The 144,179-nt window shown below is 40.8% G+C and overlaps 2 protein-coding genes and 1 long non-coding RNA gene across 5 annotated transcripts; 1 reads left to right on the forward strand and 2 right to left on the reverse strand.

The window, feature by feature from the left end:
• Positions 1-16,068: 16,068 nt before the first annotated feature.
• Positions 16,069-22,688, reverse strand: Prp31 (pre-mRNA processing factor 31). The gene is made up of 2 exons (XM_071685364.1): positions 21,424-22,688; positions 16,069-19,958 (listed from the first exon to the last, which is right to left on the reverse strand). Exons 1-2 carry the CDS (start codon positions 22,578-22,580, stop codon positions 19,616-19,618), a joined length of 1,500 nt encoding a protein of 499 aa, XP_071541465.1. The 5' UTR covers positions 22,581-22,688; the 3' UTR covers positions 16,069-19,615.
• A 9,488-nt stretch (positions 22,689-32,176) lies between these two features.
• ppan (Brix domain-containing protein peter pan) lies at positions 32,177-94,827 on the forward strand. The gene is made up of 9 exons (XM_071685365.1): positions 32,177-32,313; positions 35,462-35,629; positions 46,436-46,578; positions 47,471-47,654; positions 60,938-61,122; positions 63,023-63,164; positions 90,031-90,140; positions 90,597-90,799; positions 94,457-94,827. The coding sequence occupies exons 1-9, from the start codon at positions 32,296-32,298 to the stop codon at positions 94,642-94,644; spliced, it is 1,341 nt and encodes a 446-aa protein (XP_071541466.1). The 5' UTR covers positions 32,177-32,295; the 3' UTR covers positions 94,645-94,827.
• A 24,149-nt stretch (positions 94,828-118,976) lies between these two features.
• Positions 118,977-136,116, reverse strand: LOC139761313 (uncharacterized). 3 transcript variants are annotated; one of them, XR_011715496.1, is made up of 4 exons: positions 135,768-136,116; positions 135,460-135,671; positions 131,064-131,205; positions 118,977-121,044 (listed from the first exon to the last, which is right to left on the reverse strand). It is a non-coding gene; the product is annotated as an uncharacterized lncRNA (long non-coding RNA). The 3 variants fall into 3 exon arrangements; XR_011715497.1 differs by having other exon boundaries at positions 135,487-136,108; XR_011715495.1 differs by having other exon boundaries at positions 135,460-136,107.
• Positions 136,117-144,179: the final 8,063 nt, after the last annotated feature.

Consider the following 144,179-nt stretch of genomic DNA (forward strand, 5'->3'; position numbering starts at 1 on the left):
TATGTAGGCATTATTCTTTCCCCTAATGCCAGGAATACTTATTTGATATCATTTATATCTTGCATCATAGTATGCATTATCATTTGGCCCTAGGAAGCAATATAGATTACTTTAGGTTATCATTTTTTTTTTTTTTTTTTTTTTTTTTTTTTATACTTTGTCGCTGTCTCCCGCGTTTGCGAGGTAGCGCAAGGAAACAGACGAAAGAAATGGCCCAACCCCCCCCCCCCCCCATACACATGTACATACACACGTCCACACACGGAAATATACATACCTACACAGCCTTCCATGGTTTACCCCAGACGCTTCACATGCCTTGCTTCAATCCACTGACAGCACGTCAACCCCTGTATACCACATGACTCCAATTCACTCTATTTCTTGCCCTCCTTTCACCCTCCTGCATGTTCAGGCCCCGATCACACAAAATCCTTTTCACTCCATCTTTCCACCTCCAATTTGGTCTCCCTCTTCTCCTCGTTCCCTCCACCTCCGACACATATATCCTCTTGGTCAATCTCTCCTCACTCATTCTCTCCATGTGCCCAAACCATTTCAAAACACCCTCTTCTGCTCTCTCAACCACGCTCTTTTTATTTCCACACATCTCTCTTACCCTTACGTTACTTACTCGATCAAACCACCTCACACCACACATTGTCCTCAAACATCTCATTTCCAGCACATCCATCCTCCTGCGCACATCTCTATCCATAGCCCACGCCTCGCAACCATACAACATTGTTGGAACCACTATTCCCTCAAACATACCCATTTTTGCTTTCCGAGATAATGTTCTCGACTTCCACACATTTTTCAAGGCTCCCAAAATTTTCGCCCCCTCCCCCACCCTATGATCCACTTCCGCTTCCATGGTTCCATCCGCTGACAGATCCACTCCCAGATATCTAAAACACTTCACTTCCTCCAGTTTTTCTCCATTCAAACTCACCTCCCAATTGACTTGACCCTCACCCCTACTGTACCTAATAACCTTGCTCTTATTCACATTTACTCTCAACTTTCTTCTTCCACACACTTTACCAAACTCAGTCACCAGCTTCTGCAGTTTCTCACATGAATCAGCCACCAGCGCTGTATCATCAGCGAACAACAACTGACTCACTTCCCAAGCTCTCTCATCCCCAACAGACTTCATACTTGCCCCTCTTTCCAGGACTCTTGCATTTACCTCCCTTACAACCCCATCCATAAACAAATTAAACAACCATGGAGACATCACACACCCCTGCCGCAAACCTACATTCACTGAGAACCAATCACTTTCCTCTCTTCCTACACGTACACATGCCTTACATCCTCGATAAAAACTTTTCACTGCTTCTAACAACTTGCCTCCCACACCATATATTCTTAATACCTTCCACAGAGCATCTCTATCAACTCTATCATATGCCTTCTCCAGATCCATAAATGCTACATACAAATCCATTTGCTTTTCTAAGTATTTCTCACATACATTCTTCAAAGCAAACACCTGGTCCACACATCCTCTACCACTTCTGAAACCGCACTGCTCTTCCCCAATCTGATGCTCTGTACATGCCTTCACCCTCTCAATCAATACCCTCCCATATAATTTACCAGGAATACTCAACAAACTTATACCTCTGTAATTTGAGCACTCACTCTTATCCCCTTTGCCTTTGTACAATGGCACTACGCACGCATTCCGCCAATCCTCAGGCACCTCACCATGAGTCATACATACATTAAATAACCTTACCAACCAGTCAACAATACAGTCACCCCCTTTCTTAATAAATTCCACTGCAATACCATCCAAACCTGCTGCCTTGCCGGCTTTCATCTTCCGCAAAGCTTTTACTACCTCTTCTCTGTTTACCAAATCATTTTCCCTAACCCTCTCACTTTGCACACCACCTCGACCAAAACACCCTATATCTGCCACTCTGTCATCAGACACATTCAACAAACCTTCAAAATACTCATTCCATCTCCTTCTCACATCACCGCTACTTGTTATCACCTCCCCATTTACGCCCTTCACTGAAGTTCCCATTTGCTCCCTTGTCTTACGCACCCTATTTACCTCCTTCCAGAACATCTTTTTATTCTCCCTAAAATTTACTGATAGTCTCTCACCCCAACTCTCATTTGCCCTTTTTTTCACCTCTTGCACCTTTCTCTTGACCTCCTGTCTCTTTCTTTTATACTTCTCCCACTCAATTGCATTTTTTCCCTGCAAAAATCGTCCAAATGCCTCTCTCTTCTCTTTCACTAATACTCTTACTTCTTCATCCCACCACTCACTACCCTTTCTAAACAGCCCACCTCCCACTCTTCTCATGCTACAAGCATCTTTTGCGCAATCCATCACTGATTCCCTAAATACATCCCATTCCTCCCCCACTCCCCTTACTTCCATTGTTCTCACCTTTTTCCATTCTGTACACAGTCTCTCCTGGTACTTCCCCACACAGGTCTCCTTCCCAAGCTCACTTACTCTCACCACCTTCTTCACCCCAACATTCACTCCTCTTTTCTGAAAACCCATACTAATCTTCACCTTAGCCTCCACAAGATAATGATCAGACATCCCTCCAGTTGCACCTCTCAGCACATTAACATCCAAAAGTCTCTCTTTCGCACGCCTGTCAATTAACACGTAATCCAATAACGCTCTCTGGCCATCTCTCCTACTTACATAAGTATACTTATGTATATCTCGCTTTTTAAACCAGGTATTCCCAATCATCAGTCCTTTTTCAGCACATAAATCTACAAGCTCTTCACCATTTCCATTTACAACACTGAACACCCCATGCATACCAATTATTCCCTCAACTGCCACATTACTCACCTTTGCATTCAAATCACCCATCACTATAACCCGGTCTCGTGCATCAAAACCGCTAACACACTCATTTAGCTGCTCCCAAAACACTTGCCTCTCATGATCTTTCTTCTCATGCCCAGGTGCATATGCACCAATAATCACCCACCTCTCTCCATCAACTTTCAATTTTACCCAAATATAGTTATATTTGTCATTTTTCCTCTAACAACAGATTTGCCTTTAAATCTCAGCCTATGTCACACTTTTCATGATGAGGGAGATTCTGTTTGAAATGTTGTTTTAGGAATATTAAGTTTTGAAATAACTGCATGTATAATAGCACAAATGAATAGTTTGAGGATAATATGTTGTGTGAGGTGGACTAATTGAGTAAGTAGTGAAAGGGTAAGAGAGATGTATGGTAATAAAAAGTGTGGTTGACTGAGCAGAAAAGGGTGTGTTGAAATTGCTTAGACATATGGAGAGGAAAGGTTGACAAAGAGGATATATGTGTCAGAGATGGAGGGAACAAGGAGAAGTGGGAGACCAAATTGGAGGTAGAAGGATGGAGTGAAAAAGATTTTGAACGATCGGGGCTCAAACATGCAGGAGGGTGAAAGGCATGGAATGAAGAAAGACATTAAAGGGTGTATGACAGATGTATAGCAGGGAATGCAAAAGGAATTAACTGTGGGGTGGTACAGTTGGTGAAATGTAATACTTTGAGTTGGTTTGGGCTTATGGAAAGAATGCATGATGAGTTTACAAGGAAAGAGTATGATAATGCAATTAAAGGAGTTTGTGTGTGAGAAAGCCCATCTGTAACATGGGAAATAGAGTGGAAGTGTGTTGAGGGAGGGAATTGGTAGAAGAATGCATGGAATGATGTATACAAGAGAGACATGCAAGGACAAGGATGAGTGGAGAAACTTTTTATGAGGCCACACCCTTAATAGGAGTCCCCAGAGGGAACAGGCATTAGAGATATAGTTAGGGAGAATACTTGTTTGAAGAAAAGGTGTGCACTGAAGTATATGTGGCTGAGCAGATCAAGGGTTCAATGTGCAGCGTAGGATTATGGACAAATTAATAGCTGTGCAAAGGAGAGGTTGTTGGATGAGAATGTGTTGAGAGGGAAAGCAGGTGAAGGTGAGTGTGAAAGTTTGTAGTGGGTTTAGAAAATGAGGAAATATCAGGTGTGTGAAAGAGGTGGTGAAAGTGAGTGAGCATAGGAAATAGGCCTGAGTACAGATACTAAGAGAGATTGAGTGAAGAGTAATGTAGGGTGGGAGTGCCCCCAGGAAGCACTTTAACTTCTGTGTACCAGTAATTGCCTATCACTACTTTAGTCTACATTGTGCATTTAAGACTGGAAACAAGTTAGAAGTTTTGGTAAGTACTTGAAATGTTTAAAATTCATAAAACTTGTATACTGGGTAAGTGGTGCTACCAGACTCCATCTGCAAGTGGTTGTACCTCAGGTATGAAGTCACCCTTGGCAAGACTATATTATCGTCAATGGACGGAAAGAAGTAAAGTCGTTGGTAAACTGATATTCCACAGGTTTTTATTGTCTATTTGATCCATTCTCAGGTCTCTTTGGAAGTAACATTACCAATAATCTGGTGAATTCCAAAATTTTGCAATTGATCAACCACAAACCCAGTATATTCGAGGCATGAGATTCTACAAAACAAAATTTAATATTGCAGTGCATCTTATGGGATCAGTAACAAATGCTGGTGTTAATATGTTGGGAGAAAATTCAGATATACAAGCAAAACTGAAACAAACTAAAAAGGTTTCAAAGCAATTCCATTTCCTGAGGGAGAAAAAAATGCAGCATATTCTAAAAAAAAATTGTAACAATGACAGACTTGTATACTCCAAATGATAATGTGAAATATTCTGTAATGCTAGTCTGAGCCAATAGAGTGCAAATATTCATGACATACCTTTAACAGGTAAGCATTTCAAACTTTTAATTGCTGGACATAATGGCCACAAAATAACCATCTGACCCAAAAATTTTATCCTGGGCAGAAAATAGGATCTACACTGAAGTATCAAAGAAATTTGTTTTCCCAACGAAGAATGGAAGTGCAGGGTGTTTTTCTGCACAAAAACTTTTTCAAATTTGCAATATGACATATAAAAGACTTCTACACTTCATATAAAACATACTATGATACTTTTTTAGATTAACATATATTCATTTATTTATTTATTTATTTTGCTTTGTTGCTGTCTCCTGCGTTCGCGAGGTAGCGCAAGGAAACAGATGAAAGAATGGCCCAACCCACCCACATACACATGTATATACATACACATACACATACACGTCCATCACGTCAGTGATGGATTGCGCAAAAGATGCTTATGGCATGAGAAGAGTGGGAGGTGGGTTGATTAGAAAGGGTAGTGAGTGGTGGGATGAAGAAGTAAGAGTATTAGTGAAAGAGAAGAGAGAGGCATTTGGACGATTTTTGCAAGGAAAAAATGCAATTGAGTGGGAGATGTATAAAAGAAAGAGACAGGAGGTCAAGAGAAAGGTGCAAGAGGTGAAAAAAAGGGCAAATGAGAGTTGGGGTGAGAGAGTATCATTAAATTTTAGGGAGAATAAAAAGATGTTCTGGAAGGAGGTAAATAAAGTGCGTAAGACAAGGGAGCAAATGGGAACTTCAGTGAAGGGCGCAAATGGGGAGGTGATAACAAGTAGTGGTGATGTGAGAAGGAGATGGAGTGAGTATTTTGAAGGTTTGTTGAATGTGTTTGATGATAGAGTGGCAGATATAGGGTGTTTTGGTCGAGGTGGTGTGCAAAGTGAGAGGGCTAGGGAAAATGATTTGGTAAACAGAGAAGAGGTACTAAAAGCTTTGCGGAAGATGAAAGCCGGCAAGGCAGCAGGTTTGGATGGTATTGCAGTGGAATTTATTAAAAAAGGGGTTGACTGTATTGTTGACTGGTTGGTAAGGTTATTTAATGTATGTATGACTCATGGTGAGGTGCCTGAGGATTGGCAAAATGCATGCATAGTGCCATTGTACAAAGGCAAAGGGGATAAGAGTGAGTGCTCAAATTACAGAGGTATAAGTTTGTTGAGTATTCCTGGTAAATTATATGGGAGGGTATTGATTGAGAGGGTGAAGGCATGTACAGAGCATCAGATTGGGGAAGAGCAGTGTGGTTTCAGAAGTGGTAGAGGATGTGTGGATCAGGTGTTTGCTTTGAAGAATGTATGTGAGAAATACTTAGAAAAGCAAATGGATTTGTATGTAGCATTTATGGATCTGGAGAAGGCATATGATAGAGTTGATAGAGATGCTCTGTGGAAGGTATTAAGAATATATGGTGTGGGAGGCAAGTTGTTAGAAGCAGTGAAAAGTTTTTATCGAGGATGTAAGGCATGTGTACGTGTAGGAAGAGAGGAAAGTGATTGGTTCTCAGTGAATGTAGGTTTGCGGCAGGGGTGTGTGATGTCTCCATGGTTGTTTAATTTGTTTATGGATGGGGTTGTTAGGGAGGTGAATGCAAGAGTTTTTGGAAAGAGGGGCAAGTATGAAGTCTGTTGTGGATGAGAGAGCTTGGGAAGTGAGTCAGTTGTTGTTCACTGATGATACAGCGCTGGTGGCTGATTCATGTGAGAAACTGCAGAAGCTGGTGACTGAGTTTGGTAAAGTGTGTGAAAGAAGAAAGTTAAGAGTAAATGTGAATAAGAGCAAGGTTATTAGGTACAGTAGGGTTGAGGATCAAGTCAATTGGGAGGTGAGTTTGAATGGAGAAAAACTGGAGGAAGTGAAGTGTTTTAGATATCTGGGAGTGGATCTGGCAGCGGATGGAACCATGGAAGCGGAAGTGGATCATAGGGTGGGGGAGGGGGCGAAAATTCTGGGAGCCTTGAAGAATGTGTGGAAGTCGAGAACATTATCTCGGAAAGCAAAAATGGGTATGTTTGAAGGAATAGTGGTTCCAACAATGTTGTATGGTTGCGAGGCGTGGGCTATGGATAGAGTTGTGCGCAGGAGGATGGATGTGCTGGAAATGAGATGTTTGAGGACAATGTGTGGTGTGAGGTGGTTTGATCGAGTAAGTAACGTAAGGGTAAGAGAGATGTGTGGAAATAAAAAGAGCGTGGTTGAGAGAGCAGAAGAGGGTATTTTGAAATGGTTTGGGCACATGGAGAGAATGAGAGGAAAGATTGACCAAGAGGATATATGTGTCGGAGGTGGAGGGAACGAGGAGAAGAGGGAGACCAAATAGGAGGTGGAAAGATGGAGTGAAAAAGATTTTGTGTGATCGGGGCCTGAACATGCAGGAGGGTGAAAGGAGGGCAAGGAATAGAGTGAATTGGAGCGATGTGGTATACTGGGGTTGACGTGCTGTCAGTGGGTTGAATCAAGGCATGTGAAGCGTCTGGGGTAAACCATGGAAAGCTGTGTAGGTATGTATATTTGCGTGTGTGGACGTATGTATATACATGTGTATGGGAGTGGGTTGGGCCATTTCTTTCGTCTGTTTCCTTGCGCTACCTCGCAAACGCGGGAGACAGCGACAAAGCACAAAAAAAAAAAAATACATCTCAACGTATACATATATATATACACACACAGACTTATACATATATACGCATGTACATAATTCATACTGTCTGCCTTTATTCATTCCCATCGCCACCCTGCCACACATGAAATAACAACCCCCTCCCCTAAATGTGCGCGAGGTAGTGCTAGCTGTCATATAATAATGCAACAAAACCACAGCTCCCTTTCCACATCCAGGCCCCACAAAACTTTCCATGGTTTACCCCAGACGCTTCACATGCCCTGGTTTAATCCATTGACAGCACATCGACCCCGGTATACCACATCGTTCCAATTCACTCTATTCCTTGCATGCCTTTCACCCTGCTGCATGTTCAGGCCCCGATCACTCAAAATCCTTTTCACTCCATCTTTCCACCTCCAATTTGGTCTCCCACTTCTCCTCATTCCCTCCACCTCTGACACAAATATCCTCTTGGTCAATCTTTCCTCACTCGTTCTCTCCATGTGACCAAACCATTTCAAAACACCCTCTTCTGCTCTCTCAACCACACTCTTCTTATTACCGCACATCTCTCTTACCCTATTATTACTTACTCGATCAAACCACCTCACACCACATATTGTCCTCATACATCTCATTTCCAGCACATCCACCCTCCTGCGCACAACTCTATCCATAGCTCATGCCTCGCAACCATATAACATTGTTGGAACCACTATTCCTTCAAACATACCCATTTTTGCTTTCCGAGATAATGTTCTCGACTTCCACACATTCTTCAATGCTCCCAGAACTTTTGCCCCCTCTCCCACCCTATGATTCACTTCCGCTTCCTTGGTTCCATTCACTGCCAAATCCACTCCCAGATATCTAAAACACTTCACTTCCTCCAGTTTTTCTCCATTCAAACTTACCTCCCAACTGACTTGTCCCTCAATCCTACTGTACCTAATAACCTTGCTCTTATTCACATTTACTCTCAGCTTTCTTCTTTCACACACTTTACCAAACTCAGTCACCAGCTTCTGCAGTTTCTCACACGAATCAGCCACCAGTGCTGTATCATCAGTGAACAACAGCTGACTCACTTCCCAAGCTCTCTCATCCACAACAGACTGCATACTTGCCCATCTTTCCAAAAACTCTTGCATTCACCTCCCTAACCCCATCCATAAACAAATTAAACAACCATGGAGACGTCACACACCTCTGCCGCAAACCTACATTTACTGAGAACCAATCACTTTCCTCTCTTCCTACACGTACACATGCCTTACATCCTCGATAAAAACTTTTCACTGCTTCTAACAACTTGCCTCCCACACCATATATTCTTAATACCTTCCACAGAGTATCTCTATCAACTCTATCATATGCCTTCTCCAGATCCATAAATGCTACATATATATCCATTTGCTTTTCTAAGTATTTCTCACATACATTCTTCAAAGCAAACACCTGATCCACACATCCTCTACCACTTCTGAAACCACAGTGCTCTTCCCCAATCTGATGCTCTGTACATGCCTTCACCCTCTCAATCAATACCCTCCCATATAATTTCCCAGGAATACTCAACAAACTTATACCTCTGTAATTTGAGCACTCACTTTTATCCCCTTTGCCTTTGTACAATGGCACTATGCAAGCATTCTGCCAGTCCTCAGGCACCTCACCATGAGTCATACATACATTAAATAACCTTACCAACCAGTCAACAATACAGTCACCTCCTTTTTTAATAAATTCCACTGCAACACCATCCAAATCCGCTGCCTTGCCGGCTTTCACCTTCCGCAAAGCTTTTACTACCTCTTCTCTGTTCACCAAATCATTCTCCCTTACCCTCTCACTTTGCACACCACCCCGACCAAAACACCCTATATCTGCCATTCTATCATCAAACACGTTCAACAAACCTTCAAAATACTCACTCCATCTCCTTCTCACATCACCACTACTTGTTATCACCTCCCCATTAGCCCCCTTCACTGAAGTTCCCATTTGCTCCCTTGTCTTACACACTTTATTTACCTCCTTCCAAAACATCTTTTTATTCTCCCTAAAATTTAATGAAACTCTCTCACCCCAACTCTCATTTGCCCTCTTTTTCACCTCTTGCACCTCTCTCTTGACCTCTTGCCTCTTTCTTTTATACATCTCCCAGTCATTTGCATTACTTCCCTGCAAAAAATCGTCCAAATGCCTCTCTCTTCTCTTTCACTAATAATCTTACTTCTTCATCCCACCACTCACTACCCTTTCTAATCTGCCCACCTCCCACGCTTCGTATGCCACAAGCATCTTTTGCGTAAGCCATCACTGCTTCCCTAAATACATCCCATTCCTCCCCCACTTCCCTTACATCCTTTGTTCTCACCTTTTTCCAATCTGTACTCAGTCTCTCCTGGTACTTCCACACACAAGTTTCCTTCCTAAGCTCACTTACTCTCTCCACTCTTTTCACCCCAACATTCTCTCTTCTTTTCAGACATCCCTCCAGTTGCACCTCTCAGCACATTAACATCCAAAAGTCTCTCTTTCAGGCGCCTATCAATTAACACGTAATCCAATAACGCTCTCAGGCCATCTCTCCTAATTACATACATACACTTATGTATATCTCTCTTTTTAATCAGGTATTCCCAATCACCAGTCCTTTTTCAGCACATAAATCTACAAGCTCTTCACCATTTCCATTTACAACGCTGAACACCCCATGTATGCCAATTATTCCCTCAACTGCCACATTACTGACCTTTGCATTCAAATCACCCATCACTATAACCCGGTCTCGTGCATCAAAACTACTAACACACTCACTCAGCTGCTCCCAAAACACTTGCCTCTCATGATCTTTCTTCTCATGCCCAGGTGCATATGCACCAATAATCACCCATCTCTCTCCATCAACTTTCAGTTTTACCCATATCAATCTAGAGTTTTACTTTCTTACACTCTATCACATACTCCCACCACTCCTGTTTCAGGAGTAGTGCTACTCCTTTCCTTGCTCTTGTCCTTTCACTAACCCCTGACTTTACTCCCAAGACATTCCCAAACCACTCTTCCCCTTTACCCTTGAGCTTCGTTTTACTCAGAGCCAAAACATCCAGGTTCCTTTCCTCAAACATACTACCTATCTCTCCTTTTTTCTCATCTTGGTTACATCCACACACATTTAGACACCCCACTCTGAGCCTTCGAGGAGGATGAGCACTCCCCGCGTGACTCCTTCTTCTGTTTCCCCTTTTAGAAAGTTAAAATACAAGGAGGGGAGGATTTCCAGGCCCCCGCTCCCGTCCCCTTTAGTCGCCTTGTATGACACGTGAGGAATGCATGGGAAGTATTCTTTCTCCCCTATCCCCAGGGATAATATAGAGCAAGTAATTATAAATGGAATAATCATAAAGTATTTTACATCAATTCAAAGCATACTTACAAGACTTAATGGCTCAAGACATTTCAACTTCAGAATCGTACTCAGGATGAAAAAATAGTATTGGGGCTTTAAAGAAATCCTAACTTCAAAAGGAAAATGACAAAAAATGCAGGCAAGACTGCTGGGTATTTTGAGTCCAAAAATATTTTCTTTTTAATTGTGGAATAACATAATGGAACTTCTATACTTGAAATATTAAAGTTATATGTGTTATAATACTTCCATGGATCAATAGCAAATAATTATGAATCATGAAATATTTTCAACGTAATCATTTCAAAGCTTAATTATGGGACTCATGGCCCCAAACAACAAATCATCCCAGGAATCTTATGAAGGTAGTTTTCTTTAGAGCCCCAGCATAGATCATGTTTTTCATGCTGCATAAGATTCGAAGATTGATTTGTTATTTAGTGGCCAGAGACTTTTGACCATTTTGATAACTTTTTTCATAGAGCATAAATATATGTATAAATATGGGAATAGAGCTTTCATAATAAATAAGAATGCAACATCATACAGTATCCTGACAAACATTTTTTCTTACAATTAGATGTTAAATTTTTTATAACTCTTTCCACACTAAAATTTCCAACTAATTTGCCAGTCATAATTAGCAGGCTCAACATGAATGATATTTTGGCTGAGATTTTTGGATTCACCATTTATTTCATATAGTAATCATTTTTTTTTTTTTTTTTTTTTTTTTATACTTTGTCGCTGTCTCCCGCGTTTGCGAGGTAGCGCAAGGAAACAGACGAAAGAAATGGCCCAACCCCCCCCCCCCCATACACATGTACATACACACGTCCACACATGCAAAATATACATACCTACACAGCTTTCCATGGTTTACCCCAGACGCTTCACATGCCTTGCTTCAATCCACTGACAGCACGTCAACCCCTGTATACCACATGACTCCAATTCACTCTATTTCTTGCCCTCCTTTCACCCTCCTGCATGTTCAGGCCCCGATCACACAAAATCTTTTTCACTCCATCTTTCCACCTCCAATTTGGTCTCCCTCTTCTCCTCGTTCCCTCCACCTCCGACACATATATCCTCTTGGTCAATCTCTCCTCACTCATTCTCTCCATGTGCCCAAACCATTTCAAAACACCCTCTTCTGCTCTCTCAACCACGCTCTTTTTATTTCCACACATCTCTCTTACCCTTACGTTACTTACTCGATCAAACCACCTCACACCACACATTGTCCTCAAACATCTCATTTCCAGCACATCCATCCTCCTGCGCACATCTCTATCCATAGCCCACGCCTCGCAACCATACAACATTGTTGGAACCACTATTCCCTCAAACATACCCATTTTTGCTTTCCGAGATAGTGTTCTCGACTTCCACACATTTTTCAAGGCTCCCAAAATTTTCGCCCCCTCCCCCACCCTATGATCCACTTCCGCTTCCATGGTTCCATCCGCTGACAGATCCACTCCCAGATATCTAAAACACTTCACTTCCTCCAGTTTTTCTCCATTCAAACTCACCTCCCAATTGACTTGACCCTCACCCCTACTGTACCTAATAACCTTGCTCTTATTCACATTTACTCTCAACTTTCTTCTTCCACACACTTTACCAAACTCAGTCACCAGCTTCTGCAGTTTCTCACATGAATCAGCCACCAGCGCTGTATCATCAGTGAACAACAACTGACTCACTTCCCAAGCTCTCTCATCCACAACAGACTTCATACTTGCCCCTCTTTCCAGGACTCTTGCATTTACCTCCCTTACAACCCCATCCATAAACAAATTAAACAACCATGGAGACATCACACACCCCTGCCGCAAACCTACATTCACTGAGAACCAATCACTTTCCTCTCTTCCTACACGTACACATGCCTTACATCCTCGATAAAAACTTTTCACTGCTTCTAACAACTTGCCTCCCACACCATATATTCTTAATACCTTCCACAGAGCATCTCTATCAACTCTATCATATGCCTTCTCCAGATCCATAAATGCTACATACAAATCCATTTGCTTTTCTAAGTATTTCTCACATACATTCTTCAAAGCAAACACCTGATCCACACATCCTCTACCACTTCTGAAACCGCACTGCTCTTCCCCAATCTGATGCTCTGTACATGCCTTCACCCTCTCAATCAATACCCTCCCATATAATTTACCAGGAATACTCAACAAACTTATACCTCTGTAATTTGAGCACTCACTCTTATCCCCTTTGCCTTTGTACACTGGCACTATGCACGCATTCCGCCAATCCTCAGGCACCTCACCATGAGTCATACATACATTAAATAACCTTACCAACCAGTCAACAATACAGTCACCCCCTTTCTTAATAAATTCCACTGCAATACCATCCAAACCTGCTGCCTTGCCGGCTTTCATCTTCCGCAAAGCTTTTACTACCTCTTCTCTGTTTACCAAATCATTTTCCCTAACCCTCTCACTTTGCACACCACCTCGACCAAAACACCCTATATCTGCCACTCTATCATCAAACACATTCAACAAACCTTCAAAATACTCACTCCATCTCCTTCTCACATCACCACTACTTGTTATCACCTCCCCATTTGCGCCCTTCACTGAAGTTCCCATTTGCTCCCTTGTCTTACGCACTTTATTTACCTCCTTCCAGAACATCTTTTTATTTTCCCTAAAATTTACTGATAGTCTCTCACCCCAACTCTCATTTGCCCTTTTTTTCACCTCTTGCACCTTTCTCTTGACCTCCTGTCTCTTTCTTTTATACTTCTCCCACTCAATTGCATTTTTTCCCTGCAAAAATCGTCCAAATGCCTCTCTCTTCTCTTTCACTAATACTCTTACTTCTTCATCCCACCACTCACTACCCTTTCTAAACAGCCCACCTCCCACTCTTCTCATGCCACAAGCATCTTTTGCGCAATCCATCACTGATTCCCTAAATACATCCCATTCCTCCCCCACTCCCCTTACTTCCATTGTTCTCACCTTTTTCCATTCTGTACACAGTCTCTCCTGGTACTTCCCCACACAGGTCTCCTTCCCAAGCTCACTTACTCTCACCACCTTCTTCACCCCAACATTCACTCCTCTTTTCTGAAAACCCATACTAATCTTCACCTTAGCCTCCACAAGATAATGATCAGACATCCCTCCAGTTGCACCTCTCAGCACATTAACATCCAAAAGTCTCTCTTTCGCACGCCTGTCAATTAACACGTAATCCAATAACGCTCTCTGGCCATCTCTCCTACTTACATAAGTATACTTATGTATATCTCGCTTTTTAAACCAGGTATTCCCAATCATCAGTCCTTTTTCAGCACATAAATCTACAAGCTCTTCACCATTTCCATTTTACAACACTGAACACCCCATGCATACCAATTATTCCCTCAACTGCCACATTACTCACCTTTGCATTCAAATCACCCATCACTATAACCCGGTCTCGTGCATCAAAACCGCTAACACACTCATTTAGCTGCTCCCAAAACACTTGCCTCTCATGATCTTTCTTCTCATGCCCAGGTGCATATGCACCAATAATCACCCACCTCTCTCCATCAACTTTCAATTTTACCCATATTAATCGAGAATTTACTTTCTTACATTCTATCACATACTCCCACAACTCCTGTTTCAGGAGTATTGCTACTCCTTCCCTTGCTCTTGTCCTCTCACTAACCCCTGACTTCACTCCCCAGACATTTCCAAACCACTCTTCCCCTTTACCCTTGAGCTTCGTTTCACTCAGAGCCAAAACATCCAGGTTCCTTTCCTCAAACATACTACCTATCTCTCCTTTTTTCACATCTTGGTTACATCCACACACATTTAGGCACCCCACTCTGAGCCTTCGAGGAGGATGATCACTCCCCGCGTGACTCCTTCTTCTGTTTCCCATTTTAGAAAGTTAATACAAGGAGGGGAGGATTTCCGGCCCCCCGCTCCCGTCCCCTCTAGTCGCTTTCTACGACACGCGAGGAATACGTGGGAAGTATTCTTTCACCCCTATCCCCAGGGATAATATACACATATATATACATATACACACACACACACACATATGCACATACACACACACACACACACATACATATATATACATATGAAAAATGTAAGAAACAATTTAGAAAACAAACTTTTAGCTTGAAATGAATGAAAAAAAAAAATGAATGTCACATAATGGTTCAACCTCTGGCTATGGAAAGGAAATGTACAATTTATTCACACAAACGTCAATAGTAATCATAATAATAATAATAATAATCGAGTAAGTAATAATAGGGTAAGAGAGATATGTGGTAATAAAAAGAGTGTGGTTGAGAGAGCAGAAGAGGGTGTTTTGAAATGGTTTGGTCACATGGAGAGAATCAGTGAGGAAAGATTGACCAAGAGGTGAAGTGGGAGACCAAATTGAAGGTGGAAAGATGGAGTGAAAAAGATTTTGAATGATTGGGGCCTGAACATGCAGGAAGGTGAAAGGCGTGCAAGAAATAGAGTGAATTGGAACGATGTGGTATACCGGGGTTGACGTGCTGTCAATGGATTGAACCAGGGTATGTGAAGCGTCTGGGGTAAACCATGGAAAGTTCTGTGGGACCTAGATGTGGAAAGGGAGCTATGGTTTCGGCCCATTATTACATGACAGCGAGAGACTGAGTGAACGAATGTGGCCTTTGTTGTCTTTTCCTAGCGCTACCTCGCACACATGAGGGGGAGGGGTTTGTTATTTCATGTGTGGCGAGGTGGCGATGGGAATGAATAAAGGCAGACAGTATGAATTATGTACATGTGTATATATGTATATGTCTGTGTGTGTATATATATGTATACGTTGAGATGTATAGGTATGTATATGTGTGTGTGTGGACATGTATGTATATACATGTGTATGTGGGTGGGTTGAGCCATTCTTTTGTCTGTTTCCTTGCGCTACCTCACTACGCGGGAGACAGCGACAAAGCAAAATAAATAAATTTATTTCACTGTTTTCTTCTGACATAAAGTGTTTTCAATCATTTTGATTACACCCAATGACAAATCTGAATACATAAAAGAAGGGAAGTTTGCACTGCTCCAAGATATAGGACCGAGTGAAAACAAATATTGACAATTTAAAATATTTCATGAATTCTTATTATCAATCATGCATTCTTTTCTCTCCATTTTTTGTGCCTCCAGCACACTGGTCCTGAGCAACCTAGTCATCTGTACAGCATTAACCTGTAAGGTACTATTCTAAGAATGTATATAACATATGCAATACTTCTTTAATGTCTGAATGTGAAACTAACACCATAAAACATGATTTAAAAGTTTCTATGCTCAGAAAATCATACACCTGCGAGTCAGTGGTAATTCATGTAGAGACATATGTAATCCGGTTGGGATCTGGTCCCAAGCTTGCCAGATTCTTAACTTCAGACCTCTGTAGAAACAAAGCATTTCTCTTCTATGTACAAATATATACAAAATTTACATACACAGTCTAGGTTCTTTGGAAACAAGTTATCACTAATGTAGCTTTGATCACTGATTAATTGACTAATTACGAGTAAACTGTAAAATGCAAGAATTTACAGGTTATTCAGGACTTTTCAGCATTAAAAGGTATCTGAAAACTTGAATGGTTTACAAAGAATTAAGTATTTTAGCTTCATTTACAAGTGGGATCTATTTACATCAACATAATTGTCTAAAGTTTCTGATATATTTTCTATCTATATCTTTGTTATTGTATAATTCATTTAAATCGAGACTTCTATATTTTTGACATTCCATTAATACATGTTTCATGGTAATACTGCTGTTGCAAGTGTCATATACTGAAGGAGGTCTGCTTTTAATTAAGTAACCAAAGATCAACACAGTATGACCAGTCCTCAGACCACAAAGAACCTTCTTAAAATGGCAGTTCCGGTTGAATTAGGAAGGTCTCTATCTTCCGCAATTTGTTATTCTTTTGGGTTTCCAAAACCCATCTAACTGGCCATTTAGATTGCAATACATGGCTGCTTTAGCCTTAGCACCTACTGTTTCATTACCACTGATACTGGTAGGTCCAAGACAACAGCAGAATTTTGCATTCTTATACTTTGCATTGAGTAAATGCTAGCAATACAATCTTGGACTTTTTGAACTGTGGGATGTACTGGAGCACACTGTGATATACCTTGAAGCGAACTCTGGAAATCAGACTCAATTTCCTTTTGGGAAATTGATCAGTTAATTTACATGCAGCCCGAATACTACATAGTACTGCAGTAAATACAGAAGATTCTCCAAGTAATTTTGCTATGTAAGATTCTTCTTCCATAACTATAGCAACAAACACCACCAAATTTTGAGCTATCTGGAAATATATTTATTCTGTTTGTAAGAACAGTTTGATGCTCAAGATACTCAGTTTTGTTATCACAGAAGCATGTAGCTTTTAGCCATTTTCATCCAGTCCCTACAAAGTTTGATAAAAGACTCTTTCTGGTAAGAAAACCTAACAAAGCCTTCCTGAATTACATCCAAACCATTCTCATTAATGATATATCTTATTATCACATTAAAAGGTTTAGATAACTCTGGACATTGATCAAATACCTCCATCCTCTCGATAGTAAACAAGCAGAGTTCTTTGCGTCTTCAGTTCATAGGTAGCTCATCAGAATCTGCATAAAGACTTTTAACTTTAGAGGATATGAATGCTTCATTACATATTCTAGTACCATAATTAAGGCCAATGTCAACCACTTTCAGAGTGTCATCAATGACTGGTGAATATATGTGGCAACCACATATCCAGTTTCTATATACATAATGAATCATATAACCTCAGCATGGTTTTTCTATCTGCTTCCAGGAATAGTGAAAAATGACCTTCAAAATATTTAGCAATTTTACCTTTGTACTTTCAAGGTTTTTAATATAATGGGGCCCATGTCAATCTAGAAAAAAAAAAAAAAAAAAAATCATGCCTAAACATAAAAAACGTCTTATCAAAAGTTCAGCCTTAAGTGAGGGAAGGGTGACCATCTGCTCCATTATTCTAAACACAGCACAGCTTTCTCTTCTTCCATTCCTAAAAGTTCATAAGGAAATAATGCTGATAAGTTGTTAAATGGGGTGAGTTGCCTCACCAGATGACTCTCTGTGGTCTACTTTAGGGTTCTGAAGAGCGATCCTCCATGTGCAGCCAGATACTTTTCTATAGTAATGTTCACCATATCTTGCAGTGTCTTGGAGGATCCTTTCCTTCCGTAGCTTTCTAAGTTCATAGAGCCCCTTTCTCAGATATGGTTCCCGGAGGATTAAGGAACAGAAACCCTTAAAAAACATACCTACAGCTGACAAATGTACCCAATGATCAAAGTGACAACACATCCATGCAATGAATTGCACCATGGTTTCACCCTTAACAAGGTTGGTCTTCTGACGATAAGGCTCTTCTACCAGTGCAAACCACAGCAGGATACCTTTTCCTTTTTACCATAGCTACCAGCTCAATTACTAGAAAGACTAATGTTTGTTTCTAAAACCTTACCACTTAGTAGATCTTCAGATAACCCAGTTTTCCTGTGGCCACTAAGATGTAACTCTCAAACCTTTCTAATTAGTTGTCAGTGTCATTCAGTTGTTCATTTAGGACAGGTACTTTGGCTGAGATGACAACTGTCTAGATTCACTAGAGAGTTTTTCAAGTTCAAGCTTACTTTCAATTTCGCTCTCTGCTGTTTCTCATTATTTTTCCTCTAATTCCTTTAGCCGTACTTCAAGTTCATGCTTTCTTGCCCTTTAATTCCCTTTTGATTTCGCTTAATCTATCATGTTCTACTCTTGTATCTTTTTGTTGTTCCTTCACAAATGTTTCAAGATTGCCATCTTCATATCCAAAATTTCTTCTAACCTTAAGAAAGTCATTTAGTAGAGAATAATCACTCAACAACTCATATCAATAACACCTTAATGAGATTCTGACTTGAGTTCTGTAATGTCATGGCTTAAACTTTATAAATTTACACTATTTCTCAAATGTTCATAACTCACAGCAAACAACTTCCTTGGTCTAGGCATTTCTTTTCATATATTTTCTCGTATACCAAAGATTACTTTTAACACTGGGAGTTTCACACAAAGACTACCATTCATACTGATATTATGAAGCAAACCTGAATTAATCCTCTCACAAACCTTACATAATGCACGCTAATTATAGTCTTTCTTGCCAGAAACATTTTAATCATGTTCTTGTTTTCTCTGTCTTTTATGTATCTTTACCATGTGTATGGATGGGTATCCCCATGGTGATAATCTGTTTGCATCAGGTACAACTTGATTCACTTAACAAGGAAGTTTTGGCAAAGCTAACCTTAATACAGTCAAATATTGGAAAACTTGTATTTTTATAATCACTCTGACAAAAGTACATTAGTCTTTCAAAAATATTAGATCTGGCTTTGTTTACACTTTCATTCAAAACAAATTTAAGCAACACTGCAAGTATAAAGAATTTTGATGTGTCAAAATATTGTAAGAGACATTAAGACAATTTACTGACAATACTGAGAAAGAAATCACCATATATTTTTGCATTCGTTGTAACATCTTTTCATAGATTTTCTTTAACATTCAATAGTTTTTTTCTGGGTAACTTAAAAGAGTTCACCCAATACCTATTAATCCTATAATTATGATATCATGACCTGGTTTTCATCACAGGTGCATGCAGACCTATGCTACATATAATATTTCTACCTTAAAGTAAACATGAATTATAAAGTTATTTACAATGGCAGACTGATCAATCATAAAGGCTGGTCATTTGCTAACATTCTTGAAACCCAAAACGTTTGAAAAGTATTTGTTGGCACGAGACTGGTTACTGTTCTCAGCTGCCTGTGGATTGACTATCTCTAAACCTTGAAGTGGGGTAAATGCCACACTAGAAGCTGTACCAGCTACCTGTCTTCTTACAGTTGTCTGCCCACCTAAAGTAGACTGCCGCTGAACTTCTTTCTGCAAAGTCTTTGATAGACGCACTCGTGTCTTCTCATCTACAGTGATCTTGCGGATGCGTCCAGCACCACCCTTTCCTAGTTGTCCTCTCGTATAACCGAGATCATCCTGATATGCATCTTCTTCTATTTCACCGAAATTCATTCTGCAATAAAGAAAACATAAAAGAAAATTCAGAAAGTTGAAAATTTAAACCAAAGTTAGTATATACTTCACTATCTTTGCAATATTTCCTACAATCACTGTAACTGTATACTCTTTAAAACCAAGTTCTTGAAGACTACTTTTACCACACAAATATGGGATAAACCTATTCCTACTGCCAATAAATGCCAATTAAATGCAACAGGATGCTGTCCACAGAGCCATCAGACTAATATATGGTGGTCCTAGATGATTTCCCATCCTGGAAGGTTACAATCAACATTTGCTTCAAGGGTCCATCTGTCCGTATCAGTATTTGTTCACATTCATGACAACTGAATTAGGCCAAAACTATGCATTTCAAATTTCTGACACAAGCTGTTACTCCCTTTTTATTTATATACATATGGAACATTTTTCAAGAACTTTGGCTATTTCATGTTTTTGCAGTTACAGTTATGACAGATCCAATAATTCAAAATATTCATGAATTTTTACAAAGTGATCTGAATCACAGCCAATATTCTATACAAATGAAAAAAGAAAGATAATTACAAAACGAGAGATCTGCAGATATGCTGCCCAATGAGAACAGCTGACACCTGACAAGCATGCGCTGTTTATGATTGCATCTGAAACAATTTGGGACTTTTTCTCCTATGGAGATTCACCACTGTGCTCTAAAATCCTTTTTGCTGAATTCTATTATACCATGGACTAAAGAAATGAAATCATTAAGAATATTTATGGTATGAATCTTTGTGGAGACGTAAATTCTAGCCGGCAACAATTTATGATGCTCGTGACCTTTTGTAAAAATGGATGCAGTCATGTCTGTAATGGCACTGTAAAGCACTTTGCTCTGAAGCAATAAAGCAACTGGCTTGTTATGAGAGGGCCTGGAGAAAACATCTAAATGTAATGGTTCAGAATATCTCAGTAAAGCCTAAAAAGATTACCAAACCACCTAGTATTTTCTGTAAGTGGAAAGGAAAGAATTATGGAAGAGATCATGTTAAACATTCTCCAGATTTTATTCTAAAGATGATGCAGAAAAATTGTCTAAACCTAATATTTGATGCAAGATCCTTCTTCAATGGCAATGACTAAAGACAGTCTGAGGAGCCTTATTAGGTAACTGGCATTAGCAAGTACACTCTTGCATCAGGATTTATCAATTTGGGCTACCAAGAAAATGAAACCTGAAAATTCAGTTGAGAATTCTAAAATGGAGTCATATCATTCCAAATTATGAGGGCATTGACTTCAACTACCTCTGAACTGGAAACTGTAGCTCCACATTGTGCAAAGTATTTTTTTCTCTATCTTTAAAAGTGACTTTTACTAAGAGCTGCTCAAAACATTTTGAAATATGCATACTACAATAACTAAATGAATATGCCTTGTCTTAAGATTTAGTATAATGCGTAACATACAACAAAATACAGCCTGACAACAAATCTTACCTATTCTGAGCTTTACGCAGATCTGTAACTGCCATTCGTTCCTTCATCTTCAGCACCCGACGGCCCCCTCGCTTCTTACCCGGAGCATCAATGGGTTGTGGCAGTGGCTTGATTGCCTTAACAGGAGGTGGCTCCTGTAACTTGTCCAGTTTTTTCTCAACTTCCTCTCTAAGACGCAACCCTTGTGTACCACTAGGACTACCATGCATACTATCCACTCTTGCTGCCAGGGTTGCTTTGTAAGCAACAATGCGAGAAGCTTTAGCCCGAAGATCAGGAGGGGTTTCTTGAACAATATTACAATAATATATATAACCAGTATGAGGTAACATGGTTGTCTGGGCCATCCCAATCATCGTTTTCTTCTGCTTGCCAATCAATAAAACATTACTAGCAGGCATTTTTGCAAGACTGGTGAGTCCTCCCGCCACTCCCATTAATTTAGCCGCAACAGAAGCCCCAACAATACAAGAAAGGTTTGGTGCAATGAAGCTCATTCTGCTCTCAACATATTCAAGTATCCTTATCTTAAATGCATTCAAATCTTGAGCCATTTTGCATGCATCTTCGATGGCACCAAGTTCTTGGTCCGTGAGTAAGGTCCCCTGTGTCGTGGATGCTGTGACACTCACCACCATAATGGTGGCTTGGGTTAGGATCTGGGCTAAGGCTTCGCTATTTTTAACTTTGTCTACATCATTTCCCAACTCCCGTACGGCATTAAGGTACTCCAGAGGATTTACTACCAGGGACTCAAGCTCTGGAAATCTTTTAGCGTACTTCTCCTTCACGAATTTGTGAATCGTGCCAATTTCGTCATCAATATCCACATTGATATTGTTGGCTTCAACAATAAGTTTATATTCCGGGTCTGCTTCCACTGGCCCCTGGAGATCTTCTGGCTTCCTTTGCTTCAGGGCATAATTTTCTATCTGTTCCTTAATGTCTTTGAGTCTGTCTGAATCCCACAATCTTGCCACCTGACGGACTGTCCGAAGGCCATGTTTAACAGCTTCTATTGGGATCTTAAAGTCAATATCCATACCATCAGACCCAAGTCCTCCATTTTCATGTTCCCTGGACTGTAATTCAGCCGCAAGCAACTCATCTTCTTCGCCGTCCTCAAAGTCATTGAGAAGTTCGTCTGCGAGAGACATGGTGCAGTGATGTTTACAATTCCCCCTGGAGCATTTCCCCTAAACGTAAACACGAGTCAGCTAAACGTTTGCGACCATAGTCTCGGACAGTAAACATATCCAGCGAACCTCAACAGCTCTTAGCAAACATATGCAGCGAACAAAAACATATGACGCGAACCTCGACATGTCTCGGCAAACTATGCAGAGAACATCAAGAGCTTTAAGCAAATATATGCAGCGAACAAAAGCATATGCCACAAAACTCAACAGCTCTTAGCAAATATATGTAGCGAACAAAAGCATATGCCACGAACCTCAACAGTCTCAGCAAACATATACAGCGAACAAAAGCATATGTCGCGAACCTCAACAGTTCTTAGCAAACTATGCAGCGAACGTCAACAGCTCTTGGCAAACTATGCAGAGAACGTCAACAGTTCTCAGGAAATATATGTAGCGAACAAAAGCATATGCCACGAACCTCTACAGCTCTTAGCAAGCTATGCAGCAAACGTCAACAGCTCTTAGCAAACTATGCAGCGAACGTCAACAGCTCTTAGTAAACTATGCAGCTAACGTCAACAGCTCTTAGCAAACTAAGCAACGAACGTCAACAGCTCTTGGCAAACTATGCAGCGAACGTCAACAGCTCTTAGCAAACTATGCAGAGAACGTCAACAGCTCTTAGCAAACTATGCAACAAACGTCAACAGCTCTCATCAAATCATGCAGCAAATCTCAACAGCTCTTGGTAAATATATGCAGCGAACCTCAACAGCTCTTGGTAAACTATGCAGAGAACGTCAACAGTTCTGAGCTAACTATGCAGAGAACGTCAACAGCTCTTAAGAAACATATGCAGCGAACAAAAGCATATGCCGTGAACCTCAACAGTCCTTGGCAAACTATGCAGCGAACATCAACAGCTCTTAGCGAACTATGCAGAGAACGTTAACAGCTTCTAGCAAACTATTCAGAGAACGTCAGCAGCTTTTAGCAAATATATGCAGTGAACAAAAGCATATGCCGCGAAACACAACAGTTCTTGGCAAACTATGCAGCGAACGTCAACAGCTCTTAAGAAACATATGCAGCGAACAAAAGCATATGCCGTGAACCTCAACAGTTCTTGGAAAATTATGCAGCGAACGTCAACAGCTCTTAGCAAACAGACGCAGAGAACGTCAACAGCTCTTAGCAAATATATGTAGCGAACAAAAGCATATGCCACGAAACTCAACAGGTCTTAGCAAACTATGCAGCGAACGTCAACAGCTCTTAGCAAACTATGCAGAGAATGTCAACAGCTCTTAGCAAATGTATGCAGCGAACAAAAGCATATGCCGCGAACCTCAACAGTTCTTTGCAAACTATGCAGCGAACGTCAACAGCTCTTAGCAAACATATGCAGAGAACGTCAATAGCTCTGAGCAAGCTATGCAGAGAACGTCAACAGCTTTTAGCAAATATATGCAGTGAGCAAAAGCATATGCCGTGAACCTCAACAGTTCTTAGCAAACTATGCAGAGAACGTCAACAGCTCTTAGCAAACTATGCAGCGAACGTCAACAGCTCTTAGCAAACTATGCAGCGGACGTCAACAACTCTTAGTAAACTATGCAGCGAACGTCAACAGCTCTTAGCAAACATATGCAGAGAACGTCAACAGCTCTTAGCAAGCTATGCAGAGAACGTCAACAGCTCTTAGTAAACTATGCAGCGAACGTCAACAGCTCTTAGCAAACATAAGCAGAGAACGTCAACAGCTTTTAGCAAATATATGCAGTGAAGAAAAGCATATGCCACGAAACTCAACAGTTCTTGGCAAACTATGCAGCTAGCGTCAACAGCTCTTAGCAAACTATGCAGCGAACGTCACAGCTCTTAGTAAACTATGCAGCGAACGCCAACAGCTCTTAGAAAACATATGCAGAGAACGTCAACAGCTCTGAGCTAACTATGCAGAGAACGTCAACAGCTCTTAAGAAACATATGCAGCGAACAAAAGCATATGCCGTGAACCTCAACAGTCCTTGGCAAACTATGCAGCGAACATCAACAGCTCTTAGCGAACTATGCAGAGAACGTTAACAGCTCCTAGCAAACTATTCAGAGAACGTCAGCAGCTTTTAGCAAATAATGCAGTGAACAAAAGCATATGCAGTGAACCACAACAGTTCTTGGCAAACTATGCAGCGAACGTCAACAGCTCTTCTCAAATATATGTAGCGAACAAAAGTATATGCCGCGATCGTCAACAGCTCGTAGCAACTATAAGCAGCGAACGTCAACAGCTCTTAGTAAACTATACAGCGAACGTCAACAGCTCTTAGGAAGCATATGCAGCGAACAAAAGCATATGACGCGAACCTCAACAATTCTTAGCAAACTTTGCAGCGAACGTCAACAGATATTAGCAAACTATGCAGAGAACGTCAACAGCTCTTAGCAAATATATGCAGCGAACAAAAGCATATGCCGCAAACGTCAACAGCTCCTAGCAAATAAATGCAGCAAACGTCAATAGCCCTTAGCAAATTATGCAGCGAACCTTCACAGCTCTTAGCAAATATATTCAGCGAACGTCAACAGCTCTTAGTAAATTATGCAGCGAACATCAACAGCTCTTAGCAAATCATGCAGCGAACGTCAACAGCTCTTAGCAAACATTTACAGCGAACAAATTGCCCGTGAGATTGGTGTGAGGCGATACCTAGAATCGCTCAGCTTACAGTCTTATTTCGACACCTTATAAATCATGATTATAAAGGAGAACTGTAGTTCCTTACTGGATATTCCTTGATTTACAACTAACAATTAAGGTAGTCAACATGAAATTTTTGGTAAGGAAGTGTTGTAACTCTCCTTTATAACCATTATTGTCAATGGTGCCCTTTCCTGGGTGAGCGAGGAAGCGGCTGGAGCAGACGAAGAAAAAGCCTAAATCCGCTCATATTCATTCTCTAGTTGTCATGCGTATTGTACCGAAACCACGGCCCCCCTTCCCACAACCAGACCCCACAGACCTTTCTATGGTTTATCCAGTCAGACCACTATCAGCATGTCGACCCCTCTATGCCATATAGTTCCAATTCACTCTATCCCGCGCGCGCCTTTCACTCTCCTTCATGTTCAGTCTTTAGGACTGTACAATGGGATGGTAAAGTTACAACGATAAACATTACAAAATGTCTTTGTGTAAATATTACTGATTGCTTTTCCTTCTTTTGGAAAAGTAAAAAATGGAGGGGAGGATTTCCAGTCCCTCTCTCCCTTCCCTTTTAGTCGCCTTCTACGACACGAAGGAAATACGTGGGAAGTATTCTTTCTCCCCTATCCCCAGGGAGCGTTGAAAAATGTGTGGAAGGCGAGAACATTACCTCGGAGAGCAAAACTGGGTATGTTTGAAGAAATAGTCGTTCCAACAACGTTATATGGTTGCGAGGCGTGGGCTATAGATAGAGTTGTGCGGAGGAGGGTGGATGTGCTGGAAATGAGATGATTGAGGACAATATGTGGTGTGAGGTGGTTTGATCGAGTAAGTAATGTAAGGGTAAGAGGGATGTGTGGAGATAAGAAGGGCGTGGTTGAGAGAGCAGAAGAGGGTGTTTTGAAATGGTTTGGGCACATGGAGAGAATGAGTGAGGAAAGATTGACCAAGAGGATATATGTGTCGGAGGTGGAGGGAACGAGGAGAAGTGGGAGACCAAATTGGAGGTGGAAAGATGGAGTGAAAAAGATTTTTAGTGAACGGGGCCGGAACATGCAGAAGGGTGAAAGGCGGGCAAGGAATAGAGTGAATTGGATCGATGTGGTATACCGGGGTAGACGTGCTGTCAATGGATTGAATCAGGGCATGTGAAGCGTCTGCGGTAAACCATGGAAAGTTTTGTGGGGTCTGGATGTGGAAAGGGAGCTGTGGTTTCGGGCATTTTTGCATGACAGCTAGAGACCGAGTGTGAACGAATGGGGCCTTTGTTGTCTTTTCCGAGCGCTACCTCGCACACATGAGGGAGGAGGGGGATGTTAATCCATGTGTGGCGAGGTGGCGATGGAAATGAATAAAGGCAGACAGTGTGAATTGTGTGCATGTGTATATATGTATATGTCTGTGTGTGTATATATATGTGTACATTGAGATGTATGGGTATGTATATTTGCGTGTGGGGACGTGTATGTATATACATGTGTATGGGGGTGGGTTGGGCCATTTCTTTCGTCTGTTTCCTTGCGCTACCTCGCAAACGCGGGAGACAGCGACAAAGCAAAATAAATGAAATATATATATATATATATATATATATATATATATATATATATATATATATATATATATATATATATTTTTTTTTTTTTTTTATTTATTTATTATACTTTGTCGCTGTCTCCCGCGTTTGTGAGGTAGCGCAAGGAAACAGACGAAAGAAATGGCCCCCCCCCCCCCATACACATGTATAGACATACGTCCACACACGCAAATATACATACCTACACAGCTTTCCATGGTTTACCCCAGACGCTTCACATGCCTTGATTCAATCCACTCACAGCACGTCAACCCCGGTATACCACATCGCTCCAATTCACTCTATTCCTTGCCCTCCTTTCACCCTCCTGCATGTTCAGGCCCCAATCACACAAAATCTTTTTCACTCCATCTTTCCACCTCCAATTTGGTCTCCCTCTTCTCCTCGTTCCCTCCACCTCCGACACATATATCCTCTTGGTCAATCTTTCCTCACTCATTCTCTCCATGTGCCCAAACCACTTCAAAACACCCTCTTCTGCTCTCTCAACCACGCTCTTTTTATTTCCACACATCTCTCTTACCCTTACGTTACTTACTCGATCAAACCACCTCACACCACACATTGTCCTCAAACATCTCATTTCCAGCACATCCATCCTCCTACGCACAACTCTATCCATAGCCCGCGCCTCGCAACCATACAACATTGTTGGAACCACTATTCCTTCAAACATACCCATTTTTGCTTTCCGAGATAATGTTCTCGACTTCCACACATTCTTCAAGGCCCCCAGAATTTTCGCCCCCTCTCCCACCCTATGATCCACTTCCGCTTCCATGGTTCCATCCGCTGCCAGATCCACTCCCAGATATCTAAAACACTTCACTTCCTCCAGTTTTTCTCCATTCAAACTCACCTCCCAATTGACTTGACCCTCAACCCGACTGTACCTAATAACCTTGCTCTTATTCACATTTACTCTTAACTTTCTTCTTTCACACACTTTACCAAACTCAGTCACCAGCTTCTGCAGTTTCTCACATGAATCAGCCACCAGCGCTGTATCATCAACGAACAACAACTGACTCACTTCCCAAGCTCTCTCATCCCCAACAGACTTCATACTTGCCCCTCTTTCCAAAACTCTTGCATTTACCTCCCTAACAACCCCATCCATAAACAAATTAAACAACCATGGAGACATCACACACCCCTGCCGCAAACCTACATTCACTGAGAACCAATCACTTTCCTCTCTTCCTACACGTACACATGCCTTACATCCTCGATATAAACTTTTCACTGCTTCTAACAACTTTCCTCCCACACCATATATTCTTAATACCTTCCACAGAGCATCTCTATCAACTCTATCATATGCCTTCTCCAGATCCATAAATGCTACATACAAATCCATTTGCTTTTCTAAGTATTTCTCACATACATTCTTCAAAGCAAACACCTGATCCACACATCCTCTACCACTTCTGAAACCACACTGCTCTTCCCCAATCTGATGCTCTGTACATGCCTTCACCCTCTCAATCAATACCCTCCCATATAATTTACCAGGAATACTCAACAAACTTATACCTCTGTAATTTGAGCACTCACTCTTATCCCCTTTGCCTTTGTACAATGGCACTATGCACGCATTCCGCCAATCCTCAGGCACCTCACCATGAGTCATACATACATTAAATAACCTTACCAACCAGTCAACAATACAGTCACCCCCTTTTTTAATAAATTCCACTGCAATACCATCCAAACCTGCTGCCTTGCCGGCTTTCATCTTCCGCAAAGCTTTTACTACCTCTTCTCTGTTTACCAAATCATTTTCCCTAACCCTCCCACTTTGCACACCACCTCGACCAAAACATATATATACATATATATATATATATATATATATATATATATATATATTTTTTTTTTTTGCTTTGTCGCTGTCTCCTGCGTTTGCGAGGTAGCGCAAGGAAACAGACGAAAGAAATGGCCCAACCCACCCCCATACACATGTATATACATACGTCCACACACGCAAATATACATACCTACACAGCTTTCCATGGTTTACCCCAGACGCTTCACATGCCCTGATTCAATCCACTGACAGCACGTCAACCCCGGTATACCACATCGCTCCAATTCACTCTATTCCTTGCCCTCCTTTCACCCTCCTGCATGTTCAGGCCCCGATCACACAAAATCTTCTTCACTCCATCTTTCCACCTCCAATTTGGTCTCCCTCTTCTCCTCGTTCCCTCCACCTCCGACACATATATCCTCTTGGTCAATCTTTCCTCACTCATTCTCTCCATGTGCCCAAACCACTTCAAAACACCCTCTTCTGCTCTCTCAACCACGCTCTTTTTATTTCCACACATCTCTCTTACTCTTACGTTACTTACTCGATCAAACCACCTCACACCACACATTGTCCTCAAACATCTCATTTCCAGCACATCCATCCTCCTGCGCACCACTCTATCCATAGCCCACGCCTCGCAACCATACAACATTGTTGGAACCACTATTCCTTCAAACATACCCATTTTTGCTTTCCGAGATAATGTTCTCGACTTCCACACATTCTTCAACGCTCCCAGAATTTTTGCCCCCTCCCCCACCCTATGATCCACTTCCGCTTCCATGGTTCCATCCGCTGCCAGATCCACTCCCAGATATCTAAAACACTTCACTTCCTCCAGTTTTTCTCCATTCAAACTCACCTCCCAATTGACTTGACTCTCAATCCTCCTGTACCTAATAACCTTGCTCTTATTCACATTTACTCTTAACTTTCTTCTTTCACACACTTTACCAAACTCAGTCACCAGCTTCTGCAGTTTCTCACATGAATCAGCCACCAGCGCTGTATCATCAGCGAACAACAACTGACTCACTTCCCAAGCTCTCTCATCCCCAACAGACTTCATACTTGCCCCTCTTTCCAAAACTCTTGCATTCACCACCCTAACAACCCCATCCATAAACAAATTAAACAACCATGGAGACATCACACACCCCTGCCGCAAACCTACATTCACTGAGAACCAATCACTTTCCTCTCTTCCTACACGTACACATGCCTTACATCCTCGATAAAAACTTTTCACTGCTTCTAACAACTTGCCTCCCACACCATATATTCTTAATACCTTCCACAGAGCATCTCTATCAACTCTATCATATGCCTTCTCCAGATCCATAAATGCTACATACAAATCCATTTGCTTTTCTAAGTATTTCTCACATACATTCTTCAAAGCAAACACCTGATCCACACATCCTCTACCACTTCTGAAACCACACTGCTCTTCCCCAATCTGATGCTCTGTACATGCCTTCACCCTCTCAATCAATACCCTCCCATATGATTTACCAGGAATACTCAACAAACTTATACCTCTGTAATTTGAGCACTCACTCTTATCCCCTTTGCCTTTGTACAATGGCACTATGCACGCATTCCGCCAATCCTCAGGCACCTCATCATGAGTCATACATACATTAAATAACCTTACCAACCAGTCAACAATACAGTCACCCCCTTTTTTAATAAATTCCACTGCAATACCATCCAAACCTGCTGCCTTGCCGGCTTTCATCTCCCGCAAAGCTTTTACTACCTCTTCTCTGTTTACCAAATCATTTTCCCTAACCCTCTCACTTTGCACACCACCTCGACCAAAACACCCTATATCTGCCACTCTATCATCAAACACATTCAACAAACCTTCAAAATACTCATTCCATCTCCTTCTCACACCACCACTACTTGTTATCACCTCCCCATTTGCGCCCTTCACTGAAGTTCCCATTTGCTCCCTTGTCTTACGCACTTTATTTACCTCCTTCCAGAACATCTTTTTATTCTCCCTAAAATTTAATGATACTCTCTCACCCCAACTCTCATTTGCCCTTTTTTTTCACCTCTTGCACCTTTCTCTTGACCTCCTGTCTCTTTCTTTTATACATCTCCCACTCAATTGCATTTTTTCCCTGCAAAAATCGTCCAAATGCCTCTCTCTTCTCTTTCACTAATACTCTTACTTCTTCATCCCACCACTCACTACCCTTTCTAATCAACCCATCTCCCACCCTTCTCATGCCACAAGCATCTTTTGCGCAATCCATCACTGATTCCCTAAATACATCCCATTCCTCCCCCACTCCCCTTACTTCCATTGTTCTCACCTTTTTCCATTCTGTACTCAGTCTCTCCTGGTACTTCCTCACACAAGTCTCCTTCCCAAGCTCACTTACTCTCACCACCCTCTTCGCCCCAACATTCACTCTTCTTTTCTGAAAACCCATACAAATCTTCACCTTAGCCTCCACAAGATAAATGATCAGACATCCCCCAGTTGCACCTCTCAGCACATTAACATCCAAAAGTCTCTCTTTCGCGCGCCTGTCAATTAACACGTAATCCAATAACGCTCTCTGGCCATCTCTCCTACTTACATAAGTATAATTATGTATATCTCGCTTTTTAAACCAGGTATTCCCAATCATCAGTCCTTTTTCAGCACATAAATCTACAAGCTCTTCACCATTTCCATTTACAACACTGAACACCCCATGTATACCAATTATTCCCTCAACTGCCACATTACTCACCTTTGCATTCAAATCACCCATCACTATAACCCGGTCTCGTGCATCAAAACCACTAACACACTCATTCAGCTGCTCCCAAAACACTTGCCTCTCATGATCTTTCTTCTCATGCCCAGGTGCATATGCACCAATAATCACCCATCTCTCTCCATCAACTTTCAATTTTACCCATATTAATCGAGAATTTACTTTCTTACATTCTATCACATACTCCCACAACTCCTGTTTCAGGAGTATTGCTATATATATATATATATATATATATATATATATATATATATATATATATATATATATATATATATATATATATATATATATAAATTATCTAAGCTCCGATCAAATTCAGCTAGTTTGATTAACTTTGAATTCGTACTTTTCTTGTTTTTATTACATAATTTCAAATTTCTATAAGAAAGTCTTTTTAACATAGTTAATGTAATATTTATTTCTATTGCTCATTACATATTTCTTTTAAACTCACAGTCTTATTTTCCATGTTTTGAGGTATAATGATATGGTAAGGAATTGGTAAATGAAGTTAACACAGGCAAAACGAGTGAAATGTATAGCAATATTGCTTTATAACATGATGTATAGAGAAAAAAATAGAATAGATATACCATTTATATTAGAAAAATTCTATCTAATAAATTAAAACTCAATAAAGTTATAAATATACCATGAAATGCAGGATATAATTTCTACACTTCATTAGCTTGAATTATAAGACCACGTTTTGTTTACGGAAGGTTGTGTACCCGAGACTGGGAATGGTGTTTGTCGAAGACAGAATTCGTCATCTGAGAATTCAAATAAGGTTAATTTGATAACTAACTACAACATTTCAAGATATGCCACGCCATAAAGTTGTAAGTTATATAAACATTGACCTGTTTTTGTGACGTTTTTCTATTTGTTGGTGAGAGTAAAGCCAGACAGAAGCGGAACGTAGTGGCTCCTTGATATGTATATAAACTAGTGAGGGAGGTTTACGCTTATAGGGACAACATGATGCTTTAGCCAAACATCAAATTCTAATTAAGATATTGAGAGTATTGTAGAGTTAGCCGAGCTTATTGGGAGAAATACAATTTATATTGAGATGCCAGTTTAGGGAATACTGTAGAATTTGCTTAGATTTGGGGGGTGGATGCATTCTGTTGGAGATCTTATACTTTTCTTATAAATAGTGGTTTAAACTGGGGTGTGATTTGGAACATTATTTTATTGTAACATTATTAGTCAGAGTTGGGGGAGGGGGGGGATAAGAAAAGGCAAAATTAGATAATTAAAAGAAACATTAATAGAAATCTACAGAACCTATGGAAACAGCTAACTACTGGCAGCCTAAATTTGGTCAGTTATGTGGCAAAAGTCCAATTTAACTGTGCACTGCTATTAGTTTTGGATTCTAGGTAATATTATTCTTTATTGTTTGGGTAGTGTAGAGAGAGTGCAGTAACAATTGTAGATCGTGACTTGGAACATTATGTTTAACTTAGATTATCTTGACTAAGGCAGTGGTTGTAAGGAATATGTATTTCAGCAAAAATTTATTTTTTTTGTGAAAGTAATACACGTTAAGATTTAATTGTATATTTAGAAACCTCACCAGTCAGTCAAAACTTATAGTTGGAAAAAATCAGTAGAATACATGGAAACTTTATGTAGTTGCTTAAATATTTTTTACATACTTGTTTGACATTTCTCGGAATAGAGAATTATAGAAGGAACACATGAAGGATGACCTTATTTGCTGATATCCACCCTTCTCTTGTTGTCATATACAATGTACCAAAACCATAATTCCTTACCCACAACTAGCTTCACATGCCCTGTTTCATCATCATTGATGGCACATCGTCCCTGTATACCACATTGCTCCAATTCACTGTCCATGCTTCACTCACTGCTGAATGTTCAGTCCTCCAAAATTCAGAGCTTTTTTGAATCTGTCCTCTCATTTTCTCCTCAGTTTTCCATTTTTCCATGTTCCTCTCTTTTTTGACATGTATATCCTCTTAGTCATTCTCTTCTCACTTATCATCCCATTACATCCATACCATTTCAGCTCTCCTTCTTCATCTCTTTCTTACATATTAATTCCTCTTCTTACCACACTACCCTCTCACCCTGTCATTTTGTATTTGATCAACCCTCACCAAAGCTTATATAGCATTGCCCTCAAACATTTAATTTCCACTACATTTACTTAGTTCCATGCTTTTTTTTTTTTTTATATATAAATGGCCCTTGCCTTACATCCATGCAGCACTTTTGAAACTTCTGTACCATCATACATACCCAAATTTGCTCTTACAGTCATTATGTCCAAGATCTTAGGCCCCTTACCTACTTTATGGCTCACTTCAGCTTCCATGGCTTCACTCGCCGCTGTTTCCTCTCCTAGGTATCTAAAACATTTCACTCCCTCCAGGTTCTGTCTATTTAAACCCACACCCCAACTAACCTGTCTCCACTACATAACCTAGTAGGCCTTTTTTTATGTACATTTGCTCTCAACATTCTTTTATTCACTCATCAGAACTCAAAAAGCAGCATTTGCATTTTCTCATTCAAATTTCCCTCCTGCATCATGTCATTAGTCAAGTAGCTGACTCTTCCCCAATCCCCCACCTCCATCCCAACACTTTATAGCCTGTAAACCCACCTTTATTTCTGTCTGTCACCACTTTACTCAAAAACATTAAACAGCTGAGGTGACACCACGCATCCTTGCTGTAAACGCATTTTTACTCAGAACCACTCTTCCTACTCACACATATGCCTTACTGTCCTAATGAAAACTTTTCACTGCCTCAAGTAGCTTTCCTCCCATACCATATATTCATAATACCTTCCTTATAGCATCTCTATCATCCTTATTATATGCTTTCTTCAGATCCTTAAGCACCACTTCAAAATCCTTCTGTTTCTCTAAGTATTTTTCATACACATTCTACAAGGCAAACACATGGTCCATGCATCCTCTGTCCCTCCAGAAACCACATTGTTCCTCCCCAGGCTGATGCTTAGTGCATTGCGCACCCTCTCAATCACCACTCTTCTGTGCTAATTACCAGGTATACTCAACGAACTTACACTTCTGTAATATGGACCTTCACTTTTGTTCCCCTTGCCTTTATATATTGGCTCTATACAAGCATTCCACAAATCCTTAGGCACCTCACCATGAGCCATACATACTGTGAAAATCCTAACCAATCAACAGCACAGTTGCCTTCTTTTTTAAGAAATTCATATGCAGTCCTGTCATCTCAGTCACTTTACTGCACTATATCTTATGCAGGGCCCCTGCCACCTCCTCTCTTATTCACCAGACTACTTGCCATGGGTCTCTTACTTACATATCTCCACTTCCAAAGCACCCCACACCTGCCACCCTGTGTTTGAAAACATTCATGATTCCTTCAAAATACTTACCATCTCCACTTTGCCTCATCTCTCCCTGTTACCACTTCCCCACCTCTCTCTTTCATTGATGCTCCTGTTTGTACTCTTGTTCTGCTAACAGTGTTGCCTCCAAAACATTCTCTTCTCTCCCTGAAGTTTGCTAATTCTCTCTCACCCAACTCTCATTTGCTCTCTATTTCAGATGTGAGTGAAAGGTCACCTTCAAGGAGGTTATGTCATTAGTACTTTTCACTCCAAAGGGGTCCATCCTTTCCCTATTACTTATTGTAGCACAGCCTTAAAGCTGCAGAACCCCTGGAGGAGAGGTCATTGGAGTTATATAAAAATGATCATGTCTTTTACATACCTAAACACTGTTAAGGATATGGTATGATTAGACCACAGTCTTAGGTTTATGATATCTGAAATCCATAAAATTCCAAAATCCGAACATTACTGGGTCTTGAGGCTTAGGAATCTTTGATATTCTGTATGTAATACTGTAAAGCTGATAATTTTTTTACCTGTCTGTTTTCTGATTCCCTGTAATAGAGTTTGGTTGATGAAAAAATCTTTTATCACATATCATACTTTTTTCAACAGGGACGCTTAACTAAGCGTAATCGGAAGATAGCTAAACGTCAAGATGATTTGCTTCGAAATGTTCCACATGCTTTTGTCATTTCTCGAGGAAATGTGGGAAGGAGCATCAATGCTCTTAAGAAGGACTTCAGGCAGGTGATGGAACCAAATGTAGCTTCCAACCTCAATGTAAGTGGGAATGCAACAGTTATTGTGGAGGGCATGCATTTTGATTGTGATTGTCAATGTTATGATCTATCTATTTATGCATTTTTCTGATGCTCATTCCATCTAGGAACTCCCTCAAGGGGATGGTCGTGCCAAAAGAGTCTCCATAAGTAATGAACTCTAATTCACATTTTTAGCCTTTGGTGCATCACTTTTAACAGGTCACTGGCAAAAGGCAGCTCTATTGCAGTGTTAAGTGTTACATATAGAAATAGAACCATTGCATACCAGATGTAAATATCAACCAGTTTAGAAGTTTGAGCTAAAATTTGGATCCATTCTGTATGGCCCCAGGGGCCTCAGTATTGAAGATATTTATTCTTGCTAATGGTTTGCATGACTGCAGTTGTAAGCAGCATTCCGATACAGTAGTTCCCTCATATACAGGGTGTCCCAAAAAATGTACTCACTTTTTGACTCCCTATAACTCACTGTATTTTTTTTCCTTTTTTCAAATCTGAAAAAAGAAAAAAAAAATTCATTGAGCTATAGGGTGTCAAAAAGTGAATAAATTTTTAGGGACACTGTATAATCAATGATGGTTGAATTGGCAAAGTTTACAAAGGTTTCAGTGACTGTAAGCTAGTGGATTTTGAGGTGATTTTAGAAAAGAGGATTCTGATATGCATGTTTGTTTGATGTAGGTGAAAGGCAGCACAGTGAAAGCTTAGATGGAGTGAAAGACTTCAGATTACGTTTTCTAGAGGGAGTAATTATAGTGATAGTAACTTCAGAGTTTTAATACAGGATGATTGAAGATATATAAGTTTTATTGTTTTATAGGGGAGAAAGAATACTTCCCATGCATTCCTCAAATGTCGTAGAAGGTGACTAAAGGGGATGGGAGTGGGGGGCTAGAAACCCTCCCCTCCTTGTATTTTAACTATCTAAAAGGGGAAACAGAAGAAGGAGTCACATGGGGAGTGTTCATCCTCCTCGAAGGCTCAGATTGGGGTGTCTAAATGTGTGGATGTAACCAAGATGAGAAAAAAGGAGAGATAGGTAGTATGTTTGAGAAAAGGAACCTGGATGTTTTAGCTCTGAGTGAAACGAAGCTTAAGGGTAAAGGGGAAGAGTGGTTTGGGAATGTCTTGGGAGTAAAGTCAGGGGTTAGTGAGAGGACAAGAGCAAGGGAAGGAGTAGCACAACTCCTGAAACAGGAGTGGTGGGAGTATGTGATAGAGTGTAAGAAAGTAAACTCTAGATTGATATGGGTAAAACTGAAAGTTGATGGAGAGAGATGGGTGATTATTGGTGCATATGCACCTGGGCATGAGACGAAAGATCATGAGAGGCATGTGTTTTGGGAGCAGCTGAGTGAGTGTGTTAGTAATTTTGATGCACAAGGCCTGGGTTATAGTGATGGGTGATTTGAATGCAAAGGTGAGTAATGTTGCAGTTGATGGGGTGTTCAGTGTTGTAAATGGAAATGGTGAAGGGCTTGTAGATTTATGTGCTGAAAAAAGACTGGTGATTGGGAATACCTGGTTTACAAAGAGAGATATATATAAGTATACATATGCAAAAGCAAAAATGGGTATGTTTGAAGGAATGGTGGTTCCAACAATGTTGTATGGTTGCGAGGCGTGGAGTATGGATAGAGTTGTGCGCAGGAGGATGGATGTGCTGGAAATGAGATGTTTGAGGACAATGTGTGGTGTGAGGTGGTTTGATCGAGTAAGTAACGTAAGGGTAAGAGAGATGTGTGGAAATAAAAAGAGTGTGGTTGAGAGAGCAGAAGAGGGTGTTTTGAAATGGTTTGGTCACATGGAGAGAATGAGTGAGGAAAGATTGTCCAGAGGATATATGTGTCGGAGGTGGAGGGAACGAGGAGAAGAGGGAGACCAAATTGGAGGTGGAAAGATGGAGTGAAAAAGATTTTGTGTGATCGGGGCCTGAACATGCAGGAGGGTGAAAGGAGGGCAAAGAATAGAGTGAATTGGAGCGATGTGGTATACCGGGGTTGACGTGCTGTCAGTGGATTGAATCAAGGCATGTGTATGGGGGTGGGTTGGGCCATTTCTTTCTTCTGTTTCCTTGCGCTACCTCGCAAACGCGGGAGACAGCGTGAAAAAAAAAAAAAAAAAAAATAACATATGCAAGTAGGAGAGATGGCCAGAGAGCATTATTGGATTATGTGTGAATTGATAGGTTCATGAAAGAGAGACTTTTGGATGTTAATGTGCTGAGAGGTGCAACTGGAGGGATGTCTGATTATTATCTTGTGGAGGTGAAGGTGAAGATTTGTAGAGGTTTTCAGAAAAGAAGAGAGAATGTTTGGGTGAAGAGAGTGGTGAGAATAAGTGAGCTTGGGGAGGAGACTTGTGTGAGGAAGTACCAGGAGAGACTGAGTACAGAATGGAAAAAGATGAGAACAAAGGATGAAGGGGAGTGGGGGAGGAATGGTATGTATTTAGGGAAACAGTGATGGCTTGCGCAAAAGATGCTTGTGGCATGAGAAGCATGGGAGGTGGTCAGATTAGAAAGGGTAGTGAGTGGTGGAATGAAGAAGTAAAATTATTAGTGAAAGAGAAGAGAGAGGTATTTGGACAGTTTTTGCAGGGAAATAATGCAAATGACTGGGAGATGTATAAAAGAAAGAGGCAAGAGGTCAAGAGAAAGGTGCAAGAGGAGAAAAAGAGGGCAAATGAGAGTTGGGGTGAGAGAGTATCATTAAATTTTAGGGAGAATAAAAAGATGTTTTGGAAGGAGCCAAATAAAGTGCGTAAAACAAGGGAACAAATGGGAGCATCAGTGAAGGGGGCTAATGGGGAGGTGATAACAAGTAGTGTTGATGTGAGGAGATGGAGTGAGTATTTTGAAGGTTTGTTGAATGTGTTTGATGATAGAATGGCAGATATAGGGTGTTTTGGTCAAGGTGGTGTGCAAAGTGAGAGGGCTAGGGAGAATGATTTGGTAAACAGAGAAGAGGTAGTGAAAGCTTTGCGGAAGATGAAAGCCGGCACGGCAGCAGGTTTGGATGATATTGCAGTGGAATTTATTAAAAGAGGGGTTGATTGTGTTGTTGACTGGTTGGTAAGGTTATTTAATGTATGTATGACTCATGGTGAGGTGCCTGAGGACTGGCGGAATGCTTGCATAGTGCCATTGTACAAAGGCAAAGGGGATAAGAGTGAGTGCTCAAATTACAGAGGTATAAGTTTGTTGAGTATTCCTGGGAAATTATATGGGAGGGTACTGATTGAAAGGGTGAAGGCATGTACAGAGCATCAGATTGGGGAAGAGCATTGTGGTTTCAGAAGTAGTAAAGGATGTGTCGATCAGGTGTTTTCTTTGAAAAATGTATGTGAGAAATACTTAGAAAAGCAAATGGATTTGTATGTAGCATTTATGGATCTGGAGAAGGCATATGATAGAGTTGATAGAGATGCTCTGTGGAAGGTATTAAGAATATATGGTGTGGGAGGTAAGTTGTTAGAAGCAGTCAAAAGTTTTTATCAAGGATGTAAGGCATGTGTACGTGTATGAAGAGAGGAAAGTGATTGGTTCTTAGTGAATGTTGGTTTGCGGCAGGGGTGCGTGATGTCTACATGGTTGTTTAATTTGTATATGGATGGGGTTGTTAGGGAGGTGAATGCAAGAGTTTTGGGAAGAGGGGCAAGTATGCAATCTGTTGTGGATGAGAGAGCTTGGGAAGTGAGTCAGTTGTTGTTCGCTGATGATACAGTGCTGGTGGCTGATTCGTGTGAGAAACTGCAGAAGCTGGTGACTGAGTTTGGTATAGTGTGTGAGAGAAGAAAGTTGAGAGTGAATGTGAATAAGAGCAAGGTTATTAGGTACAGTAGGGTTGAGGGACAAGTCAATTGGGAGGTAAGTTTGAATGGAGAAAAACTGGAGGAAGTGAAGTGTTTTAGATATGTGGGAGTGGATCTGGCAGCGGATGGAACCATGGAAGCGGAAGTGAATCATAGTGTGGGGGAGGAGGTGAAAGTTCTGGGAGCGTTGAAAAATGTGTGGAAGTCAAGAATGTTATCTTGGAAAGCAAAACTGGGTATGTTTGAAGGAATAGTGGTTCCAACAATGTTATATGGTTGCAAGGCGTGGGCTATAGATAGAGTTGTGTGGAGGAGGGTGGATGTGCTGGAAATGAGATGTTTGAGGACAATATGTGGTGTAAGGTGGTTTGATCGATTAAGTAATGAAAGGGTAAGAGAGATGTGTGGTAATAAAAAGCGTATGGTTGAGAGAGCAAAAGAGGGTGTTTTGAAATGGTTTGGTCACATGGAGAGAATGAGTGAGGAAAGATTGACAAAGAGGATATATGTGTCAGAGGTGAAGGGAATGAGGAGTGGGAGACCAAATTTTAGGTGGAAAGATGGAGTGAAAAAGATTTTGAGTGATCAGGGCCTGAACATGCAGGAGGGAGAAAGGCGTGCAAGGAATAGAGTGAATTGGAACGATGTGGTATACCGGGATCGATGTGCTGTCAATGGATTGAATCAGGGCATGTGAAGCGTCTGGGGTAAACCATGGAAAGTTTTGTGGGGCCTGTATGTGGAAAGGGAGCTGTGGTTTCGGTGCATTATACATTACATCTAGAGACTGAACGTGAACGAATGTGGCCTTTGTTGTCTTTTCCTAGTGCTACTTCGCGCACATGCGGGGGGAGGGGGTTGTCATTTCATGTGTGGCAGGTTGGTGACTGGAATGAACAAGGGCAGACAGTATGAATTATGTGCATGTGTATATATGTATATGTCTGTGTGTGTATATATATGTATACGTTGTGCTGTATAGGTATGTATATGTGCTGTGTGTGGACATGTATATATATACATGTGTATGTGGGTGGGTTGGGCCATTCTTTCATCTGTTACCTCGCACTACCTCGCTAATGTGGGAGACAACGACAAAGTATAATGAAGTAAAAAAGATATGTTTTTGAATACTAAATGTAGGTTTAATGTTTTCAGAATTGCTGTGATTATTGCCAATTTTTTGTTACCAAAGTTTGGATAGAATGAAAAGAACACATGATGGAAAATTATGACTGAAGGTAGAACATAGTGTAATGATTGATATGAATGGACAGGTACGAGACTCCTTAACAAATTTTCTAAGGTAGTGTTTTGATGATAGGTTGGATGTTACATCAGTTCCCAAGTTCCAGTCACACACAGATATATTTAGATGGTTTCATGCAATATCACCATCAAGTCTAGCCTTATACCACATTCCATCTTTATTACTTAGCATTTGCTTTGGTTGAACCTTATCAGCTGTGTCCTGCCCTTTTGGGCTTGTCTAAGCCTCTTTGTAAGTTGGTGCAGTCTTGATCAACATTTACGTTTGCTTACCCCTCAAAAAAGAAAATTTTTATTCCATCACCAGGATTCTGTGTGGAATGGTATTAGATGCCTTTCATACTCCAAAAATGCAATCTAGCCATCTACCTCTCTTGTTTAAAAGAGAGCTCACTCTTTTGTAAAACTTTAAATGATTTGTTAAGCTTGACCCCATTTTCTCAGAATACAGGTTACTTCTCACCTCAGCAGTTTTTCTACTGCAGTTGAATATACATTTACTTCTATATTATCTTTTTCAGTATTTTACAGACCTCACACATGAGCAGGAGCAAGAAAGTATCTGTTTGTCGGATACTGCATGCAAATTCAGTTTTTATGATACAGAATTCCATTTATTGGAGGAATTCATTTCCTGGTGTTAATTGTTGATTAGAAATTGAACTAACTTCTCATTTCCAGTCCTGTATGATTTTTTGTTTTCAATCACTGGACATTTTAAAGGTACTGGCCCATATCACTTTAGGTATTGAGGCCCCATGCCATAAGACTGGATTCTTTTCACCAAGCTGGGGAAAAACATCTAAAGCATCCTCGGTGTTAATGAACTTTGTTCCTAAGTTTAAACTATGACTGAAATGCCACCTTTGGTGAGGTTATATCATTTTCAAGGGATCAAAACAGTTGTCTCATTACAGAATTTCTCATTTCAAGGGATTGTGTCAATTTAATGTTCCAGATTGTTTTGCAGCCTTGAAGCTGCAGGAACACCATAAATGGGCTCTTTGGCTTGGGTTATATAGTTTCAGGCCTACTGCATGATGGTGGGGAGCCAGCATTAGACTTTTGATGAAAGCAATGATGGCATCATATGCAATGTATTCACAGCTGACAGTCATACATGAGGACATTACAGGATTTACAGCCACTCTGTAAATGCCACCCTTATCATCCTCAGTCTTTGGGATATCAAATTTATTATTTATTTATTTATTCATTATACTTTGTCGCTCTCTCCCACGTTAGCAAGGTCGCGCAAGGAAACAGACGAAAGAATGGCCCAACCCACCCACATACACATGTATATACATACACGTCCACACACGCACATATACATACCTATACATCTCAATGTATACATATATATACACACACAGACATATACATATATACGCATTGGAAAGGATCAAGATATTCCCATGAGTCCATGGGGAAAATGAAACACGATAAGTTCCCAAGTGCACTTTCGTGTAATAATCACATCATCAGGTGAGACACGAGAGAAATATAACAGTTAGTTGATATACATCGAAGAGACGAAGCTAGGACACTATTTGGTAAAGATGCGATTGTCCAAGACAGACAAGGAGCATTCATAAACTTATCATTTTACAAATTTTATCAACAATAAGTTATCTAATTTGTATAGACCATCACTAATATTAAGATTATATTTCTTTGTGTATTTGATAATAGAAGATTCAGTGATATTTCTCGTGGTGATAGAGTTAGAGTTAATAACTGAGATGGCATTACTGCAGTCAATACAATGATCATAGTTTTTAACGTGATTAAACAAGGCATTTTATTCTTGTCCCGTTCTTATACTATATTATGTTGCATAAGTCTAACTGAAAGATCCTTACCAGTCTGCCCAACGTAGAATTTATCACAGTCTCCACATGGCACTTTATAGATGCATCCAGGAGAATTTTCTGGTGAATTTTCTGGTGAATTGTTGATTAAGATATTGCTTAAAGTATTATTGTTGCTGAAGGCAACATTTACATTAAAGGATTTAAGCAACATGGGAAGTAAAGTAAGATTACTATTAAAATCTATTATTAAATACACAAAGAATTATAATCTTGATATTAGTGATGGTTTATACAAATTAGATAACTTTATTGTTGATAAAATTTGTAAAATGATAAGTTTATGAATGCTCCTTATCTGTCTTGGACAATCGCATGTTTACCAAATGGCATCCTAGCTTCGTCTCTTCGATGTATACCAACTGACTGTTATATTTCTCTCTTGTGTCTCCCCTGATGATGTGATTATTACACGAAAGTGCGCTTAGGAACTTATCGTGTTTCATTTTCCCCATGGACTCATAGGATATATACACATGTAAATAATTCATACTGTCTCCCCATATTCATTCCCCATCACCACCCCGCCACACATGAAACCTAACCTAACCTTACCAACCAGTCAACAGTACAGTCACCCCCTTTTTTAATAAATTCCACTGCAGTAACATCCAAACCTGCTGCCTTGCCGGCTTTCATCTTCCGCAAAACTTTTACTACCTCTTCTCTGTTAACCAGATCATTCTCCCTAACCCTCTCACTTTGCAAACCACCTTGACTAAAACACCCTATATTTGCCACTCTATCATCAAACACATTCAACAAACCTTCAAAATACTCACTCCATCTCCTTCTCACATCACCACTACTTGTTATCACGTCCCCATTAGCCCCCTTCACTGATGTTCCCATTTGTTCCCTTGTCATCCTTCAAAAATATCTTTTTATTCTCCCTAAAATTTAATGATACTCTCTCACCCCAACTCTCATTTGCCCTCTTTTTCACCTCTTGCACCTATCTCTTGACCTCCTGCCTCTTTCTTTTATACATCTCCCAGTCATTTGCATTATTTCCCCACAAAAACTGTCCAAATGCCTCTCTTCTCTTTCGCTAATAATCTTACTTCTTCATCCCACCACTCACTATCCTTTCTAATCTGCCCACCTCCCACGCTTTTCATGCCACAAGCATCTTTTGCGCTAGCCATCACTGCTTCCCTAAATACATCCCATTCCTCCCCCATACCCCTTACGTCCTGTGTTCTCACCCTTTTCCATTCTGTACTCAGTCTCTCCTGGTACTTCCTCACACAAATCTCCTTCCCAAGCTCGCTTACTCTAACCACTCTCTTCACCCCCAACATTCTCTCTTCTTTTCTGAAAACCTCTACAAATCTTCACCTTCGCCTCCACAAGATAATGATCAGACATCCCTCCAGTTGCACGTCTCAGCACATTAACATCCAAAAGTCTCTCTTTTGTGAACCTATCATTTAACACGTAATCCAATAACGCTCTCTGGCCATCTCTCCTACTTACATACATATACTTATGTATATCTCTCTTTTTAAACCAGGTATTCCCAATCACCAGTTCTTTTTCAGCACATAAACCTACAAGCTCCTCACCATTTCCATTTACAACACTGAGCACCCCGTGTACACCATTATTCCTTCAACTGCCACATTACTAACTTTTGCATTCAAATCACCCATCACTATAACCAGGTCTTGTACATCAAAACTACAAATGCACTCACTCAGTTGCTCCCAAAACACTTGCCTCTCATGATCTTTCTTCTCATGCCCAGGTGCATATGCACCCATCTCTCTCCATCCACTTTCAGTTTTACGCATATCAATGTAGAGTTTACTTTCTTACACTCTATCACATACTCCCACCACTTCTGTTTCAGGAGTAGTTCTACTCCATCCCTTGCTCTTGTCCTCTCACTAACCCCTGACTTTACTCCCAAGACATTCCCAAACCACTCTTCCCCTTTACCCTTGAGCTTCATTTCACTCAGAGCCAAAACAGCCAGGTTCCTTTCCTCAAACATACTACCTATCTCTCCTTTTTTCTCATCTTGGTTACATCCACACACATTTAGACACCCCAATCTGAGCCTTTGAGGAGGATGAGCACTCCCCGCATGACTCCTTCTTCTGTTTCCCAGTTTAGAATGTTAAGATACAAGGAGGGGAGGGTTTCTAGCCCCTTGCTCCCGTCCCCTTTAGTCACCTTCTACGACATGTGAGGAATGCGAGGGAAGTATTCATAATTATAAGTATATTCATAAATGAATTTCAGCTCCCTCGAATAGATATAACTTCCTTAGGCATTCAAGCAAAATAACTTTTCTAGTTATTTTCCAGGAGTCAAATTGGAAATATTCCTGTACATCATACAGTCACCCTCATGGAAGTGCTGCTCTAGTCTGGTATTGAAAATCTAGCCTTTTGTTAGTTTCAGGCTGTGCTCTTTGAACCATCACTGTGGAATCTGCCACATTCCCCACCCTGTCTCAGGTCACTGTTTTTAATTTTTTCTTTCTGCTCATGTATGTATGGGTTATTGGCATTTGGCATTAAATCCACAGTCTGTATTGTCTTCATCAATTACTCAACACTTGACAACACAGGTCACACATACCCTTATTCTCCAGTCCTCTTTTCTTACATTCAAAAGAAATTTTTTTATTGCAGCACAGCATTTTGAACAAATCTCTGTCATAATTCTGTGTCCCTGCCACCAAGGCTTGAACTTGAGCTATGCATCTAGCTGCTGCCTCTCGTAGTTTATCTGTGGAGACTGGCCACACAGGGATTGATTGTGATACCTCCTTCTTCCATCTACCAGTTAAGCTGTGGAATTCTTTTCATCCTTTTACCATTTTCTCTTCCCATGATATCTCTAACCTTGTGAGTTAGGTCTCCAAACACCTTTAAGGCCTAGATTGATTTCTTTATCATTTTTCTTTACTTCTTTTTCTTTCACCTGAGATGATGTTTGATTGGGACAATTTTTTGCCCTTGCCAAGTTGGTCACTATAGGAAAACAATTAAGCAGTAACCAATATGAGTTTCATATGATCACAACCACTCTTTCAACTCACCCTCTTCTTTACCTTTGAATCCAGTTGAATACCTGGTGGAGTCTTCGGTGGCCTTTTCCCCCACAGCTTGGGCTGGGTCCAGGCTGTTGGATTTGGATTTTGGTTGACCGAGGTGATAGGTGCCACATCCCGTAGGCCTACTTAGCTCTCACTTCTTGGATGGTCGTACACACTTTGTAGGTACTTGTCTTGTGCACTCTTTAACTTTTCTGCTGTGCATCCCATCCTGTTTCTGATGGTAGCTAGCAAAGAGTTTAAGAGTCCTGAGGCCTGTATTGTTAAGGTGTTCTCTCTCATTTTGTGCATATCTTAACTTTTGATTTCAAAGGAAGGATTTTACAAACTTTTTCTGGGAAGAGTAATGCTTTGCTGGCTGGGATGCATGTAGTTGTACTGACTCTATATCTGAGATTATCTTAGCTGGGATAGACTCCTACATCCCATCTTTACTAAGTTATTCTTTGCCAATCACATTCTGCCAATCACAGTTTGATCACTTCATTAGGATCATTATGGTATCACCTTCATTCCTTGAGCATTGAAGCTGTGGAATTTTTTTCCTTTCATCTTTCCCTCTTTCAGTAACTTTTCTTCTTTTAAGAGATGGCTACAAGTAACTACAGAGCTCTGATTGATTTTCATGTACATTTTACAGTAGTGATTTTGTAGATGTTATATTAGCACAAATCATCCTGTTTAGGTCATGTCACTTCTCAGCTATTTAAACCTAGGTATGGAATTGATATAGACTTTGTTACAGTGTAAATAATAATTTCATTAATCATCCTTCAAGAAAACAAGGAGAAATAAGGTCAAGGACTTCATGGCAGTTGCAGGACTACTGAATGTGACCCATTTAGTTGTATTCTCACAAACAAAGTGTGGGTTGTACATGAAAATTTGTAGAATGCCTCTTGGACCAACGTTAACTTTCAAGTGAGTTTCTTTTGCTATTTTTTATGTGATTTAATATAACATTTTAGAGAATGAAGAGTCTTTGTCAGGTTGCATGTATTTCTTTTGATTTATTTTCTCCTTTACTTAACTACAACAAGTTGGGACTGGATGGGCCATGAAAAGAGGTCCAAGCAATTACGAATCCATACATATTTGAAAGGGATATGTACTGAAAAGTATTTTGCTTTTATATCAATATGATGTGCATGATGAGTAAAGAAATACCTGGAAATATCTTCTGATTTTTTTTATGAAAGGAAGGCTATTTTATACTGTAAAGATATGAAGGCCTTTTTTTTATAGATATCCCATGCTTATGAGATCATACATACTTCTGTATGAGCTTATATCTAATTCTTAACTGTCAGAAGTTTAGAATATCTTTATTCAAGCCTATCACAATGCGGGATGCCTAATATGTGTCAGCATCTGTTACTGTCTTTGTCTACATTGTACATTTTAGGATTGTAAGCAAGGAAGAATTTTCAATATGTACAATATAAAGCTACAGTTATAATGTTTAACACTTAGACACACATATTGTGAAAAATTACGTTATTAGATTCCATTGTTGACACTGATATACCCATAACCTTGTAAGTTATGGATGCGTAAATTCTAGAATAGTATAGATGGACATAGAGACAAAGGAAAAATAGATCTTTTTTCTTCTATGCTCCTGTATGGCTTTGCATTAAGTTTCTATAGACTATTCTGTTACCACACTGGCCTCCATGACATCCAAGTTATACTTTATTTCTAGTGTTTAGCAAATATTATAGAAGGACAGAGTATAGGAACAATATGAACAGTGTTTCATCATTAATGGGTAATGTGATTATTGAAATATTCCTTTTTCGTTTTGCTACAGAATAGAATCTTACGCTCAAATCAAAGATGTAATGTCATCCTTAAAGAAACAGATTGCTCCTGTGAATTATTATCTAATGGGGCCTTGTTTGATGACCAACCTGCAGCCCGAGGAGGGCGAACTCCACCTTCAACTCTCAGCTAGAATGTTTCTTGATATGTTCCCCACAATCTCACCAAATGAGGTACTGTAACATTTGAAAGACATATGATTTTGTTGAAAGGATATCATTTGTTCATAAAGCTAACCCACTTCCTGATTGTGTGATTGGTAGGAATAATGATGTGGATTTACTTGCCTGGAAGTTTTTTCTTATGGTATCTACAAATTATTAATGCAGTGATTCTGATGTTATAAGACTAGGACACCAGTTTTATATTTGTATCACAGCCACACCAATGATGAGTAAGATATTCTTTGATATTATGTTTATTTATTTGAGGACAATATTTAGTGTGAGGTGGTTTGATTAAGTAATGTGAGGGTAAGAGAGATGTGTGGTAATAGAATGAGTGTGGTTGAGAGAGTAGAAGAGGATGTGTTGAAATGGTTTGGACAGATGGAGAGAATGAGTGAGGAAAGACGTTTCCATGCTGTACCTCAGACACTTCACATGCCCTGGTTCAATCCATTGACAGCACATCGACCCTGGTATATCACATCATTCCAATTCACTCTATTCCTTGCATGCCTCTCACCCTCCTGTATATTCAGGCCCCAATCACTCAAAATCTTTTTCACTCCATCCTTCCATCTCCAGTATGGTCTCCCACTTCTTGTTTCCTCCACCTCTGACACATATATCCTCTTTGTCAATCTTTTCTCACTCATTCTCTCCCTGTGTCTAAACCATTTCAACACACCCTCTTCTGCTCTCTCAACCACACTCCTTTTATTTCCACACATCTCTCTGTGTATGTATGTTCATGTATATCTATGTATGTATATGTGAGTGGATGTGTCTCTCTTTGTCTGCTTCCAAGTGCTACTTTGCTTATACAGGAAACGGTGATTCAAGTATGATAAATAGATATGTGTATATGTGAGTGGATGGGTCTTTCTTTGTCTGTTTCCTGGCACTACATCACTAATGCGGTAAATGGCAATCAAGTATTTCATGTGTGGCGGGGTGGCGAATGGAATGGATGAAGGGAGCAAGTATGAATATGTACATGTGTATATATGTATATGTCTGTGTATGGAGTTGTGGGAGTATGTGATAGAGTGTAAGATAGTAAACTCTAGATTGATATGAGTAGAACTGAAAGTGGATGGAGAGAGGTAGGCAAGTGTTTTGGGAACAGCTGAGTGAGTGTTTTAGCAGCTTTGATGCACGAGACTGGGTTAGAGTGATCGGTCATTTGAAAGCAAAGGTGAGTAATGTGGCAGTTGAGGGTATAATTAGTGTACATGGGGTGTTCAGTGTTGTAAATAGTAATGGTGAAGAGCTTGTAGATTTGTGTGCTGAAAAAGGACTGGTAATTGGGAATACCTGGTTTAAAAAGAGATATGCTGCACTGGGAGATGGATGCATTGTTCCTTATTAATTTCTTCTGCTGTTATTTTGTGTTTTGCGTTTATATGTATATTATCCTTGGGGATAGGGGAGAAAGAATACTTCCCATGCATTCCTCACGTGTTGTAGAAGGCGACTAAAGGGGACGGGAGCAGGGGGCCAGAAACCCTCCCCTCCTTGTATTTTAACTTTCTAAAAGGGGAAACAGAAAAAGGAGTCACGCGAGGAGTGCTCATCCTCCTCGAAGGCTCAGATTGGGGTGTCTAAATGTGTGTGGATGTAACCAAGATGAGAAAAAAGGAGAGATAGGTAGTATGTTTGAGGAAAGGAACCTGGATGTTTTGGCTCTGGGTGAAACGAAGCTCAAGGGTAAAGGGGAAGAGTGGTTTGGGAATGTCTTGGGAGTAAAGTCAGGGGTTAGTGAGAGGACAAGAGCAAGGGAAGGAGTAGCACTACTCCTGAATCAGGAGTTGTGGGAGTATGTGATAGAGTGTAACAAAGTAAGTTCTAGATTGATATGGGTAAAACTGAAAGTTGATGGTGAGAGATGGGTGATTATTGGTGCATATGCACCTGGGCATGAGAAGAAAGATCATGAGAGGCAAGTGTTTTGGGAGCAGCTGAATGAGTGTGTTAATGGTTTTGATGCAAAAGACCGGGTTATAGTGATGGGTGATTTGAATGCAAAGGTGAGTAATGTGGCAGTTGAGGGAATAATTGGTATACATGGAGTGTTCAGTGTTGTAAATGGAAATGGTGAAGAGCTTGTAGATTTATGTGCTGAAAAAGGACTGGTGATTGGGAATACCTGGTTTAAAAAGTGAGATATACATAAGTATACGTATGTAAGTAGGAGAGATGGCCAGAGAGCGTTATTGGATTACGTGTTAATTGATAGACGCACGAAAGAGAGACTTTTGGATGTTAATGTGCTGAGAGGTGCAACTGGAAGGATGTCTGATCATTATCTTGTGGAGGCGAAGGTGAAGATTTGTGGGGGTTTTCAGAAAAGAAGAGAGAATGTTGGGGTGAAGAGAGTGGTGAGAGTAAGTGAGCTTGAGAAGGAGATTTGTGTGAGGAAGTACCAGGAGAGACTGAGTACAGAATGGAAGAAGGTGAGAACAAAGGAGGTAAGGGGAGTGGGGGAGGAATGGGATGTCTTTAGGGAAGCAGTGATGGCTTGCGCAAAAGATGCTTGTGGCATGAGAAGCGTGGGAGGTGGGTTGATTAGAAAAGGTAGTGAGTGGTGGGATGAAGAAGTAAGATTATTAGTGAAAGAGAAGAGAGAGGCATATGGATGATTTTCGCAGGGAAAAAATGCAAATGAGTGGGAGAGGTATAAAAGAAAGAGGCAGGAGGTCAAGAGAAAGGTGCAAGAGGTGAAAAAGAGGGCAAATGAGAGTTGGGGTGAGAGAGTATCATTAAATTTTAGGGAGAATAAAAAGATGTTTTGGAAGGAGGTAAATAAAGTGCATAAGACAAGGGAGCAAATGGGAACTTCAGTGAAGGGGGCTAATGGGGAGGTGATAACAAGTAGTGGTGATGTGAGAAGGAGATGGAGTGAGTATTTTGAAGGTTTGTTGAATGTGTTTGATGATAGAGTGGCAGATATAGGGTGTTTTGGTCGAGGTGGTGTGCAAAGTGAGAGAGTAAGGGAAAATGATATGGTAAATAGAGAAGAGGTAGTAAAAGCTTTGCGGAAGATGAAAGCCGGTAAGGCAGCAGGTTTGGATGGTATTGTAGTGGAATTTATTAAAAAAGGGGGTGACTGTATTGTTGACAGGTTGGTAAGGTTATTTAATGTATGTATGATTCATGGTGAGGTGCCTGAGGATTGGCGGAATGCTTGCATAGTGCCATTGCACAAAGGCAAAGGGGATAAGAGTGAGTGCTCAAATTACAGAGGTATAAGTTTGTTGAGTATTCCTGGTAAATTATATGGGAGGGTATTGATTGAGAGGGTGAAGGCATGTACAGAGCATCAGATTGGGGAAGAGCAGTGTGGTTTCAGAAGTGGTAGAGATGTGTGGATCAGGTGTTTGCTTTGAAGAATGTATGTGAGAAATACTTAGAAAAACAAATGGATTTGTATGTAGCATTTATGGATCTGGAGAAGGCATATTATGATAGAGTTGATAGAGATGCTCAGTGGAAGGTATTAAGAATATATGGTGTGGGAGGCAAGTTGTTAGAAGCAGTGAAAAGTTTTTATCGAGGATGTAAGGCATGTGTACGTGTAGGAAGAGAGGAAAGTGATTGGTTGTCAGTGAATGTAGGTTTGCGGCAGGGGTGTGTGATGTCTCCATGGTTGTTTAATTTGTTTATGGATGGAGTTGTTAGGGAGGTGAATGGAAGAGTTTTGGAAAGATGGGCAAGTATGCAGTCTGTTGTGGATGAGAGAGCTTGGGAAGTGAGTCAGTTGTTGTTCGCTGATGATACAGCGCTGGTGGCTGATTCGTGTAAGAAACTGCAGAAGCTGGTGACTGAGTTTGGTAAAGTGTGTGAAAGAAGAAAGTTAAAAGTGAATGTGAATAAGAGCAAGGTTATTAGGTACAGTAGGGTTGAGGGTCAAGTCAGTTGGGAGGTAAGTTTGAATGGAGAAAAACTGGAGGAAGTAAAGTGTTTTAGATATCTGGGAGTGGATCTGGCAGTGGATGGAACCATGGAAGCGGAAGTGAATCATAGGGTGGGGGAGGGGGCGAAAATTTTGGGAGCATAGAAGAATGTTTGGAAGTCGAGAACATTATCTCGGAAAGCAAAAATGGGTATGTTTGAAGGAATAGTGGTTCCAACAATGTTGTATGGTTGCGAGGCATGGGCTATGGATAGAGTTGTGCGCAGGAGGGTGGATGTTCTGGAAATGAGATGTTTGAGGACAATATGTGGTGTGAGGTGGTTTGATCGAGTAAGTAATGTAAGGGTAAGAGAGATGTGTGGAAATAAAAAGAGCGTAGTTGAGAGAGCAGAAGAGGGTGTTTTGAAATGGTTTGGTCACATGGAGAGAATGAGTGAGGAAAGATTGACCAAGAGGATATATGTGTCAGAGGTGGAGGGAACGAGGAGAGGTGGGAGACCAAATTGGAGGTGGAAAGATGGAGTGAAAAAGATTTTGAGTGATCGGGGCCTGAACATGCAGGAGGGTGAAAGGCGTGCAAGGAATAGAGTGAATTGGAACGATGTGGTATACCAGGGTTGACGTGCTGTCAATGGATTGAACCAGGGCATGTGAAGCGTCTGGGGTAAACCATGGAAAGTTGTGTGGGGCCTGGATGTGGAAAGGGAGCTGTGGTTTCGGTGCATTATTACATGACAGCTAGAGACTGAGTGTGAACGAATGTGGCCTTTGGTGTCTTTTCCTAGCGGTACATCGCACACGTGGGGGGGAGGGGGTTGTTATTCCATGTGTGGCGGGGTGGCGATGGGAATGAATAAAGGCAGACAGTATGAATTATGTACATGTGTATATATGTATATGTCTGTGTGTGTATATATATGTGTACATTGAGATGTATAGGTATGTATATTTGCGTGTGTGGACGTGTATGTATATACAATGTGTATGTGGGCGGGTTGGGCCATTCTTTCGTCTGTTTCATTGCGCTACGTTGTTAATGTGGGAGACAGCGACAAAGCAAAATAAATAAATAAAAAAGAGATATATACTTAAGTATATGTATGTAAGTAGGAGAGATGGCCAGAGAGCATTAATGGATTACGTGTTGAGTGATAGGCGCGTGAAAGAGAGACTTTTGATGTTAATATGCTGAGAGGAGCAACTGGAGGGATGTCCGATCATTATCTTGTGGAGGCAAAGGTGAAGATTTGTAGAGGTTTTCTAGAAAGAAGAGAGGATGTTGGGTTGAAGAGGGTGGTGAGAGTAAGTGAGCTTGGAAAGGAGACTTGAGTGAAGAAGTAACAGGAGAGATTGAGTGTAGAATGGAAAAAGTTGAGAACAAATGATTTAAGGGGAGTGGAGAAGGAATGGGATGTATTTAGTGAAGCAGTGATGGCTTGCACAAAAGATGCCTCAAGCATGAGAAGTGTGGAAGGTGGGCAGATTAGAATGGGTAGTTAGTGGTAGGATGAAGAAGTAAGATTGTTAGTGAAAGAGAAGAGAGAGGCGTTTGGACGATTTTTGCAGGGAAATAGTGCAAATGACTGGGAGATGTATAAAAGAAAGAGGTAGGAGGTCAAGGGAAAGGTGCATAAGGTGAAAAAGAGGGCAAATGAGAGTTGGGGTGAGAGAGTATCATTAGATTTTAGGGAGAATAAGATGTTTTGGAAGGAGGTAAATAAAGTGCATAAAGCAAGAGAACAATTGGGAACATCAGTGAAGGGGCTAATGGAGAGGTAATGACAAGTTTGGTGAAGTGAGGAGATGGAGTGAGTATTTTGAAGGTTTGTTGAATGTGTTTGATGATAGAGTTGCAGATATAGGGTGTTTTGATCAAGGTGGTGTGCGAAGTGAGAGGGTCAGGGAGAATAATTTGGTGAACAGAGAAGAGGTAGTGAAAGCTATGTGTAAGATGAAAGCTGGCAAGGCGGTGGGTTTGGATGGTATTGCAGTGGAATTTATTAAAAAAGGGGATGACTGTGTTGTTGACTGGTTGGTGAGGATATTCAACATATGTATGGTGCAAGGTGAAGTGCCTGAGGATTGGCGGAATGCATGCATAGTGCCATTATGTAAAGGCAGAGAGGATAAAGGTGAGTGCTCAAATTACAGAGGTATAAGTTTGTTGAGTATTCCTGGGAAATTATATGGGAGGGTATTGATTGAGAGGGGTGAAGGCATGTACAGAGCATCAGATTGGGGAAGAGCAGTGTAGTTTCAGAAGTGGTAGAGGAGGTGTGGATCAGGTGTTTGCTTTGAAGAGTGTATGTGAGAAATATTTAGAAAGGCAAATGGATTTGTATGTAGCATTTATGGATCTGGAGAAGGCATATGATATAGTTAATAGAGATGCTCTGTGGAAGGTATTAAGAATATATGGTGTGGGAAGCAAGTTGTTAGAAGCAGTGAAAAGTTTTTATCGAGGATGTAAGGCATGTGTACATGTAGGAAGAGAGGAAAGAGATTGGTTCTCAGTGAATGTTGGTTTGCGACAGGGGTGTGTGATGTCTCCATGGTTGTTTTATTTGTTTATGGATGGGGTTGTTAGGGAGGTGAATGCAAGAGTTTTGGAAAGAGGGGCAAGTATGCAGTCTGTTGTGGATGAGAGGCTTAGGAAGTGAGTCATTTGTTGTTCGCTGATGATACAGCGCTGGTGGCTGATTCGTGTGAGAAACTGCAGAAGCTGGTGACTGAGTTTGGTAAAGTGTGTGAAAGAAGAAAGCTGAGAGTAAATGTGAATAAGAGCAAGGTTATTAGGTACAGTAGGGTTGAGGGTCAAGTCAATTGGGAGATAAGTTTGAATGGAGAAAAACTGGAGGAATTGAAGTGTTTTAGATATCTGAGAGTGGATTTTGCAGCGGATGGAACCATGGAAGCGGAAGTGAATCATAGGGTGGGGGAGGGGGCAAAAGTTCTGGGAATCTTGAAGAATGTGTGGAAGTCGAGAACATTATTTGGAAAGCAAAACTGGGAATGTTTGAAGGAATAGTGGTTCCAATGTTTGAAGGAATAGTGGTTCCAACAATGTTATATGGTTGCGAGGCGTGGGCTATGGATAGAGTTGTGCGCAGGAGGGTGGATGTGCTGGAAATGAGATGTTTGAGGACAATATGTGGTGTGAGGTGGTTTGATCGAGTAAGTAATAATAAGGTAAGAGATGTGTGGAAATAAAAAGAGTGTGGTTGAGAGAGCAGAAGAGGGTGTTTGAAATGGTTTGGTAACATGGAGAGAATGAGTGAGGAAAGATTGACCAAGAGGATATATGTGTCGGAGGTGGAGGGAACAAGGAGAAGTGGGAGACCAAATTGGAGGTGGAAAGATGGAGTGAAAAAGATTTTGAGTGATCAGGGCCTGAACATGCAGGAGAGTGAAATGTGTGCAAGGAATAGAGTGATTGGAATGATGTGGTATACCGGGGTCGACGTGCTGTCAATGGATTGAACCAAGGCATGTGAAGTGTCTGTGGTAAACCATGGAAAGTTCTGTGGGGCCTGGATGTGGAAAGGGAGCTGTGGTTTCGGTACATTATTACATGACAGCTAGAAACTGAGTGTGAACGAATGTGGCCTTTGTTGTCTTTTCCTAGCGCTACCTCGCACACATGAGAGGGGGAGGGGGTTGTTATTTCATGTGTGGCGAGGTGGTGATGGGAATGAATAAATGCAGACAGTGTGGATTATGTACATGTGTATATATGTATATGTCTGTGTGTGTATATATATGTATACGTTGAGATGTATAGGTATGTATATTTGCGTGTGTGGAAGTGTATGTATATACACGTGTATGTGGGTGGGTTGGGCCATTCTTTCGTCTGTTTCCTTGTGCTACCTCGCAGACGCTGGAGACAGTGACAAAGCAAAATAAAAAAAAAGAAATAATTAAAAGATGTTTTGGAAGGAGGTAAATAAAGTGCGTAAGACGAGGGAACAAATGGGAACTTCAGCGAAGGAGTATAATGGGGAGGTGATAGCAAATAGTGGTGATGTGAGAAGGAGATGGAGTGAGTATTTTGAAGGTTTGTTGAATGTGTTTGATGATAGAGTGTCAGATATAGGGTGTTTTGGTCGAGGTGGTGTGCAAAGTGAGTGGGTTAGGGAGAATGATTTGGTAAACAGAGAAGACGTAGTAAAAGCTTTGTGGAAGATGAAAGCCGGTAAGGTAGCGGGTTTGGATGGTATTGCAGTGGAATTTATTGAAAAAGTGGGTGACTGTACTGTTGACTGGTTGGTAAGGTTATTTAATGTATGTATGACTCATGGTGAGGTGCCTGAGGACTGGCGGAATGCTTTTATAGTGCAATTGTACAAAGGCAAAGGGGATAAGAGTGAGTGCTCAAATTACAGAGGTATAAGTTTGTTGAGTATTCCTGTGAAATTATATGAGAGGGTATTGATTGAGAGGGTGAAGGCATGTACAGAGCATCACATTGGGGAAGAGCAGTGTGGTTTCAGAAGTGGTAGAGGATGTGTGGATCAGGTATTTGCTTTGAAAAATGTATGTGAGAAATACTTAGAAAAGCAAATGGATTTATATGTATCATTTATGGATCTGGAGAAGGCATATGATAGAGTTGATAGAGATGCTCTGTGGAAGATATTAAGAATATATGGTGTGGGAGGTAAGTTGTTAGAAGCAGTGAAAAGTTTTTATCTAGGATGTAAGGCATGTGTACGTGTATGAAGAGAGGAAAGTGATTGGTTGTCAGTGAATGTTGGTTTACGGCAGGGGTGTGTGATGTCACCATGGTTGTTTAATTTGTTTATGGCTGGGGTTTTTAGGGTGGTGAATGCAAGAGTTTTGGAAAGAGGGGCAAGTATGCAGTCTGTTGTGGATGTGAGAGCTTGGGAAGTGAGTCAGTTGTTGTTCGCTGATGATACAGCACTGGTGGCTAGTTTCGGTGAGAAACTGCAGAAGCTGGTGAATGAGTTTGGTAAAGAGTGTGAAAGAAGAAAGCTAAGAGTAAATGTGAACAAGGGCAAGGTTATTAGGTACAGTAGGGTTGAGGGACAAGTCAATTGGGAGGTAAGTTTGAATGGAGAAAAACTGGAGGAAGTGAAGTGTTTTAGATATCTGGGAGTGGATTTGGCAGCGGATGGAACCATGGAAGCGGAAGTGAATCATAGGGTGGGGGAGGGGGCGAAAGTTCTGGGAGCGTTGAAAAATGTGTGGAAGTTGAGAACATTATCTTGGAAAGCAAAACTGGGTATGTTTGAAGGAATAGTGGTTCCAACAATGTTATATGGTTGCGAGGCGTGGGCTATAGATAGAGTTGTGCAGAGGAGGGTGGATGTGCTGGAAATGATATGTTTGAGGGCAATATGTGGTGTGAGGTGGTTTGATTAAGTAATGAAAGGGTAAGAGAGATGTGTGGTAATAAAAAGAGTGTGGTAGAGAAAGCAGAAGAGGGTGTATTGAAATGGTTTCATCACATGGAGAGAATGAGTGAGGAAAGATTGATAAAGAGGATATATGTGTCAGAGGTCGGGGGAATGAGGAGAAGTGGGAGACCAAATTGGAGGTGGAAAGATGGAGTGAAAAAGGTTTTGAGTGATCGGGGCCTGAACATGCAGGAGGGTGAAAGGCATGCAAGGAATAGAGTGAATTGGAACGATGTGGTATACTGGGGTCGACGTGCTGTCAGTGGATTGAACTAGTGCATGTGGAGCGTCTGGGGTAAACCATGGAAAGTTCTATGGGGCATGGATGTGGAAAGGGAGCTGTGGTTTCAGTGCATTATACATGACAGCCAGAGACTGAGGGTGAACGAATGTGGCCTTTGTTGTCTTTTCCTAGCGCTACCTCGCGCACATGCAGGGGAGGGTGGATGTGCTGGAAATGATATGTATGAGGACAATCTTTGTTGTGAGGTGGTTTGATTAAGTATTGAAAGGGTAAGAGAGATGTGTGGTAATAAAAAGAGTGTGGCAGAGAGAGCAGAAGAGGGTGTATTGAAATGGTTTGGTCACATGGAGAGAATGAGTGAGGAAAGATTGACAAAGAGGATATATGTGTCAGAGGTGGGGGGGAATGAGAAGTGTAAGACAAAATTGGAGGTGGAAAGATAGAGTGAAAAAGGTTTTGAGTGATCGGGGCCTGAACAAGCAAGAGGGTGAAAGGTGTGCAAGGAATAGAGTGAATTGGAACGATGTGGTATACTGGGGTCGACGTGCTGTCAATGGATTTTGAACTACAGCATGTGAAGCGTCTAGGGTAAACCATGGAAAGTTTTGTGGGGCCTGGATGCGGAAAGGGAGCTGTGGTTTCGGTGTATTATACATGACAGCTAGCTGGAGACTGAGGGTGAACGAATGTGGCCTTTGTTGTCTTTTCCTAGCGCTACCTCGTGCACTTGCGGGGGGAGGGGGTTATTATTTCATGTGTGGCGGGGTGGCAACGGGAATGAATAAGGGCATACAGTATGAATTATGTACACGTGTATATATGTATATGTCTGTTTGTGTAATTATTTATTTATTTTGCTTTGTCGCTGTCTCCCGCATTAGCAAGGTAGCGTGTGTGTGTATATATATGTGTATGTTGAGATGTATAGGTATAGATGTATACGTGCGCGTGTGGACATGTATGTATATACATGCGTATGTGGGTGGGTTGGGCCATTCTTTTGTCTGTTTCCTTGCGTTACCTCGCTGATGTGGGAGACAGTGACAAAGTATAATAAATAGATAAATAGATAATTATTTAGACACCACAATCTGGGCCTTTGAGGAGGATGAGCACTCCCCGCATAACTCCTTCTTCTGTTTCCCCTTTTAGAAGGTTAAGATACAAGGAGGGGAGAGTTTCTAGCCCCCCGCTCCCGTCCCCTTTAGTCGCCTTCTATGACACGTGAGGAATGTGTGGGGAGTATTCTTTGTTGACTGGATGGTGAGGATATTCACTGTATATATGGATCATGGTGAAGTTCCTAAGGATCGGTGGAATGCGTGCATAGTGCCACTGTACAAAGGTGATCGGGGCCTGAACATACAGGATGGTGAAAGGTGTGCAAGAAATAGAGTGACTTGGAACAATGTGGTTTACTGGTGTTGACTTGCGGTCAATGGATTGAACCAGGGCATGTGAAGTGTCTTGGGTAAACTATGGAAAGTTTTATGGGGCCTAGATGTGGAAAGGGAGCTGTGGTTTCAGTGCATTACACATGACAGCTAGAGACTGAGGGTGAACAAGTGTGGCCTTTGTTGTCTTTTCTTAGCGCTACCTCACATGCACGTGGGTAAGGGGGGTGCCATTTCATGTGTGTGGGGGGGGTGGCCATGGGAATGGATTAAGGCAGCATGTATGAATGTGTATATATGTATATTATCTGTGTATGTGTATGTATGCATACGTTGAACTGTATAGGGATGTATATGTGTGTGTGTGGGCGTTCATTTATATACATGTGTATGTGGGTAAGTCGGGCCATTTTTTCATCTGTTTCTTTGCACTACCTTGCTAATGCGGGAGACAGCAACAAAGTATAGTAGAAAATAGTAATGATAGTTATTATTTATTTCATACATTTTCGCCACATCCCGCATTAGCGAGGTAGAACAATGGACTGAACCTTAGGGGGGTATATCCTCACTTGGTCCCCTTTTCTGTTCCCTTTTTCAGAAAATTAAAAACAGGAGGGGAGGATTTCCAGCCCCCGCTCACTCCCCTTTTAGTCACCTTCTACGACACGCAGGGAATACGTGGGAAGTATTCTATCTTCCATATCCCCAGGGATAATGATGATGATAATGATAATAATAATGATAATGATAATAATGATAATAATAATAATAATAATAATAATAATAATAATAATAATAATAATAATAGAAATAATAATAATAATAATAATAATAATAATGATGAAATGATAATAATGCGAAGTGTCTGGGGTAAACCATGGAAAGGTTTGCGGGGCCTGGATGTGGATAGGGAGCTGTGTTTTTGGTGCATTACACGTGACAAATAGAGATTGAGTTGAACGAATGTGGCCTTTTTGTCTGTATATAAAGCGCTACTTCGCTGAAGCAGGGGATAGCGATGCTGTTTTCCTGTGGGGCGGGGGAGCAACAGGAATAGTTGAAGGCAAGCAAATATGAATATGTACATGTGTATGTATGTAATGTCTGCATTTGTTTGTATATGTTGATATGTATATGTATGTATATGTGCCTATGTGGGTGTTTTTGCATATATATGTGTATATGAGTGGATGGGCCATTCTTCATGTTTCCTGGCGCTACCTTGCTAACGAAGGAAACAGTGATTATGTATGATAATAATAATAATGATAATGATAATAATAATAATGAAAATGATAATGATAATGATTGTTTTTATATTTAGTCTATCTTTTCTTACCTTCCTGTCTTAAGATCTCTTTCTTTGGGGCTCCTGTAGCATTTAGGAGGTCATCCACATCCAGATGGGACCACAGATCAAGAAGTGTGGTGTTGTTGGTGGGGTTAGCTCAGGACAGTTGATGAGTAAGTGTTTAGAGTCTTCAGTGTGCATGTTGCATTTTGGGTAATAGAGTTCTTGTGGTATGTTGAACTTGTACATGCTTGGGGAATGCAGTTACAGATGGATGTCTGGTGGATGAACTTACTCCCTTTTTTGTGGGTGAAGATATATTGGAAGGGAGGAAGTGGTGAGGATCCTGTGATTTGAATGTGACATTTGATGAGAAGGGTGCTTTTATTATATTCACTAAACACATGAGTAGATATATGGAGTAGAAAGAACATGCTACCAATGGGCTGAACCAGACCATGTGAAGTGTCCAGGGTAAACCATGGAAAGGTCTGTGGGTCCTGGATGTGGATCAGGAGCTATGGTTTCAGTGCATCCTTTCCAAACTTTCCAAAACTGAACTGATGACCTAATATCTAAACTCCAGGAGCAAAAGTGTCTCATAGAACAGAATAACTACTTTTCTTGGGTCAGCTTGCATTTGTTGCATAAGTGGTATGCTTAGTTCCTGTAGAATCCTTTTAAATTTCCCTCTTTTTAGGGATTGATGTGAATGAGTGCTGGCTTGCTTTGGTGAGTGAGTACAGCTGTTTAGGGGTATGTAAGGGAGAAGAATAACAACCGAATAGATGTGTTATTTTCAAAGGTTGTAAGTAGTTTGCTTGCATGTGTTGTATAGAGGGTTGGATACTGTATTCAAGTGGTTTGTGTATGTCATTCTGGGTCCAGCTTTTCTGATAGGAATACAAAAGTTTTTCCTCAATATAACTAATTTTTCCATCTATCTCTTACTCTCTTAGAGATTAGGTGTGTAAAATTTATATCTACATTGTTAGAATATTTGTCTAATATTTTCTTTTTCAAGGCTAAAGTAAAGTTTATAAAGCGATGCTGCCTGATCCATTATGACTTTGATGAAGGGCACTTCGATTTCCGGCATTATTCCATTAATATTCTGCCAAGAGGGATTTCAAAGCCTTTGAAGAAGTTTAATAAACGCAAGTTACCTGATCTGAGTAACTTCAATGATGTATCAGACTTTATGCTCAAGTAAGTCAAGTATCATACTACTCTTAATTCTTGTACTGTACTACCTGATCTGAGCAAATTTACTGATGTGTCAAACTTTATGATCACATAATTCAAGTATGTTATTCTTAATACTTGTACTACCTGATATGAGTTACTTCACTGGTGTATCAGACTTCACGACCAAGGAAGATAGAGCTCAGTATAAGAATATCAATAATTTTCAATTCTTGTTTCAAGTATTGCTGTTGGGACTTCATTTCTGTTAGACCCATTTGATCATTTTCCCATATGAGTTCACTTTGACAGAGAGGCACAGTGACTTACAAAAAGTAAAGCATTGTAGGAAAATGAAGATAGGAAGGAGGAGTATGGACACTCAGGAATGTATTCATAAATGTACTCATAAGAATTTTGGTAGGTAGTAGTTGGTATCCAGCACTGGCCAGGGAAGAATATTATTGGTTAGTGATAGGTGTGAAGTGAGCCACTTTTCTGTTGATGACAGATTGCCTCACCCACTTGTTGACCGGTGGCATTCTGTCCACAAACATACAATCTCTCCTTGCCACACATAACTTTTAACAACACTTAACTCACACACCTCATTCTTCAGAACTCTAGATTTATTTGTGGTGAGTGCTATATGCTAGCCCTGTCATTTGGCAGAATGATAGGAGCAGTAGATAGAAGTAGTGGGGAGGAAAATTAGACAGGAACATAAGGTAGAAACAAACTTTAGGGAGAAGTAGTAGGTATGAAAATTTAAGTGGGAGCATTAGGTAGAAGTTGTAGATTGGAACATTAGGCAGGAACATTGGGTAGAAACACTTGGTAAGAACATTAGGTAGGAGCCTCTGGAAATTATGCCAGAGTTGCCTTCTGCAGTGGCCTGTTAAGGGTGAGTCACTAAATTGTTAAGAAGTATCACTGGATTTCATGAGTTATGGAAATTCTTGTGCTCTGGCCACCTCCTTGAGAGACTTCCCAAAAGGAATTGGCATCAGAGATATGGCTAGATAGATGAATTTTAGAACATGCTTAGCCTCCAGATTATGCACATAGGTATGGATATATGCATGCACACATTCAGCCCAGGGAGATGCTAGGTAATAGAGATGGAAAGAAATGCTTAGACATGATTATAATCTAGCAGGAAACAGGCTACATGAATCTATGTGAAAGTGAGTTAGGGGTTGATACTGTACTTAATCTGTATTTTGAATGTCACTTCGGGAAAATTGTTTAGGAAGCGAAGTCTTTTTGTTAATACTGTGTAAGAAATACATTCCAGAACAAGGATAAGCAAATGTACATTACACTTTTCACAACATAGATTATAGTGTGTATCTCAAGTTTGATCTATTAGAGAAAGTGTGGAGGAGGGCAACAAGGTGTAGACATAAGGAGAGGATGAGTGAAGAAAGACTAATTACAGGAAATGGAAGGATAGAGTGAAGGAGACATTTGGGTATTGCAGCCTGAGGAGGGTGAGAAGCATGTATGAGGTAGTATGAAGTGAACTGGATTAATGTGTTATATGGGGAATTGACAGACTTTCAGTGGGCTGAATCAGGGTATATGAGGTGTTCAAGGTAAACTATGGAATAGTCTATGGGACTTGGCTGTGGGTGGTAGGCTCTGGTTTCAGTGCATTATACATGACAACAAGAGAGTGGTTGTGTACAAATGAGGCTATTGGTTGTTTGTTCCCTGATGCTACCTCATTGAGGTGGAAGAAAGATTTAGGTAAAAGTGAAAGTGAGGGTATATGTGATAATTGGTAGTACTGTGTAGTAACCCAATTGTACGGAGGTTTGTAAGCCACTTTGATGTATTAAATAAAATGATGTATAAGGTATTTGATAGAGGAGATATATATCTTTGTTATTCCATTTAACTGTTGTTTTAACTTTGGCAGATCTGGAATGCTTTCTGAGAGTGAAGGTGAAGAAGACCCATCTGCGCAAGTTACAGTTCCTTCTAAAATGTCACGTGGAAAGTCACATCCTCAGAAATCCTCAATTAGGTTGTCAGAGATTGGCCCAAGACTAACCCTTAAGGTTAATTACTGTTGTATTTTAATCTTTTTTTTTTTTTTTTTTTATACTTTGTCGCTGTCTCCCGCGTTTGCGAGGTAGCGCAAGGAAACAGACGAAAGAAATGGCCCCCCCCCCCATACACATGTACATACGTCCACACACGCAAATATACATACCTACACAGCTTTCCATGGTTTACCCCAGACGCTTCACATGCCTTGATTCAATCCACTGACAGCACGTCAACCCCTGTATACCACATCGCTCCAATTCACTCTATTCCTTGCCCTCCTTTCACCCTCCTGCATGTTCAGGCCCCGATCACACAAAATCTTTTTCACTCCATCTTTCCACCTCCAATTTGGTCTCCCTCTTCTCCTCGTTCCCTCCACCTCCGACACATATATCCTCTTGGTCAATCTTTCCTCACTCATTCTCTCCATGTGCCCAAACCATTTCAAAACACCCTCTTCTGCTCTCTCAACCACGCTCTTTTTATTTCCACACATCTCTCTTACCCTTACGTTACTTACTCGATCAAACCACCTCACACCACACATTGTCCTCAAACATCTCATTTCCAGCACATCCATCCTCCTGCGCACATCTCTATCCATAGCCCACGCCTCGCAACCATACAACATTGTTGGAACCACTATTCCTTCAAACATACCCATTTTTGCTTTCCGAGATAATGTTCTCGACTTCCACACATTTTTCAAGGCTCCCAAAATTTTCGCCCCCTCCCCCACCCTATGATCCACTTCCGCTTCCATGGTTCCATCCGCTGACAGATCCACTCCCAGATATCTAAAACACTTCACTTCCTCCAGTTTTTCTCCATTCAAACTCACCTCCCAATTGACTTGACCCTCACCCCTACTGTACCTAATAACCTTGCTCTTATTCACATTTACTCTTAACTTTCTTCTTCCACACACTTTACCAAACTCAGTCACCAGCTTCTGCAGTTTCTCACATGAATCAGCCACCAGCGCTGTATCATCAGCTAACAACAACTGACTCACTTCCCAAGCTCTCTCATCCCCAACAGACTTCATACTTGCCCCTCTTTCCAGGACTCTTGCATTTACCTCCCTAACAACCCCATCCATAAACAAATTAAACAATCATGGAGACATCACACACCCCTGCCGCAAACCTACATTCACTGAGAACCAATCACTTTCCTCTCTTCCTACACGTACACATGCCTTACATCCTCGATAAAAACTTTTCACTGCTTCTAACAACTTGCCTCCCACACCATATATTCTTAATACCTTCCACAGAGCATCTCTATCAACTCTATCATATGCCTTCTCCAGATCCATAAATGCTACATACAAATCCATTTGCTTTTCTAAGTATTTCTCACATACATTCTTCAAAGCAAACACCTGATCCACACATCCTCTACCACTTCTGAAACCGCACTGCTCTTCCCCAATCTGATGCTCTGTACATGCCTTCACCCTCTCAATCAATACCCTCCCATATAATTTACCAGGAATACTCAACAAACTTATACCTCTGTAATTTGAGCACTCACTCTTATCCCCTTTGCCTTTGTACAATGGCACTATGCACGCATTCCGCCAATCCTCAGGCACCTCACCATGAGTCATACATACATTAAATAACCTTACCAACCAGTCAACAATACAGTCACCCCCTTTTTTAATAAATTCCACTGCAATACCATCCAAACCTGCTGCCTTGCCGGCTTTCATCTTCCGCAAAGCTTTTACTACCTCTTCTCTGTTTACCAAATCATTTTCCCTAACCCTCTCACTTTGCACACCACCTCGACCAAAACACCCTATATCTGCTACTCTGTCATCAGACACATTCAACAAACCTTCAAAATACTCATTCCATCTCCTTCTCACATCACCGCTACTTGTTATCACCTCCCCATTTACGCCCTTCACTGAAGTTCCCATTTGCTCCCTTGTCTTACGCACCCTATTTACCTCCTTCCAGAACATCTTTTTATTCTCCCTAAAATTTACTGATAGTCTCTCACCCCAACTCTCATTTGCCCTTTTTTTCACCTCTTGCACCTTTCTCTTGACCTCCTGTCTCTTTCTTTTATACTTCTCCCACTCAATTGCATTTTTTCCCTGCAAAAATCGTCCAAATGCCTCTCTCTTCTCTTTCACTAATACTCTTACTTCTTCATCCCACCACTCACTACCCTTTCTAAACAGCCCACCTCCCACTCTTCTCATGCCACAAGCATCTTTTGCGCAATCCATCACTGATTCCCTAAATACATCCCATTCCTCCCCCACTCCCCTTACTTCCATTGTTCTCACCTTTTTCCATTCTGTACACAGTCTCTCCTGGTACTTCCCCACACAGGTCTCCTTCCCAAGCTCACTCACTCTCACCACCTTCTTCACCCCAACATTCACTCCTCTTTTCTGAAAACCCATACTAATCTTCACCTTAGCCTCCACAAGATAATGATCAGACATCCCTCCAGTTGCACCTCTCAGCACATTAACATCCAAAAGTCTCTCTTTCGCACGCCTGTCAATTAACACGTAATCCAATAACGCTCTCTGGCCATCTCTCCTACTTACATAAGTATACTTATGTATATCTCGCTTTTTAAACCAGGTATTCCCAATCATCAGTCCTTTTTCAGCACATAAATCTACAAGCTCTTCACCATTTCCATTTACAACACTGAACACCCCATGCATACCAATTATTCCCTCAACTGCCACATTACTCACCTTTGCATTCAAATCACCCATCACTATAACCCGGTCTCGTGCATCAAAACCGCTAACACACTCATTCAGCTGCTCCCAAAACACTTGCCTCTCATGATCTTTCTTCTCATGCCCAGGTGCATATGCACCAATAATCACCCACCTCTCTCCATCAACTTTCAATTTTACCCATATTAATCGAGAATTTACTTTCTTACATTCTATCACATACTCCCACAACTCCTGTTTCAGGAGTATTGCTACTCCTTCCCTTGCTCTTGTCCTCTCACTAACCCCTGACTTCACTCCCCAGACATTTCCAAACCACTCTTCCCCTTTACCCTTGAGCTTCGTTTCACTCAGAGCCAAAACATCCAGGTTCCTTTCCTCAAACATACTACCTATCTCTCCTTTTTTCACATCTTGGTTACATCCACACACATTTAGGCACCCCACTCTGAGCCTTCGAGGAGGATGATCACTCCCCGCGTGACTCCTTCTTCTGTTTCCCATTTTAGAAAGTTAATACAAGGAGGGGAGGATTTCCGGCCCCCCGCTCCCGTCCCCTCTAGTGTTTTAATCTAACCACATGAAAATATTTATATGTGAACATAGGTTTTTGTTAGTTTTATGGTATAGTGCAGGGGTGGCCATCTCAGATGAGACAGAGGGCTAAAACTTAGTAACTTGCATGGTCTTGCAGCCACAAAATTATAAACTGGGTACTGGTTATACCATATTGCTCATGATAATGATGTTAGTGATCAAGTCATTCAGTTAGATTTCTCTGATGTATGAAGACCAGCAGGAGGTTTTTGAAAAGCAAATGTTCCAATGAGTAATGAGTGTTCCTTCAAAAGTAGATTAAATTATGATGATAATGTTAATGATAATGATAGTAATTGTAAAAAAAGGAGGGATTGGTAGTATGTTTGAGGAAAGGACATGGATGTTTTGGCTGTGAGTGAAACGAAGCTCAATGGTAAAGGGGAAGAGTGGTTTGGGAATGTCTTTGAAGTAAAGTCAGGGGTTGGTGAGAGGACAAGAGCAAAGGAAGGAGTAGCACTACTTCTGAAACAGGAGTTGTGAGAGTGTGATAGAGTGTAAGAAAGTAAAATCTAGACTGAAATGGGTAAAACTAAAAGTGGATGGAGAGAGATGGGTGATTATTGGTGCCTATGCACCTGGTCATGAAAAGAAAGATCATGAGAGGCAAGTGTTTTGGGAGCAGCTGAGTGAGTGTGTTAGCAGTTTTGATGCACGAGACCGGGTTATAGCGATGGATGATTTGAATGCAAAGGTGAGTAATGTGGCAGTTGAGGGTATGATTTATGTACATGGGGTGTTCAGTGTTGTAAATGAAAGTGGTGAAGAGCTTGTAGATTTGTGTGCTGAAAAAGGACAGGTGATTGGGAATACCTGGTTTAAAAAGAGAAATATACATAAGTATACATATGTAATTAGGAGAGATGGCCAAAGAGCGTTATTGGATTAGGTGTTGATAAATAGGCGTGTGAAAGAGAGACTTTTGGACGTTAATGTGCTGAGAGGGGCAACTGAAGGGATGTCTGATCATTATCTTGTGGATATGTAGAGGTTTTAGGAAGAGAGAATGTTGGGGTGAAGAGAGTGGTGAGAGTAAATGAGCTTGGAAAGGAGACTTGTGTGAAGAAGTACCAGGAGAGACTGAGTGCAGAATGGAGAAAGGTGAGAGCAAATGACGTAAAGGGAGTGGGGGAGGAATGGGATGTATTTAGGGAAACAGGGATAGCTTGTGCAAAAGATGCCTGTGGCATGAGAAGCGTGGGAAATGGGCAGATTAGAAAGGGTAGTGAGTGGTAGGATGAAGAAGTAAGATTGTTAATGAAAAAGAAGAGAGAGACATTTAGATGATTTTTGCAGGGAAATAGTGCAAATGACTGGGAGATATATAAAAGAAAGATGCATGAGCTCAAGTGCAAGGTGTATGAGGTGAAAAAGAAGGCAAATAAGAGTTGGGGTGAGAGAGTGTCATTAGATTTTAGGGAGAATAAAAAGATGTTTTGGAAGAAGGTAAAATGCATAAGACAAGAGAACAAATGGGAACATCAGTGAAGAGGGCAAATTGGTAGGTAATAACAGGTAGTGGTGATGTAAAAAGGAGATGGAGTGAGTATTTTGAAGGTTTGTTGAATGTTTGATGATAGAGTGGCAGATATAGGGTGTTTTAGTCTAGATGGTGTGCGAAGTGAGAGGGTTAAGGAGAATGATTTGGTAAACAGAGACGAGGTAGTGAAAGCTGGCAAGGCGGCGGATTTGGATGGTATTGCTGTGGAATTTATTAAAGAGCAGGGTGACTGTGTTGTTGACTGGCTGGTGAGGATATTCACTGTATGTATGGTTCATGGTGAAGTGCCTGAATATTGGCGGAATGCATGCATAGTGCCATTGTACAAAGGCAAAGGGGATAAAGGTGAGTGTTCAAATTACAGAGGTATAAGTTTGTTGAGTATTCCTGGGAAATTATATGGGAGGGTACTGATTGAGAGGTGAAGGCTTGTACAGAGCATCAGATTGGGGAAGACTAGTGTGGTTTCATAAGTGGTAGAGGATGTGTGGATCAGGTGTTTGCTTTGAAGAATGTATGTGAGAAATACTTAGAGAAACAAATGGATTTGTATGTAGCATTTATGGATCTGGAGAAGGCACATGATAGAGTTGATAGAGATGCTCTGTGGAAGGTATTAAGAGTATATGTTGTGGAAGGTAAGTTGCTAGAAGCAGTGAAAAGTTTTTATCGAGGATGTAAGGCATGTGTATGAGTAGGAAGAGAGGAAAGTGATTGGTTCTCAGTGAATGTTGGTTTGTGGCAGGGATGCGTGATGTCTCCATGGTTGTTTAATTTGTTTATGGATGGGATTGTTAGGAAGGAGAATGCAAGAGGTTTGGAGAGAGGGGCAAGTATGCCGTCTGTTGCAGATGAGTCATTTGTTGTTTGCTGATGATACAGCGCTGATGGCTCATTCAGGTGAGAAACTGCAGAAGCTGGTGACTGAGTTTGGTAAAGTGTGTGAAAGAAGAAAGCTGAGAGTAAATGTGAATAAGAGCAAGGTTATTTGGTTCAGTAGGGACATGTAAATTGGGAGGTAAGTTTAATGGAGAAAAACTGGAGGAAGTGAAGTGTTTTCGATATCTGGGAGTGGATTTGGCAGAAGATGGAGCCATGGAAGTAGAAGTGAGTTACAGGGTGGGGGAGGGGGTGAAGGTTCTGGGAGCAATGACCTCCTGCCTCTTTCTTTTATACATCTCCCAGTCATTTGCATTTTTTCCCTGCAAAAATTGTCCAAATGCCTCGCTCTTCATCCCACCACTCACTACCCTTTCTAATCTGCCCGCCTCCTACGCTTCTCATGCCACAAGCATCTTTTGCGCAAGCCATCACTGCTTCCCTAAATACATGCCATTCCTCCCCCACTCCCTTTACGTCCTTTATTCTCACCTTTTTCCATTCTGTACTCAGTCTCTCCTGGTACTTCCTCTCACAAGTCTCCTACTCAGTCTCACTTACTCTCACCACTCTCTTCACCCCAACATTCTCTCCTCTTTTCTGAAAACCTCTACAAATCTTCACCTTCGCCTCCACAAGATAATGATCAGACATCCCTCCAGTTGCACCTCTCAGCACATTAACATCCAAAGTCTCTCTTTCGCATGCCTATCAATTAACACATAATCCAATAATGCTCTCTGGCCATCTCTCCTACTTACATATGTATACTTATGTATATCTCTTTTTAAACCAGGTATTCCCAATCACCAGTCCTTATTCAAGTGCATAAATCTACAAGCTCTTCACCATTTCCATTTACAACACTGAACACCCATGTACACCAATTATTCCCTCAACTGCCACATTACTCACCTTTGCATTCAAATCACCCATCACTATAACCCGGTCTCGTGCATCAAAACTACTAACACACTCACTCAGCTGCTCCCAAAACATGTATATATATATATATATATATATATATATATATATATATATATATATATATATATATATATATATATATATAGGTTTGCGGCAGGGGTGTGTGATGTCTCCATGGTTGTTTAATTTGTTTATGGATGGGGTTGTTAGGGAGGTAAATGCAAGAGTTTTGGAAAGAGGGGCAAGTATGAAGTCTGTTGGGGATGAGAGAGCTTGGGAAGTGAGTCAGTTGTTGTTCGCTGATGATACAGCGCTGGTGGCGGATTCATGTGAGAAACTGCAGAAGCTGGTGACGGAGTTTGGTAAAGTGTGTGGAAGAAGAAAGTTAAGAGTGAATGTCAATAAGAGCAAGGTTATTAGGTACAGTAGGGTTGAGGGTCAAGTCAATTGGGAGGTGAGTTTGAATGGTGAGAGGCTGGAGGAAGTGAAGTGTTTTAGATATCTGGGAGTGGATCTGTCAGCGGATGGAACCATGGAAGCGGAAGTGGATCATAGGGTGGGGGAGGGGGCGAAAATTTTGGGAGCCTTGAAAAATGTGTGGAAGTCGAGAACATTATCCGGAAAGCAAAAATGGGTATGTTTGAAGGAATAGTGGTTCCAACAATGTTGTATGGTTGCGAGGCGTGGGCTATGGATAGAGTTGTGCGCAGGAGGATGGATGTGCTGGAAATGAGATGTTTGAGGACAATGTGTGGTGTGAGGTGGTTTGATCGAGTAAGTAACGTAAGGGTAAGAGGGATGTGTGGAAATAAAAAGAGCGTGGTTGAGAGAGCAGAAGAGGGTGTTTTGAAGTGGTTTGGGCACATGGAGAGAATGAGTGAGGAAAGATTGACCAAGAGGATATATGTGTCGGAGGTGGAGGGAACGAGGAGAAGAGGGAGACCAAATTGGAGGTGGAAAGATGGAGTGAAAAGGATTTTGTGTGATCGGGGCCTGAACATGCAGGAGGGTGAAAGGAGGGCAAGGAATAGAGTGTATTGGAGCGATTGTGGTATACGGGGGTTGACGTGCTGTCAGTGGATTGAATCAAGGCATGTGAAGCGTTCTGGGGGGTAAACCATGGAAGCTGTGTATGGTATGTATATTGGTGTGGGGACGTGGGTATGTACATGTGTATGGGAGGGGTTGGCCATTTCTTTCGTTCAGTTTCCTTGCGCTACCTCGCAAACGCGGGAGACAGCGACAAAGTATATAAAAAAAAAAAATAAAAAAAAATATTTTTTTTTTTTTTTTTTTCTTTACTATTTGCCTTTTCCCCGGGTTTAGCGAGGTTGGGTTTTTTAAGAAAAAAGGGGGACGGGGTTTCCTTAAAAGGGAATACCCTCACCTCCCCCCTTCCCTCTTTTCCCTTTTTTTGAAAATTAAAAAAAAAAAAGAAAGGGGAGGATTTCCAGCCCCCGCTCCCCCCCCTTTTTTGTGGGCCTTCTACGACCGCGGGGAATAGGGGGGAAGTTTTCCCTTTCTCCCCTACCCCCGGGGAAATTATATATATTTATATTTATTTTATTATATTTATATATATTTTTATATTATTATTTTTTTTTTTTTTTTTTTTTTTTATACTTGCCATTTCCCCCGGGTTTGCGAGGTTAGCGAAGGGAACAAAAGGGGGGAAAAGGAAATCCCAAACCCCCCCCCCCGCCTTTTTTAAAATTAACACGCAAATTTACATACCTACACAGCTTTCCCGGTTTACCCCGACGCTTCACATGCCTTGCTTCAATCCAAAGACAGCACGTCAACCCCGGTTTTCCACAAACGCTTTCCCAAACACCCCCTTCCTTTTTCCCCCCCCTTTTACCCTCCTGATGTTCAAGAATTTTTTGTTTAAAAGGGCCCCTGAAACTGCAGGGGGTGAAAGGAGGGCAAGGAATAGGTTTAATTGGAGCGATGTGGTTACCGGGGGTTTACGTGCTGTCAGTGGGGTTTTTAATTTAAGGCATTTTGAAAAGGGCTGGGGTTAAACCCTGGAAAGCTGTGTAGGTAGGTATTTTTTATTTTTCCTCTTGTGTGGGCGTATGTTTTTACATGGGTTGGGGGTGGGTTGGGCCTTTCTTTCGGGTGTTTCCTTGGCTACCTCGCAAACGCCCGGCAGGGCAGCGGGCAAAAAAAAAAAAATAAAATATATATTTTCTTTCTTTTCTTTTTTTTTTTCAAATATTTGCCCCTTTCCCGCATTTGCGATTGGTTTTTAAAAAACAGAAAGGGTGGGCCTTTTTTGGGGGATTTCCCCCACCGGGGCCCAAATTTTCGTTCCTTCTTTTGGAAAAAAAAAAAAAAAAAAAAAAAAAAAAAACGATGAGGGGAGGTTTTTCCCGCCCCCCTCCCTCCCCTTTTAAATCGCCTTCTACGGGCTGCAGGGGAAAACGTGGGAAATTCTTAATCCCCCTTTTCCCCAGGGATAAATATATATATATATTTATTTTTTTATATATATTATATTTTTTATATATAAGAAAATAGTGAAATTGGAAAATTTTTTAAGCTTAGACATTTAAGCTTATCGATTCAGTGGTTTTAAATTTTTGAAAATTCTATTGGTTTGTGTAAATAAATTAAACATTTTCCTTTTTTTCCCTAGCCAGAGGTTGAACCCCTTATGGACATTCATTTTTTTTTTTTTCATTTTCAAGCCCAGAAGTTTTCAGTTTTCTTTAAAAAGTTTCTTACATTTTTTCCCTGTATATTTTATATGTTTGTGTTTTTGTGTGTATATGTGCGTGTGTTTTTTTATGTGTGTGTATGTGTATATTTGTAGGTATATTTTCCCTGGGGATGGGGGGGAAAGAATACTTCCACGCATTCCCCGTGTCGAGAAAAAATGTTAAAAGGGGGGCGGGGTGGGGGGCCCGAAATCCCCCCCCTCCCCCCGTATTTTTTTAAAATTTCTTAAAAAGGGGGAAAAGGGAAAAAGGGGGTCACGCGGGGAGTGCTCAAACCTCCCCCGAAGGCTCAGGGTTGGGTTGCCTAAAATTTTGTGTGGATGTAAACCCAAGGGTGGGAAAAAAAAGGGGAGATAGGTAGTATGTTTGAGGAAAAAAGGGAAACCCGGTGTTTTGGTCTGAGGGGAAACGAAGCTCAAAAGGGTTTTAAAGGGGGGGAAATGTGGTTTGGGAATTTCTTGGGAGGGAAAAATAGGGGTTAGTGAAAAGGACAAAAGCAAGGGGGAAAGGAGTAGCCCCCCCCGTACCCCCCCCCTGAAACCCCGCCGTTTTTTGGAAAGTAAGTGATAGAATGTAAGAAAGTAAATTCTCGTTTTAAAATGGGTAAAAATGAAAGTTGATGGAGAGGATATGTGTTATTGGTGATATGCACCTGGGCATGAGAAGGGGAAAAGGGATCTGAGAGGGAAAGTGTTTTGGGAGAGCGGGGAATGGGGTGTTTTAGTGGTTTTGATGCCCAAAACCGGGTTAAGTGTTGGGGGGGATTTGAATGCAAAGGTGGTAATGGGGCAGTTGGGGGAAAAAATTGGGTTATAATGGGGTTTAAATGTTGAAAAGGGAAAATTTGGTGAAGAGTTGTAGTTTATGTGCTAAAAAAAGGGACTGTTTGATTGGGGAATATTTTTTTTTAAAAAAAGCGAAAAATTACAAAAGTATACTTATGTAATGGGAGGAGGGCCCAGAGAGCGTTTTTGGGAAATTTAGTGTTAATTGCGGGGCGCGCAAAGAGAGATTTTTTGGAGGGTTAAATGTGCTGAGAGGTGCAAATGGGGGATGTCTGACCCATTATTTTGGGGGAGGTTTGGGGTAAAAGATTTGTATGGGTTTTCAGAAAAGAAAAAGTGAATTTTGGGGGTTTGAAGAGGGTGGTGAGAGGGAGGGGAGTTTGGGGAAAGGGGGGGGACTTGTGTGAGGAAGTCCCGGGGAGGGGGAAACTGAGTACAGAATGGAAAAATTTGGAGAACAAGGGAAAGGGTAAGGGGAGTGGGGGAGAATGGGAGGGTTTTTTAGGGGAATCAGTTGATGGATTGTGCAAAAGATGTTTTGGGGTTTATGAAAAGAGTGGGAGGGGGTTGATTAGAAGGGGTATGAGTTTTGGGATGAAAAAAGAAAGAGTATTAGGGGAAAGAGGAGAGAGGGGGGGCATTTGGACGATTTTTGCGGGGAAAAAAAAATGCAATTAAGTTGGGAGACGTTTAAAAAAGAAAGAGACAGGGGGTCAAGAGAAAGGTGCAAGAGGTAAAAAAAAGGGCAAAGAGGGGTTGGGGGGTGAGGAGTATCTTTAAAATTTTGGGCCCCCCGATCACACAAAATCTTTTTCACCCCATCTTTCCACCCCCAAATTTTTGGTCTCCCTTTTTCCCCTTTCTTTTTCCCTCCACCTCCCCCCAATTTATTCCTTTGGGTTTCCAATTTTTCCTCATTTTCCCTCCCCATGTGTAAAAAACCACTTAAAAACCCCCTCTTCTGCTCTCTAAACCCAACATTTCTTTTTATATCCACAAAACTTCTTACCCTTACAGAAATTACTCGATAAAAAACCTCACACCACATATTGTCCTCAAACATCTCATTTCCGCACACCCAAACCCCCCTGCGCCAACTTTTTCCTTTCCCCATCCCTCGAAACCATTAAACATTTTTGGGAAAACCAACTTTCCTTCAAATTACCCATTTTTGTTTTCCCGAGATAATTTTTCGTTTCCACACATTTTTCCCCAAGGGGCCCCCAAAAAAATTTGGGCCCCCTTTCCCCCCCCCCTATGTTTTACTTCCGCTTCCCTGGTTCCTTCCCCTGCCATATACTCCCCGTTATCTAAAAGACTTCACTTCCTCCAGTTTTTTTTCCATTCTAAACTTATTCCCAATTTTACTTGACCCTCAACCCTACTGTACCCAATAAACCCTTTCTCTTATTCACATTTACTCTTTAAAATTTTTTTTTTTAAAACACTTTACCAAACTCAGTCCCCCGCTTCTGCAGTTTTTTCACAAGAATCAGCCACCAGCGCTGTTTCCAACCAAACAACAATGACTCCCTTTTCCCCAAACTCTTCCCTCCAAAACGACTGAATTTTTGCCCCCCTTCCCAAAAATCTTGCATTTGGGCCCCTAACAACTCCTCCATTAAAAAAAATTAAAAAAAACCTGGAGAAAATCCAAAAACCCCCCCCACAAAAATTACATTTATGAAAAACCCCCACTTTTCCCTCTTCCTCCCCGAAAAAATGCCTTACCAATTTCCCCCCGATAAAAATTTTCATTTCTTTAAAAAACTTGCCTCCCACACCATATATTCTTAAAACCCCTTCCCCAGAGCTCTCTATCAAAATCTATCATATTTTTTCCCCTTTTTTTCCCCAAAAATCCATAAAAAGCTACATACAAATCCCCTTTGCTTTTCTAAGTATTTCCTTTACATCATTCTTCAAAGTAAAACACCGGGGCCACACACCTCTACCCCTTCCCGAAAAACCCACTCTCTTCCCCCAAAATTTTGCTTGTACATGCCTTTTACCTCTCAATCAATCCCCCTATATAATTTCCCAGGAATTTCAAAAAAACTTTTTACCTCTTAATTTTAGCACTCACTTTAAACCCCCCTTTTCCTTTGTTAAAAATAGCACCCAGCAAAACATTCCGCCAATCCTCAGGCCCCCTCACCATGAAAACATTAAAATACATTAAATTTAAACCCTTTCCAACCAGTCAACAATACAATAAACCCCCTTTTTTTAAGAAATTTCCCCTGCAAATTTTCCCTTCAAACCTGCTGCCTTGCTAGCTTTTGTTTTTCCAAAAAGCTTTTTTTCTACCCCTTCTTTTTACCAAATTTATTTTCCCTTTCCCCTTTTACCCTTTTACACCACCTCACAAAACACCCTTATTCCCGCCACTCTATCATCAAAACATTTTAAAAAACCCTTTAAAATTTCTCACTCCATCTCCTTCTCACATCACCACTCTTGTTATCCCCCTTTTCCCCCTTTTTCCCCCCCTTTAATGAAAATTCCCCTTTTTCTTCCCCTTTTTCTTACGCAAATTTATTTACCTCCTTCCAAAACTTCTTTTTTTTTTTTTTTTTTTTTTTTTCATTACTATTCGCATTTCCGCATTAGCGAGGGTAGCGTTAGAACAGAGGACTGGGCCTTAGAAGGAATATCCTCACCTGGCCCCCTTCTCTGTTCCTTCTTTTGGGAAAATTAAAAAAAAAACGATGAGGGGAGGATTTCCAGCCACCCGCTCCCTCCCCTTTTAGTCGCCTTCTACGACACGCAGGAATACGTGGGAAGTATCTTTCTCCCTATCCCAGGGATATATATATATATTATATTTATATTTTTTATATATATTATTATATATATTATATATTTTATATTTATTTATTTTATATTATTTATTATACTTTGTCACTGTCTCCCGGTTTGCGAGGTTAGCGCAAGGAAACAGACGAAAGAAATGGCCCAACCCCCCCCCCATACACATGTATATACATACGTTCCACACACGCAAATTTACATACCTACACAGCTTTCCATGGTTTACCCCAGACGCTTCACATGCCTTGCTTCAATCCACTGACAGCACGTCAACCCCGGTATACCACATCGCTCCAATTCACTCTATTCCTTGCCCTCCTTTCACCCTCCTGCATGTTCAAGATTTTGTGTAATCCGGGCCTGAACATGCAGGAGGGTGAAAGGAGGGCAAGGAATAGAGTGAATTGGAGCGATGTGGTATACCGGGGTTGACGTGCTGTCAGTGGATTGAATCAAGGCATGTGAAGCGTCTGGGGTAAACCATGGAAAGCTGTGTAGGTATGTATATTTGCGTGTGTGGACGTATGTATATACATGTGTATGGGGGTGGGTTGGGCCATTTCTTTCGTCTGTTTCCTTGCGCTACCTCGCAAACGCGGCAGACAGCGACAAAAAAAAAAATATATATATATATATCTTTCTTTTCTTTTTCTTTCAAACTATTTGCCATTTCCCGCATTAGCGAGGTAGCGTTAAGAACAGAGGACTGGGCCTTTGAGGGCATACCCTCACCTGGCCCAATTCTCTGTTCCTTCTTTTGGAAAAAAAAAAAAAAAAAAAAAAAAAAACGAGAGGGGAGGATTTCCAGCCCACCGCTCCCTCCCCTTTTAGTCGCCTTCTACGACATGCAGGGAATACGTGGGAAGTATTCTTAATCCCCTATCCCCAGGGATAATATATATATATATATATATATATATATATATATATATATATATATATATAAGAAAATAGTGAAATTGGAAAATTGTAGCTTAGACATTGAAGCTTATCGATTCAGTGGTTAAATTGATGAAAACTACTATTGACGTTTGTGTAAATAAATTAAACATTTCCTTTTTCCATAGCCAGAGGTTGAACCATTATGTGACATTCATTTTTTTCTTTTCATTTCAAGCTAGAAGTTTCAGTTTTCTAAATTGTTTCTTACATTTTTCACATGTATATATATATGTATGTGTGTGTGTGTATATGTGCGTGTGTTTGTGTATGTGTGTGTATGTGTATATATGTAGGTATATTATCCCTGGGGATAGGGGTGAAAGAATACTTCCCACGCATTCCTCGCGTGTCGTAGAAAGTGACTAGAGGGGACGGGAGTGGGGGGCCAGAAATCCTCCCCTCCTTGTATTTTTTTAACTTTCTAAAATGGGAAACAGAAGAAGGAGTCACGCGGGGAGTGCTCATCCTCCTCGAAGGCTCAGATTGGGTTGCCTAAATGTGTGTGGATGTAACCAAGATGTGAAAAAAGGAGAGATAGGTAGTATGTTTGAGGAAAGGAACCTGGATGTTTTGGCTCTGAGTGAAACGAAGCTCAAGGGTAAAGGGGAAGTGTGGTTTGGGAATGTCTTGGGAGTAAAGTCAGGGGTTAGTGAGAGGACAAGAGCAAGGGAAGGAGTAGCAGTACTCCTGAAACAGGAGTTGTGGAAGTATGTGATAGAATGTAAGAAAGTAAATTCTCGATTAATATGGGTAAAACTGAAAGTTGATGGAGAGAGATATGTGATTATTGGTGCATATGCACCTGGGCATGAGAAGAAAGATCATGAGAGGCAAGTGTTTTGGGAGCAGCTGAATGAGTGTGTTAGTGGTTTTGATGCACGAGACCGGGTTATAGTGTTGGGTGATTTGAATGCAAAGGTGAGTAATGTGGCAGTTGAGGGAATAATTGGTATACATGGGGTGTTCAATGTTGTAAATGGAAATGGTGAAGAGCTTGTAGATTTATGTGCTGAAAAAGGACTGATGATTGGGAATACTTGGTTTAAAAAGCGAGATATACATAAGTATACTTATGTAAGTAGGAGAGATGGCCAGAGAGCGTTATTGGATTACGTGTTAATTGACAGGCGCGCGAAAGAGAGACTTTTGGATGTTAATGTGCTGAGAGGTGCAACTGGAGGGATGTCTGATCATTATCTTGTGGAGGCTAAGGTGAAGATTTGTATGGGTTTTCAGAAAAGAAGAGTGAATGTTGGGGTGAAGAGGGTGGTGAGAGTGAGTGAGCTTGGGAAGGAGACTTGTGTGAGGAAGTACCAGGAGAGACTGAGTACAGAATGGAAAAAGTTGAGAACAATGGAAGTAAGGGGAGTGGGGGAGGAATGGGATGTATTTAGGGAATCAGTGATGGATTGTGCAAAAGATGCTTGTGGTATGAGAAGAGTGGGAGGTGGGTTGATTAGAAAGGGTAGTGAGTGGTGGGATGAAGAAGTAAGAGTATTAGTGAAAGAGGAGAGAGAGGCATTTGGACGATTTTTGCAGGGAAAAAATGCAATTAAGTGGGAGACGTATAAAAGAAAGAGACAGGAGGTCAAGAGAAAGGTGCAAGAGGTGAAAAAAAGGGCAAATGAGAGTTGGGGTGAGAGAGTATCATTAAATTTTAGGCCCCGATCACACAAAATCTTTTTCACTCCATCTTTCCACCTCCAATTTGGTCTCCCTCTTCTCCTCGTTCCCTCCACCTCCGACACATATATCCTCTTGGTCAATCTTTCCTCACTCATTCTCTCCATGTGTCCAAACCACTTCAAAACACCCTCTTCTGCTCTCTCAACCACACTCTTTTTATATCCACACAACTCTCTTACCCTTACATTACTTACTCGATCAAACCACCTCACACCACATATTGTCCTCAAACATCTCATTTCCAGCACATCCACCCTCCTGCGCACAACTCTATCCATAGCCCATGCCTCGCAACCATATAACATTGTTGGAACCACTATTCCTTCAAACTTACCCATTTTTGCTTTCCGAGATAATGTTCTCGACTTCCACACATTCTTCAAGGCTCCCAGAACTTTCGCCCCCTCCCCCCACCCTATGATTCACTTCCGCTTCCATGGTTCCATCCGCTGCCAAATCCACTCCCAGTTATCTAAAAGACTTCACTTCCTCCAGTTTTTCTCCATTCAAACTTACTTCCCAATTGACTTGACCCTCAACCCTACTGTACCCAATAACCTTGCTCTTATTCACATTTACTCTCAACTTTCTTCTTTCACACACTCTACCAAACTCAGTCACCAGCTTTTGCAGTTTCTCACATGAATCAGCCACCAGCGCTGTATCATCACCAAACAACAACTGACTCACTTCCCAAGCTCTCTCATCCACAACAGACTGCATACTTGCCCCTCTTCCCAAAACTCTTGCATTTGCCTCCCTAACAACTCCATCCATAAACAAATTAAACAACCATGGAGACATCACACACCCCTGCCACAAACTTACATTCACTGAGAACCAATCACTTTCCTCTCTTCCTACACGTACATATGCCTTACACCCTCGATAAAAGCTTTTCACTGCTTCTAACAACTTGCCTCCCACACCATATATTCTTAATACCTTCCACAGAGCATCTCTATCAACTCTATCATATGCCTTTTCCAGATCCATAAATGCTACATACAAATCCATTTGCTTTTCTAAGTATTTCTCACATACATTCTTCAAAGTAAACACCTGGTCCACACATCCTCTACCACTTCTGAAACCACACTGCTCTTCCCCAATCTGATGCTCTGTACATGCCTTCACCCTCTCAATCAATACCCTCTCATATAATTTCCCAGGAATACTCAACAAACTTATACCTCTGTAATTTGAGCACTCACTCTTATCCCCTTTGCCTTTGTACAATAGCACTATGCAAGCATTCCGCCAATCCTCAGGCACCTCACCATGAATCATACATACATTAAATAACCTTACCAACCAGTCAACAATACAATCACCCCCTTTTTTAATGAATTCCACTGCAATTCCATTCAAACCTGCTGCCTTGCTAGCTTTTGTCTTCCACAAAGCTTTTACTACCTCTTCTCTGTTTACCAAATCATTTTCCCTAACCCTTTCACTTTGCACACCACCTCGACCAAAACACCCTATATCAGCCACTCTATCATCAAACACATTCAACAAACCTTCAAAATACTCACTCCATCTCCTTCTCACATCACCACTACTTGTTATCACCTCCCCATTTGCCCCCTTCACTGAAGTTCCCATTTGCTCCCTTGTCTTACGCACTTTATTTACCTCCTTCCAAAACATCTTTTTTTTTTTTTTTTTTTTTTTTTTGTACTATTCGCCATTTCCCGCTATAGCGAGGTAGCGTTAAGAACAGAGGACTGGGCCTTTGAGGGAATATCCTCACCTGGCCCCCTTCTCTGTTCCTTGTTTTGGAAAATTGAAAAAAACGAGAGGGGAGGATTTCCAGCCACCCGCTCCCTCCCCTTTTAGTCGCCTTCTACGACACGCAGGGAATACGTGGGAAGTATTCTTTTCTCCCCTATCCCCAGGGATAAAATCTTTTTATTCTCCCTAAAATTTAATGCTACTCTCTCACCCCAACTCTCATTTGCCCTCTTTTTCACCTCTTGCACCTTTCTCTTGACCTCCTGCCTCTTTCTTTTATACATCTCCCACTCATTTGCATTATTTCCTTGCAAAAATTGTCCAAATGCCTCTCTCTTCTCTTCCACTAATAATCTTACTTCTTCATCCCACCACTCACTACCCTTACTAATCTGCCCACCCCCCATGCTTCTCATGCCACAAGCATCTTTTGTGCAAGCCATCACTGCTTCCCTAAGTATATCCCATTCCTCCAACACTCCCCTTACTTCCTTTGTACATATTTTATTTGCTTTTATTTATTTTGTTTTGTCGCTGTCTCCCGCGTTTGCGAGGTAGCGCAAGGAAACAGACGAAAGAAAATGGCCCAACCCACTCCCATACACATGTATATACATACACGTCCACACACGCAAATATAGGTACCTATACATCTCGATGTACACATATATATACACACACAGACACATACATATACACCCATGCACACAATTCACACTTTCTGCCTTTATTCATTCCCATCGCCACCTCGCCGCACATGGAATACCATTCCCCTCCCCCCTCATGTGTGCGAGGTAGCGCTAGGAAAAGACAACAAAGGCCCCATTCGTTCACACTCAGTCTCTAGCTGTCATGCAATAATGCCCGAAACCACAGCTCCCTTTCCACATCCAGGCCCCACACAACTTTCCATGGTTTACCCCAGACACTTCACATGCCCTGATTCAATCCACTGACAGCACGTCAACCCCGGTATACCACATCGATCCAGTTCACTCTATTCCTTGCCCGCCTTTCACCCTCCTTCATGTTCAGGCCCCAATCACTCAAAATCTTTTTCACTCTATCTTTCCACCTCCAATTTGGTCTCCTACTTCTCCTCGTTCCCTCCACTTCCGACACATATATCCCCTTGGCTAATCTTTCCTCACTCATTCTCTCCATGTGCCCAAACCATTTCAAAACACCCTCTTCTGCTCTCTCAACCACGCTCTTTTTATTTCCACATATCTCTCTTACCCTTACATTACTTACTCGATCAAACCACCTCACACCACACATTGTCCTCAAACATCTCATTTCCAGCACATCCACCCTCCTGTGCACAACTCTATCCATAGCCCACTCCTTTGTACATATATGTATATATATATATATTTGTTTTATTTATTTTGCTTTGTCGCTGTCTCCCGCATTAGTGAGGTAGCGCAAGGAAACGGACGAAAAAATGGCCCAACCCACCCACATACAGATGTATATACATACACGTCCACACACACAAATATACATACCTATACATCTCAACATATACATATATGTACACACACAGACATATACATATATACACATGTACATAATTCATACTGTCTGCCTTTATTCATTCCCATCACCACCCCGCCACACATGAAATAACAAGCCCTCCCCCCTCATGTGCGCGAGGTAGCACTAGGAAGGCAACAAAGGCCCCATTCGTTCACACTTAGTCTCTAGCTGTCATGTAATAATGCGCCGAAACCACAGCTCCCTTTCCACATCCAGGCCCCACAGAACTTTCCATGGTTTACCCCAGACGCTTCACGTGCCCTGGTTCAATCCATTGACAGCACATCGACCCCGGTATACCACATCGTTCCAATTCTCTCTATTCCTCGTACGCTTCTCACCCTCCTGCATGTTCAGGCCCCGATCACTCAAAATCTTTTTCACTCCATGTTTCCACCTCCAATTTGGTCTCCCACTTCTCCTCGTTCCCTCCACCTCTGACACATATATCCTCTTGGTCAATCTCTCCTCACTCATTCTGTCCATGTGACCAAACCATTTCAAAACACCCTCTTCTGCTCTCTCAACCACACTCTTTTTGTTACCACACATCTCTCTTACCCTATGATTACTTACTTGATCAAACCACCTCACACCACATATTGTCCTGAAACATCTCATTTCCAGCACATCCACCCTCCTGTGCATAACTCTATCCATAGCCCGCGCTTCACAACCATACAACATTGTTGGAACCACTATTCCTTCAAACATACCCATTTTTGCTTTCCGAGATAATGTTCTCGACTTCCACACATTCTTCAAGGCTCCCAGAACTTTCGCCCCCTCCCCCACCCTATGATTCACTTCCGCTTCCATGGTTCCATCTGCTGCCAAATCCACTCCCAGATATCTAAACTTACATTCAAACTTACCTCCCAATTGACTTGACCTTCAACCCTACTGTACCTAATAACCTTGCTCTTATTCACATTTACTCTCAACTTTCTTCTTTCACACACTTTGCCAAACTTAGTCACCACCTACAGTCACCAGGAGAGATGTCCAGAGAGCGTTATTGGATTACGTGTTAATTGATAGGCGCGCGAAAGAGAGACTTTTGGACTTTAATGTGCTGAGAGGTGCAACTGGAGGGATGTCTTCTCACTATCTTGTGGAGGCAAAGGTGAAGATTTGTAGAGGTTTTCAGAAAAGAAGAGAGAATGTTGGGGTGAAGAGAGTGGTGAGAGTAAGTGAGCTTGGGAAGGAGACTTGTGTGAGGAAGTACCAGGAGAGACTGAGTACAGAATGGAAAAAGGTGAGAACAAAGGATGTAAGGGGAGTGGTGGAGGAATGGGATATATTTATGGAGGGAGTGATGGTTTGCGCAAAAGATGCTTGTGGCATGAGAAGTGTGGGAGGTGGGCAGATTAGAAAAGGTAGTGAGTGGTGGGATGAAGAAGTAAGATTATTAGTGGAAGAGAAGAGAGAGGCATTTGGATGATTTTTGCATGGAAATAATGCAAATGAATGGGAGGTGTATAAAAGAAAGAGGCAGAAGGTCAAGAAAAAGGTGCAAGAGGCGAAAAAGAGGGCAAATGAGAGTTGGGGTGAGAGAGTATCAATAAATTTTAGGGAGAATAAAAAGATTTTTTGGAAGGAGGTAAATAAAGTGCGTAAGACAAGGGAACAAATGGGAACTTCAGTGAAGGGGGCTAATGGGGAGGTGATAACAAGTAGTGTTGATGTGAGAAGGAGATGGAGTGAGTATTTTAAAGGTTTGTTGAATGTGTTTGATGATAGAGTGGCAGATATAGGGTGTTTTGGTCGAGGTGGTGTGCAAAGTGAGAGGGTTAGGGAGAATGATTTGGTAAACAGAGAAGAGGTAGTAAAAGCTTTGCGGAAGATGAAAGCCAGCAAGGCAGCAGGTTTGGGTGGAATTGCAGTGGAATTTATTAAAAAAGGGGGTGACTGTATTGTTGACTGGTTGGTAAGGTTATTTAATGTATGTATGACTCATGGTGAGGTGCCTGAGGATTGGCAGAATGCTTGCATAGTGCTATTGTACAAAGGCAAAGGGGACAAAGGTGAGTGCTCAAATTACAGAGGTATAAGTTTGAGTATTCCTGTGAAATTATATGAGAGGGTATTGATTGAGAGGGTGAAGGCATGTACAGAGCATCAAATTGGGGAAGAGCAGTGTGGTTTCAGAAGTGGCAGAGGATGTGTGGATCAGGTGTTTGCTTTGAAGAATGTATGTGAGAAATACTTAGAAAAGCAAATGGATTTGTATGTATCATTTATGGATCTGGAGAAGGCATATGATAGAGTTGATAGAGATGCTCTGTGGAAGGTATTAAGTATATATGGTGTGGGAGGCAATTCGTCAGAAGCAGTGAAAAGTATATATCGAGGATGTAAGGCATGTGTACGTGTAGGAAGAGAGAAAAGTGATTGGTTCTCAGTGAATGTAGGTTTGTGGCAGGGGTGTGTGATGTCTCCATGGTTGTTTAATTTGTTTATGGATGGGGTTGTTAGGGAGGTGAATGCAAGAGTTTTGGAAAGAGGGGAAAGTATGCAGTCTGTTGTGGATGAGAGAGCTTGGGAAGTGAGTCTGTTGTTGTTTGCTGATGATACAGCGCTGGTGGCGGATTCATGTGAGAAACTACAGAAGCTGGTGACTGAGTTTGGTAAAGTGTGAGAAAGAGGAAAGCTGAGAGTAAATATGAATAAGAGCAAGGTTATAAGGTACAGTAGGGTTGAGGGACCAGTCAATTGGGAGGTAAGTTTGAATGGAGAAAAACTGGAGGAAGTGAAGTGTTTTAGATATCTGGAATGGATTTGGCAATGGATGGAACCATGGAAGAGGAAGTGAATCATTGGGTGGGGAAGGGGGGGAAAGTTCTGGGAGCGTTGAAGAATGTGTGGAAGTCGAGAACATTATCTAGGAAAGCAAAACTGGGTATGTTTGAAGGAATAGTGGTTCCAACAATGTTATATGGTTGCGAGACGTGGGCTATAGATAGAGTTGTGTGGAGGAAGGTGGATGTGCTGGAAATGAGATGTTTGAGGACAATATGTGGTGTGAGGTGGCTTGATCGAGTAAGTAATGATAAGGTAAGAGAGATATGTGGTAATAAAAAGAGTGTGGTTGAGAGAGCAGAACAGGGTGTTTTGATATTGTTTGGTCACACGGATAGAATGAGTGACGAAAGATTGACCAAGAGGATATATGTGTCAGAGGTGGAGGGAACAAGGAGAAGTGGGAAACCAAATTGGAGGTGGAAAGATGGAGTGAAAAAGATTTTGAGTGAATGGGGCCTGAACATGCAGGAGGGTGAAAGGCATGCAAGGATTAGAGTGAATTGGAACGATGTGGTATACCGGGGTTGATGTGCTATTATTGGATTGAACCGGGGCATGTGAAGGATCTGGGGTAAACCATGGAAAGTTCCGTGGGGCCTGGATGTGGAAAGGGAGCTGTGGTTTCGGTGCATTATTACATGACAGCTAGGGACTGAGTGTGAACGAATGTGGCCTTTGTTGTCTTTTCCTAGCACTACCTTGCGCACACACAGGGGGAAGGGGTTGTTATTTCGTGTATGGCAGGGTGGTGATGGGAATGAATAAAGGCAGACAGTATGAATTATGTACATGTGTATATATGTATATATATATACATATATACACATATGTGCATATATGTATGTATACGTTGAGATGTATAGGTATGTATATTTGCGTGTGTGGATGAGTATGTATATATATATATGTGGCTGGATTCGGCATTCTTTTGTCTTTTTCCTTGCACTACCTCACTAATGCAGGAGACAGCGACAAAGTAAAATAAATAAATGAATTAAAAAGAATAAATATACATGCCCACAAGAATGATAAGTAAAATGTATATATCTGTAATATTAAGATAAAAAAATCTGAAATGTCCATGAAGTGTTAGAAATTTAGGGGTTTGAGCTGTCTACACAATAAAGGTAACCTTGGTGATTACATATTCTATTTCTGCAGTAATTTAAGAATCACATATTTGCGTTTGAAGAGCCATATGCACTCGAGTCACTGGTTGGCTACTCTTGTTATAGTGAATAGAAAACTTAAACTTTTCTCCTGTGCAATATGTCCCATGGCCATGAGATATTCTTCACTTAGAATTTCGAGATTAAGACCTCCTAACCCTCATTCTGTCTTGTGTGGAACACTGGCTTACCTGATCCTTGCTATCCTCGAGTTAGATAATGTTCTTGCTCATTCCAGGCATGCCCATGACCTATCAGAGACTGCCATAGAGATGTTGTCATCAATCTGCTGGCTTACAGCCATATTTTCTAGGTTGTATGCTGATGAGACATGCAGCTAGACTGACTTTTCCATTCCTTGGATGAGTATCCTTTTCCTTTGTTATGTTTTGTTTGAGATGTTTGAGGACAATATGTGGTGTGAGGTGGTTTGATTGAGTAAGTAATGTAAGGGTAAGAGAGATGTGTGGAAATAAAAAGAGCATGGTTGAGAGAGCAGAAGAGGGTGTTTTGAAATGGTTTGGGCACATGGAGAGAATGAGTGAGGAAAGATTGACCAAGAGGATATATGTGTCGGAGGTGGAGGGAACGAGGAGAAGTGGGAGACCAAATTGGAGGTGGAAAGATAGAGTGAAAAAGATTTTTAGTCATCGGGGCCTGAAGAAAGATAGAGTGAAAAAGATTTTTAGTCATCGGGGCCTGAACATGCAGGAGGGTGAAAGGCGTGCAAGGAATAGTGTGAATTGGATCGATGTGGTATACCGGGGTCGATGTGCTGTCAGTGGATTGAATCAGGGCATGTGAAGCATCTGGGTTAAACCATGGAAAGTTGTGTGGGGCCTGGATGTGGAAAGGGAGCTGTGGTTTCGGGCATTATTGCATGACAGCTAGAGACTGAGTGTGAACGAATGGGGCCTTTGTTGTCTTTTCCTAGCGCTACCTCGCACACATGAGGGGGGAGGGGAATGTTATTCCATGTGTGGCGAGGTGGCGTTGGGAATGAATAAAGGCAGACAGTGTGAATTGTGTGCATGTGTATATATGTATGTGTCTGTGTGTGTATATATATATGTGTACATTGAGATGTATGGGTATGTATATTTGCGTCTGTGGACGTGTATGTATATACATGTGTATGGTGGTGGGTTGGGCCATTTCTTTCGTCTGTTTCCTTGCGCTACCTCGTAAATGCGGGAGACAGCGACAAAGCAGAATAATAATAATAATATTATTTAGTTTATAAAAGAATTTGCTTCTACATGTATATACTTTTATACTTATATGGAAAGGATTAGTGAGTTATTGGGAGGGTTAGTGATGGCTGCCAAGTGAGCTAGCACTTCAGTGGTTGACACGTTGCTCTCCTCTGACCCAAGCAGCTCTTTTTTCGTTCTGCCTTACCCATATGGGAATTGGTGGCATTCTGTCCACAAACTTAAAAATTTCTCCTCTTCATGTATAACACTTAACAGTACTTTACTTACACAACCCATTCTTTGTAACTCTAGATTTCCCTGCAGTAAGTGTTGCACTAACCCTGTCTTTTGGTAAAATGATAGGAGCTGAAATAGATGTAATAGGTAGGAACACTAAGCAGGAGCATTAGGTAGAGACTTAGGTAGAAGTAGTAGGTAAAAACATCTGGTGGGAGAATTAGGAATAGTAGTTGGAACATTAGGCAGAAATAGTTGGTAGGAACATTAGGTAGGAGCCTTTGGAAACACTGCACTAGAGCTTCCCTCTGCTAGTGGCCTGTTAAGGGTGAGACACTAAAGGCTAAGAACCAGCTCTGGAGTTCACTGCTGATGGTGGCTATTTTGCCTTGGCGACCCCCATAAGATAGTTCCCGTAGGTTATGGGCTTCACAGGTATAGAAAAATAAGTATGTCAGAAGTGGAGGGAAAAAGGAAAAGGGAAAACCAAGAAGAAGGTGATAGGATGGAATGAAAGATACTTTGAAGGATTTGTGCTTAAAGATCTAGTAGGTTATGAGGTAAGTAGGGAATAGAGTGAACTGGAGCAATGTGATACATGTTCTGTCTTTGGGCTGAACCAGGATATATGAAGTGCTTGGGGGGAAACCATGGAAGTGTTTGTTGGGTTCTGGTGTCTTCTTATACATAATAGTTAGAGAGTAAATGTGAGTGAATGAAGCCACTTCATCGTCTGTTCCCGGTGCTACCTTGCTTATGCAGGCCATGGGAAACATGAGTGTAAGAAAGAGAGCATATATACTGTATTGAGAGATATATGAAAGAAAGCAGCAGAAGGTCAAGAGGGATTTGCAGTTTTGAAAAGAGGGCAAATGAGAGATGGGGTGAGAGAGTATTGGCAAATCTCTTGAAGGGTAAGAAAGTGTTTTAGAAGGTGAATGGTGTTAGGGAAATGACAACAAATTTTAACATCACAGATGGGGGCAGATGGGGAAGTGGTAACAGGCATAGAAGAGGAAAAGAGGAGATGGAATGATTATTTTAAAGGACTGTTGACTGTATGAGATGATAGGATAGCAGTTGTTGGATGTTTGGGTAGGGGAGGTATGTTTAGTGAGAAAGTCATGATGAATGGTTTGTTGAAAAAAGGAGAGGTGATGAAAGCCTTATGCACATTGAAGTATGGCAAAGCAGCTGGATTGGATGGGATTGCAGTTGAATTTCTCAAGAAAGAGATTGGTAGTGTCATTTATTGGTTTTCCAGGGTTTTCAGTGTATGTATGTCCCAAGATGTGATGTCTTCAGTACTGGTGAAAGGCCTGTGTAATACCATTATATGAAGGAGAGGGGGACAGAATTGAATGCTTATATTACAAAGTTAAAAGTCTGTTGAGTATTTGTATGGGAGATTGATACCTAAGAGGGTAGAGGAATGCAGAGAGCATTAGACTTTGGGTAGAGGCAATGTGGCTTCTGAAGTGGTAGAGTATTCTTGGACCAGGTGTTTGTTTGGGAGATTTTGTGTGAGAAATACATTGTGAAAGAGGGGGATTTGTATGTGTCATTTTTGGATTGGGAGAAAGCATATGATAGGATTGATAGAGATGCCTTCTGGTGCATGCTGTTGATATATATATATATATGGTGTTGGAGGAAAGCTGCTTGATCCAGTACATTTTTATTGAAGAGTAAGATGAGTTTGCTAGCAGGAAGGTAGGAGGGCAAGTGGCTTCAGTGAAGATGTGTCTGCCTCAAGGGTGTGTGAAGTTACTGTGGATGTTTGATCTGTTTATGATTAGGATAGTTAGGGAGGTAAATGCAAGGGTCTTGGAGAGAAGGGCAAATCTACTGTATCCTGGGGTTAGGGTGGACTGGGAGGTCAGTCAATTGCTGTTCATGGATGACACGTTTGTGGTGGCAGACTTGAGTGAGGAACTACAGAAGCTGTTGTATGAGTATGGGAGTTTGTGTGAAAGAAGGAAGTTGATAATGTGAGAGAGGTTGGACTGAGTGTGAATTTGAATGGAGGGAACTTGGAAGAAGTGGAATGTTTTACATATGTGGGAATGGGTATGGCAAAGATGGGTATGTTTGGTGTTAGAGGAGTCCCATCAGTGCTGTGTAGGTATGAATAATGACCCCAAAATACAAAAGAGTGGAAGAGGTTGGTCATGTTGGAAATAGAATGGATGAGGACAATAAGTAGTATGGGTTTGACTTAGATGTTTTGGATTTACTTTGTGTTATTTTGAGGATTCTTTTTTCAAGAGGCAGATTCTAGTGTGCTCCCAATTTGCTGCTGAAGATTCCTCTACTGCATGGGAGTTTAATCGTATTATTTTCTAATCTGAAAGTTTTTACTCTCAACCCTCCCTTTTCATGTAAGAATGCTCTTATACTCATGGTACAAACCACAGAGGACAGAAATGGATCTTAATTGGTGGATAGTAATGGATGGGAAAAGCCAATGTTCTTCTCCAGACAGATAGAGGTTTAGAAAATCTTAAACCTGATATTCTACCTAAAGAATATATCTTGCTTGTGGGACACCACTTTGGAAAGGAAAAGATTTTGAAGTTCCAAAACTTATATTTCATGTAATTTTCCTGCAGCTGATGAAAATAGAAGAAGGACTACTAGATGGTGCAACTCTGTACAACAATAATGTTGTGAAAACTGATGAAGAAAAATTACAGCTTGAAAATAAGTTGCGAATGAAGAAGTAAGTTGAGATAATGTTTTTCTTGCACTGAAAACTTTAAGAAACTCTGGGAATTATGTAAAGAATTGGGAAGAAACTTATTATCATTTCACCCTATTAAATTCATCTATTAATGGGATGTGTAAGTAGACATAGGATTCATAGTCTAAGATTGTATGATAAAAAACTTAGTAGGATACCAGTACAGATATGTTTGGAGAATACTGTATAGGAAATGAAAAGCCAATTGTTTATATTAAAACCATTTTGTCTGATAGATCATTTTCTGTTCTAGGCACATAATTTAAGTAGATTTATTCCTCTCTTTTTGTAGAGCAAGTTCTAGAATTAAGAGAGATTCACATTTTCTCTTCAGGACCAGATAGTCCCTCAAACTTGAGAGAATCCATGGGATCCTTTTTGGTTAGGACTCTCTGATCTTCTTTTTTTATGAGGTAACTGTGTCTGTTTTTTCAGGCGACTTAAAATAGAAAGGAAAAAAGAACAGGAAAAGAATGTTATGGCCAAAAAGATGAAAGAAGAAGAACACAAAAAGAAGTGCCTGAAAGGTATGGCTATTGTTAAAGGAAGAGATGATAACGACTGCGATTGGGATGATGTGGAACATGATGATGACGCTCAGTATTACAGAGAAGAAGTTGGTGAAGAGCCAGATGCAGGTGAGCACAAATTCTTGCAATATTTTGTTAAGATACTCAGTTCCTTTATTATAGAGGATTTTTTTCCCTCATAGATAAGTTTTTTGTTTAGGTAATAATGATTACATCATTATGAGATAAGCATTGAATTAAAAGAATTACCACATAATGATTGCATGCCATGTTCAAGAATTTTGTCATGTGGGAAGTATTATGTGGGAAGTACTCTTAGTGAACATGACAAACATTAAGAAAATAGAGAAACAGTACTGAAAGAGTTTAGAAAAATTGAACATAAAGGATTTGTTCTGTATAGGCTTGTAAAAATGTTAAAAACCTTTATAATACTTATGAAAGCTACTAATTCTTTTAACATACACTTTTACTGTCATGATGTATAGGCTTTGAAAACCACTGCATGATGTGTGTGTGCAGAATTCTCATGGAATGCTTGTCCTTTTTTTAAAAAATGTAGTGGAATGCATGTATAGTGCCATTGTACAACAGCAAAGGGGATAAAAGTGAGTGTTTAAACTACACAGGCATAAATTTGTTGCATATTTCTGGAAAATTGTATGGCAGGGTATTGATTGAGAGGGTAAAGGCATTTACAGAACATCTGATTGGGGAGGAGCAGTATGGTTTCAGAAATGGAAGAGGATGCATGGATCAGGTATTTGCTTTGAAGAATGTGTGTGAATAATATTTAGAGAAACAAATGGATTTGTATATGGCACTTATGGATCTGTAGAAGGCATATGACTGGATAGAGATGCTTTGTGGAAGGTTTGTGGTGTGGGAGGGAAGCTGCTAGAAGCAATGAGAAGTTTTTATCAAGGGTTTAAGGCTTTTTGTATGAGTAGGGAGAAAGGAGAATTATTGGTTCCCAGTGAAGGTCAGTCTGTGGCAGGGGTGTGTGATGTATGCATGGTTGTTTAGTTTGTTTATGGATGGGATGATTAGGAAGGTGAATGCAGAAGTTTTGGAGAGAAGGGCAAGTATGCAGTCTGTTGGGGATGAGAGGGTCTTGGAAGTAAGTTAGTTATTGTTTGCCGATGATACAGCATTGGTTGCTGAATTGAGTGAGAAACTGCAGAAGTTGGTGACTGAGTTAGGAAAAGTGTGTGAAAGAAAGTTGAGAGTAAATGTGAGTAAGAGCAAGGTTACAACGTTCTGCAGGGTTGAGGGACAAGTTGGTTTGGATATAAGTTTGAATGGAGAAAAGTTGGAGGAAGTGAAGTGTTTTAGATATCTGGGAGTAGACTTGGCAGCAAATGGAACCATGGAAGTGAGACATAGGGTGGAGGAGGGAGCAAAGGTTCTGGGAGCAATGAAGAATGTGTAGAAAGAACATTATCTCAGAGAGTGAAAATGGATATGTTTGAAGGAATAGTGGTTCCACTAATATTATATGGTTGCAAGGCATGGGCCATAGAGAGGGTTGTACAGTGGAGGGTGGATGTGGTGGAAATGAAATGTTTGAGGACAATATGTTTTGTGAGATGGTTTGATTAAGTAAATGTTGAAAGGGTAAGAGAAATGTGTGGTAATAAGAAGAGTGTGGTTGAGAGAGCAGAAGAGGGTGTGCTGAAATGGTTTGGACACATGGAGAGAATGATTGAGGAAAGGTTGACAAAGAGGATATATGTGTCAGAGGTGGAGGGAACAAGGAGAAGCAGACTAAATTGGAAGAAGAAGGATGGAGTGAAAAACATTTTGAGTGATCTGGGCCTGAACATGCAGGAGGGTGAGAGGCATGCAAGGAATTGGAATTATGTGTGCTTTAGTGGACTGAACCAGGGCATGTAAAACGTCTGGGGTAAACCATGGAAAGGTCTGTGGGGCCTGGATGCGGGTAGAGAATTGTGGTTTTGAAGCATTACACATGACAGCTAGAGACTGAGTGCGAGTTTTGATGTGGCCTTTTTTGTCTGTTTTCTTGGCGCTACCTCACTGACGCAAGGGGTGGTGATGCTATTTCCTGTGGGGCGAGGTAGTGCCAGGAATGGATGAAGGCAAGCGAGTATGAATATGTACATGCGTATATATGTATATGTATTTGTATGTATATGTATGTTGCTACCTTGCTAACGCGGGAAATGGCGAATAGTATGAAAAAAAATGTATGTATACGTTTAAATGTATAGGTATGTATATGTGCATGTGTGGGCTTTTATGTATATGTTTATGTGGGTGGGTTGGGCCATTATTTCATCCGTTTCCTTGCACTACTTTGCTAACATGGGAGAGAGCAACAAAATATGATAAATGAATAAGTATAAATATTTTTTTATTATACTTAATTGTCATCTCCTGCATCAGCAAGGTAGCACAGGGAAACTGATGAGCAATGGCCCAACCCACTCACATACACGTGTATACATAAATGCCCATACACGCATATATACATACATATACATTTCATTGTATACATACATATACATACACAGACATATACACATGTGCATATTCATACTTGCTGCCTTCATCCAATCCCTTCGCCACCCCGCCACACATGAAATAGCATCCCCTCACCTCCCCCTCCAGTGAGGTAGCGCCAGAAAAAGACAAAAAAGGCCACATTCGTTCACACTCAGTCTCTAGCTGTTATGTGTAATGCACTGAAACCACAGCTCCCTTTCCACATCCAGGCCCCACAGACATTTCCATGGTTTACCCCTGATGCTTCACATGCCTTGGTTCAATCCATTGACAGCACGTCGACCCCGGTATACCACATTGTTCCAATTCACTCTATTCCATGCATGCTTTTCACCCTCCTGTATGTTCATAGCCTGATCGCTCAAAATCTTTTTCACTCCTTTTTCCACCTCCAGTTTGGTCTCCTGCTTCTCCTTGTTCCCTCCACCTCTGGCACATATATCCTCTTTGTCAATCTTTCCTCACTCATTCTCTCCATGCATCCAAACCATTTCACACCCTTTTCTGCTCTCTCAACCACACTCTTTTTATTACCACACATCTCTCTTACCCTTTCATTACTTATTTCCAAAACATCCACCCTCCACCGCACAACCCTATCTGTAGCACAAGCCTTGCAACCATATAACATTGTTGGAACCAATATTCCTTCAAACATACCCATTTTTGCTCTCTGAGATAACGTTTTCTCCTTCCACACATTCTTCATCGCTCCCAGTACCTTTGCCCCCAACCCCCACCCTGTGACTCACTTCCACTTCCATGGTTCCATCCGCTGCTAAGTCCACTCCCAGATATCTAAAACACTCCACTTCCTCCAGTTTTTCTCCATTCAAACATACCTCCCAATTAACTTGTCTGTCAACCCTACTGAACCTAATAACATTGAATATGTGCATGTGTATATATGTATATGGCTGTGTATATGTATGTATATCTATGTATATGTACGTGTATGGGCATGTTTGTATATGTGTATGTGTATATGAGTGAATTGGTCTTTTTTTGTCTGTTTCCTTTTGCTATCTCTGTGATGTAGGAAACGGCGATCAAGTGTGATATAATATGATATATGTTTGTTATGAAAAAGTTAGTATTAGTAATTGCTTGCTTTGATTGCTGGAAACACCTATCAAATGTAGGTAGACTGATAACCTAGAGTCTAAGAATTGTAACTTAGCATATCACAAGATAAAATGCATTATGTTTAATCTTGTTAATGTCTATGGCTTTCAGATCTTTTTAAGACATCACATACGACAAAAAAACGGAAGATGAAGGATGATGAGCCAGTCAAGAAGAAGTTCAAAGATTATGATCACAAGAAGAAGAATGATACTGTGTACAAGAAGGATAAAGACTTGAAGAATAGTGAAGGAAAAAAAAGTCTGAAGAAAAGAGGTAAGAAGAAAAGGCGAAATTAAGAAAAAACCTGTAATGCAAGAAAACGCCACATAATTAAAAGATTGGAAAGAAATCAAAGATGTCGTAAAGTTGGAGCTTTTAATGTCTGCAGAATGATTGTTGATGAAAATTTTGAATGTTCCACAGTATGTTGCTACATGTTTTATTTTTTGGACTTCAATAAAAAGTTTCTCTCAACTTTCTGTAGCCTTTACATCCACCAATAATTTTTTATGCTTGACTGCTTTTCCTACCTCTGCATGGAAATGATAGGAACAGAGTAATAACAGGTTTATTAGCACACATAGTCTATGGCTGTCATGTTTGATTTACTATAACCAGAGATCAAAGCATACTGACTACATTTTACCTGTACCGTTTTAAGTACCCTGATTTGATTTGTTAATGGTATGTCCCTCCAAATTTTGTATCCACAGAATGCATGTCTCACTGGTGAATGTTCAAGTACCAAAAGCCAAAAGCCTCCTTTACTCCATCCTTTGCTTCTGACACATGTATACCCTGAGTCAGTCTCTCTTTTCATCCTCTTTATATGTGTTTGCTGCATCAGCATACACAGTTTGTCCCACCTCTCTCTAGCAGTATCAATTCTCAAGTGACCAACCTGATTTGTGCTAGATACTATCCTTTAAGTATATCATTTCCAGCCCACCCCCATTTTTACAGTTGGGAGAGCTAACCCTTCAAATGTAACCTCTTACAAAACCATACCTTCCATAATGCACTGAAACCCTTAACCTTGTGACACTTCAATTCCCACAGTTTCTTCCTCCGGGATGTCTACTCTTAGGTGCTGAGTGCATTCCACTCAGGTCCACCTCATTTAAACTCACTCAAATCATCCTGTGTACCCCGTGTTCCGTTACTGTATTACTTTACCAAACTCTTTCCACACTGACTTTCAACTTAACTTTTATATGCACTCTTTCAGACTCTGTTACCAGACTTGGAACTTTCTCTTTGGAGATAGTCATGTCATTTGTAAACCGATTTACTTTCCTATCCCCTGTCCCCACCTCCAGCATCCTGTAGACCTATTTTAGCATCAAGACCCTTGCATTTATCTTCCTCATTATCCTGTCCCTAAAGAAATTGAGCAGCCATGGTGACATCGTAGACCCTTTTTTAAGATTCACCTTCACTGGGAAACACTTGCTGTCATCTGTTCCTGCTTGCACACATATTCTATTTACCTAATAAAGAGTACTCTTCACTGCATCTAGTAACTTTGTATTGATACATATATTCATACTGACTTCCATAAGGCATCTTTGTCAAATGTATCATACACTGTCTCCAGATCTATGAATGCTCTATATGTCTCTTTCTCAAAGCATTTGACCAGACTCATAAGGGTCAGGTCAAATGCTGGTGGTTTCAGGGACTTAGTGAAGATAAGTATTGCCCTCTGCCAGTGGCTTGTTATGGGTGAGGCACTAAAGGCTAAGAGGCAGCACTGGAGTTCACCAGTTATGGACTCTGTTGCTGTGGTTATCTCCATGCTTAAGAGATATAGATGGATAGATAGATAGAAGAAGAATGTAGTAAGATCATGTTTATCAAAGGTGAAGTGAGGACATGTGTCAAAGGTGAAATGAATTCATGTTAAGTGTGCATTGAAGATGAGAATGGTGGTGTATCCCTTTGTAACGAATGTGATTTTGAGTAATAATGTGGAGGGAGGTAAATATGCATTCATTGATGACTTGCTTTTTTTTTAGGCATAATGCCGTTAAAATCCATTTCTCTATATATAACCTCAGAAAACTTTTTCTCTTTTCTTTATTGGCATTATGATTCCACAAGTGAACATTTGAAACATAGCTGGTGTCTGTAAAATCTTGTTTTGGAAACCCCACATTGCACAAATGAAGGTCTTTGTACAAGAAAGGTAAAGTCCTTTTCAGATGCCAGAAACTGTTTTGAACAGTTGCTCTGATTTTATGATGATAGGTTGTAGATGGTAAGCAGCCATTGACCAGGGAGGTATATTATTGGTACTGCCCATCTAGGTATTGGAGTTAGTGAAGTTAGTGAAGAGTTAGTGAAGTGGTTGTCAAGTTATCCTCCTCTGACCCAGGTAGGTGTCTTTTCTTTCTGCCTCACCCATACATGGGCTGCTGGCATTCTGTCCACATATTATCTCTCTTTGTTGCACATAACTCATGACAACATTTAACTCACACAACTCATTATTCATAACTAGATTTTGTCACTGTGAGAACTATGTGCTAATCCTGCCTTTTGACAAAATGGTAGGATTGATGGAAAGCAGCAGGAGGTAGGAACAATAAGTGAGAGCATTTGGTAGAAGTATTAGGTTGAGACATCAAGTAGAAACATTAGATAGAAATAGTTGGCAGGAACATTAGGTAGAAGCCTCTGGATACACTGCACTAGAGTTGTCCTCTACCAGTGGCCTGTTAAGGGTAAGGCACTAGAGGCTAAGAAACAGCAGTGGAATTCACTGGTTATGGAGACTTTTCCTGTGGCCACAACCTTGAGGGAGTTCCTTAAGGGAACAGGCACCAGAGATATAGATAGACAGATATATGATTCATCCCTGTATCACTCTCGCTATCCACAAGGATCCAACCCTACATACTTACTTGACAGGGTTGAATGCAATGAAATCTGACTTACGAACTCTCTCAGTCTGACCTTAAACCTTGATCCTTTTGACTAACATGATAGTGTTGGGTTCTCTCCTTCTTGTGTAGACAACAATGGCTTTGGCTATTGAGAGCAGAACCTCTAGTGCCCTCTAGTGCTTCAGTATACTGTCAGCATATACCCCATCTTCTGTCAGTTTATATCAGGGATCTGGAAGTCAGGGATCTGGAAGTCTTCCCATCCCGTTTTTGGTTTTCCAGAAGATGGAACGGAAGGGGGTGCCAAGTGAGGATGTTCCCTTTGGGGCTTGGTCCTCTGTTCTTGGCGCTACCTCCCTAGTGCGGGAGATGGCGAAAATGTATGAAGAAACATTGTCATTTATTATTATCATTATACTTTGTCGCTGTCTCCCGGGTTAGCGAGGTAGCGTAAGGAAACAGTTGAAAGGATGGCCCAACCCGCCCACATACACAGTATATACATAAATGCCCACACACACACATATACATACCTATATATTTCAACGTATACATACATATACATCCACAGACATATACATAAATACACATGTACATATCTATGCTTGCTGCCTTCATTCATTCCTGCCACCATCCTGCCACACATGAAATAGCACCCCTTTCCCTCGCCCACGTGCAAGGTAGCGCTAGGAAAAGACAAAGACCACATTCGTTCACACTCAGTCTCTAACTGTCATGTGTAATGCACCGAAACCACAGCTCCCTTTCCATATCCAGGCCCCACAAAACTTTCCATGGTTTACCCCAGATGCTTAACATGCCCTGGTTCAATCCATTGACAGCACATCGACCCTGGTATACCACATCGTTCCAATTCACTCTATTCCTTGCACGCCTTTCATCCTCCTGTATGTTCAAGCCCCGATTGCTCAAAATCCTTTTCACTCCATCCTTCCACCTCCAATTTGGTCTCCCACTTCTCCTCGTTCCCCCCACCTCTGACACATATATCCTCTTTGTCAATCTTTCCTCACTCATTCTCTCCATGTGACCAAACCATTTCAACACACCCTCTTGTGCTCTCTCAACCACACTCTTTTTATCACCACACTAGAGCTGTATCATCTGTGAGCAACAACTGACTCACTTCTCAAGCCTTCTCATCCACAACAGACTGCATACTCACCCCTCTCTATAAAACTCTTGCATTCACCTCCCTAACAACCCCATCCATAAACAAATCAAACAGCCATGTAGACATTACACACCCCTGCTGCAGACTGACATTCACTGGGAACCAATTACTTTCCTCTCTTCCTACTCGTACACATGCCTTACATCTTTGGTAAAAACTTTTCACTGCTTCTAGCAACTTACCCTCCACACCTTCCACATAGCATCTCTATCAGCTCAATCATGTACCTTCTCCAGACCCATAAATGCTACATAAGTATTTCTCACATACATTCTTCAAAGCAAACACCTGATCCACACATCCTCTACCACTTTTGAAACCACACTGCTCTTCCCCAATCTGATGCTCTGTACATGCCTTCACCCTCTCAATCAATACCCTACCATATAATTTCCCAGGAATACTCAACAAACTTATACCTCTGTAATTTGAACACTCACCTTTATCCTGCCAATCCTCAAGCACTTCACCATTATCATATTTCCGTTAATCTATTTGCGTATGTAACAGCATCCAACTTTTCTGCTAGTGTTGTGTACTTTGAATATTTACACAAAGCGAAGTAATATGATAAGTTACGTAAACTAGTACATTTGTCCATGAAAAGACAATACAGGAATAACAGTGAACAGGTTACTATATAAAAGCATTTCTAATAGGTGAACTAGTCTGACCAAGTTACGGGTTACCGATGGTATAGCGTTACCAGTTTCACGGAGGAAACAGCTGTGCTGTCTACATGCAATAAGGGTGTCTGAATTAGATACATGAAGGGTCAATACCACAGTTCGATCATAGACGAGGAATAGCACGGCATATATCTTCATCTAATAACCAAATGATCGTTGCTAACTGAAATAAACTGTAACCAAAAATTGATCAAAAAGCTAAACACATGCCAAGCATATAATGAACATAAAAAACAAAACAAACCAATATGTGTCTAACTTAAAAGCTGTACACTAACTCCACAGATTCTTTCGGAAAGAAATGGAATAATACATTTCTATGACTCATGTTCTCCACATATGACAGACAGTGGCAGCTGTGTTCAAGTTCCTTGTCTGTGGCCTCCGTATCCCGCTCACCGCCCGCCTTCAACGAAGTCCAATGTTGACGACCATAAGACGACGAAACACGATTACAGAGCCATCTATGAGAAAGTGTAGTCATTATGAGGGATTACGTGAGGCCCCAAGGCTGACAGTTTCTTCTCGGTCTATATTTCATGTTTCGTCAGAGCTGGATTTCACCAACAAGTCTCATTTGCTTGCAGGCTACGGTGGCGAGAGGGTGGAAGGCAATGTCTTCCTGGCAAGTTTGCGTTTAGCAATGTGGTTTTAAGGTAGTGTTAAAAAGAACTGTCATGAATATATCGACATAATTAGACTTCATTTAGAGGTATGGAGGAGTTTTAGGAAGTGAATTGTGATAATTTGATGTTAATGGGTAAGTCCGTAAACTATAGGCCAATTGGAAGCGAGGTCATTTTTCACTTCGTACCCGCGTTTGTGATTTGTAGTTAAGTAAACGAAGTTCTTATGCTTAAAATGGTAAACAATTTTCTCTTTTAAGGTTTAGGGTTTATGACTGGACCAGACAGCATACATGAATTGAGATTGTTTCGTCAAAGGCTAATGATAGTATCCTTGTTGAAGTACAGTGTAACGAGGCCCTGTTTTGATGTGGGTGATTATAGCATTGGACAACGATATGGATGGATGGTTAACGAGATAGATGGTGGTTAGTGCATAGGCACTTAACTGCTTCATCTTTGTCGACCTGCAATAGTAAAGAAAATTGCTAGTACTGAGATAGGCTCATTTGACTCTCTTAATCAGTCTTAAGTTTACGTATATAACTTTACCATTAATTTAGCAGTATTATACAATGACAATTTCATGTTACTCTAGTTATATTTTCGTGATGTATATTAATATCTTTGCTGCTTAAAGCTTTGAATGTTGTCAGTGTTCTTCGTATATCACCACCAAGATTGAACACAAGTCATTGGTAATGTTGTCGTATATTTACTTCATATGACATATTTACTTCAACTGCCACACACAGTTTCGTTGTTTTTGAAGTGATTGCTATAACCATCGTTACACACACACACACACCAGCTATTATTACCCACATTTTCTAACAATGTTCTTAATATTTGCCTTGTACACATTCCTGTATTAACGTTGCTAAGTCATAGATTTTGTCAGGAATGTTACTTAGAAGTGATTCTAAATGCTCTATAGACTTAAACATGGCCAATAATGACTTGTGATGATGGAATAATGACCAGTAATGACTGTGATGGTGGAAGAATGACCAGTAATGACTGTGATGGTGGAATAATGACCAGTAATGACTGTGATGGTGGATAATGACCAGGAATGACTGTGATGGTGGAATAATGACCAGTAATGACTGTGATGGTGGAATAATGACCAGCAATGACTGTGATGGTGGAATAATGACCAGTAATGACTGTGATGGTGGAATAATGACCAGTAATGACTTGTGATGGTGGAATAATGACCAGTAATGACTTGTGATGGTGGAATAATGACCAGTAATGACTGTGATGGTGGAATAATGACCAGTAATGACTGTGATGGTGGAATAATGACCAGTAATGACTGTGATGGTGGAATAATGACCAGCAATGACTGTGATGGTGGAATAATGACCAGTAATGACTTGTGATGGTGGAATAATGACCAGTAATGACTGTGATGGTGGAATAATGACCAGTAATGACTGTGATGGTGGAATAATGACCAGTAATGACTGTGATGGTGGAATAATGACCAGTAATGACTGTGATGGTGGAATAATGACCAGTAATGACTGTGATGGTGGAATAATGACCAGTAATGACTGTGATGGTGGAATAATGATCAGTAATGACTTGTGATGGTGGAATAATGACCAGTAATGACTTGTGATGGTGGAATAATGACCAGTAATGACTTGTGATGGTGGAATAATGACCAGTAATGACTGTGATGGTGGAATAATGACCAGCAATGACTGTGATGGTGGAATAATGACCAGCAATGACTGTGATGGTGGAATAATGACCAGCAATGACTGTGATGGTGGAATAATGACCAGTAATGACTTGTGATGGTGGAATGATGACCAGTAATGACTGTGATGGTGGAATAATGACCAGTAATGACTGTGATGGTGGAATAATGACCAGTAATGACTGTGATCGTGGAATAATGACCGATAATGACTGTGATGGTGGAATAATGACCAGTAATGACTTGTGATGGTGGAATAATGACCAGTAATGACTGTGATGGTGGAATAATGACCAGTAATGACTTGTGATGGTGGAATAATGACCAGGAATGACTTGTGATGGTGGAATAATGACCAGGAATGACTTGTGATGGTGGAATAATGACCAGTAATGACTGTGATGGTGGAATAATGACCAGTAATGACTTGTGATGGTGGAATAATGACGAGTAATGACTTGTGATGGTGGAATGATGACCAGTAATGACTGTGATGGTGGAATAATGACCAGTAATGACTGTGGTGGTGGAATAATGACCAGTAATGACTGTGATGGTGGAATATTGACCAGTAATGACTGTTGGTGGAATCATTACCATCTTGTGTCTGTAGGAATATGAAGGGTTGTTGACGCAAATATTTTTGTTTATCATGATTGCGCAATCAAACTGGTAATTGTACAATGTCTCGTACCAGGAGTCGATGTTTATTCAAACTGTAGTTTGACATATTTTTGGAAAGTTGTTTACAAGAACAAGAGTTGTAAAAGATGGATGCTATAATCACTTGGTGGGAAAACTTGGATAATATGAAGTCTATGAAGACAGAAATGGTGATAATTTTCATTTAAGTAACTTTTTTTTGAGTTGAAGTAGATTCTGCGTCATTAATATTATTCTTCAGTGTGATACATAATGTAATTCTTTTGTGTATTTAATTTTCTTTTGCTCTTCTGGGGTTATGTTAGATTAGGTTTGCTGGTTGTGTATGACAAGATGGATAAATCTTGTGTAAGCGAAGTGAAAATTACTATTGATCATAATTTGATAAAAGAATATATATTTTTTTCCATAAATACAAGGTATTTTGAGTGAAATTAGATCTTCAGGTCAAGATGTATCGAAACATTACTGCATTACCCTTATGTGTGGTAAGGGTCAGGTCAAAGGTCAGCTAATCGTACTCAAAGGTCAGTTCGCCTTCGCTGAAGACGTTTGCACATGTGTGGGGTGGGGCTGGTCAGGGCTGGCGTGGGCTAGGCTGCATGTGTGGGGAGGTGGGTGTGTGTGGGTATTTGATCCCGGTTATACTCAGTGAGGTACACTTGATGCACGACGTAATATACTTAATACTCATGTAGTATACTTAATGCTCGGCGTAATATACTCAATACTCAGTGTAGTATACTTAATGCTTGGCGTAGTATACTTAGTGTAGTATACTGTGTAAAGACTCGTACATGGAAGGTTGGTGCAGAGGTTTTAGAATGGATGAACATTGCCCACAAAACCTTGTGGATAGAGTATATCAAACTAGGTCAATATAATCTGTGCTTAAAGAACGTACAAAATCAATATTCGGACAGGAAAACAAACATTGGCCTCTGTTGATGCAGAAACGATAGAAAATTTCTGGGAAATGGTAAAGTAAATTCAGGTATTGTGATTGGACAGTGACCATATACCGTAATATTGCCGACAGTCGTGCATGGAATACCGTAATATTGCCGACAGTCGTACGAAAACCCCGTAATATTGCCGACAGTCGTACGAAAACCCCGTAATATTGCCGACAGTCGTACGAAAAACCCCGTAATGTTGCCGACAGTCTTTTATAGGAGTGTTATGAGTTCTCGTTAGGATGTTTCCTGTCTTGGTACCACTGGCGTAGCTAGTGGAAAGTGTGTTCATCCATATGTAGGTAGTTATTTACATATGTAGGTAGTTATTTACATATGTAGGTAGTTATTTACATATGTAGGTAGTTATTTACTTATGTAGGTAGTTATTTACATATGTAGGTAGTTATTTATACTATCCAGAATTCATTCATGAGTCAGCTTATATTAATAGCCAGTTTTTCGTCTATATATTATATTTCCCAGCCACATGACAGACTCCAAACTATTCCTATCGCCTGATTGGAAACTCCTGAGTGTTCCACTCCAGCAAACACCTTAACTGGTCTTCGGAACTACACTGTTGACTTGAGTTACTGTGGGGCAGGAAATCTGTTTCCTCAAATTAGAATGTGTTAGACTATTGTTAGTGTGCACAGCTGGCGTGAAGCCTATGGAGTTAGAAATATCCCTTGGCGAGATCATATTTAGTTTGTGGTATTCTCTACGGCCAGATATTAACATTATTGGATATTCTCCGTTGGTAACTATGCCAGTACCAGTTTCATTCACCCTATTGTATTTTCCAATACAGTAGTTGCTGTATTTTATAATATTTTCTCAAATATCGCCTGAACTGTCCATATCGTATACTAAGTGTGTGAAAATGTAAGTTCTGTGAGTGTTTTGTCCTGTTTATATATATATATATAAATGGAAATTGAGGTGTTTATGTAATGTTGGATGGTTGGACTAAGTGGCCAAAATATACCTTATTTGAAGTCTTCGTTATTATAACTACGCCATCAGTTCACTGAATGCCCACAGCACCGTCTATAGTGTAAAATGAATGCATATAAAGGCATCTGTAGATGAATATTAATGCAAATACCAATTAACACTGAAAGCATACGTTATTGGAGAGGCATTTGTTACCGGTCAAAACAAAGGTGGTAGTTAGGTGAAAACGCTTGTTTATGTGACTCCAAATTGTTAATAATTCCTGCCTCACTAATCCTATTCATCATTAAGGCTTGTGCAGCGCCCAGGAAGCCGGCTACGTACACCGGTTGTAACTGTAGGTCATTAAGGGTAGAGATGTGTGTGTGTGTGAGGTAGGGGTCAATTTATTTGTACTGCGGGTTGGAATGCTGGGTAATTATGGAGTGGTTTGGCTGTACAACAAGATTAAAGATTAGGAATGATAAAGGTTAAACTATGCATGATAAGGATTTGGATTAATGTGATGGTAGGTGTTCATGTTGCGGGTGCATGACCTAGCCATAGTGAAATGCAATCCTTGTGTGGTGTTGGAGGACTTTGTCTTCATAGAAGCAAAGGATATTGAAATGTCTTCATGTATGGAAAAAAAAAATGTAGATGAGAGCAAGAAGTTTAGAATCTTCATAATGTTAAAGTGGTATAATGTTAAACAAGTGGTGTATAGTTTACATGGTTTTAGCAGACTATAGAATACTAATTTCAATTAGATTTTCAAAGACTATCTTCCTCAATGAGTTATATCCTATCGTCTGGTGACTGATTACGAAATTTGTATCGGAATACGCAAATTAAAGATGGCTGAAGAAATTTAAACACGGGTTAACATGGGAAGTTTACATCAGGTCATAAACCCGAGTTTATATATATGGCCATTATTATTATAAGCCTCACATATTACCACGTTATTGTTTAGTGTTTAATGATAGGACATTCTAACACCTTAACCTTTGGCTAAGTTCAAACATTTTAGTAACTTGACGAAGATCTAGCAACTTTGTCTCCCTGTGAGAACATAGACTATAGCAACACTGGTCATGTTTGATATATAGACTATAGCAACACTGGTCATGTTTGATATATAGACTATAGCAACACTGGTCATGTTTGATATATAGACTATAGCAACACTGGTCATGTTTGATATATAGACTATAGCAACACTGGTCATGTTTGATATATAGACTATAGCAACACTGGTCATGTTTGATATATAGACTATAGCAACACTGGTCATGTTTGATATATAGACTATAGCAACACTGGTCATGTTTGATATATAGACTATAGCAACACTGGTCATGTTTGATATATAGACTATAGCAACACTGGTCATGTTTGATATATAGACTATAGCAACACTAGTCATGTCTGATATATAGACTATAGCAACACTGGTCATGTTTGATATATAGACTATAGCAACACTGGTCATGTTTGATATATAGACTATAGCAACACTGGTCATGTTTGATATATAGACTATAGCAACACTGGTCATGTTTGATATATAGACTATAGCAACACTGGTCATGTTTGATATATAGACTATAGCAACACTGGTCATGTTTGATATATAGACTATAGCAACACTGGTCATGTTTGATATATAGACTATAGCAACACTGGTCATGTTTGATATATAGACTATAGCAACACTGGTCATGTTTGATATATAGACTATAGCAACACTGGTCATGTTTGATATATAGACTATAGCAACACTGGTCATGTTTGATATATAGACTATAGCAACACTGGTCATGTTTGATATATAGACTATAGCAACACTGGTCATGTTTGATATATAGACTATAGCAACACTGGTCATGTTTGATATATAGACTATAGCAACACTGGTCATGTTTCATATATAGACTATAGCAACACTGGTCATGTTTGATATATAGACTATAGCAACACTAGTCATGTCTGATATATAGACTATAGCAACACTGGTCATGTTTGATATATAGACTATAGCAACACTGGTCATGTTTGATATATAGACTATAGCAACACTGGTCATGTTTGATATATAGACTATAGCAACACTAGTCATGTCTGATATATAGACTATAGCAACACTGGTCATGTTTGATATATAGACTATAGCAACACTGGTCATGTTTGATATATAGACTATAGCAACACTGGTCATGTTTGATATATAGACTATAGCAACACTGGTCATGTTTGATATATAGACTATAGCAACACTGGTCATGTTTGATATATAGACTATAGCAACACTAGTCATGTCTGATATATAGACTATAGCAACACTGGTCATGTCTGATATATAGACTATAGCAACACTGGTCATGTTTGATATATAGACTATAGCAACACTGGTCATGTTTGATATATAGACTATAGCAACACTGGTCATGTTTGATATATAGACTATAGCAACACTGGTCATGTTTGATATATAGACTATAGCAACACTGGTCATGTTTGATATATAGACTATAGCGACACTGGTCATGTTTGATATATAGACTATAGCAACACTGGTCATGTTTGATATATAGACTATAGCAACACTGGTCATGTTTGATATATAGACTATAGCGACACTGGTCATGTTTGATATATAGACTATAGCGACACTGGCCATGTTTGATATAGCCGCATTCTATACAGCTTTAGAGATAGCGAGCAATTTCAGTAATATATACTTTGCATATTTCAAATCGTACTTTGATAATGTCTACTTGCTTGGTTGTGGCATAACTTGATTTATTTAAGGTTAGTGCGATTATGTACTTAATAATTCCTGTAGGAGGCTCCCATCCACTGATTATTTAGGCAAATTAATGAAAGAATATCACATTGTGATGTGGACGTGCTACATGCGCGTCCAACAGTAAGATGCCTACTTCAATATATATAATTTTCTCTTGAATTCTTAATACGAAAACTGTGTTAACTGGATAAGAGTAGCATTACGAAGTTACAATATTTAGGAACAAATTTAAAGTTACCGTGGCTATAGAATTTATAATGGAACTGCTGGAGAGGTGAAGAGACGAGTCCCCTGGAATTTGAAGGCAAATTCTAATTCATTGTAAAGCCAATGGCAATGAACTTAGTGGTATTATATGAACTTTGAAGTGTAACTTGAGTCCAACTTGATCAGAATGGAGTGTTGATTCATGAAAAACAAGTATGCAAAGTATACTTGCCTGTCAAAGGGAATGTTCGTAGGGTGAATGTACTCATTGGTCAAAGATCCTTGCAAACTATATACTTTTTTGTGCAGGTACTTCGGAATTTTTGCATTTGGTGTTGCCATTGGAATAAATGTGGGTGTAGAGAGAGCCTACACTGGGTTGGGATGTGTTAAGTTTTTTTTTTCTTATATAGATATTTCCTAAAGCTTGTGTAGCGTATGTATTAACCCTTCTAGGATGAACTGATGTCCGTAGATCTGAAAAAAATAAAGATGCAGTCTCGCGTTTTAGCTTGATTGAAATTAGAATGTCCTAGTGTACCAGCTGATGTATTGATGGATATGAAGGTTAGTGAATGGTACTCTGGATGTTTACTGATTTGATTATACAGCCACTTGTGAGGGGATGCTTAAGCGGTCTTATGAATACAGAAATAATTTCTTTTCTGGTTTATTAGATTTCGTTCCTTGTTCTGGTATATCTCCGTTCTAGACAGCCAATGCTTGTTATTGTGGATAACATGTTGAAGGCTAAACAGTTGAATGGCATAGTTGGAGACCAGTTCACCACCTCGTATGATTTACTAAGTTGGTTTAACGTCTGTGCCAAGATGGTATTTTATTTGCCTACAATGTTGTAACCAAAGTGGAATTTGAGATGATGTTACATCAATTTTAAGGAACAAGAATGTACGAGACAAGTGTAGTTTTGTTGAATATTACGTAATTTTGTCTAGGTTCATAGATTTGCTAATGCAACAGGTCTGAGGGCTCGCCTTCCCCTAAGGTGATGGTTTGGAGGCCCGTTGAACCACACGCCAGCAGGAACACACACACACGCACACACTTCGACATGGAGAGTCGAGGAAGCGGAAGAAACACTTCGAGTTAAACGTGATGAATTAAATGGCGACCGAGGTCTTCAATGCTGAGTTCGGGGATCCACGTCTGTCGTCTGCTGTATCACCGGGGCATGATGATTGTAAAATCATTTCACAACAACTAAAGCTTCCACTGGTCATAGTGTTGTGTACGTCTGTGAGTAGATAGTGCAAGACGAGTGAATAGTAAGTGATCCATGTCTATTTCAGGGTAGATGATGCATCGTGAGCATGAACCGTGTTGGAAAGGTGTTGAAAATGTTTATAATGATGGATGATGTCCACAGCGTAAGACTCTAGTTTGTCTAGGGAGTGTGGTTTCTGATGGGTGTATGTCTGATGGGTTAGGTTACTAAAGAATGGTGAGATCTGTTGTTTGGTGCTTGACGGGTTCTTTGTGTCTTTTGTTTTTGTTGTATGTTGGTGGGGGAGGGGGATCTGTGAGTAAAAATGTCTGAAGTGTGAGGTAGGAGTAAACTTTATACATGGAAGTTAGTGGTTATAGAGTAGTTAGGGTGACAGTGAGGGTTAGGGTGACGGGAGTCTAATGTTGCTCTGAATCGTGGCGAGTATGTCGAGACTGAAGAGTGTATAGCCTGGGTCTGTTTCATTGTGAAAGCGTTGTTTGCTGTCGTCAGGCAGCCGGTGATTGTTCTCTGTCCTCTGTTTGTGTGGTTTGTGGATTTCGTCGTATTTGCTTTTGAAAGTGAGGGTGAAAGGCCGGGAAGGTGAGGCGTAGTTTCATGTGGAGCGGATGAATTGTGTGTGACTTCGTTTGTCCAAATCTGGTGCCAGATAGTGTTCTGAGGGCACTTAGTGTGTCTTGCTTGTGTGTGGAGAGTGAATGTAACTATGATGCCTACGTTCGTTAGTGTTTTGTTCAGTGGGAGACACTGTCCATTCCTATTCAGTGGGAGTTGGGATTCGTGTGTGTGTGTGTGTGTGCGTGGTAAGCAAGTGATTGGCGGCTTCCGTGGAGACACTGCCATTGTCATGGATGAGCCATTGCTCCAGCAGCGTAATGTAGCGCTGCATGTTTGTGTTGTCATGGTGGTGGAGTGATGAGTGAGTGGTGGTGCTCCACCTGATATAATGGCAGTGTAGGATTTCTGACCATAACTACGACTTTCCATTTTGTTAAACAAATTCGATTAACTCCTTAATGATGCTACATTAAAAAAAAAGTATTTACTGATGCCCGAAAATGCTGTAGTAGGAAAATCTCTTAAGCCAACTAACGAATAGACACCTCGATACTTCCTGATAAAGTTTGGTATTGAGCTACACTTTTGATAAATAACATCTTAAAAAGAATGTACATCTTATTTCAAATCTAACACTGCTACTATCCTACCATAGTTCAGTAAGACTTAGAAAGATTAGGGCGTTATATTCAGGGGTAAAGAATTTGTATGTGTCATATCGAACTTTATTTAATAATAGGAAGAGTACTAGAAATATTATTTTGTTATACTTGATCGCAGTTTCCCTCGTCAGCGAGGTAGCGTCAGGAAACTTAGGAAGAACGTATGGATATATATTATCATACTTTGCCGCTGTCTTCCGCGTTGGCGAGGTAGCGCAAGGAAACATACGAAAAAATGGCCCAACCCACCCACATACACATGTATATACATACACGTCCACACACGCACATATACATACCTATACATCTCAACGTTTACATGTATATACACAGACATATACATATATACTTGTGTACATAATTCACACTGTCTGCCCTTATTTCCGTCGCCACCCCGCCACATATGAAATGACTATCCCCTTCCCCCGCATGTGCGCGAGAAAACACTAGGAAAAGACAAAGGCCACATTCGTTCAAAGTGTCTCTAGCTGTCATGCATAATGCACCGAAACCACAGTTCCCTTTCCACATCCAGGCCCCACAAAACTTTCCGTGGTTTACCCCAGACGCTTCACATGCCCTGGTTCAATCCATTGACAGGACGTCGACCCCGGTATACCACATCGTTCCAATTCACTATTCTTTGCACGCCTTTCACCCTCCTGCATGTTCAGGCCCTGATCACTCGAAATCTTTTTCACTCCATCTTTCCACCTCCAATTTGGTCTCCCACTTCTCGTTCCCTCCACCTCCGACACACATATCCTCTTGGTCAATCTTTCCTCATTCTCTCCATGTGCCTAAACCATTTCAAAGCACCCTCTTCTGCTCTCTCAACCACACTCTTTTTATTCCCACACATCTCTCTTACCCTATTATTACTTACTCGATCAAACCACCTCACACCACATATTGTCCTCAAACATCTCATTTCCAACACATCCATCCTCCTCCGTACAACCCTACCCTATCTATCGCCCACGCCTCGCAACTATGTAACCTTGTTGGAACCACTATTCCTTCAAACATACACATTTTTGCTTTCCGAGATAATGCTCTCGACTTGCACACATTCTTCAACGCTCCCAGTACCTTCTCCCCCACCCTGTGACTCGCTTCCGCTTCCATGGTTCCATTCGCTGCCAAATCCACTCCCAGGTATTTAAAACACTTCACTTCCTCAAGTTTTTCTCTATTCAAACTACCTACCAATTGACTTGTCCCTCAACCCCTGTTGAACATAATAACCTTGATCTTTCATTTACTTTCGAATTTTTCTTTTTCAAACACTTTTCCAAATTCGGTCACCAACGTCTGCAATTTCTCGCTTGAATCAGCCACCAGTGATGTATCGTCGCCGAACAACTGACTCTCTTCTCAGACCCTCATCCCCAACAGACTGCATACTCACCCCTCTCTCCAAAACACTTGCATTTCTCAAACCACACCATCCATAAGTCAAACAACCATGGAGACATCACGCACACTCCTACCCTAGACTGTCATTTACTGGGAACCAATCGATGTCCTCTTATCCTACACGTACACATGCCTTACATCCTCGATAAAAACTTTTCACTGCTTCTAGCAGCTTACCTCCCACACCATACTCCTACGGCTTTCCACAAAACATATCTTAACACTATCATATGCATTCTCTAGATCCATAAAAGCTACATGCAAATCCATATGTTTTTCTAAGTATTTCTCACATACATTCTTCAAAGCAAACACCTGATCCACACATCCTCTACCACTTCTGAAACCACACTGCTCTTCCCCAATCTGATGCTCTGTACATGCCTTCACCCCTCTCAATCAATACCCTCCCATATAATTTACCAGGAATACTCAACAAACTTATACCTCTGTAATTTGAGCACTCACTCTTATCCCCTTTGCCTTTGTACAATGGCACTATGCAAGCATTCCGCCAGTCCTCAGGCACTTCACCATGATCTATACATAAATTGAATAGCCTCACCAGCCAGTCAACATTAGTCTCCCTCCTTTTTAATAAATTCCACAGCAGTGCCATCCAAACCCGCCGCCTTACCGGATTTCATCTTCCGCAAATCTTAAACTACCTCTTCTCTGTTCACTAAACCATTCTCACTGACCCTAGAACTTCGCACACCACTTGGACCAAAACGCCCTATATCTGCCACTGTCATCGCACACATTCAACAAACCTTCAAAATACAGTCCATCTCCTTCTCACATCACCACTACTTATCACCTCCCATTAACCTCCTTCACCGATGTTCCCATTTTTTCTCTTGTCTTAAGCACTTTATTTACCTCCTTCCAGAACATCTTTTTATTCTTTAATTTTAATGATACTCTCTCCAACTCTCATTTGCCCCCTTTTTTCACCTCTTGCACCTTTCTCTTGACCTCCTGCCACTTTCTTTTATACATCTCCCAGTCATTAGCACTCCTTCCTTGTAAGTATCGCCTAAACTCTTTTCTTTGATAACTAATTTATCTCACGACTCCCTAGCTTTGTTTATCTGCCCACCTTTCTCATGCCACGTGCATCCTTTGCACAAGCCATCACTGCTTCCCTAAATACATCCCATGCCTCACCCACTCCCTTCACGTCATTTACTCTCACCATTTTCCATTCTGCACTCAATCTCTCCTCGTACTTCCTCACACATGTCTCCTTTCCAAGCTCGCTCACTTTCACCACTCTCTTCTCCCCAACATTCTCTCATAGTGATCAGACATCCCTCCAGCTGCCCCTCTCAGCACATTAACATCCAAAAGACAATCTTTTACACGCCTGTCAGTTAACGTTTTTCAAATAATGCCCTTCGTATACTTGTGTATATCTTTTTAAACCAGGTACTCCCAATCGCCAGTCCTTTTTCTGCACACAAATCCACGCGCTCTTCATTCCATTCACAATACTGAATAACTACATTTTACACCAATCGTTCCCTCAACTGCCACATTTCTCATCTTTGCATTCAAATCGCCCATCACTATGACTCGGTCTCGTGCATCAAAACTACTAACACATTCGCTCATCTGCTCCCAAAACACTTGCGTCTCATGATCTTTCTTATGTCTAGGTGCATAGGCAACAATAAATACCCATCTCTCTCCATCCACTTTCAGTTTTACCCACAACAATCTAGAGTTTACTTTGTTACACTCTATCACATACTCGCACAACTCCTAATTCAGGAGTAGTGTTACTCCGACCTTAGCTCTTGTGCTCTCAGTAACCCCTGACTTTACCCCTAAGACTTTTTCAAACCACTCTTCCTCTTTACCCTTGAGCTTCGTTTCACTCTGAGCGAAAACGTCCAGGTTCCTTTCCTCAAACATAACTACCCATCTCTCCTTTTTCTCATCCACACACATTTTGATACCCCAGTTTGAGCCTTTGAAGAGGATGAGCACTCTCCGCGTGACTCCTCATGTTTTCTTTTTGAAAGCCAAAAGATGTACAACCTACAGAGAAGGGATGAGATATTGAGCTACGACATATACCAAACTGTGCTACAATATGTCCCATAGTTCAGAAAGACTTGGATTACATTATTGGATTCAGGGTGGTGGGCTGTATCATGTCCATTTACTTAATGAGAATTGGTTTCCTTGACGCCAATAATATCTTGCAACATCTACAAACAAAGCCAAAAGAATAAATGTTTTTGGAATGATTGAAACTGTTCTTAGTCTACTTATGATTATTTAATGAGAATAAAGATACCTCGTATGATTTATCTAAAGATTTTACGTTGAAAAGGAACGCAAAATAAATGTTGGATTGTGTTTAGATATCCTTTTTTTGAGCAAGACGTTCTGAATGGCCACACGGAACTATATGCATGTAATATATTCTGACCCAGGAGATATACATATGTATATATATATGATACATAAAGTTCAGGTTTTCCACAGTTTATGAAATAACTGGATTACCAGGAACTTTCCATCTTCATATCTCGTCTGGAACTTTGCGAAACATTGTGAACTCGTCCGAGAGACGATATATTTGCATATTTTCTGGCACCACTAACACCTTTGTGAGAAGTCTCTCCTTGGTTACATCTTTTTTAATCCCTGGATCGAGTCTGGTCACTTTCAGATTGGACTGATCTTGAAATGGACTCGTCCGTTTAAAGGTTAGAGATTTTTTTTTTTGCCTTGGACTATTCTATGGGGACCCTCCCATCTTGAAATGGACTCGTTCATTACTAAAGAGATTATCCGGTCATGTAATGGATTCGCCTGGGACTCTGATCTTAAAATGAAATCTTCTAATTCATAAAGTAAGCTAAAATGGTACTTCCTTATAATGAAATCTATGACACTCCGATCTTGAAGAGGTCACTTCAAAGACACTAAAAGGGAAAAACCTCCCCCTCTAAGATTGGATCAGCCTGGTACACTGTAAAAATGGACTCTCCCGGAACTCTCCTATCTTAAGAGTGGACGTTTCCAAGACTAAAGTTGGTACTAAGTGGTCTCTGATTTTATAACAAGCGTGACCGGGACACCCCTATTCAAGAATGGACTGTTCCAGGATTTCCCGATCCGAAGGTGTAATCGTCCAAGACTAAAATGGACACAAAGTGGACTCCCCGTTTTTATGATGGATTTGCCCCCGATCTTAAAGTGGACTCGTCCAGGACAATAAATTGAAGGCAAAGTGGACTCCCCGTTTATACAATGGACCCACCCATGGATCCCCATCTAAAATGGACTCTTCCGAGATACTAAAATGAATACAAAGGGGACTGCTCTTTTTATAATGGACCAGTCTGGAACTCTCCTATGTACAAATGGATTCTCCCTAGACTACCCTATGTGAAAATGGACTCGCCCGGGACTCCGCCATCTTAGTGGAATCTTCCAAGACACTAAAATTAACAAATGGACTCCCCGATTTTATAATGGTCTCGCCCGGGACTCCCCTATCTAGAAATGGACTCCTCCGGGACTCCCCCATCTTAAGGTGGATTCGTCCAAGACAATGTAAAGTTTGTACAAAGTGGACTCCCCGTTTTCATAATGGGCTCTCCCCGGGACTCCCCTATCTTAAAGTGGACTCGTCCAGCTCACTACATTGAGGGCAATGTGGCCTCCCCGTTTTTACAATGGACTCACCCGAGACTCCCCTATCTTAAAGTGGACTCGTCCAGCTCACTACATTGAGGGCAAGGTGGCCTCCCCGTTTTTACAATGGACTCACCCGAGACTCCCCTATCTTAAAGTGGACTCGTCCAGCTCACTACATTGAATGCAAGGTGGCCTCCCCGTTTTTACAATGGACTCACCCGAGACTCCCCTATCTTAAAGTGGACTCGTCCAGTTCACTACATTGAGGGCAAGGTGGCCTCCCCGTTTTTACAATGGACTCACCCGAGACTCCCCTATCTTAAAGTGGACTCGTCCAGCTCACTACATTGAATGCAAGGTGGCCTCCCCGTTTTTACAATGGACTCACCCGAGACTCCCCTATCTTAAAGTGGACTCGTCCAGTTCACTACATTGAGGGCAAGGTGGCCTCCCCGTTTTTACAATGGACTCACCCGAGACTCCCCTATCTTAAAGTGGACTCGTCCAGCTCACTACATTGAATGCAAGGTGGCCTCCCCGTTTTTACAATGGACTCACCCGAGACTCCCCTATCTTAAAGTGGACTCGTCCAGTTCACTACATTGAGGGCAAGGTGGCCTCCCCGTTTTTACAATGGACTCACCCGAGACTCCCCGATCTTAAAATGGACTCGTCCAGGACACTCGATTGAAGGCAAAGTGGACTCCCCCGTTTTATAATGGACCCACCCGGAATCCCCTATCTAAAAATGGACCCTTCCAGGTTACTGAAGTGAATACGAAGGGGACTCCCCGTTTTTATAATGGACTAGCCTGCGACTCCCCTTCATAAAATGGACTCACCCGGGACTCCCCGATCCTAAAATGGACTCGTCCAAGACACTAAATTGAATGCAAAGTGAACTCCCCGTTTGCATAATGGACCCGCCCGGGAACCCCCATCCGAGAATGGGCTAGCCCGGTACCCCCCATCTGAGAATGGACTAGCCCGAGACTCGCCTATTTAAAAATGGACTCGTTCGGGACTCCCCGATCCTAAAATGGACTCGTCCAAGACACTAAATTGAATGCAAAGTTAACTCCCCGTTTGCATAATGGACCCGCCCTGGACCCCCCCCCCCCCATGAGAATATACTAGCTCGGGACTCACCTACGTAAAAATGGACTCGTCCGGGACTCCCCGATCCTAAAGTAGACCCATCCAAGACACTAAATAGAATGCCAAGTGAACTCCCCGTTAGCATAGTGGACCCACCCGGAACCCCCCGCCCCTCCCCCATCTGAGAATGAACTCGTCCAAGGCATTCTTTGAAGATCACTCAAATACAGACTCTGTTTTTAAAATGGACTCGCCCACCTTAAGAGAACTGGTCCGACACTACAGTTAATGCAACGGGACTCCCACATCATACAACAGATCCAACGGGTACTCCCCAAACTCACAATGAATGAGAAAAATGTTTTAAAGTTGAAATAAGACTCCCCTATCTTAAAATGGACACGTCCTGGACTTATTCTTTAAATGAACAGCCTGGTACTCCCCCGACCTTAAGACTTGTTCGAAACACTTTGATATGAATATCAAGGGGACTCCCCTTTTTTAAAATGGTCCCACCCAAGACTCCATCTTGAAATGTACAAGGCTTGAGAACTAAAGACAACAGTCTTTGAAATATACTCTCGATTCTCTCGAAATGGACGATTCCAATATTCTTAAAATGGAGTGAAAAGACTTACAAAATGGAACTACGAAGGATTCCCGTCTTAAAATGGACTCGTCCAAGGCAATTCTAAATTCAAACGTGACTTCCAGTCGAAGATTGACTTACAGGGGACTCCCCGATCTTATCATGGACTAGTCCTAGAGTTTTACATGAATACTTAAAATAACCTACTCCAGACTACCAAATTCTAAAATGGACTCTTCCAAAACTATCAATATTGGATGCAAAGGAAAATGAAAGTTTCTTTTAACTCTGTGGACTCCCTCGATCTTATAATGGATTCGTCAGAAAAACGTACACTAGACTCCTCGCTTTTAAAATGGACGCTGTGGAGACACTAAGAAGAGGACTCCCCTCTATCTAAATTGGACCCATCCGGGACCCCTATACCGCAAGATGGAGACGATACTTTTTCGAAAAATATAGAATTAAGAGTTTTAGATGGACAATGTGCAATGCCTGCTTTGAAATAGATCTTTTATGATAAGACATTTTAAATTGATTCGCCATCGACTAATATCTGTAAATGGGCCTGTCAAAGCCATATTTTTAACGTGGTTTCGCCAAATAAAGTTTTTTCACAATTCTTTGAACGAATTAGAAACTTGACCCACTCACAGGTTACATTATGTTCATAAATCAACTTGACCTACCAACCATATTAAAGTTTTCACTGTCGAGAATTGATGGGAACAGCAAATTTTAAGACATTATCCAAGAAAAAATTATTCGCCATAACATGTCATTAAAAATTATCCAAGATTAATTTACAAGATTAACTTCCCCCCTGAATCCACTCAAAGAAATTTCAACAAATTTAACTCAATTTGTAAACACTGTACTAAAACTAGTAAAAATTCATCATCTTTATTCCAATATACATCATACAATAGGTGCACATTATGGCCAGTGATCCTTCAACCAACTATGATTGAAAAATTAACATGTTGAACAGGAGGTTAATAAATCCCATGCTACACTAATGTTAACATTTAATCTATGCTAATTTGAACAGTAAGAGCAGACATGTGTTCATAGACCACATTCCAAAAACATACTAAATCATGATTGAAGTATAACCATTTCCAATTTTTATAAAATGGATCAAGAACATATCTGCAAATTGGACAAAATCTATTTTATCAACCAGACTGAAATCCACTCAAAACCAGGTTTTTACTTTACAAGTTTAATCCAACTTCAAGCCAACATCTCCATTCACATGATCACAAAATATTTATACTCTAGCAGGTCACCTCTCATTCCTCAGACATTCCCACATTCCCAACTGTAAATAAACTTGGTCCATTTTTCCGCTTATATATATATATATATATATATATATATATATATATATATATATATATATATATATATATATATATATATATATTTTTTTTTTTTTTTTTTTTTTTTCTTTTTTTTTTGCTTTGTCGCTGTCTCCCGCGTTTGCGAGGTAGCGCAAGGAAACAGACGAAAGAAATGGCCCAACACACCCCCATACACATGTATATACATACGTCCACACACGCAAATATACATACCTACACAGCTTTCCATGGTTTACCCCAGACGCTTCACATGCCCTGATTCAATCCACTGACAGCACGTCAACCCCGGTATACCACAACGATCCAGTTCACTCTATTCCTTGCCCTCCTTTCACCCCCCTTGCATGTTCAGGCCCCGATCACACAAAATCTTTTTCACTCCATCTTTCCACCTCCAATTTGGTCTCCCACTTCTTCTCGTTCCCTCCACCTCCGACACACATATCCTCTTGGTCAATCTTTCCTCGCTCATTCTCTCCATGTGCCCAAACCATTTCAAAACACCCTCTTCTGCTCTCTCAACCACGCTCTTTTTATTTCCACACATCTCTTACCCTTACGTTACTTACTCGATCAAACCACCTCACACCACACATTGTCCTCAAACATCTCATTTCCAGCACATCCATCCTCCTGCGCACAACTCTATCCATAGCCCACGCCTCGCAACCATACAACATTGTTGGAACCACTATTCCTTCAAACATACCCATTTTTGCTCTCCGAGATAATGTTCTCGACTTCCACACATTCTTTAAGGCTCCCAGGATTTTCGCCCCCTCCTCCACCCTATGATCCACTTCCGCTTCCATGGTTCCATCCGCTGCCAGATCCACTCCCAGATATCTAAAACACTTTACTTCCTCCAGCTTTTCTCCATTCAAACTTACCTCCCAATTGACTTGACCCTCAACCCTACTGTACCTAATAACCTTGCTGTTATTCACATTAACTCTTAACTTTCTTCTTTCACACACTTTACCAAACTCAGTCACCAGCTTCTGCAGTTTCTCACAGGAATCAGCCACCAGCGCTGTATCATCAGCGAACAACAACTGACTCACTTCCCAAGCTCTCTCATCCACAACAGACTTAATACTTGCCCCTCTTTCCAAAACTCTTGCATTCACCTCCCTAACAACCCCATCCATAAACAAATTAAACAACCATGCCGCAAACCTACATTCACTGAGAACCAATCACTTTCCTCTCTTCCTACACGTACACATGCCTTACATCCTCGATAAAAACTTTTCACTGCTTCTAACAACTTTCCTCCCACACCATATATTCTTAATACCTTCCACAGAGCATCTCTATCAACTCTATCATATGCCTTCTCCAGATCCATAAATGCTACATACAAATCCATTTGCTTTTCTAAGTATTTCTCACATACATTCTTCAAAGCAAACACCTGATCCACACATCCTCTACCACTTCTGAAACCACACTGCTCTTCCCCAATCTGATGCTCAGTACATGCCTTCACCCTCTCAATCAATACCCTCCCATATAATTTACCAGGAATACTCAACAAACTTGTACCTCTGTAATTTGAGCACTCACTCTTATCACCTTTGCCTTTGTACAATGGCACTATGCACGCATTCCGCCAATCCTCAGGCACCTCACCATGAGTCATATATACATTAAATAACCTTACCAACCAGTCAATAATACAGTCACCCCCTTTTTTTAATAAATTCCACTGCGCATATATATATATATATATATATATATATATATATATATATATATATATATATACATGTGACCAGGTTACCATCTGCCATACTTTCTACATACCCACAAGCCTCATGCTTACTTTCATCTAATTATTTTGCAATATATAGCCTGACCTTTCTTATTCTATCAAAATTAAGCATTTTCATCAATTTCTCCAGCCTTTATTTCTGACATGAACTGTGCACAATCGCATTTCACATCCGTCTAAGGTGAAACACTTGCTTTAAACACCATTACTTTGATTAATTAACAACCCAACAGAGCTTTCAGACCACGTCAGTTTTCCTTACCCTGGGGGACTAGTTTGATTTAAGCTTTACAATTGTCTAGCTTACTCAAGCCTACTTCTAAACACACACACTCGTCATCTACAGCACGATGTATTCCTACGCCCATCACTCGTCCCTTTCTAAAATGATCGGGTTTATCGTATTATCTTCCAGCCTTCGTCTCCTGATCACAACTTTCATACAACTACTGTGGTCAAGTTTCCTCTTCTTTCCCTCAAGTATTGTACCACAATTGCCCAAACTTCGTTCCCATCACTCATTGCCTCAGCCATCAACATCAAGTGCAACACTGGCTCCCCAACACCTGGAAAAACTCCCACTTGACACACAGACCCAAGCAGTCAAAATACACACGTCTCCAGCCACTCCTTGCCACACACCAGAATCTCAAACATCTGGACAATTACCTCCATAGCATTTACCCTGAGGCTCTTCACACCTACATTATCCCATTCTTTTCCCCCTACATCACAGTTGTTATCCAGACTATGAAATTATGATCTTAATAATTAACCAATGTATACCCATTATCCACACCACGTCTCTCGTCCCCGAAACACCACTGTACACACATCCTGGATTGCTTCATCCAACCACAACACCCCATCTGTACTGTACTGGTGGAAACAAATATTCGACACACTCGACATCCTCACAGCTCATACTCAGACACCAACCTCAACAAGTGACTAAATATATTCAGTTCCTCACGTTGTCTTCATCTCAAAAGCTTCACAATGTGTTCCCCAGCCAGAGGTTCTTCCTCAAAGTGGTATACCACACGACCCTAGGCTCTGTCAGCTATCACTGGCCAACCAGAGCATCCAATAACTGCAAAATGAAAATATTACCATCTCCTCTTTGTTAAACACTCATTTAGAACAAAGTCCTTTTTGCAACCTTAGAATCCTTCCATGCAAACTTCAGGCAGAAATAAACATGAACTTTCACCAATCCATTCTTACAGATCCCTCTTCCCTCACCTCCCAAACCACCACCTCCTCCTCCTTCCTCACCTCCCAAACTCCCTCACCTCCTAAACCACCTCCTCCCTCACCTCCCAAACCGATTATTAACACCTTAACAACCCAACAAGCAGCACTAAACTACCGCCATCTGAACGCTGTCTCAAACTCCACCAGACAACCATCCATCTGCAGCGACCCTGCCCAGGTATGCAAGTCACATTCTTCTACGATGCATCAACCACTACTGCAGTAGTGTGTAGCGAGGTTCCTCCTGTGATCATCTGTCAAGTTGGTAATCTGTGATATTGTTCAAGTAGACGACAGTCAAGTTCTATAATAACCTCGCTGGGACCTGGGTAGCGTAGTGGGACGCGGGTTGTGTGTTCAACGTCAAACTGTGCCTGAGGAAAATACGAATAAAAGATGTTATGATTCAAAACAGAGAAGATATTGTAGAATTCTTCCCTGTTAGAACAATGTTAAATCCATCAGTCAATACGACTGTGTCCATATGACATCTATAACCTTAACTATGTTCATACAAAGATTGCAACTTCACACCGAACACAGAAGGTGTGAAGTGAACCTCAGATCTCTATCCCTCCCTTTACAAACTTTCTCGCTGGTAACTTCTTGATCCATATTGATATTGACTGCCTCCATATCTGACTTCAGGCAAGAGATATACAACATTACAGAAAGGTAAGACAGCATAGACACTGGTGTTCTTCATGTAGTCATCTTAAACCCTCTGCTATCAAGGCCTGCCCGCTAACCCATTTTGTGGGACGCCAAGATTCTTATAGTTGAAGATGCTTAATGTCATGTTAACATCTACAGATGAACGTCAATACTTCATATTATGTTAACATCTACAGATGAACTGTTTGTACTTTATATTGTTTCTCCGGTCATATATAACGATGCAGAACTAAATTGAAAATTACAGAAAAGTTTGCTCATTCACTATTCACTGTCCGTCCTCACCAACCACAACACTCCATTCATTTTTGTCTTCCTTCTTGAATAATGAATGGTACAGCGAGGAACTCCATACCTGATTCCTGGATCGAGGAAGAGAATCTCACTAGGACCAGCAAGAAGACAAACGAGCTTAAGATAAGAGATAATCAAGATACAAGTATTCAAAACTTTCAAATGCTTCCATAACACAACGCATCTAAGACTAGATTTGTCTGATGTCACTCGTACTAAAAACTAAATACTTCTCCATCCAACATGTTGAAAGTAAATTTGCAGATCTACAAGACATCTACCAACCTGAAACCTACCATTACCTGCGTAAGTTAACATATCTCGTTAAGCCTGACGATCTATTCTCATACCAAAGAAATATTGGTTTCTTCTCTCCCATTATCTCAATCATTCTCGAAAGTAACCTAAACTGCCTCTCGCATTCCTTTTATTCTACAATAAAAAGTTAAATCACTTTGAATTATGATCTGGGACCAACAAGTGACAGAAAACTACATAACTGAGCCTCACCCTCGCGTGTACCCTTCCCTACCAACACATTGCCTATCTGAAGGTTGTAATTTCCTCGTCTTTGCAACACACGCCTCATGAAAACATGTAAATGCCCTACAATAATGAGGTGGTAAACAAAATGGACTTTTGTACTCCGATGCGTCCGCCCATCACAAGGGGCCCCATTGGATTGGATCCGATAAGACATGATCTTCAGATAACCACGGTGCTGCCAGACGGCCGTAGGAGATAAGCCTGCGTTCCCGTCTCCATAGAAAATGGATTTCATACGGAATGAAAGAAAACGATTTCATTTCTTCAGCACTAACTAAACCTTTTTTCGAAAATCAACTCCAGTATTTGATTTACCGGTACTTATGAACAAGGTCGCCCTAGCCTTTTGAAAACCTTAAGCATTTTGTCTTAAGGGCCACTTCACCCTTCAAACTCACATAAATCATGAACTTTAAGGAAGTCCGGTGGCCTGGTTCAAAAAAGATTTAGGGTGTAGGGAGGTATTTTAGAGACTATGGCCCTCCCTTAAAAGACTATGTTCTACGCTCTGAGGGTAAAGGAAGGACTGGCCCTGATTATGAACATTCTCCGATGACACTATTCTAGCTCGGGTGATGGCTAACGTTTTAGGGTTTTATATCAATTGCTGTCATTACAAAAATATACTTCGTATTAGACGATGGTAAATATAATGAAATGTCTGGGGGAACTGATAATAAATGTCAAGGTAATACTTGTAAATAGTACAAGTCTAACCTCCATAGTGGTCAAGAGTAAAGTTCAAGACTGTTCGTGGAAATATGCCACCAACACACATTTCAGAATTAACCCCCAACATGGCCTATAATGTTGAAGGACACAGCGAAGGGCCATGTGATCCAGCATTTCGGATACTCTTATCTTCGTAAGTTCATATTCAACAAGCGTCTTAACTCCTATTATGATAATCAACCAAGCTTTCCTTCATATACATAACCCTCAGCATCAAATCATGCCACAACTGGTCATGTTACTTCACCAAACATTATTATAATTATTGAACGAGGTTGCGCTTTTGTAGAAAAATTCCCAAATTCACCAGTTACACTCAACTGTTTACCAAACTTTCAATAACCTTAGTTTCAGCTACTGTGTTTTTGAAAATGTTATATTGGTTATAAACAATAGAGCCATACATATGTGAAACACATTCATAAAGAAACTAAAATAATTTCACACAAAACTTGTAAGTTAACCAATTAGTCTGTCACTCGAAATACAACGCTTGTCATTTCTCTCATTATTACATTTAACTATACCACATACACGAGAAGCCCCTTGAATTTCGTCACACATCCTTCTCAGTCTTCCTTTTCCATCTGGTTCCATCAATATTACAATTACGTCACTTGAGCTCTTGTCTATCCTGACACCAAAACATCATTTGCCACAATTCGTGCTAATATCTTCCTCAGAACTACACAAAATCCTTCTATTTCTCACAGCATTAATTGCACACTCATTTCTTTCTCCCCTGCCATACATACATCTCTAAACCCTAGCATCATCCTTACTATATTTAAATACTCTAACTCACCATTCAGACGTAATGGCATTTACTTTCAGCACACTAATGACAAAATGTAAAATTCTTTCCGTCTCAGATTTCAACGAACAGCATCTGCTTGCAACACTTCCACTTAGTTTCCCCCATGGTGACAATACATCCCACATCATTATCCATCATGTCGTACCTCCTCACACGATTTCCCATAATTTTGAACTACCATTATCTACTCTTGCACTGCCATTGCAATCAAAGTTTTCCCTACACACTGCAGCCAGAACTTTCTATGAAACTAACGCTTCTGAATTTCCCCAAGTTCGTATTCTGTAGCTCTAAATGCTACAATTTCTCTACTGCCTCCATGATTACTACATACACCTGTAGTTAACTTCTTCCCCTCCTGGTTGAAGTCTTGGAATTAATTAATGCAATACCAGTCACTATTGTACAACGACCAGCGAGGTGTACACATTACACTAGGACTCGCTGGCATTCCATCCACAAACAATTTCTGATCACACAAGTAAATCATAAGTTTTAACTCGAGTTTCTGCTGTGATGGCGGCGCTATGTGGTGGCACAACACAATCTGGTCCTTCTTAACGCTACATACTATATACCTTGCTATGATAACCAATTTACCTCCTCCAATAAACAATTATTGTCTTCATCCTGCACATGACTTATCCTTTCAACTTCCACACACACACACACAACATGTTGACCTCCATGTTCACCAGCACCTCACTGATCACTTCATATATACCCAGGTCTTCCTTCAACAGATAAAGTCTGATTTGTCTTCACATCAAGAACTAACTTTGGGAAAAGCTACCCATATTTTTATTACTTTATATACCGCTGTAATTACGGATATACCTGTGGAGTTATCTTGTGTACTGAACGATATTAAATAAGGCAACAAGTATATCAGGGGAATTGGGGGTATAGAGAATTAGGTAAACTTGTAAAAATAAATATGACCTCCCTAGCATTCAAAATTTACCCAATATTCAGTTGAATCTGACTTCAGGCAAAAGTTACACAAAATTACAGAAAGGTAAAACAGTATAGACACTGGTGTTCTTCATGTAGTCATATATATATATATATATATATATATATATATATATATATATATATATATATATATATATATATATATATATATATATATATATATATATATATATATATTTAATGTATGTATGACTCACGGTGAGGTGCCTGAGGATTGGCGGAATGCGTGCATAGTGCCATTGTACAAAGGCAAAGGGGATAAGAGCGAGTGCTCAAATTACAGAGGTATAAGTTTGTTGAGTATTCCTGGTAAATTATATGGGAGGGTATTGATTGAGAGGGTGAAGGCATGTACAGAGCATCAGATTGGGGAAGAGCAGTGTGGTTTCAGAAGTGGCAGAGGATGTGTGGATCAGGTGTTTGCTTTGAAGAATGTATGTGAGAAATACTTAGAAAAGCAAATGGATTTGTATGTAGCATTTATGGATCTGGAGAAGGCATATGATAGAGTTGATAGAGATGCTCTGTGGAAGGTATTAAGAATATATGGTGTGGGAGGCAAGTTGTTAGGAGCAGTGAAAAGTTTTTATCGAGGATGTAAGGCATGTGTACGTGTAGGAAGAGAGGAAAGTGACTGGTTCTCAGTGAATGTAGGTTTGCGGCAGGGGTGTGTGATGTCTCCATGGTTGTTTAATTTGTTTATGGATGGGGTTGTTAGGGAAGTGAATGCAAGAGTTTTGGAAAGAGGGGCAAGTATGAAGTCTGTTGGGGATGAGAGAGCTTGGGAAGTGAGTCAGTTGTTGTTCGCTGATGATACAGCGCTGGTGGCTGATTCATGTGAGAAACTGCAGAAGCTGGTGACTGAGTTTGGTAAAGTGTGTGAAAGAAGAAAGTTAAGATTAAATGTGAATAAGAGCAAGGTTATTAGGTACAGTAGGGTTGAGGGTCAAGTCAATTGGGAGGTGAGTTTGAATGGAGAAAAACTGGAGGAAGTGAAGTGTTTTAGATATCTGGGAGTGGATCTGGCAGCGGATGGAACCATGGAAGCGGAAGTGGATCATAGGGTGGGGGAGGGGGCGAAAATTCTGGGAGCCTTGAAGAATGTGTGGAAGTCGAGAACATTATCTCGGAAAGCAAAAATGGGTATGTTTGAAGGAATAGTGGTTCCAACAATGTTGTATGGTTGCGAGGCGTGGGCTATGGATAGAGTTGTGCGCAGGAGGATGGATGTGCTGGAGATGAGATGTTTGAGGACAATGTGTGGTGTGAGGTGGTTTGATCGAGTAAGTAACGTAAGGGTAAGAGAGATGTGTGGAAATAAAAAGAGCGTGGTTGAGAGAGCAGAAGAGGGTGTTTTGAAATGGTTTGGGCACATGGAGAGAATGAGTGAGGAAAGATTGACCAAGAGGATATATGTGTCGGAGGTGGAGGGAACGAGGAGAAGAGGGAGACCAAATTGGAGGTGGAAAGATGGAGTGAAAAAGATTTTGTGTGATCGGGGCCTGAACATGCAGGAGGGTGAAAGGAGGGCAAGGAATAGAGTGAATTGGAGCGATGTGGTATACCGGGGTTGACGTGCTGTCAGTGGACTGAATCGGGGCATGTGAAGCGTCTGGGGTAAACCATGGAAAGCTGTGGAGGTATGTATATTTGCGTGTGTGGACGTATGTATATACATGTGTATGGGGGTGGGTTGGGCCATTTCTTTCGTCTGTTTCCTTGCGCTACCTCGCAAACGCGGGAGACAGCGACAAAGCAAAAAAAAAAAAAAAAAAAAAAAATATATATATGTATATATATATATATATATATATATATATATATATATATATATATATATATATATATATATATTTTATCCCTGGGGATAGGGGAGAATGAATACTTCCCACGCATTCCTCACGTGTCGTAGAAGGCGACTAAAGGGGACGGGAGCGGGAGGCTAGAAACCCTCCCCTCCTTGTATTCTAACTTTCTAAAAGGAGAAACAGAAGAAGGAGTCACACGGGGAGTGTTCATCCTCCTCGAAGGCTCAGACTGAGGTGTCTAAATGTGTGTGGATGTAACCAATATGAGAAAAAAGGAGAGACTGGTAGTATGAGGAAAGGAACCTAAATGTTTTGGCTCTGAGTGAAACGAAGCTCAAGGGTAAAGGGGAAGAGTGGTTTGGGAATGTCTTGGGAGTAAAGTCAGGGGTTAGTGGGAGGACAAGAACAAGGGAAGGAGTAGCACTACTCCTGAAACAGGAGTGGTGGGAGTATGTGATAGAGTGTAAGAAAGTAAACTCTAGATTGATATGGGTAAAACCGAAAGTGGATGGAGAGAGATGGGTGATTATTGGTGCTTATGCACCTGGGCATGAGAAGAAAGATCATGAGGCAAGGGTTTTGGGAGCAGCTGAATGAGTGTTAATGGTTTTGATGCACGAGACCGGGTTATAGTGATGGGTGATTTGAATGCAAAGGTGAGTAATGTGGCAGTTGAGGGAATAATTGGTATACATGGGGTGTTCAGTGTTGTAAATGGAAATGGTGAAGAGCTTGTATATTCATGTGCTGAAAAAGGACTGGTGATTGGGAATACTTGGTTTAAAAAGAGAGGTATACATAAGTACACGTATGTAAGTAGGAGAGATGGCCAGAGAGCGTTATTGGATTACATGTTAATTGATAGGCGCGCGAAAGAGACTTTTGGATGTTAATGTGCTGAGAGGTGCAACTGGAGGGATGTCTGATCATTATCTTGTGAAGGCGAAGGTGAAGATTTGTAGAGGTTTTCAGAAAAGAAGAGAGAATGTTGGGGAGAAGAGAGTGTGAGAGTAAGTGAGCTTGGGAAGGAGACTTGTGTGAGGAAGTACCAGGAGAGACTGAATACAGAATGGAAAAAAGGTGAGAACAAAGGACGTAAGGGGAGTGGGGGAGGAATGGGATGTATTTAGGGAAGCAGTGATGGCTTGCGCAAAAGATACTTGTGGCATGAGAAGGGTGGGAGGTGGGCAGATTAGAAAGGTTAGTGAGTGGTGGGATGAAGAAGTAAGATTATTAGTGAAAGAGAAGAGAGAGGCATTTGACGATTTTTGCAGGGAAATAATGCAAATGACTGGGAGATGTATAAAAGAAAGAGGTAGGAGGTCAAGAGAAAGGTGCAAAAAGTGAAAAAGAGGGAAAATGAGAGTTGGGGTGAGAATCATTAAATTTTAGGGAGAATAAAAAGATGTTTTGGAAGGAGGAAATAAAGTGCGTAAGACAAGGGAACAAATGAGAACTTCAGTGAAGAGGGCTAATGGGGAGAAGATAAGTAGTGGTGATGTGAGAAGGAGATGGAGTGAGTATTTTGAAGGTTTGTTGAATGTGTTTGATGATAGAGAGGCAGATATAGGGTGTTTTGGTCGAGGTGGTGTGCAAAGTGAGAGGGTTAGGGAAAATGATTTGGTAAACAGGGAAGAGGTAGTAAAAGCTTTGCGGAAGATGAAAGCCGGCAAGGCTGCGGGTTTGGATGGTATTGCAGTGGAATTTATTAAAAAAGGGGGTGACTATTGTTAACTGGTTGGTAAGGTTATTTAATGTATGTACGATTCATGGTGAGGTGCCTGAGGATTGGCGGAATGCTTGCATAGTGCCATTGTACAAAGGCAAATGGGATAAGAGTGAGTGCTCAAATTACAGAGGTATAAGTTTGTTGAGTATTCCTGGTAAATTATATGGGAGGGTATTGATTTAGAGGGTGAAGGCATGTACAGAGCATCAGATTGGGGAAGAGCAGTGTGGTTTCAGAAGTGTTAGAGGATGTGTGGATCAGGTGTTTGCTTTGAAGAATGTATGTGAGAAATACTTAGAAAAGCAAATGGATTTGTATGTAGCATTTATGGATCTGGAGAAGGCATATGATAGAGTTGATAGAGATGCTCTGTGGAAGGTATTAAGGATATATGGTGTGGGAGGCAAGTTGTTAGAAGCAGTGAAAAGTTTTTATCGAGGATGTAAGGTATGTGTACGTGTGGGAAGAGAGCAAAGTCATTGGTTCTCAGTAAATGTTGGTTTGCGGCAGGGGTGTGTGATGTCTCCATGGTTGTTTAATTTGTTCATGGATGGGGTTGTTAGGGAGGTAAATGGAAGAGTTTTGGAAAGAGGGGCAAGTATGCAGTCTGTTGTGGATGAGAGAGCTTGGGAAGTGAGTCAGTTGTTCGCTGATGATACAGCGCTGGTGGGTGATTCATGTGAGAAACTGCAGAAGCTGGTGACTGAGTTTAGTAAAGTGTGTGAAAGAAGAAAGTTGAGAGTAAATGTGAATAAGAGTAAGGTTATTAGGTACAGTAGGGCTGAGGGTCAAGTCAATTGGGAGGTAAGTTTGAATGGAGAAAAACTGGAGGAAGTGAAGTGTTTTAGATATCTGGGAGTGGATTTGGCAGCGGATGGAACCATGGAAGCGGAAGTGAATCATAGGGTGGGGGAGGGGGCGAAAATTCTGGGAGCCTTGAAGAATGTTTGGAAGTCGAGAACATTATCTCGAAAAGCTAAAATGGGTATGTTTGAAGGAATACTGGTTCCAACAGTGTTGTATGGTTGCGAGGCGTGGGCTATGGATAGAGTTGTGTGCAGGAGGGTAGATGTGCTGGAAATGAGATGTCTGAGGACAATATGTGGTGTGAGGTTGTTTGATCGAGTAACAATAGGGTAATAGAGATGTGTGGTAATAAAAAGTGTGGTTGAGAGCAGAAGAGGGTGTTTTGAAATTGTTTGGTCACATGGAGAGAATGAGTGAGGAAAGATTGATCCTACAGGATATATGTGTCAGAGGTGGAGGGAACGAGGAGAAGTGGGAGACCAAATTGGAGGTGGAAAGATGGAGTGAAAAAGATTTTGAGTGATCGGGGCCTGAACATGCAGGAGGGTGAAAGGCGGGCAAGGAATAGAGTGAATTGGAACGATGTGGTATACCGAGGTCGACGTGCTGTCAATGGATTGAACCAGGGCATGTGAAGCGTCTGGGGTAAACCATGGAAAGTTCTGTGGGGCCTGGATGTGGAAAGGGAGCTATGGTTTCGGTGCATTATTGCATGACAGCTAGAGTCATGCTGAGTGTTAACGAATGTGGCCTTTGTTGTCTTTTCCTAGCGCTACCTCGTACACATGAGGGGGGAGGGGGTTGTTATTTCATGTGTGGCGGGGTGGCGATCGGAATGAATAAAGGCAGACAGTATGAATTATGTACATGTGTATATATGTATGTGTGTGTGTGTGTATTATATATATATATATATATATATATATATATATATATATATATATATATATATATATATACATTGAGATGTATAGGTATGTATATTTGCGTGTGTGGACGTGTATGTATATACATATGTGTGTGGGTTGGGCCATTCTTTCGTCTGTTTCCTTGGGCTACCTCGCGAACGCGGGAGACAGGGACAAAGCAAATATATATATATATATATATATATATATATATATATATATATATATATATATATATATATTTGCCCGATGGCAACATTCGACACAGACAGTACATGAATATAATTCATTTTGGATTATTTAACATTGTCAGAAGGTGAGGTCATGAGTTTGTACAGTTCCTGATATCTAACGAGCATTACTTAATTTCAACATTCATCCCACATATACATAATCCTTATAACCTTATCTAACATCTTAACTAGAATGTAATCCTCCAAATACTCAGCCAGCATTTGGTGAAGAATTGAACACCTGCATTGGACACTCAGGGATCCACTATATACGAACGTACTGATAGAAAATATAGTATGAACATTTTTTGTAACTTGAAATTAAATCAATTAACCACTATCGTCAGATAATACTAGTTCATAATTAGAACGATTCATAACATGACATGTTTGGGTCCATTTCACTCAGGGTTCAGCTGCAAGTCCACCCAAAATATATCGAGAGTTGAAGGTGTATCACTGAACATAAAATATATGGTCAAGCCACTGTCAAAAATTTTTGACTGCTACTTCCTAACAATAGATAATATAGGTTAACACATCAAAAACTAGCACAAGATATACAGTAACAGTTTTCCTTGAGCTTATTAATAATTTCCTCTTTTGTAGGTTCCACTAGAGTACTGGCGAAAATTAGACTGACAGGAGTTTAAAAGATATTTTCATAGGTTATATTTGTCCCTCGAGTGAATTCCCTATTTTGACACTAACTACAGTTAATTACATCACTGTGGCCTTATCTAATTATCATTCAAAACGAAATGAAAGATCTGCAGGTACTTCTCATCACAACTTTCCACATAAAACACCTCAAACTTGCACCCATTTCCCAGACGCACATCTAAAATAGTGTCACTAAAACTTACTTCTACAGTAATTTTGGTGAATTTCAAGCTGTCGTGTTCCATTCCTTGGCTCAATCGAACCTTGAGGTTAAAATCCATCCAAAATTGAATAGTATTTGAGGCGACTAATAGGTTCTTCGTACACCATAGCAGTAATTAATACCTGGAAATGACAGATTAACTCATTATTAAGGAAAAAAATATCAAAAATAATTCTTACTAATTACTATTACTAAATAGCTAAGTTCTATTTTCTTGTTGCAACAATTTTCGACTTCCCTGGAGTATGGCTGACAAAAGGCGAACTACCCCAAGCCAATTAATGGAATAATTTGACAGTAAACTTGCTTATCACGTCTTGAATGACAAGGTCAAAGATTTAACAGCCATTATGACCTTAGGTAAACTATGGACGATTGTTAACTTGCCGTCTTTAGCCATCTTCTGTTGCCTCTGTCTATACAAGAAAAGCGATCAAAAGTCAAATGATACTTAACCCTCAACCAGGTGATTACCTAACTCTCAACCAGGTGATTAACTTAGGTGTACCACATCATCGTGACCCAATCTGTGTGTGTGTGTGTGTGTGTGTGTGTGTGTTGGTGTTGCCCCTAAACCCAAATGGGGTAAACTGATCTTGTAGTTTACCTTAGGTTTACAATAGGTTTACCACTAGAGGGAAATAACGATGTATTCCAGTTCAAGAACGTGTCATCAATACATTATCAACAGTTTCCATAAAATTACCATTACTAGTAACGTTAGCGATTACCTTAAACACAAGAATGTTGTCTTAGTTACCAGAGAGCTGGGTAACACGAAACTGTGACGCACACGATCCAAATTCCTACCTGCATGTGTAGTTTGGGTGGCGTGCTAAACAAGTGAAAAACATATGCTCCTAAAAGTATAAACAAGTATTCTTTTACGTCAAAATTGAAGCATAGAAAATCAAAAAATATCAGACATTAAATCCAGAATCAATCACTTTCTCCATATTTGTAATTATTCGCCATTAAATTATCACGGGCTCTTTAATGACAACCACACAAGGGCGTGGTGCTCCATATGCCATTACTGGCACATGGCGACCCATGAGTTACTGTAGTGTGTAGCAAGCGTAGCGAGTGTAGTGTAGCAAGTGTAGCGAGTGTAGTGTAGCGAGTGTAGTACAGTGTAGCGAGTGTAGTACAGTGTAGAGAGTGTAGTACAGTGTAGCGAGTGTAGTGTAGTATAGCAAGTGTAGTGTTTTTGAAATTGTTTCATTCCTAATAAATTCATGTATGAACTACCCTAAACTATCAATCTGGACTATCATTACATCCTAAAGATCTTTTTTGCACGATTTCATCTACATTGTAAAATAATACGACTGATAAATCCATTAACAAAATATTTCTTTTTACTTTTATACTCTGTCGCTGTCTCCCGCGTTAGCGAGGTAGTGCAAGGAAACAGACGAAAGAATGGCCCAACCCACCCACATACACATGTATATACATATACGTCCACACACGCATATACATACCTATACATCTCAACGTATACATATATATACACACACAGACATGTACATAATTCATACTGTCTGCCCTTATTCATTCCCGTCGCCACCCCGCCACGCATGAAATGACAGCCCCCTCCCACCGCATGTGCGCGAGGTAGCGCTAGGAGGAAGACAACAAAGGCCACATTCGTTCACACTCATTCTCTAGCTGTCATGTAATAATGCACCGAAACCACAGCTCCCTTTCCACATCCAGGCCCCACAAAACTTTCAATGGTTTACCCCAGACGCTTCACATGCCCTGGTTCAATCCACTGACAGCACGTCGACCCCAGTATACCACATCGTTCCAATTCACTATTCCTTGCACACCTTTCACCCCGATCACTCAAAATCTTGTTCACTCCATCTTTCCACCTCCAATTTGGTCTCCCACTTCTCGTCCCTCCACGTCTGACACATATATCCTCTGTCAATCTTTCCTCTCATTCTCTCCATGTGATCAAACCATTTCAAAACGCTCTCGTCTGCTCTCTCAACCACACTTATCACACATTTCTCTTACCCTTTCATTACTTACTCGATTAAACCACCTCACACCACATATTGTCCTCAAACATCTCATTTCCAGCACATCCACCCTCCTCCGCACACCTCTATCTATAGCCCTCGCCTCGCAACCATATAACATTGTTGGAACCACCATTCCTTCGAACATTTTTGCTTTCCAAGATAACGTTCTCGACTTCCACACATTTTTCAACGCTCCCAGAACTTTCACCCCCCCCCCCCCCACACTATGATTCACTTCCGCCTCCATGGTTCCATCCGCTGCCAAATCCACTCCCAGATATCTAAAACACTTCACCTCCAGTTTTTCTCCATTCAAACTTACCTCCTAATTGACTTGTCCCTCAACCATATTGTTCCTAATAACCTTGCTCTTATTCACATTTACTCTCAGCTTTCTTCTTTCACACACTTTACCAAACTCAGTCACCAGCTTATGCAGTTTCTCACACGAATTAGCCACCAGCGCTGTATCATCAGCGAACAACAACTGACACTTCCCAAGCTCTCTCATTCACAACAGACTGCATTCTTGCCCTTTTCCAAAACTCTTGCATTTACCTCCCTAACAACCACACCCATAAAAACAACCATGGAGACATCACACACCCCTGCCGCAAACCAACATTCACCGAGAACCAATCACTTTCCTCTCTTCCTACACGTACACATACATCCTCGATAAAAACTTTTCAGTGCTTCTAACAACTTGCCTCCCACACCATATATCCTTTACGTCCACAGAGCATCTCTATCAACTATCATTTGCTTTTCTAAGTATTTCTCACATACATTCTTCAAAGCAAACACCTGATCCACACATCCTCTACCACTTCTGAAACCACACTGCTCTTCCCCAATCTGATGCTCTGTACATGCCTTCACCCTCTCAATCAATACCCTCCCATATAATTTACCAGAAATACTCAACAAACTTATACCTCTGTAATTTGAGCACTCACTTTTATCCCCTTTGCCTTTGTACAATGGCACTATGCACGCATTCCGCCAATCCTCAGGCACCTCACCATGAACCATACATACATTAGATAACCTTACCAACCAGTCAACAATACAGTCACCCCCTTTTTTGATAAATTCCACTGCAGTAACAAAATATAGTAATTAATATTTACCACGGTACATAATACAGAACACAGGACCTGTGCATTTATATAACTGATCTTACAATACCCACTCAATGCTGATTATATTACAATAAATAAGCCTTAAGATCTGCTATGAACAATGACCATATGAAGTGAGGTTCCGCGAGTGAACACCTTACAATCAACCACCCGAACCCATAAACACATCCTAATTCTCAGTACTGCTCTAGTCAACCCCGTCATTTCCACCAAGGATCTAAGACAATGTGCAACGAAACAAATGCAATCAGCAAAACAATGCTCAAGAATCCACAAAATAAGACATTATGTGCAACGAAATAGGTGAAATCAGCAAAACAACGCTCAAGAATCCACAAGACAATATATGCAACGAAATTGATAAAATCAGCAAAACATTGCTTAAGAATCCACAAAATAAGACAATAAGCGCAACGAAACAAAGGAAATCAGCAAAAAAGTGCTTAAGAATCCACAAAATAATGTGCAACGAAAATGTGTGCAACGAGACAGATGGAATCAGCAAAACAATGTTTAAGAAACCACAATATAAATAACTGGTGGTTAACACCGTATGATACATCTTAACTGTCGTGTTAATGATGGGGGAAGTCAACCATAATTATCTTACTAACACAACTTTAAGGTTTCGTAGCGACCTGATTTAACCCCACCAGCGTCATTTTAATTACCACGACTTGTCTGGATGGCAAGAGGCAGAGTTTGACCTTACCTGACCTAATAATACCAGGAAAAAAATGTGTTTGGTGGTCCAGCCTACAGCCACACCGGCACTTAAACCTTGACCCCTCACATTCGAGGTCAGGTGGGGTTAGATCAGAAGCGGCCGCTGTAATTATACCTGACCTATTTTCACGAGAGAAGTCGCACTCAAGGACTTCACCTCAAGCTCACGAGCATGGAGAGAGGTCACGAGTTCGAGATATTCAGTATAAACATCTCTTCATTCCCTTTGGGCAATAGCCAAACCTTTCCAGACCTACCCCATTGCCTTCTCAAACACCCGGGTCATCCATCGCCTGGCTCTCGTGGAGGCTGGGTGGGATAAACTCTAACCAACAAGGCCTAGTGCTTAGGTCCTCCCACCACCGGCTGGCCACCCTAGACCATAGGGCGCCCCGCATCTCCTGAGTTCTAGGAAGGTTTCATCTTCAACCACAAGAAAGCGCAGTAAATCAAACATTTAACTTACCACCAGACAAGTGTATCACTCCAGTACCTGAAGGCTTGGCTATGGGACCCGTGCCGCCCTCACGACGTCTCCTCCGTCAGTAGAAATCTCAACGCGACTCCTGACGTTTCATCTTCCTGGCAGGTGTCCTTGTAGCGCCTCGTCTCCGACGTCCCTTCGTCGCCAGGACTCGCGTAGGACATCGCCCTCCTCCCCTTCGTCACGAGCAGCAGCTGTAACAGCGAGGGGTCCTACGGCCACGCCCTCCTGCATCCCCTGGCGCCTCCTACCATCACCACAGGAACCCAGCCAAGTCTTTTATTACCTACCTTACTTGAAGTCTTCCTTCGGTAGCCTATTAACCCCTCTCACTTCACCTTGTATATCCTACGTAATAAAGCGTCCTTGTTGTTTAACGTAGTTTCCAAGCCTCCCTCATACCATACCAACAACCCGCACCTAAACACCCATTACAGGGTCGTTGTACACCTCGGCCTCTGGGCAATGGTGGTTCGTCTTTGCACTACAATGATGAGGGATGGACGAGTGTGGATGAAACAATACAAACAGTATAGTATACGAAATCTTTACATTACCAAAACAAGGGAAATCAAAAAAGATACTAAAATGAACATTAACTTGTAAGTTATTTCTATCAAACGCAGCAAATTTGATATATATACCTCGTATCAAAATTATTCAAAACTTATTTTACAAGCAACCAAAGCTAAACTAAACCTCATTAACCTGTAAGTTTAAGGCAAATAAAACTAACCTTCCTTATAAATCACCCTAAAATCTAAAGTATAATACACTACAATCCTATTTGAAAAACGGGAATAGAAAAACGCAACCCATGACATGTAACCCAACTCACCTTCCGTCACCGGAGTCCGGACAGCAACTGAGCGAGGCATACTCTCACTACCCACCCACCTGCTCCGCGCTGCCAGACGTCGAGATTTAATAGACTTGATCTAATCACATTTATCATGTTTATTACGGTATCTTTCTTTCTGATTGATAGTTCTTATGCTCATGAATCATAACGTATATTCAAAGCTAAAAAATTCACGCCAAAAGAGGTTAAAAATTAAGTATTCTTCAACAACTGATGGATTCGCTGTAGGCAACAATGTTAGGTAAATGTTGGGCAATTTTCAACTAGGTTTTGATTATGGAATTTTTCTTTCCTTTTAATTTTTGGATCCTCCTCTTACAGTGGATTCAGCCTTTGCATTAATGTGCGCTCCGATGAATCCAGTAAATGACTGATAACTACACGTATGAACGTGTTGAAGGCATACTAAACTATGGCCAACGCGAATGACCCTATTAGAAGATGTCTAACACATTCTATGATCATGATTTTCTAATATATTTTCTCAAGTCTACAGTTGTTTTATCTTATGTATAACTATATAATGACGTTGTACCCATTTGAATGAACCTGACCTTTAATGTAATCTCGCTCTAAGTGGAGGAAGCAAGTGTTCTTTGATCATAAACAAAGAATTACTGTCGCCTGTTTCAGTAATAAGAAAATAGGGCATTATAAATGTGTGAAATAATATTTATTTATATATATAAGATTTGATATCATCTGTTGCACCAGGTTTGGCCATCGTTATAATTGTTTTGTTATTACTGAAAGTATATGAAAACACAGGGAGAAACTTGTGATATAGATTCCACTTGTATTTACAAAATACAGAGATTGGGTAAAAAGTGTATCATAAATTTTGTATTATAAAAAAGATATGATTATTAATAACTACAACACTTACGTGTATTTTCGTGATAGAATCCATGTTGATAATACAATGATGACAGAAAAATGACAGACGAAGAAATTGCTCGTATAACAACCATCAGAGGGTCGTTAACAAGAGAGATGTTGACCCTCAGTGAAGACCATTATAAAAGTTTTCTTAAGTTCTAGATTAATTTTGGTAATTATATAAATGTGTTTCAGTATGGATCATTCCACTGTGGCATTATGCACGTACACATACATACAAACATCTCGACTTAGGAAATACAAAGACTGAATTGCTCACACTTCCATGATTTGTGGTTGTGGAAAGATTTTTTCTTTTTATATATTGAAGGTTGTTGAAATATATAGAGAGAATTATGAAACGGAAAAAGAAGAGACAAGGGAAAGTATCTACGAAGTCTTGCGCATTTTACGAGGACTTGATATCCAATGCCTGGTTGTGGCGGGGTATATATATATATATACTTGGTGTTTGTTTTTAAAAAGATCCAGAATAAACTTTAATGGTTCTGGAATGTGTTGTTAATAGAGTTATCGCTAGTCAAATTCCCGGCCATAGATATCAAGAACACTTTTCCTACTGTGAATACAAATTTCAGCCCTATGTAGCTGTTAAATGCTCTAATAGGACAATTAGAAAGGACTAATATCGACTATTCTTGTATTTTTTTCCCATTGTATGAGTTAATTGAAACCTGAATTATAGATGTACCGTATCATTACATTTTTATCTTTTACAGTCATTCGGAAATAGATGAAACTTCAGACGCCAGTGTTAAGATTTTTTTTCCCTATATTGACATACAATGTAGCGTAACCTTCCTAGCGGAACCATGACGAGAACTGAAGCAAAAGCACATGACAAAAGATGGTAGATATTCCTTGGATCTAGTCAGAGCAATTCTAGAGAAATAATTTCTTGTTTCTGATATGCTTCAAATTTTCCTTTTTCAATTAAAATTCTCCTACTACTTGACATAGACATATATAAGGCAATTAATAGACGGTACACGCTGTTATTCTGAAATATCTTAGACAATTTCGGCATATTTCTGGTTCAATCGCATCTAAATCGTTGGCTGGTTCTAATCATTATAGTTAACCCTAAATTATACGCAATTTAGACTATTTTCTATGGTGCAATAAAATGTATTTCAAAGAAAATAAAATAATTTAAGGGTAACATCTGACTAATGGGCATTTTAACTTTCCCATATATATATATATATATATATATATATATATATATATATATATATATATATATATATATATATATATATATATATATATATATATATATATTAACTTTCTAAAAAGGGAAACAGAAGAAGGAGTCACGCGGGGAGTGCTCATCCTCCTCGAAGGCTCAGATTGGGGTGTCTAAATGTGTGTGGATGTAACCAAGATGAGAAAAAAGGAGAGATAGGTAGTATGTTTGAGGAAAGGAACCTGGATGTTTTGGCTCTGAGTGAAACGAAGCTCAAGGGTAAAGGGGAAGAGTGGTTTGGGAATGTCTTGGGAGTTAAGTCAGGGGTTAGTGAGAGGACAAGAGCAAGGGAAGGAGTAGCATTACTCCTGAAACAAGAGTTGTGGGAGTATGTGGTAGAGTGTAAAAAAGTAAACTCTAAATTGATATGGTTAGAACTGAAAGTTGATGGAGAGAGATGGGTGATTATTGGTGCATATGCACCTGGGCATGAAAAGAAAGATCATGAGAGGCAAGTGTTTTGAGAGCAGGTGAGTGAGTGTGATAGTTTTGATGCACGAAACCGAGTTAGAGTGATGGGTGATTTGAATGCAAAGATGAGTAATGTGGCAGTTGAGGGAATAATTGGTGTACATGGATGGGGGTGTTCAGTGTTGTAAATGGAAATGGAGAAGAGCTTGTAGATTTATGCGCTGAAAAAGGACTGGTGATTGGGAATACCTGGTTTAAAAAGCGAGATATACATAAGTATATATATGTAAGTAGGAGAGATGGCCAGAGAGCGTTATTGGATTACATGTTAATTGATAGGCGCCCGAAAGAGAGACTTTTGGATGTTAATGTGCTGAGAGGTGCAACTGGAGGGATGTCTGATCATTATCTTGTGGAGGCGAAGGCGAAGATTTGTAGAGGTTTTCAGAAAAGAAGAGAGAATGTTGGGGTGAAGATAGTGGTGAGAGTAAATGAGCTTAGGAAGGAGACTTGTGTGAGGAAGTACCAGGAGAGACTGAGTACAGAATGGAAAAAGGTGAGAACAAAGGAGGTAAGGGAAGTGGGGGAGGAATGGAATGTATTTAGGGAAGCAGTGATGGCTTACGCAAAAGATGCTTGTGACATGAGAAGCATGGGAGGTGGGCAGATTAGAAAGGGTAGTGAGCGGTGGGATAAAGTAAGATTATTAGTGAAAGAGAAGAGAGAGGCATTTGGACGATTTTTGCAGGGAAACAATGCAAATGACTGGAAGATGTATAAAAAGAAGAGGCAGGAGGTCAAGAGAAAGGTGCAAGAGGTGAAAAAGAGGGCAAATGAGAGTTGGGGTGAGAGAGTATCATTAGATTTTAGGGAGAATAAAAAGATGTTTTGGAAGAAGGTAAATAAAGTGCGTCAGACAAGGGAACAAAAGGGAACATCAGTGAAAGGGGCTAATGGGGAGGTGATAACAAGTAGTGGTGATGTGAAAAAGAGATGGAGTGAGTATTTTGAAGATTTGTTGAATGTGTTTGATGATAGAGTGGCAGATATAGGGTGTTTTGTTCGAGGTGGTGTGCAAAGTGAGAGGGTTAGGGAGAATGATTTGGTAAACAGAAAGGAGGTAGTAAAAGCTTTGCGGAAGATGAAAGCCGGAAAGGCAGCGGGTTTGGATGGTTTTGCAGTGGAACTTTTCAAAAAAGGGGGTGACTGTATTGTTGATTGGTTGGTAAGGTTATTTAATGTATGTATGACTCATGGTGAGGTGCCTGAGGGTTGGCGGAATGCTTGCATAGTGCCATCGTACAAAGTCAAAGGGGATAAAAGTGAGTGCTCAAATTACAGAGGTATAAGTTTGTTGTGTATTCCTGTGAAATTATATGGGAGGGTATTGATTGAGAGGGTGAAGGCATTTACAGAGCATCAGATTGGGGAGGAGCAGTTTGGTTTCAGAAGTGGTGGAGGATATGTGGATCAGGTGTTCGCATTGAAGAATCTGTGTGAGAAAAACTTAGAAAAGCAAATGGGTTTGTATGTAGCATTTATGGATCTGGAGAAGGCATATGATAGAGTTAATAGAGATGCTCTGTGGAAGGTATTAAGAATATATGGTGTGGGAGGCAAGTTGTTAGAAGCAGTGAATAGTATTTATCGAGGATGTAAGGCGTGTATACGAGTAAGAAGAGAGGAAAGTTATTGGTTCTCAGTGGATGTTGGTTTGCGGCAGGGGTGCGTGATGTCTCCATGGTTGTTCATTTTGTTTATGGATGGGGTTGTTAGGGAGGTGAATGCAAGAGTTTTGGAGAGAGGGGCAAGTATGCAGTCTGTTGTGGATGAGAGAGCTTGGGAAGTGAGTTAGTTGTCGTTCGCTGATAATACAGCACTGGTAGCTGATTCAGGTGAGAAACTGCAGAAGCTGGTGACTGAGTTTGGTAAAGTGTGTGAAAGAACAAAGCTGAGAGTAAATGTGAATACGAGCAAGGTTATTAGGTATAGTAGGGTTGGGGACAAGTCAATTGGGAAGTAAGTTTGAATGGAGAAAAACTGAAGGAAGTGAAGTGTTTTAGATATCTGGGAGTGGATTTGGCAGCGGATGGAACCATAGATGCAGAAGAGAATCATAGGTGGGGGAGAGGGCGAAAGTTCTGGGAGCGTTGAAAAATGTGTGGGAGTCGGGAATTTTATCTTAGGAAGCAAAGATGGGTAAGTTTGAAGGAATAGTAGTTCCAACCATGTTATATGTTTGCGAGGCGTGGTCTATAGATAGAGTTGTGCGGAGGAGGGTGGATGTGCTGGAAATGAGATGTTTGAGGACAATATGCGGTGTGAGGTGGTTTGATCGAGTAAGTAATGAAAGGGTAAGAGAGATGTGTAGCAATAATAAGTGTGGTTAAGAGAACAGAAGAGGGTGTTTTGAAATGGTTTGGTCACATGGAGAGAATGAGTGAGGAAAGATTGACTAAGGGATATATGTGTCAGAGGTGGATGGAACGAGAAGTGGGAGACCAAATTGGAGGTGGAAAGATGGAGTGAAAAAGATTTTGAGTGATCGGGGCCTGAACATGAATGAGGGTGAAAGGCGTGCAAGGAATAGAGTGAATTGGAACGATGTGGTATACCGGGGTCGACGTGCTGTTAGTGGATTGAACCAGGGCATGTGAAACGTCTGGGGTAAACTATGGAAAGTTTTGTCGGGCCTGGATGTGGAAAGGAGCTGTGGTTTCGGTGCATTATACATGGCAACTAGAGACTGAGTCTGAACGAGTTTGGCCTTTGTTGTCTTTTCCTAGTGCTACCTCGCTCACATGCGGGGGGAGGGAGTTGTTATTTCATGTGTGGCGGGGTGGCGACGGGAATGAATAAGGTTAGACAGTATGAATTTATGTACATGGGTATATATGTATATATCTGTGTGTGTATATATATTTATACGTTGAGATGTATAGGTATGTATATGTGCGTGTGTGGACTTGTATGTACACACAGACATATACATATATACACTTGTACATAATTCATACTTGCTGCCTTAATTCTTTCTCGTCGCCACCCCGTCACACAAGATATGACAATTCCCTCCCCCCGCACGCGCGCGAGGTAGCACTAGGAAAAGACAACAAAGGCCCTATTCGTTCACACGCTGTCTCTAGTTGTCATGTGTAATGCACCGAAACAATAGCTCCCTTTCCACATCCAGGCCCCACAGAACTTTACATGGTTTGCCCCAGTCGCTTCACATGCCCTGGTTCAATCCATTGACAGCACGTCAACCCCGGTATACCACATTGTTCCAATTTACTCTATTCCTTGCGCGCCTTTCACCCTCCTGTATATTCGGGCCACGATCGCCCCAAATCTTTTTCACTCCATCTTTCCACCTCCAATTTGGTCTCCCACTTCTCCTCGTTTCCGCCACCTCTGACACATATATCCTCTTTGTCAGTCTTCCCTCACACATTCTCTCCATGTGCCCAAACCATTTCAACACACCCTCTTCTGCTCTCTCAACCACACTCTTTTTATTACCGCACATCTCTCTTACCCTTACATTACTTACTCGATCAAACCACCTCACACCACATATTGTCCTCAAACATCTCATTTCTAACACATCTACCCTCCTCCGCACAACCCTATCTATAGCGCACGCCTCTCAACCATATAACTTTGTTGGAACCACTATTTCTTCATGCATACCCATTTTTGCTTTTCGAGATAATGTTCTCGCCTTCCACACATTCTTCAACGCTCCCAGAACCTTTGCCCCCCTCCCCCACCCTGTGACTCACTTCCGCTTCCATGGTTCCATCCGCTGCCAAATCCACTCCCAGATATCTAAAACATTTCACTTCCTCCAGTTTTTCTCCATTCAAACTTACCTACTAAATGACTTGTCCCTCAACCCTACTGTACCTAATAACCTTGCTCTTATTCACATTTACTCTCTGCTTTCTTCACACACTTTACCAAACTCAGTCATCAGCTTCTGCAGTTTCTCACCCAAATCAGCCACCAGCGCTGTATCATCAGCGGACAACAACTGGCTCACTTCCCAAGCTCTCTCATCCACAACAGACTGCATACTTGCTCCTCTTTCCAAAACTCTTGCATTCACCTCCCTAACAACCCCATCCATAAACAAATTAAACAACCATGGAGACATCACGCGCCCTTGCCGCAAACCAACATTCACTGAGAACCAATTACTTTCCTCTCTTCCTACACGTACACATGCCTTACATCCTCGATAAAAACTTTTCACTGCTTCTAGCAGCTTACCTCCCACACCATACATTCTTAATACCTTCCACAGAGCATGTCTATCAACTCTATCATATGCCTTCTCCAGATCCATAAATGCTACATACAAATCCATTTGTTCTAAGCATTTCTCACACACATTCTTCAAAGCAAACACCTGATTCACACATCCTCTACCACTTCTGAAACCATACTGCTCTTCTCCAGTCTGATGCTCTGTACATGCCGTAACCCTCTTAATCAATACCCTCCCACATAATTTACCAGGAATACCCAACAACCTTATACCTCTGCAATTTGAGCATTCACTTTTATCCCCTTTGCCTTTGTACAGCGGCACTATAGATGCATTCCGCCAATCATCAGGCACCTCACCTTGAGCCATACATGCATTGAATATCCTCACCAACCAGTCAACAATACAGTCACCCCTTTTTTAATAAATTCCTCTGCAGTACCATCCAAACCCGCTGCCTAGCCGGTTTTTATCTTCCGCAAAGCTTTCACTACCTCTTCTCTGTTTACCAAATCATTTTCCCTGACCCTCTCATCTCGCACACCACCTCGACCAAAACACCCTATATCCGCCACTCTATCATCAAACACATTCAACAAACCTTCAAAATACTCACTCCATCTCCTCACACCACCACTACTTGTTGTTACCTCCTCATTAGCCCCCTTCACCGATGTTCCCGCGTGTCGTGGAAGGTGACTAAAGGGGACGGGAGCGGGGGGCTAGAACACTCCCCCTTCTTGTGCTCATATGTATAAACATGTATATAATTCATATTTGCTGCCTTTATTCATTCCCGTCGCCACCCCGCCACACATGCAATGACACCCCCTTCCCCCGGCACGACACAAGATAGCGCTAGGAAAAGACAACAAAGGCCACATTCATTTACACTGAGTCTCTAGCTGTCATGTATAATGCACCGAAACCATAGCTCCCTTTCTACATCCAGGCCCCACAAAACTTTCCATGGTTTACCCCAGACGCTTCACATGCCCTGGTTTAAT

This window comes from Panulirus ornatus, chromosome 40 (genome assembly GCF_036320965.1).
Source record: "Panulirus ornatus isolate Po-2019 chromosome 40, ASM3632096v1, whole genome shotgun sequence".
NCBI lineage: Eukaryota > Metazoa > Arthropoda > Malacostraca > Decapoda > Palinuridae > Panulirus > Panulirus ornatus.

Coding starts and splice junctions, on each gene's coding strand:
- Prp31 (XM_071685364.1), bottom strand. CDS start 22,580: ATGTCTCTCGCAGACGAACTTCTCAATGACTTTGAGGACGGCGAAGAA. Junction 19,959..21,423: donor CTGCGTAAAGCTCAGAATAG/GTAAGATTTGTT, acceptor TCTTTATTGCAG/AATGAATTTCGGTGAAATAG.
- ppan (XM_071685365.1), top strand. Junction 47,655..60,937: donor CCACAATCTCACCAAATGAG/GTACTGTAACAT, acceptor TTCTTTTTCAAG/GCTAAAGTAAAGTTTATAAA. Junction 61,123..63,022: donor GTATCAGACTTTATGCTCAA/GTAAGTCAAGTA, acceptor TAACTTTGGCAG/ATCTGGAATGCTTTCTGAGA.